Below are 120,914 nucleotides of genomic sequence, written 5' to 3'. Positions count from 1 at the left end.
CATATCCGGCAGTAAGTCGGACTCGTTCCCAGTGAGGGTTGGACTCCGCCAAGGCTGCCCTTTGTCACCGATTCTGTTCATAACTTTTATGGACAGAATTTCTAGGCGCAGCCAAGGCGTAGAGAGGGTCCGGTTTGGTGGCCTCAGTATTGCATCTCTGCTTTTTGCAGATGATGTGGTTCTGTTGGCTTCATCAAGCCGTGACCTCCAACTCTCACTGGAGGAGTTCGCAGCCGAGTGTGAAGCGGCTGGGATGAGAATCAGCACCTCCAAATCTGAGGCCATGGTCTTCAGTCGGAAAAGGGTGGCATGCCCTCTCCAGGTCGGGGATGAGATCCTGGCTCCCACATACGGAGCGCTGTGGGAGCCACCGAAAGAACAAGTTCCCTGATACAAGCGGCCGAAATTAGTTTCCTCCGCAGGGTGTCCGGGCTCTCCCTTAGAGATAGGGTGAGAAGCTCGGTCATCCGGGAGGATCTCAGAGTAGAGTCGCTGCTGCTCCACATCGAGAGGAGTCAGATTAGGTGGCTGGGGCATATGATTTGGATGCCTCCCGGACGCCTCCCTGGTGAGGTGTTCCGGGCACTTCCCACCGGGAGGAGACCCCGGGGACGACCCAGGACACGCTGGAGAGACTACGTCCTTTGGCTGGCCTGGGAACGCCTCGGGATCACCCCGGAAGAGCTGGATGAAGTGGCTGGGGAGAGGGAAGTCTGGGCGTCCCTGCTAAAGCTACTGCCCCCGCGACCCGACCCGGATAAGCGGTAGAAAATGGATGGATGGATGGATAATAATGCGTTCAATTAATTGATTTCTACAATGATTCAGAGGGTTTATGAATTAAATATATCTGACGTCCAATGTCCAGAGCTGGATGAAGCGGCTGGGGAGAGGGAAGTCTCGGCGTCCCTGCTAAAGCTACTGCTCCCGCGACCCGACCCGGATATGCGTTAGAAAATGGATGGATGGAGATAAGTTAACCATTGTAAAATACAATTAAGGTAAAACTGCTCATCCTTTGCAAGCGTCTATGGATGATGTGCTGTCATGTGGTTAGCACATCTGCCTCACAGTTCTGAGGACCCATGTTCGAATACGCCATCGCCTGTGTGGAGTTTGCATGTTCTCCCCGTGCCTGTGTGGGTTTGCTCCAGGTACTCCGGTTTCCTCCTACATCCCAAAAACATGCATGGTAGGTTAATTAAAGATTCTAAATTGCCCGTAGGTGTGAATGTGAGTGAGAATGGTTATTTGTGTCTCGCCCAGAGTCAGCTGGAAAAGGCTCCAGCATGCCCGCACCACACGTCCACAGAGCTAAAAATATGTCTGCCTGTGCCCCAATCAAATTCAACAAAATCACATTATATCAGCCGTCTACCTACTAGCCTCAGCAGGTGGAAGTTTAGACCAACTTTCTACTACCAAATTGTCACACGCACTGGGCCGGGGGCGTTTGTCAAATGACACACCCTTGTTTGGTCTGCTAAATTGACAAATGCAGGTGAGGCTTGTGCTTGCACAGAAATTAAGATTTTTGTACTCTCTGTCACAGATCCACCTTCTACCCAAATAGAGCCCATGGATTCTGTTTGTAGACTGAATGAGCGTGAGTTGTAGTCCATAGCAGTTCTTTTATGAATGTACATTCTGTTACTGCTTGTGGGAATAGAACGATTTAAGTGCATCAGCAACTGTGTCATCCTTGACCACAACTGAGGACATAAAATCCATCCATCCACTTTCTGAGCTGCTTCTCCTCACTGGGGGCGCGGGAGTGCTGGAGCCTATCCCAGCTATCATCGGGGAGGAGGCGGGGTACACCCTGAACTGGTTGCCAGCCAATCGCAGGCCACATACAAACAAACAACCATTCGCACTCACAGTCACACCTACGGGCAATTTAGAGTCTCCAGTTAATGCATGTTTTTGGGATGTGGGAAGAAACCGGAGTGCCCGGAGAAAACCCACGCAGGCACAGGGAGAACATGCAAACTCCACACAGGCGGGGCTGGGGATTGAACCCGGGTCATCAGAACTGTGAGGCAGACGCTCTAACCAGTCGCCCACCGTGCCGCGGGCATAAAATTATACAACATATTTATACACCTAACGACTAGTGTTTTGTCTCAGAGATGATACTAGCTACTTATTAAGTTTCTATAACATATTCCTTTACTCAACTACATGGGTACAAGGAATTGCGAGATTTATTTTTTATTTTTTTAATAATGTTTAATGTGTTAAGTTTTCTCCAAGTAATTCTATTGATGGGTTCTCGAGTGTGCATGGGAGTTTGCCCAACCAGTCTGCATGTGTTTTGTGGACTTGGACAAGACGTGTGTCCCTCAGGGAGTCCTTGATGGGTACTCTTGGTGTATGGGGCACTGGAACCCCTAATAAGGGCTGTTCGTTCCCTGTACAACAGGTATCAGAGTTTGGTCCACATCGCCGGTAGTAAGTCGGATTTGTTTCCAGTAATGGCTGGACTCCACCAAGGTTGACCTTTTTTATCCTGGTATGTCGGCTTCCTCCCACATATCTAAAACCATCTATGTTAGTTTCATTGAATGCTATAAATTGTCCAAACATGTGAATATGAATTGTTGTTTGTGTATCTGTGCCCTGTGATTGATTGACGACTTATCCAGTGTACCCCGCCTCTCGCCCAATCAGCTCACCCGTGACACTAATGATAGAAAATGGATGGACTGATGAAATCCACACATAAGGTTCTACTGTCCAACTCGTCCTGAACCTCTCTACCCTCTCTCTCAAGGCGCGCTCTTCTTTTCACCATCAATGTTGTTTTTTTCCCCCCCAAATCCCAAATTATTTTAATCAATGTTGAAATTCTTAGCAGCTTTTTAGTGCACTGAGATGCATACACAGCACTTTCTTTAACTTCAGCTTCACAGAAGCCACATCTGCTGTGCAATCAGTATGGGTCGTGGTAAAGACTTCTACCACACAGGAGCGTATGAGAAGTCACAATAAAGGTACTTATAGCCACCTAATGCCACGACCTGTTACTTTTTTTCCTGAAAGGACACAATACAGTGTCTATTTGAGATTGTAGGGTTTTTTTTATTGGAGGAAACATGCTAAAAGAGCATCATTTATTATCTTGTGTTCATCAAAAATAATTCCTGTAAACTGTGAATAAGATTCATTGAGAGGGTACCTTTATTGATCTGATTTGCAAATCAAGGCGAGGGATTTTTGGTAAATGTAAATTCCGATCATGTGATCTATGACAGGGTGGTTACAATAGTATATCAGTTCCTAAGTACAGTTATGTGAGTGAGTGTCCATGGTTGGAATTGGGAAGCATCTTGCTAGCGAGTGGGTTTGTGGCGGTTGCTCAGTCCCATGACGCGGAAGGTGCAGGTGGCAATCTTCTCATAGAGAAGGAACATGAGGGCTGCAGTCAGCACCGTCTGCAGCAGCTTGGCCTCCAGGCCTTTAAACAGACCAAACATACCAAATTTCCTATGGAAGGGAACAGTGATTAAATATGACTACACACACAAAATCATAAACTTGTGCATGATCATTGAAGAATAATGTAGCATGGTTCTAATCTATGTATTGTATTATTTAAAAAAAAATATATACTGTATATTATAATGAGACATTTTTAAATTAAGTCAGTTGTGCACCAACCTCACTCTGTTGGCTAACAGACACTTGACAGTCATTAGACTGGACAGCAGCGTTGACTTGCTTGATGATTTGTTGAACTGACCGAACTGTGGAAATTAAAAAGAATAAATAGGAATTTGTCACATGCAAAATCAGCTAATAACTTTAATCTAGGATTTTAATAGTTTAAATTAGCATTCAACTGATTTCATTCTGGGTCCAAAAAAACAAAATGTAATAAGATCAAAGTAAGGGAAATAAATTGGAACCTGAAGTGATGAAATAGTTCAACAATTTGAATTGGTAAAACTAAAATTGTACAATCTGATTTGGTGCAAAACACACAAACTGGATCAGAGTAAGATTAATCGTGATTTGACAGCTTTTGACCGTGCATCCACGTTGCAAACGTAGTTTAAATTTCAAAGTTCATAAATGGCAAAGAAAAGATAATGATATGGATTTTTTTGTCTTTAGCTTTTATGCACTTTGTTTAGCTCTGTTAGGGATGTCAACCAAAACTCAAAAGTTGAGAAATGTAAACATAAGAAATCTATTCATCAGTGTGAAAGAGAGCTGGGAGACATGCACAACAACACCTACCCTGAGAATTGACTGTATGGTCTGCAGCGGGTAAGTCACAGTGGTGGCAACAGCTTTGGCCACCGCACCAATCATGAAAACCTCAAACGATGCAAGCTGAGGGGAAACAGAAAGAAACAGTGGATAAGAAGTCTACACACACCTGTTTAAATGGCAGGTAAATCATAAATCATCTCAAAAAATGTTCCACCGTTAATATAACCTATAACCTGTATACACTTATAGCTATACACTTGCATTACGTAAGTGTTGAGTTGATTATGCAAAACGTCTTATTTCTCACCCTCAGTTTGTGCTTTGATCATAAAAGCTGTGTCTGAGCCACTAGTCTAGAAGGGATTTCCACACTCAAGTTTGATCAGAGGTACTACCAACATTCCCCTTGACGTCCGCTTAATCCTCACAAGAATCATGTGAGCGGAATTAGTAAGGCTCATTTGATGCATCCTGATAATGATGTCTCCTTGTGCTTACAGCGCTAGTAATTGAGACAATCACATTCAGAAGGAGAAATGAATCCCAAGTGAAAAAGTGTAGCTGTGTAGGTGTGTTCTGTGTTCTTCACCTCCCTGGGAACTCCTTTCCTCAGTTGCCTCTTCAGACCTTCATAAATCATGAACTGGATGGCAGGGTTGAGGACCAGCAGCAGGGAGGGAAAGGTGCCATTCCACAGTGCCCCAACACCCTCGTCATGGATGATCTGCACGAATGCATCTGCCGAAACATTGGTGAAAATCAATGGCAACCGTAGAATAAAGAATAGCAATACATGGCATGATCAGATTTAGTTTACCCAAAATGCCTCGGTAGTTGGTGAGTTGAATATCTGTGTTGTGAAACTTGGAGCCCTGAAGCTTCAGCCGGGTGTTGACAACCCACAATGGAGTAGTTACTAGTACATTTACAACACCTGAAGGAGAAAGAAGAAATTACCATATTTACTCAAGCCTTGGTCAATGTACTCAAGTGTAGAGAGTACCAGGTATTGAATAGGGGCAAGGGTGGCCTTTATTTGTACAATTTTTTTTTTATAATATTCAAAAATTAGTTAGCACATCTGCCTCTCAGTTCTGAGGTTTGGGGTTTTAATCCCTCCGTACTTGTGTGGGTTTTTCTTTGGGTAATCAACTTTCCTCCCACATTCCAAAAACATTCATGTCAGGTTAATTGAACTCTAAATGGTCCACAGGTGTGAGTGAATGTTTGTTTATTTGTACCCTGTGATTGACTTGGCGACCAGTCCAGGGTGTACTCCCCCTCTCACACAAAGTCAGTAGGGATAGGCTCCTGCTCACCTGTGACATCAACTAGAATGAGTGGTAGAAAACGGATGGATGAATTTATTAGGGCCTCCGTTACTTACCAAGCTTTATTTGTGATTCTTTCTATGGGCACTACTCAAAATTCCATCCATCCATTTTCTGAGCCGCTTCTCCTCACTAGGGTCGCGGGCGTGCTGGAGGCGGGGTACACCCTGAACTGGTTGCCAGCCAATCGCAGAGCACATACAAACAAACAACCATTCACACTCACAGTCACACCTACTGGCAATTTAGAGTATCCAATTAATGCATGTTTTTGGGATGTGGGAGGAAACCGGAGTGCCCGGAGAAAACACACGCAGGCACGGGGAGAACATGCAAACTCCACACAGGCGGGGCCGAGGATTGAACCCGGGTCCTCAGAACTGTGAGGCTGACGCTCTAACCAGTCGGTCAGCATGCCGCCACTACTCAAAATTAAATTATGAAATTAAATTAGCAACTGTTGCTCCATGCTGCATACAGCAACTGTTGCTCCATGCTGTTGCAACTGTTAGCAACTGTTGCTCCATGCTGCATACAGCAGCATTTTCTCTTTAACCGCCACCATGAGGTTCAGGTTTACTGATGTCAACCCTTTTCTGCAATAAAAGACAACTAAAGCCAACTTGTGGCACTTTTTTTCTGAGGGGTTAAATTTGAGGTATGGTGTTTATATTTTCTAGTGTTATTAGTTGAAGCAAGACGGAGGCCACAAGTTCAGTGACATGTAGTTGTGTCTAACAGATGGAAGAAAATACCTAATTTGATCTGACTGCTAAACAAAGCCTGTTACCTGCAGCTATGCCAACCAGCAAGTCAGTGCGAGGTGCTGACTGATGTCCCTTCAGCCAGCTTGCCTTGAGGCTGTGGAAGCAGTAGAAGTAGATGAAGTTGGAGCAGCACAGGCTGCAGATGACTGGGAACCAACCTCTGTATGGCGCAAGTCTGCAAAAAGGGACACAGACCAACACGCAAACACAATCTTCACAAGATTTTCCCAGCTTGTGAATCTCTAATGGCAAAGGACAAGTATGTTTATAACTATCTTATTAAGAGAAGTCATAAGTAAGTATACTCAGTGGCCATTACAGATGGACAACCTTATGCAAGAGTCCTAACAAAAAAACGTATGCACTCAAAATCTACAAATTTACAGAGGTTTTATAATAATCCAATAAAACAAGAATTTAAGTAGCTCAACACAACTAATACTACAAGTGGTCACTCTTATCAAATGTTTGTACATTTTGCACATAAATGTAATTTACAATGAAAGATGACACACACACAGAGAAATGTTTATCATGTTTTGGTAAGTCTGAGTTTTAGCGGTTGTTTGTCTCCAAAGTATGAAGATCAGAAGACAAGGATAATAGTTTGTTCAAGTATTGTTTAAGTTACTGAAGAAAAAGGGTTTGATAACAGAAAAATGCAATATCTCAACATTATTGTTTATTATTATGACAATTTGGAATTTGGGTACAGATTTGAGCAAAAATCACAGAAGTTGACGAACATGATTTGCTTTCGCGGGCCACATCAAATGATGCGCATCTGGCCCCCGGGCCTTGAATTTGACACCTATGATCAAGATGAATGTAAAGCATGGTAACCTCGTGGATAACACAATTGTCTCACAGTTCTGAGGTTTGGGGCTCGGATCTCAGCTCCAGCCTTCCTGTGGGGAGTTTGCATTTTCTTCCTATGATTGTGTTGTGCACATAAAAAAAAATATGCACCAGTCTAGGGTGTACACCGCCTCTGACCCCAATTTAGCTGGGATAGGCGCCAGCTCACCCGCGACTCGAATGAGAAAAAAACGCTCTAGAAAATGGCTGGATGGTTATGCTTCCATAGTCACTCACAGTCCTTCCTCCCTGATTATTTCTGCTAGAATGGCAGGAGTGGACAAGGCCCTCCTCTTCTCGTCCACTACAACACAAACACAGGACTTATAAATTAGCATATATACAGCATTTAATATATATAAGACATATTAGTACATTTAAGACTTGCTTACCTTGAAGCCTCAGTCTGGCAGTATCCAGAGGGAAGAATACTGTCATGGCTGTCACACTTCCCTGAAACGAGTTATTATTAGTGAAAAGCATCACGTTGCTTCATATGGGAGGATTCTGATACCGAACCAACACATTTAAAAACCTATAAAATGACATACTGTGAGTTCATTGTCATTAGTGAAATTAAACACTGAGTGGAACATAAATATCCATAAAGCTGCTTTTCGAACGTTTCTATTTATCAGTTGTGTAGAGTCCATTTAAAAGTTAGTTTTGTGTGTAGGCTCTATCAATATGACCTGCACAACGCTATAGTAATTTGCCATTAGGAGCAGTCGGACGTGGTCGAGCTAACTTACCATTGCTCCGGACACAGCATGCACCAAACTCTCATACGATAATACCTCGAAACTCATGTTGACCGAATTATCAGCGAATATTATCACACCAAAAAGAAGCAACTAGGTTAACACCTCCGTCTAAAATAGAGCCGCTGTTTACAAGCTCTTTTGCAGCCAACTAACGATCCACTGCACTGCAGCGCTTCCTGTGGCTTGTGATGGCTTGTCTCGTACAGAGGCATTATGGGTATTGTAGTGCCAGATGACTGAAAGAAATGGAAAAACTTGGGAATTGTTTTTATTCACATGGCAAAATATTTTCAATGTAGTTGACTTTGTATTCCCATTTAATTATTTGTATGTCAGATTATTCGTATATATGACAAACTACCACTGTACTAGCATTTCAATTAAGAAAATACAATATTTGGTACAATTGTTAACATAAACTATGCACAAAAAGTTAGGATTATTTGGCTTTTAGGTGAACTCGACCAATACATATGCAAGCACATCCACTTCCATGCCTTTCTGTGACTCTTCCAGTCTCTGTTGCAACCTGCTAATTACACTCTAAATTCAGTGGCCACTTTCGTCTGAAAACATCCTGTTTGAAGCTTCACGGTGGCGTGGTACTGTTAATCAATTGTTATGTGTCATCTTGGTCTCACAATGTCTAAACGTGTATAGCATGACGAAATTTAAATACCCATCTAATTGGTTCATCTAATCTGTTTAAATACCCATCTAATTGAACCAGGAAATGGATTGGTCCTTTGATGGACCAAACGTGATTTTTGCTGTTCAGCTCTTTACTACAAAACAGCAAGGTATGCAAAAAAGTACTGAAACAATGAACAGCCTGATATGTGGGTTCAAAACCTTAGACAAGGTCTAACTAATTCAGTTTACCTGTGAAGGTTGCAGTGCATTTTAGTTTCATCCTGAGATTTCACCCGAAAGTCAAAGATCCTACCATTTTGTGAGTAGTGTATATGCCATATAATAAAATTAGAAGAACAAAAATGGGTTGATCATTAGGACAGGGGAGAGGATCCTTTTTTCTAAGGCCACAATAAACATTGGTTCAAAATTTAGTATGTTAATGCTGTGTGAGAATTTGCAGGTTACATTATTTCAGAGTTCCTCTAAGTTTCTTGTTTTTAGAATTAGGACGATAGGCAGTATATGGCCCACGGGCTGTCGGTTCTCCAACCCTGCATAAACATAATGTCAACAAGGCAGTAACTTCTCTTATTTCATCATGCTTACACGTTAAACTTAAAAAACCTATGTCTATTTATATTTTGAGGGAATTTGAATTGGGTGTGGAAAATACATGCTCAACATGGTTTCGCAAGATGAACAACTGGAATAAATAAATAACACTATGAGTCTCCAGCCCATTCTCTGAGCCATTCCTCACACTGCCTCCTCTGCTCCTCACTCTCCTCTTTCCGGCTTTTGTTCCTCCTCTTCTCTTCCGTCTGTCTCACTTGGTCTCTCTCCGTCTCCTTCGCTCGTCTGTGCTCGTGCACCCTGTGCTCCAGCAGGGCGTCCACGGTGGCCTTCAGGGGTCGTACGGAGCGCTGTGGGAGCCACTTTGGGTCCACCGATGACAGAAAGGGGTCTCCCGCGCACACGAGCATGGGTTCGCGGTCCAGGGGGATGTGGAGGAGGTGAGCGTGCAACATCATGCGGAAGGGGCCGTCGTCGGCTCCTGAGCTATAGGTGAAGTCCCCGACTATGGGATGGCCTATTGCACTGCAGTGGACCCTTAGCTGGTGGGTTCGACCTGGTGCACACATACATATGATTTAGAGTGGGTACGGAAAGTTTTCAGAGCCCCTTAAATTTTTCACTCTTTGTTATATTGCAGCCATTCGTTAAAATAATTTAAGTTAATTTTCCCTCATTAATGTACACACAGCGCCCCATATTGACAGAAAAAAAACTTAATTATTGAATTTTTTGCTGATTTATTAAAAAAGAAAAACTGAAATATCACACAGACATAAGTACTCAGATCCTTTGCCGTGACACTCATATATTTAACTCAGGTGCTGTCCATTTCTTCTGATCATCCTTAAGATGGTTCTATACCTTCATTGGCGTCCAGCTGTGTTTGATTATACTGATTGGACTTGATTAGGAAAGCCACACACCTGTCTATATAAGATCTTACAGCTCACAGTGCATGTCAGAGCAAATGAGAATCATGAGGTCAAAGGAACTGCCTGAAGAGCTCAGAGACAGAATTCTGGCAAGGCACAGATCTGGCCAAGGTTACAAAAAATATTCTGCTGCATTTAAGGTTGTTAAGAGCACAATGGCCTCCATAATCCTGAAATGGAAGATGTTTGGGACAATCAGAACACTTCCTAGAGCTGGTGTCCGGCCAAACTGAGCAATTTGGGGAGAAGAGCCTTGGTGAGAGAGGTAAAGAAGAACCCAAATATCATTGTGGCTGAGCTCCAGAGATGCAGTCGGGAGATGGGCGAAAGGTCTAGAAAGTCAACCATCACTGCAGCCCTCCACCAGTCGGGGCTTTATGGCAGAGTAGCTCGACGGAAGCCTCTCCTCAGTGCAAGACACATAAAAGCCTGCGTGGAGTTTGCTAAAAAACACTTGAAGGACTCCAAGATGGTAAGAAATAAGATTCTCTGGTCTGATGAGACCAAGATAGAAATTGTTGGCCTTAATTGTAAGTGGCACGTGTGGAGAAAACCAGGCAATGCTCCTCACCTGTCCAATACAGTCCCAACAGTGAAGCATGGTGGTGGCAGCATCATGCTATGGGTGTGTTTTTCAGCTGCAGGGACAGGGAGACATGTTGCAATCGAAGAAAAGATGAATGCGGCCAAGTACAGGGATATCCTGGACGAAAACCTTCTCCAGAGTGCTCAGAACCTCAGACTGGGCCGAAGGTTCACCTCCAAACAAGACAATGACCCTAAGCACACAGCTAAAATACCGAAGAACAACTTTGAGACTGTTTTTTAATGGCCTAGAAAGAGCCATGAGCATCTTTGGAAAGACCTGAAAATGGCTGTCCACCAACGTTCACCATCCAACCTGACAGAACTAGAGAGGATCTCCAAGGAGGAATGGCAGATGATCCCCAAATCCAGGTGTGAAAAACGTGTTGCATTATTCCCAAAAAGACTCATGGCTGTATTAGCTCAAAAGTGTGCTTCTACTAAATACTGAGCAAAGGGTCTGAATACTTATAGCTGTGTGATATATCAGTTTTTGTTTTTTCATAAATCAGCAAAAATTTCAACAATTCCGTTTCTTTTCCTGTCGATATGGGGTGGTATGAGTACATTAATGCGGGGGAAAATGAACTTACAATTATTTTAGCAAATGGCTGCAATATAAAAAAAGTGGACATTTTAAGGAGGTCTGAATACTTTCCGTACCCACTGTATATAACACCTTTCACTGTTATTTTACAAGCTATACAAAGTTCATTGGGCGTCATCCGGCTAACGAGGAGCTTTGTATTTTACCTGTAAGAGGCTGCAGTAGCACCTTGGTGACACGGTCTCCGTCATACAACCCGTACTCCAACACTGTCAGCGCAGTCTGGCATGGTTTTGCATTCTCACAACCTGATAAGAGACAAACAAGGGAATAGCTCAAGAAAACATGAATGATTTATCTCCTTTATTTGATGGGTCTTCCTTAAAACACCTCTGCAGGAAGTACTAACATCTCGTGGAGCGGCGACAAAGTGCCAGCAACAAAATGTGTTTCCGCTCTCAGATTAAGCATTATTTTTCACTTATGTCACTATTGTATTTTTGCATTGTTTATATAAATTTTTATATTGCACTGTAAAATTTCTATTCTTAGTCACACTGCCAGTTCCTTCTGCTCATCTGAATCAAAATTGCATTGCCTGCAAGGACAATAAAAGATGCAGTGTTATTTCAACCTGTATCCATTGTACATATTTCTATTAAATCAGCCATCAAGCGCATTTTGTTTGATGAACCCTATATGACACTAAAATAACTTTACAGTATAGGAAAATATATCATCACTGTGTATCATTGCATGGTTTATTATTATTATCATCATCATCATTATTATTATTAGTAGTAGTTTCTAGAGAATCTTATTCATGTACAGATTTCCATGCACATCTGCATCAACCCTGTATAGCTATTATACAACTGTTAATATATACAGTACACAGATAGTTTATGGGATTTTTACCTGTATTAGCTATTTTACCAGAACCCTCTCTGAAAGGCACTTGAAATAAAATGTAGTATTAGTATTTTTATATTATTATTATTATGCTACTTATGGTTAAAAAAAGAAATAAAATCCCCACTGCAGGACACATAAAGGCTCTATTTTATTCTATTATAATACTGTACTATAAAGGACGAGTATCAAGCAGCAATACCTTTTTACTTTTTTTTCATAATCTTTTCTATTTACTCATCTTCCAAGCATACCATCTGTTCCCTCAATACACATCATATGTGTTTTTCCTTCTGAAGTGTTCTTGCCAATGGAAAAGTCGAGAGTTTGTATCTCTTCTTCCACCAATCCACGGACCTGCAAACAAATCAAACATACATACATACAGACACCCGTACGACAAAGTGTGATGTGAAAGTGTATTTCACTGCGTATGTACCAGAGCGAGGTAGGCCTTGGTGACAGTGCGCTCTTTGAAGCAGTGATATGCCTGGCCAGCTGCAGCCTTATTGAGGGCCACGCAGAGGACTCCGCTGGTCGAGAAATCCAACTGGTGACAGAATCTGGTATGGAGAGGAGTATAATATTAATTATAATAACCAAACATTTGCAGTTTGATTGCAGACCTTTGGCTTTACAATGAGGCCGCCTTTACTGTTAGTAATGCTTTACCTGAATCCATAGTAGGTGTTTGGGTCTGCCAGTTGAGGGAAGTGGTGGCGAAGTTGGGCCTGCACTGTGTTTTTTTCATACCACATCTTGCTATCAATGCGGATGTCCCAGTGCTTGTCCACCACGATGTAATCATCACTCTGAAAGAGTACGCGGAGACTCTCCACACTGGCCGGCTCCATGATGAAGCTTCACAAAGCACACCTTTAGAAACACATCCCTTTATTAGAATGACATTACTCGTGTGCGACCCCGCTCATTGCTCAATCTTCTTGTCTTGTGTTACAAATATAGAGATATTGTAGATGTTTTGGGATTTTTGCTGTTGTTTGTATGCCGCTAATTTATTAAATTTTCTGCTGTAAAATTACCTCTGGTAGAACAAATTAAGGCTTATTCTATTTTATGAGAATAACTAAAAAAAAACTATTGTGTCAAAATGCCGGCAGTGAAATAACGTTTGAAGGTTAAGAATAAATCGTTTTAAAACATCCAACAAATTCAGAATATGCTGCAAATATAAATAACATTTCCACACAATGAAAAACTACATGAATTTGACAGCGCAATTAAACAACGACTGGTAGCAAGTGTGAGCTAACACCATGTGCTAAACTAACACCGGAAATGATTTATTGGTATAACAACACAACGGCGTCTGTTCATCGCGGACGCAAACTAATGTAAATCATGTTTTTCAAATTGCATTTACCAAACTTGAAATCCTCACGACATGTTGTTGTTAGCCCTGGTGGATGTGCTTCCGTTTGTGACTCTACTCTAACTAACGTGACTAAGCGATGTGGCGCCATCTACCGTACTGGTGAGTAAATGCAGCACCAATTTAGTTCTGCGCCTCCGCAATCTACTTATCTAAAACAACAAAAAAAGTATTTTCAAAGATAATAACGCAGTTTTAATTGGTCAAATTAAATGTAATTGTTAATTTAACAATACGTTTATTGTTGTGGTTGTAGTATTACTGTGTTTGTAATATATTTAACACAGAATTTACAATACTGTCTTTCAGTCACATGCACATATCTTGTATTTGCATTCATAGCCAACTAGTGATTAGAATATTTATTCCAGGATCATTGACAATTCAAAATCGATTTTATATGTATGCATGTTAGTGCAAATGATTGTTTGTCTATACGTGCCCTAAGACTGGTCGATGAACAGTCCAGGGTGTACGCCGCCGTGCCTCTTGTTCAAAGTCAGCTGGAATAGGCTCCAACTCACCTGAGGACAAACGCATACAAAATGGATAGTAGCTGCTGATTATTATTTACTGGGTAGCCGTGGCCCAATGGTTAAAATTAATTCACTGCCTTCCCAGTTGACATGGATATGTGACTTCTAAAGCCGTCAATGGCAGTGAATGTTTTAATATCATCGCCTACCACCGTGGGGGACCTAGATTCAAGACCCCGACTGCTCCCCCCCCTGCTTCAATGTGTTCCACTAACAAGTGAGTGTGTTCACTGTGATGGGTAAAATGCAGAGAACAAATTTTGTGTGCATGCATGTATGTTCATGACAATAATGGTGATTCTCTGTCTTCATCAGGGGTACCCAATCAAGGCTTTAGGTTAAACTTTTATCCATTTAAAACAGCTGCCATTGAATTACAGTATAATGAAAAATGTCTTAACTTCCTCAACTTCATAGGTGAATATGAACCATTCAATCGTTTCAAGGGCATTATGTTTACTGAACGTACTTAATCTGTCTCTGTGGTGTCAGTAAGTAGTGTTCTATGTCAGGCACCAACTGATTACCACGTCCATAATCCCTCACCTAAAACTCACCTCTGACAGGGGTCGACAGCAAAGGTGAAACTCCTGATGTGGCAAAAGTAGTGTTAAGATGTTTGCTTTCACACTCTTCCACTTCCTCAACTATCGAACAAATGTTTATTATTACAGTGCATGGTGGGAGAGATAAAATGCTTTCATAAGTTCCCCTCCCCTGTTCTATGGTGATCTACATGACAATTGTTTGGAACATATTGTTCTTCTGAAGATTATCTCTTCACACAGTATGACCGTGGCGATCGAGAATTATTATACAATTGGTATTTTATAATCTGAACTAAATTCCCCCTGTGTGTGTGTACTAGTAAATGTTGCATAACACTTCAGGGGAAATGAATGCAATAAGCAGTAAGTTAACTTCAATATCTGGGCGCACGCACTTGCACAAGAGTGCGCCTGACTACTATAGAGGCAAATCACAGCAAACATCTTTTCTTGAGATGACACTGACACAGAGAGGAGATCCTTACTGATGTTCCAGATGATCCTTTTCAAATACATTTTAACATTTTTCTGCAGATTGCTGCTTGAAGAGAGACCATAATAAGAACGTTTTTCACCTTTTCTGCTGGTTTTCCTGGATTTCACTGACTTCCATGTGGCTCACTTTGACTGTGAATTGGAATCCTTTGTCTTTGCAGTTCCAAGACAAAAAGAAAAAGTCAAATTTTGTCCTTGTTGCCATGAATGACCAAAGACTAATTAACAAGGGCTTCTGTGACATGACAAAGACCACGAAATCCTAAAGCTTTTATGCCTTTGCCCTCGGTCTTTGTCTTGTAGCATGCATAACAAGTCCTTCCTGCAGGCTCGCTGCGAGGAGCCTATCATGACTTCAGACTGGGGCCTCCTGCTGCTGCTGGCTCTGCTGCTGCTCACCTTGGTCTATGCTTTCCTCTATCTGCCTGCGGTAGCCCAGCGCGCCCTTCTTGAGGAGGCCATCCACAGCAACAACACCACCACACTCAAGCCGCCCGAAAAGGAGTTCTGGCTCACTGAAGAGTAGGACGTCCAGGGATATGTTTTGCACTTTACTTGTATACTTGCTATAAAGTAAGTTAATGTTAAGTATGTTAATCTGAGGTACTCTCAAGTAGTGGTGTTATTAATATGGAAAATATGGTAGAGCACCAATTAATTAAATGGGCTTTAATGACAGGAAAACCTTAGTACTGTCTTTACTGTCTGTATTTTTAATTTCAAAGGCAACGATAAACATTTCATTGCACTGCAACATCTGAGTCAATATACAACTGCATAAGAATTCGAAAAAGTTGTTGCTGGTTATGTTAATTCTATGTACAGCCACTTGTTGTTAGGCAGACTTCATGGCACACAATCATTTGTGCCAATAAAAAATGCAAACAGTAAGGAACTATAAACCAAACAAAAATATAAATGTTACACATTTGTTTTGCTCCCATTTTTCATGAGTTGAACTTTTGTCCACAAAAGGCTTAATTCCCTCAAACATTGATCACAAATCTGTCTAAATCTGTGCTAGTGAGCGCTTGTTCTTTGCCGAGATATTTCATCCACCTCACAGGCGTGGCATATCAAGATGCTGATTAGAAAGCACAATTATCACACAAGTGTGCCTTACCCTGCCCACAATAAAAGGCCACTCTAAAATGTGCAGTTTTATCACACGCCACGATGCAACAGATGTTGCAAGTTTTGACGGAACATGCGTGTAGTTGGCATGATGACTGCAGGAATGACTAAAATTAAATATAAACTACATATAAAAAGGGGAACCGTGTGTCACATCTCAGACATAAGAAATGTTACATCAATGTTTTATTTGGTAACTACAAATTATTTGAGTCATCAGATGCACAGATCATTTCTATTAAATCAACAGCTCTGCCCTCTGGTCAATATGTCTGTGTTATTCTTTACTATTTTACTATTTTACTAATTAACGCATTAATTCAAGAGACATTGAACACTAACCCTGGGTTGATTATTTTGTGAAATTAGTCAAATTCTGTGTGAAAGTGGCCGTGACCCAAAAGAGAATTTGTGCTTTTCTTTGCGATTGCATTTTTGTGATATTTCCTATTTGTTCCTTAATGTGTGTCATCTTAATCTAGATAATTAGATATTGTTTTGAGACCTTGAGTGTGTGTTTTGGTGTCATTCCTTTACTACCGGTAAAACAGTAAATGTAATGTAAATACAGTCTTTCTATTTTTTTCAATTGCCTTTATTAAAAGATACAGCATACAAGATTTGACACAAATATTGAACATATCAGTGATCGATACAGTTCAGTTGACCGCTGCTGTTCAGCTTGCCCTGCTTTAAAGAAGATCCATTTGAATACTGCACCATATCTATAGTCAACCTTCAACTTCTGGATATGCCACAGTGTTTTTTTTTTTTTTTTGTAACCACATTTTTACAATGACTGTATAAAAACAAAGATACTCTCTCACTAAACCATGCAACAACCAACAAGCCCACGTTTACAGTAATTATTTGATTACAACAAGTTGAACGAATTCATTGGTCGTTATGTTCATCAAAAATGACAATATCCTGTCTTAACACATGAGTCAGTTTTTATACTGGGAATGAATTAATCACACCTAAATGCATGTCATATCTCACATTTCTCTCCATAATCACCAGTATCATGTACGCCAGCAGAATCAAATGAGATCTAATAGCCTTTCACACACTGCAAACTACAAGCACAACATAGTAAATACATTGTATTGTTGAATTAATACCACTATGTGAAGTGAACTGAGCTTTTTTTTCTTTGTAAAAGCAGGATTTGGGATACAGCTCTTACATTGGATATCATTTGATGATGTCAGTGTAAATTCAGAGCAAACATTCACATCTTGTGTCCTATCTATACATTGGTTGTCTTACTTTAATGTGAATGAATGTGTAATAAGTATCAAATCCTAAAACATGCGTTTCTTTCTACAATATACACAGTCCAACATTTCTGTTTCAGTCTTTCAATGGTCCAAAAAGCTTCAAAAAGACCTGAAAGAACAGCTGCTTTGAAAGCAAAACATGTTGCAAAAAGTGTACGTTGTGTGGTGAGCTCATCTTGAAATGTTCATCTTTTGAAAAGATCAGTATTTAGTCATTCCTATAATACGTAATATGCTAGTTCATTTTTTTTTACTAATCTACAGTATATTCAATATTATTTGAAGAATAATTACCTCTAATTACTGCAATTAATTATAAAACTCTTTAATATTTTAGCACAATGTTGAGACAGGTTATTGTGCGTGTCCCAACATTTTTTGTTTCTTTTGGATGCTATTAAATGTTTATTTCGTATTTTGTGCTGCACTCCAGTCCACCAAACCTGGATATTACGACTTGTAAAATTTATGACATAATAAACAGACCATATAGGCCACTGAAAACAAGCGCAACAATAGCATATTTTCATTTTTCATGGACTTTCTCTTTTTGCTTGCAGTTTGATAACATCCACTGTTGCTAGGTGACGTTATATGATGGGATAAGGAGAATGGCTTCTCGAAGCCTTACAATATGGATATTTCACAATGTTTTTAATGTAAAGACAAAAGCAGACCAGAGGAGCTACAATTCTCTTAGTGTCCCTTTGAGAGTTGCGTACATTGACGCGGATAAGAGAACAAGAAGAGCATCCTGTTTTTACAAAGATGCTCTTTCGGTGACGGGAAGAAGAAAGGGGAAGAGAGTCAAGGAGTGAGAGAATAAAGAAGGGCACCTCTACTCGTCCAAGTCCTTCTTGATCTCAAGGTTCCAGTCCCAGGCCGAGTAGATGTTCTTGTCGTCGTCAGTGAAGTGGGACTTGATCTGATAGAGACCACGTGAAACCAAGCCTTGAGGCGTCTCTTCAGAGGGGAGCACAAACTCATGTTCGTTCTCACGAGGACAGTAACTGCCCATCATGTAGGACACCTTGTCCACTGCAGGCATAGAAAGTGGACAATCAGGCTGTTGGCAATGATTAGATTTTTTGGGGAACCTATCCTCCATTAATGACTGAAAATCTCTCTTCTGTTTTTGCGGCTCAGGCTAAAGCTTTACAAGTATCACCTTAGGGCCATCTGTTGGAATTGTCGTGTTGTTGTTGGGTTTTATTCACTGAAAGTTTTCTTTTTTGCCTGTGTTTGAGATGTCCTGTTTTGTCGCTGATGCTTGAACAGTCAAAAGTGAATGTGAAAGTATATTTCTGTTTTTTTCACAATGAAGTCACTGATAGCACGCATTACAATTTGTATGTATTCCCTAACATTCATTGTGTGTAAATGCCAAAAGGTGATTTTAATGACTTAATGTTGTTTGTGTAAAGCGCTAGTGCGCATATTTCTTAGCCCATGTGTGTGTCGTATCAGTTTGTGCTTACCATGTTATTCAGGCTTGTCTTCTGGATAATACTATTAATAAGCCTCATGTGACGGTGGTTTGTTTTTTTTGAATAATTTTTACTTAATACAGTTGTAACAAGGGCTCATGATTGTGTACATGCTAGAAGCATGGTTTTGATGCTTTATGATCTTCTCCATTTTAAGTGCTTTGCCGCCATCTTCTGGCATTTATATCTAATTACCAACTTCTTTTGGTGGGGGGTTCAATTATTCACAGATTTTTGCTATTAGCTGCAGGGCTCTGTCTCTATCCCCAGCAAATAGCAGGGGTTCACTGTAGTGCCTTCCACTACTGTATGACATTTCTGCGCACTAAAACGACTAGAGTGAACTAGTGGAACAAGTACATGTTACTAGTGAGGCAAAAATATACAATAGTTAACAACTGTGTGCTAGTATTAATAGTGACATTGTAAAATAGTACTAGTTAACATCTAGCTCTATTGTGATATCAACTGGTACAAGAGTTTGCCTCACTAATAACATGTAGTTGCACTAGTAAGACAGTTGTTCTACTAGTGTGCACTACTCATTCTACTTGTGCGCTGAATTGTCTCACTAGTCTATGAATAATTGAGCGCACTGTAGGAGGATATCAAATAAATCCTTGAACAGCTTTCTATGAGACTCTAAATTGCCCATAGGTGGGAATGTAAATGGTTGTCTGTCAATATATTGAGCAGCAACCACACCAATCATACAAGAATTTTTTTTGAACACCTTATATATCCTTTAACTACATAAAGCAAACCTTTGAGTTAAAGGGCAAAATGATGACTGAAGTGAACTTACTTTTTAGTCCTTTTCTGAAACTCACATGATGGTACTTCAAGCCAGCGACAATTTCTTTGTTTACCTGCAAACACATACGTTGTAGACAGTAATTTATATATTTTTACTTTACTTCTTCACTCTTAACAACTTCAAATTAACAAGAAATAGTCTGATCATGGCGGCACGGTGGAAGACTGGTTAGAGCCTCACAGTTCTGAGGACCGGGGTTCAATCCACAGCCCCGCCTGTGTGGAGTTTGCATGTTCTCCCCGTGCCTGCGTGGGTTTTCTGCGGGCACTCCGGTTTCCTCCCACATCCCAAAAACATGCATTAATTGGAGACTCTAAATTGCCTAGTGAGGAGAAGCGGCTCAGAAAATGGATGGATGGATGGATAGTCTGATCATCATCATTCTGGAAATTGCTTTTGTGTTCACTGAGCAATGGATAAAAAGCTTACTTTTCAAAGGCAGTGTACTCATTGATGTTGAGGACTGTATGAGTATTTGTAGATCAAATGTTTCAGAGCTCTTATAACAGTTCCTTTGATATTTTTTTGTTTGTATAATTTTTTTAGAATTGTGTGGCGTGCCAGATCAAATGCGCTCACGGTGTGTTCATAGGTTCTCCACCCGATCCGACTCGTTTTTTGGCACAATATGGAGCAACAAGAGGAAAAAAGTTGCATTGTATGTGCAAAAACTACTAAGAAGTAAACACTGAAGTATCCAGACCAGATTATACTGCTATAGTTTTATACACATAAATAACAAATAACTTAGACCACCTTTGACAATAAATTGTGACTGCAGCAGTTCATCTGAATGTTTCAGAATGATATTACAGGCAATGAGCTCAAGAAAATTGTAGTATTTTCCATCATATAAATATTTTTTAATAGTTTTTTCAGTGGCATCTGCTCCACAAAAAATGGGATGAAATTAAGCCTCTGAAATCCTGTCAATCCGATGAGAACATAATCTTCTCAGCTAAGGAAATAATAATACACACAGATGATGTGAAGTTGCTGCAAGACAGTGAGGTCCAGCAGGTGTCGTCACAGCCGTGCAGCTAGGTGCTTGTGTTAAAGACCACACCATTAGGAACATTTAGAGCTACAGTACATCATCAATTTCGGCCAACCTGGCTCTCAAGGATCTTTTCCCTCTTACCTTAAAGTGTATTTTGAGCCTGTATTTGACTGCTTCCTTTAAGGTGAACGTCTGCTCCTTTTCGCTGGTCACATCTCCTGGACAAACACATGAGCTCATCTGTGAAAGTGTCTCACTCATGTAGAGAAGTGTGACTGCGTCATAGTGACAACATGCTGTTGACTCACTGTGTGGTCACACTACCGCTGAGTGAAGGGCTCATAAATGCTTTTACATTGGCTCTTATCATCTACTGTACAACCAGGCTACATACTGCAACATTTCATTTAGTATAAATAAATATATTTTTTATTCCAATTTCATTTAGATGCACTTTTCTGGGACATTTTTATTAGGACATACTCAACAGAGATTATCAAATCAATTGATTACCAACTATATTGTGTGCAGATCACTACAGATGTGTTTTGCTAGTCAAACTTGGCTTGCTCTGACCAAACAATCAGCAGAAAAATGCTGAAGGAAATTTGAAATCGGATTGGTTAAAGAAACAATTGCTAATATAGTCTGAGTTACATTGGCCAGTATTATTGATTCTGAAGACCCACAGCAGATCAAATTGACATGGAGCACGTAGAGGCTGAACGCTGATTTGACCTAACATCTAACATCCACAAACTGGAAGCAGTGTAGGCAAGAGAAATGCTACAAAATGAAGAGAATAGACTGGGATGGAAGAAATATTCGAATTTAGGTTGTAAATGTAGGTCAGTGTTTCTGATAGTATTGATGGGCCTGACAGGCCACCACTGCAGTAAATACAGTACATGTGTAAATTTTGATGTGTGGTGTATTTATAGCCTTGCTGTAGTCATATCTATCATATTCGTTATTCACTACAACAGCCAGACTCCTCTTTTGTTCTGTGTAAAAGGGAAGTTAACTTTGTTTCACTATGGGCTTCAATTGGCTTCGTGCTGATGTAGAGAGGAAGTTTTAAAAGGAATCAGAAATGGATTCACTGCTTAATTCTTTTATATCTCAGTTTAAATTGGCGCATTGGTCCTGAGTGCTTCCTAATGGACAGTTAAGCAGGAAGTATGATAGCGGAATGAGGCTAATAAAAACAGCGGGGATGTGTTGGTAACATACGCAGAGACACACGCACACACGTGCAGACATACTCCCTCATAAGGGCATTGCACAGGGCATTGCAGGTTAGAGGTTACATATTAAAAATAGATCTTGTGACAAATTCAGGCATTTAAGTAAAAGTATACACATACGATTATTCTGCTATTTCATGCTAAACCTGGTGAAGCACTGCTCCAATTGTTCTCATTCCAAAGTGTTGAATGATTGTATGCTGAGATGAATTCGGGCACATTTACCCTATTCTTACTCCTCCCCTCAGTTCCCTCTTTCTCCATAAATTTTCTTGTCTCAGGAGGCACAGAGAGCTGCTGAGAAAATAGGTCACGCTGTCTAGCTGATCTCCTCAGACATAGTGTACATAACAAATACACACACACAAACGCATACTGCTCATGTGCACTTCATATACAGTCCCCTCCGAAAGTCGTGGAACGGCAAGACATTTGGGTTTCAGATCAAAAGATGAATATGAGACAATAGTTTTGAATTTCAGCTTTTAGTTCATGGTATTTACATCTAGATGTGTTAAACAACTCTGGACAGAGCAGCTTTTATTTGAAGCCACCCACTTTTCAAGTGAGCAAAAGTAAATTATTAAACTAACTTAAAGTGAATAACATTTAATATTTAGTTGCATAACCGTTACTTACAATAACTGCATCAAGCCTGCGACCCATTGACTTAACCAGATGCTTTTCCAGGCTTTTACTGCAGCCTCTTTCAGTTCTTGTTTATTTCTGGAGGTTTCTCCCTTCGGTCTCCTCTTCAGGAGGTAAAATGCATGCTCTATTGGGTTAAGCTCCGGTGATTGACTTAGCCAATCTAAGACCTTCCACTTTTTCCCCCTGATGAAGTCCTTTGTTGCGTTGGCAGTGTGTTTTGGATCATTGTCTTGTGGTATGATGAAGCTTCTCCCGATTAGTTTGGATACATTCTTCTGTAAACTGACAGACAAAATGGTTTTATAGACTTCTGAATTAATTCTGCTGCCACCATCATGAGTTACATCATCAATAAAGACTAGTGAGCCCGTTCCAGAAGCAGCCATGCAAGCCCAAGCCATGACATTATCTCCACCTGTCTGGTGAAGTCAATGGGTCCCAGGCTTGATGTAGTTATTGCAAGTAAGGGTTATGCCAAATATTAAATGTTAATCACTTTGAGTTAATTTAATCATGTCTGTTCCATGGAGGCACGGTGGCCGACTGGTTAGCACATCTGCCTCACAGATCTGAGGACCCGGGTTCAAATACCTGGCACTGGTCCAAACTCCTCAGTAAGCTGCAGTAATATTAGCTGTTCTTTGAAAAAGATAAAGAAAATATGCCTGTGAGAGTTGCTATATTATCTGTCTAGATGTGTTGCTCCATCGTTTGTGTTCAAATATCCATTGCTTAAGGGTTGTAACACGGCAACACCAACTAGCTCTTCTATGCTGTTTTGCAATATTTGTTAGGTTTAGGTTTATCTGACTTATCTAAAGCAGAGCGATATGTTTGTTTTGAATACATGTAATCATCTTTGTTTTGTTTAGTTTAACAGTGAACTTCAACAGAAAGTGGCAATAAACAGCTTGAAGCCTCTTTTTTGAAGAATTGCTTACTCTCTGCCAAGCTGCTGCTTGTTGTGAAGTGAGCTGAGTTCAGTTCACTGCCACCAGACAGCACTCATTTCAAATTTTTGCTCGCAAGTCAAAGTTGCTAGGATAGGCTCCAGCACGCCCGCGGCCCTAGTGAGGATAAGCGGTACAGAAAATGGATGGATGGAAGTCAAAGCAAAACATAGGCCAAACAACAGCTCGTATTTCGAAAACTCACAAGTCAGGCCACTCGTACAGTAAGTATCTGAAGGCACCACTCTATACCCAATTTCTTACGCTAAATCAATTCTTACAGACACATAGAAAAAAGTTACAAAATGCATTATTTTCAGGTGCACTTAAAAATGTATTTCACGCACAACCTGTTTGTTTGCATAATTTTGTATTGAAAGTCGCAGCTCGGTATCGTTTCTATCTCGATGTGCAGCGCAATCATTTTCAGATTGTGCAATTTAGCAAATGTTACATTACACATGACAAGATGCACGTTTGGATGTGTCCATTTGCATCACAGGAAATTGTTTCATACAAAGTCGTTATTGATTTGCAAATAACCTAGGAAATGTGTGAATGTAAAAGTCCTATTGCAAGCAAATCCATACACTTGAACAGTTCAGGAATACATGCATGAATGCAGGCCAACACACAGCTTACACTATTTCCCTGGCTGCTGCCTCTGCTTGTGCCCAGGGGAAAATGTCAATAATGCCCACTAAGCAAACATTTAGCTCTCTCAGTAGCTCTCTCTCTCTCTCTCTCTCTCTCTCTCTCTCTCTCTGGACACACCCAATGCAGACATTCTACTCATGAACGCAGCGCAATTTGGTGAGATGCCTTGCTCTAGGGCAGCCCAGTGATTTGTGCATCCATGTTGGCAGCAGAGTGTAGCAGAGGTATGTAATGAGACAAGCCAGTATTGAGGGAGAGAGGTACTTCATAGTTTACCTGTTAGGTTGATGGTGATTGGTCCAGGGGCCTCATCAAATAACAGGGTCAGTTTGGTTACTTGGACATTCGGGCCTGAGAAGTCTGCAGAATATCACATACATTAAATCAATATTTTCCTCATACTTTGGAGTTGTAATACAAACACAAATTCCATTGAAGTTGGGGCGTTATGTAAAATGTAAATAAAAACTGAATACAATGATTTGAAAATTATTTTCAACCTATAGGCAATTGAATACACTGCAAGGACAAGATATTTAATATTCAAACCGATGAACATTTTTTTTTGTTGCAAATATTGTCTCATTTTGAATTTGATGCCTGCAACACATTCCCAAAAAGCTGAGACTGGGAAAGTTGAGGAATGCTAAAAAAATACCTGTTTGGAAGATTCCACAGATGAAGTGTTTAATTGGAAACAGGTGAGTGTCATGCTTGGGTATAAAAGGAGCATCCCCAAAAGGCTCAGTTGTTCACAAGCAAGGATGGGGCGAGGTTCACCACTTTGTGAACAACTGCATGAACAAATAGTCCAACATTTTAAGAATAAAGTTTTTCAAGGTACAATTGCAAGGAATGTAGGGATTTCACCATCTATGGTCCATCAAAGAATCATCATCAAAGGTTTCAGAGAATATGAAGAAATATCTGCATGTACTGTAAGCGGGACGGCCGAAAACCAACATTGAATGCTCGTGACCTTTGATCCCTGCATCACTGCATCAAAAACCGGCATCATCGTGGAACGGATACTGGCATGTGTGCTCAGGAAAACCTCAGAAAACCATTGTTATTTAACAGTTTGTCGCTACATCTACAAATGCAAGTTAAAACTCTACGATGTAAAGCGAAAGCCATATATCAACAACACCCACAAACACCTTCTCTTCTCTCACTTCTCTGGGTCCCGGGCTCATCTGAGATGCACCGGTCTGACAAGTTCACATTTCAAATAGTTTTTTGAAATCATGGACGTCGTGTCAAAAGAGGGCAAAAGAGGAAAAGGACCATCTGGATTGTTTTCAGCACAAAGTTAAAAAGCCGTGGGTGTGTTAGTGCCCATGGCATGGGTAACTTGCACATCTGTGAATGCACCATTAATGCTGAAAGCTACAGGTATTGGAGCAACATATGCTGCCATCCAAGCAATGTCTTTTTAAGAGATGTCCCTGCTTATTTCAGCAAGACAATGCCAAGCCACATTCTGCATGTGTTACAACACCATGGCTTCGAGTAAAAGAGTGCGAGTACTCGACTGACCTGCCAGCAGTCCAGACGATCTCCCAGTGAAAATGTGTGGTGCATTATGAAGTGCAAAATACGGAGCTCCTAGACTGTTGAGCAACTTAAGTTCTACATCAACCAAGAATGGGAAAGAATTCCACCTACAAAGCTTCAAGAGTTAGTGTCCTCAGCTCCCAAATGATTACTGAGTGTTGTTAAAAGGAAAGGTGATGTAACACAGGGATAAACATGTCCCTGTCCCAGCATTTTTGGAACAAATTGAAAATAAACCTAAAACAATAACGTTTGAACACTAAATATCTTAACTTTGTAGTGTCTTCCATTGAATATAATAAATAAATAAAGAATTTGCAAATCATTGTATTCTGTTTTTATTTACATTTTACACAATGTCCCAGCTTCATTTGAATTGGGGTTGGTAAATAAAAGAGACAGTATACTTAAATCAGTCCAACAGTATACTGCATACTGTGTGTTGTGTTGGGTTATGTTCCAGTCTGTGCTCTTCTTCTGATATCAGTTGTCAGCCTGACTGCGACATGAGATAGTGCTGAGCAAGCAGGTTTGTGTTGGTGTGTGTGTGTGTAATCAGAACTTGAAGACTTCAACTGCATCTATGCATGGAAGTTGTTGCATTGATTGAATTAGAGCTGCAGTAACATGGCCACTGGGATGAACCATACTTTCCTCACATAACAACACATGCATACTGTATATACAGTACACACATAACACATACCTGCCATCATTGGCCGGACCCCCAGCAGTGTCTGCTTGTATTTCACCAGACTCTCATCATCTTTGTCCAAATCCTGAATCTCCTGCAAAGTCTTCTGGGCTGGAGGATTGTAGTTGAGGTTCCTGTCATCTTCCTCCTCCTCCAAGGGCAATTCCCTCTTTTCTATCAGGAATCCTTTAGCAAACAAGAAGGACGGAAATGAGGGCAAAGATCAATGCATGGTGTTGGAGAAATACTAAAATAAAACTTTCCGCTCATACACACTACTGAAACACTTTCACATGGGCAATGCAGTATGTGGGAGGATTTCAGTATACAGATTTTAGAGCAATCAGTATGTGTGAGAGCATTTCAGGATACAGAATTTTGCGAGAGGATTTCAGTATAATATATGAGAGCATTTCATTACGAAGTATGTAAGGTGAGTGTCATGCTTCAGTATAAAAGGAGCATCCCCGAAATGCTCAGTTGTACATGCAGTTTTATGTAGCTGTTGATTATTCAAGAAATTTGCAGTTTAAAACTCACATTTTTCATATATGTTAAAACTGTCTCTAAGACCTGAAAGCAGAATATTATTATAAATGATCTTTTGAAAAAACATCTCTCCTGGCCCTCTGAGTGATGCAGCCACAGGCAAGCGGGACGCAGGTCCAATCCTTGTTCCTCCAGCAGCTTGTAGCGCGTGCCTGCCCGACCGAGGAGCAATCTGAGGTGGCCAGGCGAGCCGCTGTTTTTCTGGTTCGTTTTTGTTGAGTGAGCTGGGGGCGTTTCTTTGTGCAGACGTGGCGGGGATAGGGGCGGGAGCGGTAGCGAGGTTTGAGGCGGGGACTGAAATGAGGCTAGATTAAAATCTTGCTAGCATTTTGAAAACTTTGCATACCCTTCCATTGAAATATGACAAAACGAAAGTTTTATGTATGTATTTTAAAACTTAAAATGTACAGAATGTACAACATACATGATCGTTCTCCCAAGAGCGACTGTCATCTGTGTGTTTTGTTCCTCCTCAGTTTTTCATTGGAATATGGTATATTTTTATGGAAATAGTATGAGAGAAAAGATTATTGGTTTTATATTTCTTCATTTGTTAAATTTTTATGTATCCCTAATAGACTTTACACCACACAGCCAATCGCAGATGCCCAGGGCACTGTCCTTACTCCAGCCTCCCATGTGTGGAGAAAGCAAGGTCAACAGACTTGACAGATCACAACCACATTACGGGGCTGCTCCACCCAGACTGCGTAGCTGGCACGAGGGTGCCTCAATGACATACATAATGGGCAGCTGTGACCCAATGGTTAAGATCATCGCCTGCCACCGTGGGGGACCTATGTTCAAGACCCTGACTGGACCATCCGCCAACATCCCCTGGACTCACAACTGTGGTGTCCTTGAGCAAGACACTGATACCCCGAGATACACCCCAGGTGCTTCAGCTGCCCCCTGCTCCAGTGTGTTCCACTAACATGTGTATGTGTTCACTGTGATGGGTTAAATGCAGAGAAAAATTTTGTGTGCATGCATGCATGTTCATGACAATAAAAGGTGATTCTTCTTCTTCTTTCACAATTGCACTGTCAGACTACTGCAATAAAACCTTGTATTCCGATACCACCGCATTACGTTTTTTACTATCATTGGGCTTTATCTTGTCAACTCAAATGCGACCGGATACAGTCGTTACCGTGGCGACAACAACAAGAGGGGATCGCGCCGACTGTATTATAAGGACAAAATGGGGAAAAACGTGCGTTGGTGGTCACCGGTGCTCAGGACAGGAGAGGACTTTCGTTTAAGGCTTGTTTGAGGTATGTTGACGTACTATTAATACTCACAAGCAGGCAATAAAATGTTATGTAGCCTAGCAAGCTACTGCTAGCACGAACGGTTGGACGTAAACATGCCGCCATTCTGTCGAATCATGCTCTATAGTTTCGGTGTGGGTGAAGTCATTTAATTAAAAATAAAGTAATTTAATTACAGTAAGTTAGTACCCATTATTTCTGTCATGTAATGTTAGTCTGACCTGACTGATTAGAATACACAATCTGACTAGAGCAGTGATTTCCTACCTTTATGGAGCCAAATAACATATTTTACAATTGAAAAATCTCACGGCACACCAACAAACAAAATTACATTAATTACTGTATTTACTTTGACACGAATAGAGAGTGGCTGGATCCAAGAGCAGTCGGAGGCAGATGTGAAAGGATGAATAGTTTATTGATGAAAGGTAATGGCGGTGGTCCGAGGTGGGTTGGCAGGCGGCGGTGTGGACAGGTAGCAGGCAGTGGTGAGGACAGGCGGCTGGCTTGGCGGCAAGAATTATGTGCATCAGGAACACGGGGGGAAAACACACTGGAACAAGAAGACTAAGGAGTCAAAAAGGGATCGAGGAATAGGGTGACTTACGGGAGGTAAATGGGCCGTGGTACCACTGAAAGTAACTGCAATACTTCGGCAAGGATTTCCTGGAACAGGCAGATTTATATACCGGTGGTGATAAGGCTGATTGGAGACAGGTTCTGAAAACAGAGAAGGGAGGGGAGAGAGAGAGAGAGAGAGAGAGAGAGAGAGAGAGAGAGAGAGAGAGAGAGAGAGAGAGAATGCAATCCGGCTACAATAATGGAACTGCATGCAGTATATGACAGTACCCCCCTCTCAACGGACGCCTCCAGGCGTCCTGCCAGGCTTCTCGTGTGAGCCGCGTAGAAGTCGTCCAAAAAGGTATGATCGAGTATTAGTTTCCCGGAAATCCACAACCGCTCCTCCGGTCCATACCCTTACCAGTTGACTTTTTTACTGGAACCCCCTCCCCCTAGGCCTCGCATTGAGGATGCTCGACACTGTGAACGCCGGATGGTCGTCAATAATCTGGGAGGGGGTTCGGCTGGAGGGCTCAGGGCGCAGGTGGAGACAGGCTTAAGCAACGAGACGTGGAAGGTTGGGTGATTTTAAAGGACAGTGGAAGCTTCAACCGGACGGAAGTGGGATTGATGATTTTGGTAATCGGGAAAGGACCTGTCAGAGACAATATCGATGGGAATACCGTGGAGTCAAAAGACATGCTGGACAAGGAGGTCAGTAGTTTCGAAGGCGGATGGTACCTTGGTAGAGGTATGTAATGGACAGATTTGGAAAAGCGATCGACAATGGTGAGAATGACAGAGGTACCTTCAGAAGGAGACCAGTAACGAAGTCCAAAGCAATATGGGACCAAGGGCGGCTAGGGATAGGCAATGGACGCAGCAGCCCAGCTGGGGGCAGGTGTGAAGACTTCCCTCGGGCACAGACGGAGCAGGCTTGGACGAACTCCCGGGTGTCTTGAACAAGGCTGGGCCACCAGAAATTCCGCCGGATGAACTGAATGGTGCGGGTGATGCCAGGTGAGTTTGGAGGTATGAGCCCACTGAAGAACGTCAGAGCGTGCAGAATCTGGTACGAACAAGTGGTTTGTAGGCCCAGTCTTGGGATCCGGGTGAGTTTTTTTGGGCCTCCTTAACCACCAGTTCAATTTGCCAAGTGGCAGCACCAATGACGCACGAGGAAGGAAGAATGGGTTCAGGTTTGTCAGGGCTGGTGGGGGGTGAGACAGGGCATCAGGTTTGCCGTTTTTGGAGCCAGGACGGAAGGAGAGACTGAAATTGAACCTGCTCAAGAAGAGAGCCCAGCGAGCTGGTCGGGGGTTAAGGAGGTAAGCGAGATTCTTGTGGTCGGTCCAAATGATAAATGGTTGTTCAGTCCCCTCCAACCAGTGCCTCCACTCTTCCAAGGCCCATATAATGGCCAGTAGCTCTTGGTTGCCGACATTTTAGTTCCTCTCGGCAGGGGACAGATGACGGGAAAAAAAGGCACAGGGGTGCAGTTTCTGGGTCGTGGGGTCCCACTGCGAGAGGACAGCCCCTGCCACCGTGTCCGAGGCGTCAACCTCGACCACAAACTGGAGGGAGGGTCGGATGAACTGGTTCACCGCACTGGTGAACAGGGTCTTGAGTCGGTTGAATGCTTGGGATGCTGCCGGGATCCAACGAAAGAGGGAGCTGGCGGATGTGAGGCTAGTGAGGGGAATAGCGAACTTGCTATAATCACGGATAAACCGATGGTAGAAATTGGCGAAACCAAGGAAACGTTGTAGTTCTTTGCGGGTGGTGGGAGTGGGCCAGTTAACGACTGCTTGGATCTTGGCAGGGTTGGGTTGTAGTTGACCTTTGGAGATGACGTAGCCCAGGAAGTGTATGGAGGAGAGGTGGAATTTCCACTTTTCAAGTTTAACATAGCCGGTTTTCAAGGAGACGCTGAATGACTTGGCGTACATGGAGGCGGTGTTCTCCGGGGGAGCGGGAGAAAATGAGGATGTCATCAAGGTATACAAATGCGAACCGGTTGAGCATGTCACGGAGCACGTCAGTAATAAATGTCTGGAAAACTGCAGGGGTGTTGGTTAAACTGAATGGCATGACCAGATACTCGAAATGAGAGGGGTATTGAAGGCGGTCTTCCATTTGTCCCCATCTCGGATACGGATGAGGTGGTAGGCGTTCCATAGATCCAATTTGGTGAATACCTGGGCGTCACAGAGGGGTTCAAACGAGGGGTCAATGAGGGGAAGCGGAGATTTATTCTTCAGGGTGATATTATTGAGACCACGGAAGTCAATACATGGGTGGAGAGTGGTGTCTTTCTTTGCAACAAAAAAGAATCCGGCCCCAACAGGAGAAGAGGAAGGTCGAATTAGTCCGGAAGCCAGAGAGTCATGGATATGGGCCCCCGGCATCAGATTAATAGCACATTCATACGTGTGGGGGGGGGCCTGGGGGGTAGAGAAATGGCCAGGTCTTTATGAAATACAGGAGAAAGATCATGGTATTCTCCAGGGACTCCGGAGAGGTCAAAGAGGATGGAAGAGGGTGGTGGTGTATCAGAAGGAGGTATAGCTGAGAGCAGGCAGTGTGAGTGGCAGTGAGGGCTCCATCCGGTGATGGCTAAGTGTGTCCAGTCTATGGTGGGCCAATCCATACGGCCATCCAGGGCTATGACCTTCTTCGGAGACGGAAGCAGTTGGAGAGGAATTTGGAGCTGGTGAATTATGGCTTCATGAATGAAATTGTCATCGGCACCGGAATCAATCAGGACAGTGATGGGGGTGTCAAGAGCCGAAACTATAATGCAAGCGGGAACGGTCATGCGAGAAGGAGAGCTTCAGGGGATGGAGGTTTGGCTCACCACGCCGCACTCAGGTTGCGGTGAGCCTGGTCTTTTGGCCGGAGGGGACATGAGGAAATAAAGTGACCGGTTTGACCGCAGTAGATACACAGCCGCTGGACTATACGACGCTGACGCTCCTGTGGATCTAACCGTGTCTTAGCAACTTGCATGGGCTCTTCAGTGGCTACTGGGGAGTGACGGAAAGGTGGAAGACTGTGCGGGAGGCAGGTGTGAAGCTGACGGCGCAGCGCTCGGAGTGGGAGGGTTTTTGCGTGAGCGAACCAGCCTGTCTCGTGTACGCTCTCGCAGTCTGTTATCCAGATGGATGGAAAGGCTGATAAGATCCTCGAGAGAGGAGGGCTCGTCCCGGACTGCTCGCACATCCTTGAGCTGCTCAGAAAGGCCATTGGAAAAAATCCCCCGAAGTGCCGCGTCAGCCCACCCACATTCACCCGCCAATATCTGGAACTCTACGGAATATTCCTCTGCAGAATTATCGCCCTGCATGAGTATGAGGAGACGACTGAAAGGGGTGATCGAACACTTTACGAAGTTCATCGGAAAAGGAATTGAACGAGTGGAGTACCGGGGAGGAGTTTAGCCATAAGGAAGTGGACCATTTAGCTGCTTTGCCACGTAGGAGGTTAGTGACATATGCTACTTTGGATTGTTCGGTGGGATAACTGTATGGTTGAAGGTTGAAAACGAGTGAGCAATTGAGTAGAAACTGGCTACATCCACCTAGATCTCCGGAGTAGGGCTCAGGCGGTGGAAAATGAGGTTCTTTATACAGGAGGCATGGTGGCACTGAGGCTGCGGTCTCGGAAGGCGTACTTACAGGTGGAGGGTTAGCTAGCATCGTCGAAGAAAGGAGGGATACCTGTTGTGTGAGGGAGTGTAGGGATTCTGTGAGTTCTTGGAGAGTCTTTTCTTGTTTTCCTATGTGGGCTCCTTGGAGAGTGAGAAAGTTCATCAGTGCCTCCGAAGTTGCTGGGTCCATAATTGGCTGAAGTATTCTGATACGAATAGAGAGTGGCTGGATCCAAGAGCAGTCTGAGGCAGATGTGAAAGGATGAATAGTTTATTGATGAAAGGTAATGATGGTGGTCCTAGGTGGGTTGGCAGGCGGCGGTGTGGACAGGTGGAAGGCAGTGGTGAGGACAGGCGGCTGGCTTGGCAGCAAGAATTACGTGGATCAGGAACACACTGGAACAAGGACACACAGGAGTCAAAAAGGGAACGAGGAATAGGGTGACTTACGGGAGGTAAATGGGCCGTGGTACCACTGAAAGTAACTGCAATACTTTGGCGAGGATTTCCTGGAACAAGCAGGCTTATATACCGGTGGTGATAAGGCTGATTGGAGACAAGTGCTGAAAACAGAGAAGGGAGGGGAGAGAGAGAGAGAACGCAAAGAGCCCTCCCGGCTACAATAATGGAACTTCAGGCAGTATATGACATAATTCCTGCCATCTAATAGAAGACCATTCATTGGTTCTGTCTGTCACTATGTGTCACTGGCATATATAGAGGAACAAAGATACATTATTTCTTGTAAATATAATGTTTTGAGCAATTAAGTACACAAGTATATACAGTAAATGAACAGGTCATTTAAATAGGCACATTCCTCCATCTTGTGATCGGATCGGTGATCGGTTATTGTTTTTTTAAACTTGCTGATCGGCGATCAGCCCCAAAAATCCTGATCATGTAAAGCCTAATCCCTAATGAACAATGTAGATATTGCGATGTATCGTGGGTGGTTTTCTTTCAAAGTTTCAGTTATTGCACCATGGCTGTATCGTGACACCATCATTAGTGTTTGCACAAAAAAAAATCCTGTAATACAGGTATTGTATTGTGAGTTTCTCTGAGATCCTTTGCAGTGAACCAATTAGTCAGTTTGTGTGATAATTTAATACATTCACACATTACAAATACTACATGTACAACAGGATTGAGACAACCTGCTGTTTACTCTGGTATCTCAGTTGTAATGAGACTGTCATCGGACATCGGCTCAGTATGTAGAGGTAATTGGATGACAGGAAGAAAACACACACAGACACACACACACGCACGCATGCATACACACGCACACATACGCACGTGCAGCCCTGCACTGTGTGTGTGGTGCTGCTGTAAGCAGTTACAGCAGCACCACACCCATTCTGAGTCAAACACGCTAGCCTTTGTCCGTCACCATGGCAACCTTTTCAACTCCCTTCACGGTGACATCATCGCTTTCGCTTCGCTTCTCTTTCGATGTGACTGTATGTACACAGTGGCGACATTAATTCTCACCTGAAGTCCAAGACTTCCACGCCGCCATCATTTATATCTATGCCCAGTTTCATGTGCAAGGTCGCTCGGGGGTTTGAGGGCTAGGGGTGGGAAAGCCCACTTGTCAATCAAATGGCTGACACAAAAAGACCCAAGATGATTGACATTTCTTGGTCATAGTGTCAGGAAACTGACTGAATTCCTGATTTCTAGCTAAAGTTACACATATTGATTTGAATTTCATAAGGTTTATTTAAGGTGGACAGCTATAATAAAAATTAAATCTTCTCAGCTTTCTATTTTTGACATAAACTATCACTAATTTTAAAGGATAAGTTTTTACCTCCTTTCCAACAGAACCCAGACAAATGGATTTAAAAAGGTATCGATTTGGTTTGGGTATGTCAATTTTGGGAAACCCACCTAAAAACACACCTTAAGGGAAGGGATGATGGGTTTAAAATCTCTCTGAACTACTTAATCACTCAAGTGTATTCCTATGGAGATAAAGTCACCCTAGGTAACTGAATTAGAAAGCATCAACATACATATTAGAAACACTGCCACACTATTACATTAATAAATGTTTTGTTACCTTAAATGCAGTTAATTAGGTATGAATCTAACATTACCTTTACAGTCAATTATATTACATATCAAACTTTTCCATCCATCCTCACCTAAGAATACACATGCACCCCCTCTGCAGAGTGAATGTGTTTTGGTGACACAATCATCTTCTCTTTAGTCTCCAGGCTGCTGACCTGGCACACTGACTCGACCACTTCTCATTTATTTTTAAAAAGCAGGCTTTTACAGAAATCCTGTCTGGTGTATTTTAACATGGATTTATTAAATCTTACTCTTTTAATCATCCTCATGCCTAAAAAATATTCAAATATTTCACACATGCAAAAATCCATCAAATGTGAGTATTCATAACTTTGTCAAGATTTTTTTGATACAACTCTTGCATTAGATCTCATTTGACTGTGTAGGTGTACTTAATTAAGTGTCCAGTGAGTGTATGTGTTAAATCAGCTATGGTTAACTGTAGAAAGTGTTGTATTTTATACATTTCTACACCAACAAAAGATACACTGAAATGCACAGACAAAACAGTTATATGAATTATTTAGGTGGAGATGTGGCCTTCTTTGGATACTTTCTAAGTGCAGAAAACAAATAATTAAAGGAGTGGAGGTCACTTACAGTAGCTATTTGTCACCCGCTGAATGGGTGTCGGAATTTCCAAGTACCCACGTGTACTGAAATGACTGTTCCGAACTGCAGCAAGACTGTTCACTTGCTGCTGTTCTTGCCAAATCAAGTCGTACTAGCCAAGAAGGAGGCCCGCTTGGTTGCATGACAAATTAGGAGACTGAGTGAGTGTTCCTGCCGGCATTTCTAGTTAAATCAACATCTTGTGTAAAGTCATCACACAGTTTGGCAGGCAACAGATGGCTTCAGGGGGAGGAGAGTGAGAAATGATGCTCAAATGAGAAAGCAGAATCATGGAACAGTAATTTCAATGATACACATTAAAAGTATCCTTGTTTTTGTAAATACTATGTATAAATGCGTTTTATATCTCACTAGCTCAAATAGTTGAATCCCAGATTCAGGAGGAGCAGTGTGGTTTTCGTCCTGGCCGTGGAACAGTGGACCAGCGCTACACCCTTGGCAGGGTCCTCGAGGATGCATGGGAGTTCGCCCAAACAGTATACATGTGTTTTGTGCACTTGGAGAAGGCGTTCGACCGTGTCCCTCGGGTGGTCCTGTAGGGGGTGCTTCGGGAGTATGGGGTACCGAACCCCCTGATACGGGCTGTTCGGTCCCTGCACGACCGGAGCACAGAGTTTGGTCCGCATATCCGGCAGTAAGTCAGACTTGTTTCCGGTGAGGGTTGGACTCCGCCAAGGCTGCCCTTTGTCACCGATTCTGTTCATAACTTTTATGGACAGAATTTCTAGGCGCAGCCGAGGCGTAGAGGGGGTCCGGTTTGGTGGCCTCAGTATTGCATCTCTGCTTTTTGCAGATGATGTGGTTCTGTTGGCTTCATCAAAACGTGCCCTCCAACTCTCATTGGAGCAGTTCGCAGCCGAGTGTGAAGCAGCTGGGATGAGAATCAGCACCTCCAAATCTGAGACCATGGTCCTCAGTCGGAAAAGGGTGGCGTGCCCTCTCCAGGTCGGGGATGACATCCTACCCCAAGTGGAGGAGTTCAAGTATCTTGGGGTCTTGTTCACAAGTGATGGAAGAATGGAACGGGAGATCGACAGGCGGATTGGTGCCGCGTCTGCAGTGATGCGGACTTTGTATCGATCCGTTGTGGAAGGAAGGAGCTAAACCGAAAGGCGAAGCTTTCGATTTACCTGTCGATCTATGTTCCTACCCTCACCTATGGTCACGAGAACGAGATCCCGGATACAAGCGGCCGAAATTAGTTTCCTCGGCAGGGTGTCCAGGCTCTCCCTTAGAGATAGGGTGAGAAGCTCGGTCATCCGGGAGGATCTCAGAGTAGAGCCGTTGCTCCTTCACATCGAGAGGAGCCAGATGAGGTGGCTGGGGCATCTGATTTGGATGCCTCCCGGACGCCTCCCTGGTGAGGTGTTCCGGGCACGTCCCACCGGGAGGAGACCCCGGGACGACCCAGGACACGCTGGAGAGACTAGATCCTTTGGCTGGCCTGGGAACGCTTCGGGATCCCCCCCGGAAGAGATGGAGGAAGTGGCTGAGGAAAGGGAAGTCTGGGCGTCCCTGCTAAAGCTACTGCCCCCGTGACCCGACCTCGGATAAGCGGTAGAAGATGGATGGATGGATGGATGGATGGATGGAGATAAGTTAACCATTGTAAAATACAATTAAGGTAAAACTGCTCATCCTTTGCAAGCGTCTGAGAAACAGTAATGGCGAGACAACAGGAAAGTATTTGAAGAGCAATCCTGTCATCTAGTTGTGTTTTATAGGCATTGCTGTTATATTTATGATAATAAATTATGAGTCAACATGGCATCTGTTTGGTAAAATTTAGGCATGTAACTTGATTAATTGCACTGCTCTTTTGTACTGAGTAGCCAGAGCTGTTCCTAGAAAATGATGTTAATTTGGCCTGCAATGGTTATTATCAAGTTTGTCTTTGCCATTAGTTTTCTCCGGGCACTCCGGTTTCCTCCCACATCCCAAATACATGCATGGCAGGTTAATTGAAGACTCTAAATTGCCCTTAGGTGTGAATGTGAGTGCGAATGGTTGTTTGTTTACGTGTCCTGCGATTGCCTGGCAACCAGTATCACAAGATTGACTACGTTTTGTTTGACTTTGAGGCATATTTTTTTCAGAAAATGTAAATTATACTCCAATGTGTACAACTTTGGGTGTGTGGTTCTAGAAAATGAATATACCTCTGACTGTATTACTGCAATTTATTAAGATGAGATGTTGAAGTTAGCAGAAAATTTGTTTCCCAATTTGTGTTTGTATGTTATATATTTTTTTCTCCACTTTAGACTCTTTAGAGGCCAAGGCAACGTCACTGCTCTGTTCTAAAACCATAATAAGACCTGTGGGACAATGTATTGCATGCACCCATCCATCCATTTTCCGAGCCGCTTCTCCTCACTAGGGTCGCGGGCGTACTGGAGCCTATCCCAGCTGTCATCGGGCAGGAAGAGGAGTACACCCTGAACTGGTTGCCAGCCAATCGCAGGGCACATATAAACAAACAACCATTCGCATTCACATTCACACCTACGGGCAATTTAGACTCTCCAATTCATGCATGTTTTTGGGATGTGGGAGGAAACCGGAGTGCCCGGGGAAAACCCACACAGGCACGGGGAGAACATGCAAACTCCACACAGGCGGGGCCGGGGATTGAACCCCGGTCCTCAGAACTGTGAGGCCGACACGCTAACCAGTCCCCCACCGTGCCGCCTATTGCATGCACCCGCACATTCAAAAGACACAAAAGAGGAAGTAAAAAGCATTCAAAGCAAATAGTAACAGCTAGTACCACAATAAGGATCAGATTAAGAGGCTATAACAATCGTTTGAACAAGTGTACTTCCTGGCCATGTGGCCTTCACTGAAACAACAAGACCACTATCGATCTGCTGAATGCCAGCTTGTAGATGCCTTTTCACCATTCTCCATCTCCATGCTTCTGAGCCGAGTGACCCACAACTCACATGGCATGACTGACATACAGTACTCCAGCCTCTCTTTATTGCACAAACCTCAGACACACGCACGCAGTTCAATAGGCTGTTATTATTATGGCGCACTTGTCGATACTGTTTACGACCAGGGAGGAAATGCAGCCAGTTCTTGCTTGGTATTTAAATTAGTTTTTAGCAGCAATACATAAGATCAGTCTGAGACAAAGCTAGTGCCTGGGGACTGTGTAGTTAAAATTTTGAATTAGAGTTAAATGAGTCCCTCATGGTCTCGGGGCTGGATCTGTCTTTTATTTTAACATTAAAAACTAAGAGTTGCTTTTTGATTTCATAGAAGTTAAGCAAACGTGTGTGTGTGTGTCTGTGTGTGTGTGTTTTGTGTGAGTGAGCTACAATGCGAAAGGATTAATGAGTAAAGTATGGAGGTTATGCGCTATAATCCAACAGTATAGGTGATAGTGAGGGAAAGATAAAAGGGAATAGGAAAGAAAATGAGGTCAAGAAAAGTCATGGAGGATGGGGGGGGGGGGGATGGGGGGGCATTTTCTTCATTATTATCATGTAAAATGATTGAGGGAGGCAGTGGGGAGGCAAAGCAGGGTGGGGCCCAATGTGATGAAAGACAGGTTGAAGGGAGGAAAGGGGGATTTGAATTAACTTCAGACTGCTTGGCTGAGGAAAAATAACAGCAACTATTGGAGTCTTTCCTTTTTTTGCTGTATCATGTTAGTTATAACCGCCGACTGAAATGATCTGTGCTTCGGTCTCAAAAGTGCTGTCTTCTAAAGCATGTCTGTGTTTTTTACTGCAAGCTAATGTCTTTAGTGGCTCCTTGCGGCTGCACAAAGCCTTATGGGTACAGAGCATTAAATGGAAACATTAGTATGCAAACATGCTCACAATAACTCTGGCAATATGATGACCAGTTGGTACAATAATTTTCAGCTATAGGTTTTATTAAAGCTGAAGTCCATCCATCCATTTTCTATACCACTGGTCCTAATTAGGGTCACACAGGTGGGCTGGAGCCTATCCCAGTTGACTTTGGGCATACACCCAATCACCTCAATCACAGGGCACACATAGACAAACAAACATTCACACTCAAATTCACACCTATGGACAATTTATGCCTTTAATTAACCTATAATGTTCATGTTTTTGAATTGTGGAAGAAAGCTGGAGTACCTGGGGAAAACCCATGCAAACACGGCCACGGAGAGAACATGCAATTTCCACACAGGAAAACCAGAGCCCAGATTTGAACCCTGAACATCAGAAGTGTGGCAGATGTGCTGACCACTATTCAGCTGCTTGACGTTGAAGTCTACAGGCCAAATTAAAATCCAACTCACCGACCTCTTAAAGTACGTAGATTTTAAACCATGAGTTTATTAGCATTGTAGCATAGTAAGTTAGTTGTTGGTTAGCAGAAGTTTTGGTTGTGTACCAGTCACCTATTGAATCGATTACTTTATTATTATTTTTATAACAAATGACAGCAGGAAAAAAAATACACTACAGTAATAGTCTAAATGCAGCATGTTATTCAACAACTAGCATGAAGATACATGTAGTAGGCCCTGAGATCATTTTTAGATGCCTCATTAGTGACAATTAATGTCTAAAAATAAAGGATGCCACAAAAACAAACATGAATGTACGAGAGGACCTACCATTGGTGGAACTACAGTAGGTTTGGCAGCACGGTGTACGAGTGGTTAGCACATCTGCTTCACAGTTTTGAGGTTGGGGTTTCTAATCCGGTTTCCAGTCTTCCTGTGTGGAGTTAGCATTTTTTCCCCCGTGGTTTGGAAGGTTTTCTCTGGGTACTCAGTTTTTTCCCCCCGCATTTCCCCCGAAAATGCATTTAAGGAAATTGAAGACTCTGAATTAATTGCTAAATAGGCTCAACACACTTGCAACCCTAGTGATTTAGTATATTAATGAATGGAATTACTTTGAAAGTTGATACAAAAGATTGAGTCTGACAAGAGCAGATTGATTGTAGAACATAGCTTGTGGAAATATTAAAAATACCACTACATGTTTTTTTGTATTGGACTCTACATAGTACATAATTCACAAAGTGCTACAAAGCAAAAACCAACACAAGTATCCATCCATTTTCTGAGCCGCTTCTCCTCACTAGGGTCGCGGGCGTGCTGGAGCCTATCCCAGCTATCATCCGGCAGGAGGCAGGGTACACCCTGAACCGGTTGCCAGCCAATCGCAGGGCACATACAAACAAACAACCATTCGCACTCACATTCACACCTATGGGCAATTTAGAGTCTCCAATGCATGCATGGTTTTGGGATGTGGGAGGAAACCGGAGCGCCCGGAGAAAACCCACGAAGGCACGGGAAGAACATGCAAACTCCACACAGGCGGGGCCGGGATTGAACCCTACACCTCAGAACTGTGAGGCTGATGCTCTAACCAGTCGGCCACCGTGCAGCCACCAACACAAGTAATGGAACTTATTTAAAACGAGTCACTTTTGATGAATTTCTCTTAAGGGCTGAGTTTTCTTTGTGGTGTCTTATTTTCAATATAACCAGATGATTTCTTCACTTTCTTATGAGCCTTTTTCTTTACTTCCCATAGACCTTTAAGTCCCCTACTCACACCTGTGTGTGGGGAAACCCCGCAACCTTTCGCCATCTGTCACTGTTCAGCACTACTGCAGAGAGGCAATCAAACATACACGCATACACAAAAACACAGAGCGGCTTCAGAAGTTGGTGACATCATTTGTGTGGTGGATACGCTGTGTCATCACATTCACACCCACAAAAAGAATTATTTACACACGAAACAACTTCCCTTCAGAGGAAAGAAACCTACTCCCAGTACATACATTTCAAGACAATTCAATGTTCTCTGAAGTGATGGAAACATAAACGTGGCTGTATAGGCAGAACCACAACGATGCAGGGAAACAAACACACTCACACACGTGATCAATAGCTATTGATTTGCTATCTTTGGCTTGTCTTGGCAGCGTTTCATGTCAGACATAAAAATGTCCACACCCGCCACGATTGAGACATATGGCGCTGTGCGTGCACACACTCACACAAAGAGCATACATGCACGCCCTTTAAACATGGACACAATCACATGCTAAACATCAGATAAAACATAATTATGAACTTGTCTTTAAGACATTGCACATCACCTTGAATCTGTGAAGTTGTACTATACAAGTTAAAGAGACCACACAACACACACACCCTAAACAACCCCCCCCCACACACACACACACACACACGCACACTCACACTTACATGGCCTCACCTCTGTAGCACATAGTTAGCCACAGCAGCTCCAGCACCTGACCCCCAAACTCACACGCGTCCAATCCCAGCATGCTGCCTGTCTGCTGCGGGGCTGCGCTCAACGTGACTACTGGCTTGGGAAGAACCGGGAAAGAAGGGAACCTCCACAGGTAGCAAAAAAAAAAGTAGAGCATCCACTAAAGTGTTGGAAGGCAAAGAATGGGGTCAGGCGTGCATTTTCCCCCTCAGAGTCGAATACAACAAAGGGTAGGTTTTTGAGAGGAAAATGGATAGATGTAAGAGAGAGAGAGAGAGAGGCAGAGGCATGGAGGTTATCCTTGGGTGTGGATTCGATGGGATGTGTGTGTGGTGTGTGTGTGAGAGAGAGAGAAAGAGAGGGAGAGAGGAAGAGGAGGGGGGGGGGTGCGGCAGCTTTCCACACTTCTTCCCACTGGTTCTTCCCTTGTGTGCAGCTCAGTGACAAAAATGAAAGAAATACATCCAAAATCAAAAGTGGTAGATGCTTTTTAGTGTGTATGCAGCATGCCTGTCTGCGGTAGTATGTGTGTATGTGTGATACTCAGACGCTGGCTATCGATTCGTAGCTGTGCATCCACCCCACTCCTTATGCACGCCTCCCACCCCCATCGTTCATGGTACCTCTGTCATGAGCCCAGAGACTGCAATGAGCTCATCCTTTAACCCTCCCTCCCCACACCTCTTTACACCTCATTCCCTCTCATGCACTCTTCCATTCTTTGACTTCCCTCTCCATATTTTATTATCACGCGAGGTGTCCTCTCCCTCCGTCCACCCATTTGTCACCCCGTCATCACAGTCTCTTTCCATCCCACAGCTTCTTTATTTCCTTATGCGTGACCACACCCTGGTGCACCCACAACTCTGAGTCTTTACTCATCCTCCTATTTTCATCCTCAAAAATGGAAGGGGTAACATCAGGGGTAACATCGTGAGTCAAATAAAATAAAAACAACTAAATAAATATGAATTATTTATTTAGTTGAATAGTTGAATGAGTATAAATGGTCTTATACTATATTGTTTCTACTTGTAAAACAGCACAATACTGTAGGCTCACCAGGCAGATTACAAAAACAGGAACAAGGCTGCAGTGGCTATAAAAAGTATACACACCCCTGTTCAAATGCCAAGGTTTTTGTGATGTAAAATATTTTGTGACCAAGATAAATCATTTAAAAAAAATTAATGTGACATAGAATTTGTAAAACTCAACTGATTCATTTTTCCATCTTTTTGAGAGGGGAGGTGAAAATAAACAACTGAAATAATCTTGCATGTGATTGACTTAAGACTTGACGTTTAACTTGCTGCCTTCTTGGCCAGGTCACCATTGCAAAACAGAGGTTCTGTTTTAATGGTCTTTTACCTGGTTAAATAAAGTTTAAATACAATAAATAAAAATAAATCTGGTTGCACAAGGATGCATTCCCTCTTATAAGTGGCATGTGCCAGTGTCTAATTTTTAAGTGAATAAAAACAACACATGCCCTAGAGAAACATCATTTGCTTTAGCCACTAAATTGACCAAATGAAGAAGCTGTTTGGTGACCACTTATTGATAAAGTATGTGAGCGAGCGAGCGAGAGAGAGAGAGAGAGAGAGAGAGAGAGATAGAGAGATCGATAGGTAAGGTGGCCGACTGGTTCGAGCGTCCGCCTCAAAGTTCTGAGGACCGGGGTTCAATCCCCGGCCCCGCCTGTGTGGAGTTTGCATGTTCTCCCAGTGCCTGCGTGGGTTTTCTCCGGGCACTCCGGTTTCCTCCCACATCCCAAAAACATGCATGGTAGATTAATTGACGACTCTAAATTGCCCGTAGGTGTGAATGTGAGTGCGAATGGTTGTTTGTTTGTTTGTTTGTGCCCTGCGATTGGCTGGCAACCAGTTCAGGGTGTACCCCGCCTCCTGCCCGATGGTAGCTGGGATAGGCTCCAGCACGGCCGCGCTAATGAGGAGAAGCGGCTCAGAAAATGGATGGATGGATGGCTGGATGAAAGTAGCGAGCGGCATGTAGATTATTGTAACAGAGTAAAAGTTTGTTCTTAACATAAATACTTGAGTAAAAGTGAAACGTATGCTTCATTAAAACTACTCTGAAAACTACAATTTATCCAAACTTACTTACTTGTTACTTAAGTAAATGTAATGGAATAAATGTAGCGCATTCCTACCCACCTCTGATGGTGGCTTTCACGGAGTGTTTCATGGTATTTCTTTACTTGAATAGGTAACGAAAATAGCAGCATAAGTTACTGATGGTCTTGTGGTACACTCGCCTGACTTTGGTACAGGCAGCGTGGGTTCAGTTCCCATTCAGTGAGGGTGTGAATGTGAGTGCGAACATTTGTCCGTATCTATACAGTATGTGCCCTGGCGACCAGTTCAGGGTGTAGTCCAACATTTGCCCGAAGTCAGCTGGGATAAACTCCAGCACCCCACGAACCTAACCAGAATGGATGGATGGATGGGTGGGTGAATTGCAGCATATTGTTTTTTATGATTGATGGACGGACATCAGTAATGTGCTAGCCACTCAGGCCTTCAAAATAAAATCCCTAGCACAACATCTGGATGAGATTCTTCTGGATGAGATTCTTGAGTGCATACCTCAGTCTATGACAAAGGTCCATGTACGGCCCAGGCTGCATTCCTCCACCAAATTCTTTTAAAATTAATCTTGCGGAATTCAGGTGATCCTGCTGTCTATTCATAAGGTTACCGCACCCTGTAAAACAAGAACAACAACAGCGAAAAACCTTGTTAGTGGTAGAAATACAACAGCATTGTGAGGTGCAGAGCAAACATAAACCTAGCTTGGAATCTGAACACCACAGCAGATTCTGCTAATGAAAAACATTCCCCCCAAAACCTCTGTGTGCCAAATCAATATCGTAAAATAGTTGACAACAAAAATTAATGTGATCGAACAGCCTCTCTCTATCAATTGGCCTTTCAGTGGCAGCAGTGAGTTTCTCTCCTGTCTGTCTTAAAGCAAGCAGAGCATAAAACTATTATATTCCTATTGCTTTATGGAAATATAAATTAGAGGCAGCAGGGGTCCCAGGTGGGGGGCCCCATCTATAAAAATGTGTGCCTGAACTCAGGAACCTAAAGAGTGTGTCAGTGTAAAGGACCCTGGGGCTTACCAGTGCATAATCAGAATTTTCTTCGTCAAACAGGACAAAACTGTTAAAGTACCAGAACGGGGCAAAACCTGCCATTGCTCATAAATTGAGAATAAACGTTAAACAGCTGACTAAAAGAGTCCATCATATGTGAAAGATTGCACTGGGGATAAATTGTCCTCATTAGGTTCTCAACTGTTGTCACCCTGGGACCCACATGTTCCTATTCTTGCAAATTCGAGACCCACTTTTATAGAAGTAGAAGAAGAAAAATAAATATTTGTTTTCATTTATAAATAGCCTCCGAAAACACATGTACAATATATTATATTTTTAATCGCCGTTCCAAATGGGTATGCCTTACCGCCAAAAGCATATTGCTAGAAATGATGTCCACTAGCCTGAGGCTGAGATACTCTGTGTGTGTGTTTTTTTTTAGAGTAATCCAGTGGCTAGCGCACAAGTAACATTTCCTGTCGCTTACCTAATATATTTCGTGTGGGAAATTGGTACGCCTCTGTACTGTACCTAAATAATCTGAATACAAATACATAAATTTTTTTACTAGCTGTTCGCAACCCAACCGGAATGGGTCCGTGACTGGCTATTGGGTCCCGACCCACCAGTTAAGAACCACTGCCCTACACTGATCGCCAGTCAATCCAGAGAACGTATAAACAAACAGACATTTACACTATGGAGAATTTTGTGTTTCAATTAATCTAACGTTAAGGTTTTAGAAATGGGGGCATAAACTGGAGTAGAATTGAACATGTTAAGCATGCTAATCTATCTTGTCAGCATTTACAAAATTGTGCTCAAAATAAAAAACTGAGGTAGCTAACTAGTCCGTGATTGCATTACCTACTCACTAATATATTCGTCACCAAATTAGCAAGAAGTCCATTCAAATAACTAATAATAACAATAATTAAAATACATATATACATTAAATCTGTTTTCAGTAGGGTTACAGTCATCAGTTACCTCCATGTACTGCAGGTTTCTTTCTTTTGACACATGAAGTCATTCTTAAAGAACGATTCATACGTCAAAAATATTTATTTGAGTGTATTAGTACATTTATGAATATTCAAGCATTTTTATTGTAAAACGAGCGTTGGTAATGGTCAGTTTATTGTACCTGTTTCACTCAGGCAAATGTAAGGACACCCCCTGGACGCAGTACTGGACCCCTATTTATATGCCTGTTGACAGTGCAGTATATAAAAGGAAACTACCTGTACATGTATTTTGTTTTCATTTTATCTTTCGATAAGCATGGATTTTGTGCTTGATTAAATATTGATTTGATTTCTCAGTGATTCTTTCCACCCAACTCACATTAATGTATAAATCTTTGGGCTCTTTACCGACATCTAGTGGAGACTACGGTTAGTGATTAAGAAACATTGTCCAGAATTTATCACGCCGTGTTGTTAGCCAACACTGGACGCCACCCAATTAATGCTTCTTGGCGTGGATCTTAAACGCAGTATCTGGAAATTGGTGAATGGCACCATGACGATCAATTGTACGGGTTTTAATGATCCAAATCATATAAAAGGTGCACTGAGCTTGAGTAGCTGTGTCAATGTCATGTTGTAGAACAGCCTCGTCCAGAGACCACGAAACTAGTGACACGCTGTGTTATGTGGAAGTAGCACTTAAATTGCATTGTGGTCATAAAGGGATGGTCTACGATGTTTAAATGCCATGGGGGGGAAATGCACCCACAGCAGCCGGAATTGATACGCAGAGGGATCGATTCAGTCTGTTTGTGTTTACAAGTACTGCCCACAAAACAAATCACTTACAATATAGCATTTATTTTATTTCACAAAGTCTAATCCAGTAGTTATAAAATAGAACATGGGCTTTATTTTGAACATGGAGAACTGTACAACTCAAAAGTGACAGAAAGCATAAAAATAAAGGTAACAGTGATGACTGAGACAATATTTACTAACGAGGGTAAATATTACAAATTAAGATGAATATTTGCATTCTGCATCGTATCAATAGACAAGGATTGCTTATGCAATAAACTAAGCTTACATTTATATTGGGCTTCCTGTGCCACACATCTTTTCAGTAGTAGCCACAGTACAGATATCTGTTGGTGTTAAAAATGTATAATCAAGTGTAAAGGTGATTTTGTTTCCCTTCCCTCCAGACAGTGTTACCTGGAAATCAGAAAGATTGAGGAATAAAGATTGAGGGAGGGCATACCTGATCTCTAGCTAAGATTGCATCACAAACAAGGCAGAAAAGGGCAAATCACAGGTTGCTATACTTTTCTTTAAAAATACACATTACAGAGATTTAGGTTACATCTCTCGTCTAGGCACAAAACTAAAACAAGAAATAAATAACAGAATTATTTCAGTGCAAAACAACAGAACATAGTGAATTGCGCAAAAAATGAAATGAACAACTATTGTATGTCCTTTCAGTACCATATTACTGTCCAATTTCAACATCTAAAATGAATGTAGTGCACATAAGCATTTGTATAAATTATTCAAACTGTATTTAGTCTGCATTACAACCACTTTGTCATCATCACTTTGCTACAGATTTACCAACTGTCAAGATATGGAAATATGATGAGGTTTTTTCTTCAAACAAAATCATCTGTATGGGGGGAAAACAAATGCCAACGATATTGAATAGCTTGGACCGAAACAGAAGATGTAACCGAGGGAGTGTGAGGCTGTTTGAGACTGATGACAACAACAAAGCATGTGCATGTGCAGAGGGAGTTACTGAATGATTTTCACTCAGAGTGCAGGGAAGACACACGGGGCTCTTTGGTGATCAAGCCCTTGCTTGTAGATGTGTTTGGTTGTCATGGTAATCCTCGTTGACCATCACATTAGGCACTTGTCATAGTTGGGCTACGGGAACGCTTTATGGCACTGTTCTTGTGTGTGTGTGTGTGTAAATGCGTGCGTGCACACTATGTCTGGGCCAGTTGAAGCTCTTCCAGTCCATGTTTGCCCAGGTGATATCTGGCCAAGTCTTTCCTGGTCACCAGTCCAACCACCTGCAGATGGCAGAGAACAAGCATTCCAGTCAATCAGCAACACTGACATGGGCACTGTTACCAGGGGCGAAAATAAAGAAACACATTCGGGATTAAGAGCACATTCAGTGGAGTGCAAACCTCCAAGGCCAAACAAAAATGCTAGGGGGCGGTAAATTCTTCTCCTCGCTCAGTGGGCCGTGTAAAACCTTAGATGCAATAAATATATTAAGAAATATTCTATGTAATAAATAAATAAACCACCAAGCTCAGTAGTAAATTTGAACTGTTGTTAAGTTGACAGGATAATGCTACATTCCAGTCCTGTCGGTGGGAGTCAAGTGCATTGCATACTGGTGGACAACTGCTAAACAACGAAATAAGAATTACAGTGGTTGAAATTGTTGCTTTTTTTTGTTTTGTGCTTGTAACATGAGAAAATTCTCTATGCTTACCCTGTTCTCATCATCCACCACAACCAGATGCCTGAGGCCCAGCGCTCTGACTAGTTTAAACACACGAGGAAGAGATGTTTCCTGCAAACAAACCAACTCTCTAAATCCCACTGCATTCATTTATTCAGTGTGGCAGCTAACAAACAGACATGCCACACAATATGTGTTTACGTGTATTACCTGTGGAACAGTGTAGGGTGTTGGGTTCATGAACTCAGAGAGGTCCATCATACACTCTCGCTCATCCTGGGAGACGTGAATGCTTTGGATGGGGGGGAAGCGCGGGTAGGCGTCCCTGAAGTCCTTCAGCAGGAGCTTCCTCTGGGTTAGCCGTGAACGAGCCAGCTCCACAAACACCTGCAAAAACAGAGCGGGAATTAGCAACAGTCGATTCTGCATAACGCTGATGCCTGTGAAAATATGTCCCGTCTAAGCAGCAAACCACCTCCCTGCCTCCTGCCACTGACCTTGTGCTTGAGGAGAACGATGAGTTGTGAGCGAAGGATGAGTCCGCAGAGCTTTGCTGGCTGATCGGAGAGAAGAAGTCAAAAGGAATTCATTTTGAGGGCCAGCAGCCACATTGGAAATACTGGGATTATGTGTCACAAGTGACTGTAGTTTAGCTTGTGCTCCATGCGAGGATAAGCAAGGCAATAGCAGCAACATGGCTGTTATAGTGGACCCTCGGAAGTCGAACACAGTCCATTCCAGAGGCTGTTCAAACTTTGATTTGTTCACATTTCTAAATAACGTTATCTATAAGAAATGATAGTAATAGAATGAATAAATTCCAGATGTTGAACTTTAGCCACCACATGGACTTAAATATTGTAGTGGTAAATGTTTAAAGTAACATTTTAGTATGTTGAATATCATGTAAGTGCAAAAAGGAGTTACTGTATTTCTTCTAATCATGGCCAGAACCATTTATTTAATCAACTGCAGAGAGTACTTGACGTTTAGAGGTATGACATCTATTAGACAGGATACATTTGTACAAATGCATTATTATATTAAGATTTGTTATTTTTTTTATTTTCCACAAAAAAAAAAAAAGAATTGCAATTGCATATTTAACATACATAATATGTCAAGTAAAATATGTATATATCGTATTACATTTTCATAATTATATGACTGGTATATTGTGATGATCCACCAGCATCATGGTATTGTTGAAGCGGCATCCATGAGAGTTTAGGCCACAATTTAAGAAAAGCCACACACACGCAATCGTTAATCTTAAACCTTTTGTTAAAAAATACATTGCAAATACACATTTGATGAGTACTACTTTCAGAAAGTATTTATTTTTATTTTTATTAAATAAAAGTTTTTTTATGAAACACTGTGACTCAAAGAAAAAAAAAAACAACATATAAGAAGCCCCCGTACCTCTTCACCGGAATCACCTTGCACCACCACCACAGGGAAACCATTGTGATTGGTCGATGTGTTGCTAAGGATGTCAACAATGGTTCCCACCTTCTCTATCTTGTTCAAACAGGTGACAGGAGAACTCATGACTTCTCTAAAATAAATTGACAAAAGTCAGGTTAGATCATTTAGCACTGATGATGCGAACTTGGTATCGTTTCCTCGTTCCTATAGTAACAGGAGGTTACCTAGCTGTTAGCCAGTGTGAAGTGGCAGGAGCCTCCCAGTGAAGGAAAGGAATGCTCTGCAGCTTAATGTGGATGTCATACAGGCCCTAAAGGGAAAAAAGCAGAATATTCCATCAACTGTGTTCCATAAACTGTTTTAGCTATAAAAAGTAACTGTGCGTTTTTTTATTCTTCCAGAACATTTAACAGCAAACAGACATCAAACTGACTTGGAAACTGAACAAATGCAACTTTTAAAAAAAACGCTAAGTGATGGTAAGACACTAAATCTTTGCGTACCTCCACAAAGTAGTCTCCTACGATCTTGGCCGTCATCAAGACTAGCATGATGGGAAGGCCGTATGTGACGTTTCCTGTAGCCTCCACCATGATGACGGTCAAACTGAGAGTCATCCTCACAATGCCACCTGCGCGCGCGCACACACACACACACACACACACACACACACGCACACACAACACTACTTGGTCAAGTGAAGACACTTTTAGATTCAGCGTTAGACATCAATTGTGGCTCAAGTGGTACTTGTGTGTGCTGCTATTGTTGTCCATGAGAAGTTACATTTCCTCACCTAACTGAGCTGCAGCTCCAATCAAGGCATATTTACCAGGATCAGCCCAGATCTAAACAAACACATTATTGTTATAAAGAGGGTACTGTTTTTCTGCAACTACAAATAATTTTAATTTGAAAAAAGGTATGATTTAACACTGAGTTATACGATTGAATGTTATTGGTCACTGCGCAAAAAGAGGTCTTTTCTAGTGGCACACATACCGATCCAGTGGCTGAAATGGCAGACAGCAGAATTCCGCACAGTCTTCCCCAGGCTGCACCAATAAGCAGAGACGGGATGAAGACTCCAGCGGACACAGTGAGGCCGTACGTCCAACAGGCCAGGAAGAAGTATGTGAGGGTGAACAAGCCTAGCGTCAATGGATTGTAGGATCCTTAAATTGAGAGACAAGAATTTTCAACATTATTTCTTTTGTCACATATTAGTAATGCCTTAGTAACAGCCATCACACCTATTTACCTGGCTGGTTGTGGAAAAGACTACGGACACTTCTCTCTGGAGTGTTGAAGAAGGCTGTTGCCATGGAGTTATACTCCCCATCTGCACAGAACAGCTGCAGGCACGCGCAGGAAATATGAGAAGACAAAAAGGAAGATACAGCGTTTCTCTATCTGAGGTTCATCCCCCGTTAAAACACACAATTGCTTTGTCATTTGACTGCACGTATGGCAACTGCATACTGGTTAGTTGAGAGATTTATTTCACAGTAATGAAATTTCTTTGATGGAACATTGGATCAGAATGAAATCTAAAGGATACATAGAGTTACAGTAAGTGTACAGTGTGGTTACTTCCTTAAAGGCTTAAGGTGACTCAGGGAGTGACAGACACAAAACAAAGACTAAAAAAAAAGTAAGTAAATCCGATTGAAGCCTACACAAGATGCATAGTTACTTTAAATGTCTTAACATGCAGATGAAATGAATAAATCCTGAACATTACAAATGTGTAAAAAAAAAAAAAAAAAAAAAAAAACAAGCAGTTGCATTAAATGTCTGATTTTGTCATCATCATGTGGCAAATAAATCAAATTTAAGTTATACACAAGAAGGAAAAGGAACTGTGTCTCGTATCAGTCGTATTTGATTCTGCATGTGTCATATTATTTTTTGTGGCAAAAACACCTTTTTGGGATTTTAGAATGATCAGCCATAGAATGTTGAAATGTGTGTGTGCATTCACCTGCAGAGGGTACTCCTCAGTGTGCTCAGGGCCGAGAGGCTGACAATCGTTGGAGAAGTAAATCATTGTGAATGACACTGTTGCGGTCACAGCAGCGACCAACATAGCCTCCATCACTTGCAGACAAGGCCGATGGACATACCTGATGCACACACACACACACACACACACACACACACACACACACACACACACACACACACACACACACAAGATCATGCTGCGGTTTTTACACACGAATATATTGATGCTTGTCTGTCAGCATCGATAAATCATTTCAGAACTTTTTTTCTACCACTATTGTGACTTATAGCCTGTACAACGCAATTGACAAAAAAATAAAAATAATATATATATATATATATATTTTTTTTTTTATTATTATATATATATTTTTTTTTCGTGAGGGGAAGTAAAAATTACTAAAATAATATGGCTTCACAAATGTGCACATCCTCTTTTTAATTGGGGATGTGGCTGTGTTCAGAAGTAACCAATCACATTCAAACTCCTGTTAAATGGGAGGCAGCACACACCTGCCACCTTTTAAAGAGCCTCTGCTGAACTCCAAATAAAGTTCAGATGCTCCGGTACACCTTTCCTGATATTTATTTTGTTTCTTTTCTAGCAGAATCCTAAAGGTTTTGTGCTAATACTGACTGGTTTTGTGTTGACTGTTCATAATTCCATCCATGTAGACCAAGACCACAGTTCCAGCTGAAGAAAATGAAAAACATTTGAAATGACTTATCTTGGTCTATCCATCCATCCGTCCATTTTCAACACCGCTTATCCCGGTTAGGGTCGCGGGACGCTGGAGCCTATCACAGCTGACTTCGGGCGAAAGGCGGACTACACCCTGAACTGGTCGCCAGTCAGTCACAGAGTAAATATAGACACGGACAACCATTCACACTCACATTCACACCGTCATTGAGTGGGAACTGAACCCACGCTGCCTGCACCAAAGTCAGGCGAGTGTAACACTACACCATCAGTGACTCTTATCTTGGTCTAATTTTTTATAACCCAAAATCCTGGCATTTGAACAATGGTGTGTAGACTTTTTATATCCACTGAACATATTGAGCAGTTATGATTGTTCCTCCCAGGAATTACCTTACTTAAATACCACACCTTGTCTACCCTTGTTTACAATTAATGACAAATAAAGACCGTCCTCGGTTTCAACGGAGTTTTGTTCCCACGGCGGCAACGTAACCCGAATTTGTACACAAATTGGATCGTAGTCTATCAATAATCTATGCTAACATCCGTGACAGTGTATTGCTACACTGCTGCCCAAACTAGTTCATTGCGCTCCATTCGTAACATCGTTATGTCGGGACTGTCATAAACTGAGGAACCCTGGCATATTTAACCCAACAATTTTAAAGTGGGTTAGGTTTGTTCTATGTTGTATATTTCAAAATACCTCCCTAAATTGGCTTTGGCAAATTATGCTTATGACCACCGTACATAGCATGAGATTATATGGACAAGATATTATTGGAATGTACCTTATCTTATATTTGCTGCCAAGTCGACAGCAGAGTACAACAAGTGTTTTTGCGGAAGTCCCCTCCCATCCAGAGTGATCATACCTGTTCTTACAATGTAACTATTTTTACACTTAAAGCACAAGACGCCAGATGATGTGTGCGAGAACAATAAAAAGTACCCTGCATGGGCACATATTTTTTAGTGCTGCCGTCAGACACAAAACAAGAATTTGTGCGTCATCTGACCTTTTGGAGTTGACTAATTCAATACCATTCAAGTGGTTACCTGCTGCTACTCACCTTATCCTGAAGATGGTCAGCCAGTAGTTGAGAATGTTGAACAGAGCTCCCAGAAGTCCACCTGCATGGGAAAAACATCACAATGAAATACTTTACAAACTTGAGACTTCACACATGAAAAGGTTAAGAGGAGTTTCTGTTGTACACCACAGAACAAACAAACAGATTGTTGCGAAGCAGGAATACAACGTTTTACCTATAGCACCCATGGCGATGAACAAGGGAATTTCATAGAGGTAATAGGCCACGCTCTGAGAAAAGGTCAAAATAATATGTTGTCATTTACAATGATGCAACATAAGGCTGAAAAAAAAAAAAAAAAACCATCCAAAATATGTATTTTTGACATTTAGGTGCTTACATCATTTTCAAATCGTCCAAAGTTGATGAGACCAGGGTTGGAAAGATCACCTGGGTTGTTGTGGTAGATGCTGAGGAAGAAGTTTAGGGTGAAGGTGGAGATCATGGATGCAAAGAACTGCAGATGAAAAGGGAAGATGTCACAAAGGTGAAGATAAAAAGAACAGGATATATCTGGTAAGTGCTGTTCTTATCTATCCATGGACACTTACAGTGCCGTGAAAAAGTATGGTAAGTTCACTTGGGTTATATTTGTTTGATGATCTTGAACATTAAAGTGGGGAATCTATACTAAAACATACGAATTTGAGAAGGGGGCCAATATTTTTTTATGGCACTGTATATGCAGTTTTATTTGCAGCAAAATGTTTGTGTAAGGCTGCCAATTGACTGTTTTAGTTTTGTGGATGAGTGCGAAGTGCGTGCATTTGAAATATGTTGGTATTTTATCGTTATTTGGTGTTGTGATCATTGTACTATTGCGAAATCTTGTTCTTTGTGTGACTTACTATCCTCCAAGTGAGCATCTGGTTCCAGAAAGAAGCTCCTTCTTCAAGAGAGAAGAGAACCCCACCTGGTGACCCAAGAAAGAAAATCTTAGTAAATTTGACAAATTAGAATTTTGTTGTGATGATACTGGTCATTTCCACCCACTGCAAAAGAGTGGTTGTGAAGCATTTTGGTTATTTTTGCCACAAAAAGGCAAGTTCAGGAGGCAACTATGAATGAGGCACCACAACACCGTTCTCACACTTGTCATATCAGTGCCAGCAGTTGTGTGTACTGCTGCTGCTACTACTGCTGCTCAACTTACATATAAATGACAGTGTGGTTCTTTCTTAATGAGCACACGCCTTTCCTTTGAACCCTCTATCAGGCTTGAACTGGTTGAATTGTGGCTCTACCGATTCTCACTAGATTGCTCTGAGAGGTAATGCTTAATAATATTGAGATGGCTCTGAGAGCTAATGCTCCTTTTTAATATTGACCATCTCCACTTCGGTTAGCTTGATTTTACCAACTGGTGCTCCAAAAGCAGCCGAGACTCCAGCAGCAGCTCCAGCAGAAACAAAGTCTCGTTTTTCTGTGTCTCTGCGGAAGTATTCAAATATCTGCAAACACACATGCAAATATTTTCAACACACACTCAATTAAAACAAAAGGTATGGCAAGGCGTAACAACAAAAACACACGCTTCCATGCTCACACACCAACCTTGAAGTCTTTTTTTAAAGAGGTGCTGCGGCCCTGGGAGACTCCTGCAGCTACAACTGCACCAGAGTGGATCATTGGACCTTCCTAAAAGATTGTGGGTAAATAAAGTGACAGGGCATCACCATACAGTTGACAGAATACGATAAACACAAATAAGGTACTACTAAGGTAGTGTGTTCCAACTTTAATTGAGCCAAGGCACCTATTTTACATTGGGAGAATCTCACTGCAAACCACCAAACATAAATTGTGACACTTAATTACTTGGCTCTTATTGTGAATTCTGGGACTGTTTGGCTGAAAACAGGTGGATGAATAATGAATTAGAAAATTAATTGTATAGCCTTTATTAGTTTTATCTAACCATTGCATGTTTTATTGTCCCATAACTTTTCGACTGTATAGTACTTCTGTGTGTCCTTGCGAATGTGCTCAAAATTGTTTTGACTCCTCTTGTGTTGAGTCCACGCATTTCTCTTCCTCTGCATGCACCCATTCCCATAAGGATAAGTTTGAGTGATTTGAATGCAGCTGGACGGAAAGGTACAGAGAGCTGTTGTGTGAATGAGGGAGGTTAATTTTTTTCCTATTCTTCTCTGTCTCTCTCACTTTTGTATAACGGAGGTGATATTTTGCTTTCTCTTCAGTAAGGGGTTACAAATCATGACGACTTGTACCATTTCCTCTTTGCAGAGATTTCTTCCTTGTAATAAAAACATACAGACAAGACTGCTTCTTTAATTATTGTCAGAAAAATATTTTCCCAAACAATAGGTTAAATATACCTTCTGCCATCTAGTGGATGAGAACTGAATTGTTTTGCCTGTCACTACTGTATACATCACTGGCATAGATAGTGGGGCCAAAAAGTATTTAGTCTGCCACTAAATTTAAGTTCTTGCACTTAAAAAGATGAGCGAGACCTGTAATTTTCATCATAGGTATACCTCCTCTGTGAGAGAGAAAATGAGGGGGGAAAAATAAATAAAAAAATATAAAAAAATATTATTATTTTTTAAATCCAGAAGATCATAGTCTGATTTTTAAAGAATTAATTAGCAAATTATGGTGGAAAATAAGTATTTGGTCGATAATAAAAGTTCATCGCAATACCTTGTTATATACCATTTGTTGGCAATGACAGAGATCAAACGGTTTCTGTAAGTTCACAAGGTTTTCACACACTGTTGCTGGTATGTTGGCCCATTCCTCCATGCAGATCTCCTCTAGAGCAGTGATGTTTTGGGGCTGTCACTGGAGAACACAGACGTTCAACTCCCTCCTAAGATTTTCTATGGGGTTGAGATATGGAGACTGGCTAGGTCCAGGACCTTGAAATTCTTCATACGAAGCGACTCCTTCGTTGCCCGGGAAGTTTGGGATCTTTGTCATGCTGAAAGACCCAGCCACATTTCATCTTCAATGCCCTTGCTGATGGAAGGAGGTTTTCACTCAAAATCTCACGATACATGGCCCCATTCATTCTTTCCTTTACACAGATCAGTTGTCCTGGTCCCTTTGCAGAAAAACAGCCCCAAAGCATATTTCCACCCCCATGCTTCACAGTAGGTATGGTGTTCTTAGGATGCAACTCAGCATTCTTTCTCCTCCAAACACGACAAGTTGAGTTTTTAACGAAAAGTTCTATTTTGGTTTCATCTGACCATATGACATTCTCCCAATCCTCTTCTGGATCATCCAAATGCTCTTTAGCAAACTTCAGACAGGCCTGGACATGTACTGGCTTAAGCAGGGGGAAACGTCTGGCACTGCAGAATTTGAGTCCCTGGCAGCGTAGTGTGTTACTGATGCTAGCCTTCGTTACTTTAGTCCCAGCTCTCTGTAAATCGTTCACTAGGTCCCCCCCCGTGTGGTTCTGCGATTTTTGCTCACCGTTCTTGTGATCATTTTGACCCCACGGGGTGAGCTCTTGCACGGCGCTCCAGATCGAGGGAGATTATCAATGGTCTTGTATGTCTACCATTTTCTAATAATTGTTCCCACAGTTGATTTCTTCACACCAAGCTGCTTACCTATTGCAGATTAAGTCTTCCCAGCCTGGTGCAGGTCTACAATTTTGTTTCTGGTGTCCTTTGACAGATCTTTGGTCTTGGCCATAGGTGTGTTTGGTGTGTGACTGTTTATACTGATAGCGAGTTCAAACAGGTGCCATTAATACAGGTAACGAGTGGAGGACAGAGAGGTCTTTGAGAGCCAGAAATCTTGCTGGTTTGTAGGTGACCAAATACTTATTTTCCACCATAATTTGCTAATAAATTCTCTAAAAATCAGATAATGTGATTTTCTGTTTTTTTTTTTCTCATATTGTCTCTCATAGGTGAGGTATACCTATGATGAAAATTACAGGCCTCTCTCACCTTTTTAAGTGGGAGAACTTGCACAATTGGTGGCTGACTAAATACTTTTTTCCTTCACTGTAGAGGAACAAAGATACATTATTCGTAGTAGTAGATGAATGATCATTTTCAGAATAATTAAGTGACATTGGATAATTTCCCGTAGCATCCCTCATGATTTGTCATGGCACACGTGCTTCGTGGGAATCACTGTGGAGGGGGATGATATTCATGTTTAAATGGTTGATATACAATACAGTAATTACGAGGAGATATACAGTGGTGTGAAAAAGTGTTTGCCCCCTTCCTGATTTCTTATTTTTTTCTATGTTTGCCCCCCCTTAAAACATAACTGTGGTTTATCATACCGAGTTCAATTTCTCTAGCCACACCCAGCCCTGATACTGCCACACCCGTCAATCAAGAAATCACTTAAATAGGAACCGTCTGGCTGACAAAGTGAAGTAGACCAAAAGATCCTCAAATGTTAGACATCATGCAGAGATCTAAAGACATTCTGGAACAAATGAGAAAGAAATTGAGATCCATCAGTGTGGAAAAGGTTATAAAGCCAATTCTAAAGCTTTGGGACTCCAACTAACCACAGTGAGAGCCATTATCCACAAATGGCGAAAACACAGAACAGTGGTGAACCTTCCCAGGAGTGGCCGGCTGACCAAAATTACCCTAAGAGCGCAGCGACGACTCATCCAAGAGGTCACAAATGACCCCACAACAACATCCAAACAACTGCAGGCCTCACTTGCCTCAGTTAAGGTCAGTGTTCATGACTCCACCATAAGAAAGAAACTGGGCAACAATGGCCTGGATGGTAGAGTTCCAAGGGGCTTTTTTTTGCTACTTCAGGACCTGATAAATGTAACCATGAATTCTGCTGTCTACCAAAAAATCCTGAAGGAGAATTTCCGGCCATCTGTTCGTGACCTCAAGCTGAAACAAATTTGGATTCTGCAGCAGGACAATGATCCAAAACACACCAACAAGTCACCCCTGAACGGCTGAAGAAAAACAAAATGAAGAATTTGGAGTGGCCTCGTCAAAGTACTGACAATATTATCATTTATCGTGACAGTTTATGGGAAAATATATCATCTTAGAAAAATGGTCATTGTGACAGACCTATATAATACGATTAATACATTTATTTATAAGAACCTTAGTAACAATGGTGCGTCTGAGAGACGAAGAAGAGATCATGTCAAGATGTTAAATTGGTCATTCATTTTTAGGGACTGGAGTGAGTGAAAAATCTTTATGAACAACATGAATAAATGCTTTGCCGTTACATTCACAAAAAGGTAATTGACCTTTTCAGGTGAGATCTGCGGAGTGTTAACCCCTTTTATTGGTCCCAGTCATGTGACAAACATTTAACACTGTCATTTAAACTAAATGAATACATTTTCACAGTTTCTTATTTCTGAAGGTTTCTTACCTTTCCAACAGCAAGTCCACCCACAACTGAGCAAATAACACCACACACTTTCACCACCAGAGTCTGACAAAGAACACAGAACATATTAGATCCAATGTTTGCTTGTTTGTTTGTTTGTTTTGTTTTTAAAACAGTTATCCAAAGGTTCATTTGTGTGTACCTTGAGACGAACCACTCTCGGAACCTTGACTCCGTTCAGGTAACACTTTATTTGTGGAATACCACTTCCAGCTGCTATTGGCTTAATATAGTGGATAGAAGAAGCGATAAAATGAGTATCATTTATTTTCTGATTTTTAATCCCACGCTTACCTCAAAAAAGGCAACTATGATTGCTCCCACCATGACAAAGACTGAGTTTAGGACAGCCCAAAGGATGAGAGAGAGAGACAGTCCGCCCACTTCTGTAAACCTCTCTATATCTGTACAGGTCAACGGTCAAGGAATGATGTGCTCGAGCTGAGAACTAAGTGCCTATCAAAATGTGTAACTATCAAATCTTAACCACTGAGTTTATCGAAATGCATCTTTTAGGAAGTATCAGGATACTTTCTTTAACAACTTGGTATTTGATTCCAGCCAGCTGCTCTACGACAATGTCAATGAAACAGGCAATGAGGCCTGTCAGAAAGCCGATCAGACCGCAGACCACCCAGCGACTGATCTCCAAACAGCGAAAACCCTTGAACGAGACAAGAACATTTATTTAAACTCACACTTCATTAGCTACGTCACCATAAATAAGGAGACCCACGCACAAACGTGTTTGAAAAAAAATGTCGAGCTCGGGAGCTGTTGTATCAAAATATATTCGATTGTGCCCCTAATGAAGTGACTGTACATCAGTCAAGGAGGGTTTCCAACCCACTCACCAGGTAACTCATACGCCTCTCCTCCTCCAAAAACAGCTGGTTCTCGATGTTATCGTAGTCAAGACTCTAAAAACACAAATAAATCTAAATAAATTATTTAATATACAAGTGAAAACAAATGAATTAACAAAAATATCATAGGTGATATTCCTGTGCCATGTCATGAAATGCAGTCCTACAAAACTGTACTTATAACCCTACTAAAGGGTGATTACATCAAAAAAGTCAATTTAGCAAAAATCCAGATGACTACTGCAAGAATTCCTTTAAAAAATAATAATAATAAATTACCTCATATTTGAGTGATAGCAGCTTCTCATTGTGAGGGATTTCTTTGGGACGCTCCCGATGGGACCCCTGGAAGGTACGGAGAGGAGGGTGCGGGGTGGGGGGAAATCAATTACATTACTGTGATGACCACCTCTAGGCTCATTATTCATGCACTATGTAGGGATTTCTTTGATAGGCTGTGATGTATTTTGTGGTAAAGATTGTTAATATATTATAAAAAAAGGCATTGGTCAAATTAAACACCTAAACACCTAAACCTGAATAGTCACCTGGTAATCTCTGCACTGATTAAACAAACATCCTGGCTTCTAAACAAGGAAATACTGTATTTGAGTTTTTATGAAAAATGTACAAATTTAAGACAGAAAAGTGTGTGTACTACAACACAACAGCAGGAATACATACAGGGAGCAGACAGTAGTCTCACAGACTCGTGCCTGAGAAAAACGAAGTTACTGAAGAATCACATGAATCCTGAAGGAAACGACTGCGATGTTCTACTAAACTAAGTGATCATGTCAAGCCTCGGGACAGTCATGTGACCCTCAAATGCAACTTACTGTATCAGGCTCTCGTACCCACATATTTAACATTTTATTAAATGGGCACTTTTATCAGATCGAAGCCATTCACAAAACATGCCCATATTACAAATAATCTTTGACCACGATATTCCGTTCAGCTCATCAATATTCCATGCAACAAGCAACATTTTGTGAACGTCAACATTTGATTTGATTTGAAAAGATAATTGAGACCTTAATTTTCTGAAAAGAATATGTGGAAAAAGGAAATATAGATTTAGTGTCTCTTCCAATGTATGTTTTCTAAAGAGTGTTAAAAAAAAGTGACTTTACCTTACACATACAATATCACATTTTCAAATACAGTATGACAGAGATTACATCACATACATTTTAGCCGCAAACTTGAAAACCCCTCACCAGATTTAAATGTTCTCCAGTGAGAGAGAGAACAAGCTGAAGGATATACCAAGTGACATTTTACCTCATCTGATGTGATCTCTTCTTCCAAATCCACATTGCTGAGTCTGCCTATTTGAAATACAGCGCCTCCTCCAGACAGCTACAAAGCCAAGACATCAGAAATAAATGGTAAACGGACTCCACTTATATAGCGCTTCATCTAGGAAATACATCGGTTTATGAATGGATTGCGAACATAAATATATCATGGCATCCCATGACAACAGCCAGCCAATAATGAAAAACATTACCATAATACTACAATATATGCCTTTTCTTCTGTACTTGTATTTTGCCATTTAATTTCACATTTTTAGTAATGATTGATTTAGCTGCAGTAATTAAGTTGAGCCTCAATGACAGACGTAAGAGTTTGAATGGAAAAACACTATGTACTGAAATAACAATGAGTTTAGTGTGCTTCCACCTTTTCCACCTTTAGTGAGGACAATGTGTGACATGAATAGCTCTGGTGGAAGTACGGCTCATTTTCCAGTGTTGCGACGTAAGTGGAACAGATGACTACAATGAATGTAGCAGATGAGCAATGACAATGAATTGATTGCCAACAATTTATCACAAACTAATTTAATGATTCATATCCTCTCAATTCCTCTGATTGCATGATTTCATGTTGACATAGAAACAGACATATCAAGACCATCTGCAACGCTTTGGAAACAATGACAAAACAATACAATGACAAAACAAACAAAACAATATCATACTGTGCTATCTTATTTACTATATAGGCTCAACCTACGCGGATGTGATAACCACTCGTCCTGCATGCCCACAGAAATTCTCCCCCTAAAAATACGATCTTAATAAAATAACTTATTTTGAAAGATTTTGTCAAATATGTTCCCTGTATGAGTTAAAGAATATATAGAATCACCTCTAATTTTAACATGACATTAATACAATTCACTAAATTAAAAGTATGACAAGATTAACGGACACTAAAGGATTTACAGACGACATTCTATTCTGCATTTCAGAGTCGCAATCTCTGACAAATGTATTAGGGTGTTGAAATCATTTTTATTGCGGGCCACATCATAGTTTGGGCTCCCATAGCCAAATATAAATACTAGCGTTATGTAAAGAAAAGATTTGGTGAAAAAAAATACTTTATATCTGCAATTGGTGAATACAAATACAAATTTGGTACAGAACATATCTATTTTGCAAGAAACATGAAGTTGGCCCTTCAGTTGCTTTAGCAAGAAAATTATGCGACGGCCTGAATCTGGCCGCCTGACCACGGTGGACTACACAGTCAATAACATGTTCTCATTTAAACAACTCTTGATGATAAATGGGGGGAAACGAACAATTCAAAGTATAATCATTGGATTTACATTCCTCTTCGGGCATCAGTGCCACGTTATCGTTGTTTGGGATTCATAAAGCTTATCAGAATGCCTCATCCAACGATGCACCCGTATGAACATGTTGGCTACCATGCGTATATCGTTGAAAGCACACGGTGCCAATGTGCAGCGTTTAGAATTGCACGATACGTTGCGAAATCACATCGTGTGCGTGTGTGTGTGTGTGTGTGTCCGAAAGCCTAATCAGCTGTTAGCTTAGCATGCTAGCTGTTGTGTCCGGACCTCTCTGGAGTGTTGACGCTTGTCGGAGCCGTTTAGCAGCGGCGTCGCTTCGCCAGCGGCACCGGACTCGTCAGCCCGGCTCGACCACGACACTTTCTTTGTGATGTTCGCCATGGCGGCTCCCCCGGTACCTCCGACGGTTGCTGTGTCACTTCATGAATTGTAATAAGCGGCAAACTCGAGCCATTTTCCTCTTTAGTTCCCCATGACCATCATTCCTGTAACTCGTGAGTCGTGACGCTTTAGTAAGGGTCGCGTGCAGGACCAAAAATGTCCGTTAGTCGCAATGGATGAAGGGTCATGGAGTTCTATAAAATGAGGAGAAACTTATTTTAATTCGTTTAGTTTTCTACTTAGTTTACTCATCTGTGACATTAATGTCCGCAATTGAAATGAGTTGAAGTAAAATTAATCTTCTACACCCCCGCCCAAAATGCATTTTTTGCTCTTTTTAATAAAATAGGAAAATAAAATGGTATCGTATAAAACATTTTATAAATCGAATGTGTTTAATAAAGTGTAATTACTGTAGGTAGAATGTACTGTAGCAGGCATGTGCACACAGAGGCCCCAAGTGGTGCTCAAGCGCCTCCCCTTTTGCCCTAGATTTTTTTTAAAAAGAGGAAAAAAAGAGCCCTTTTTGCTGCAGCCCTTTTTTCTTCAATCATATATTTAAAAAAATAAAATAAAATAAAAAACCTGTGTCATCAATTCCACCAAAGGTGTTTTGATATCTAAGGGGAATGTATTTGAAATATTGGAAGATTTGTACATATGCCCCCAGCTGAATACATTTGGGTTTAATAAGAGGCACTTTAAATCATGGCAGGTGTGTGCTGACACACATTTTACATGAGTTTGAATGTGATTGCTTAATGCATAACGCATCCCTATTTATAAGAGAGAGTGTGCTCTTGTGCAACAATCTTATTTCAGTTCTTTGTTTTTACCTCCCCTCTGTACAGGTTATAGGTTAACTAATAGTGGAAAAAAGATTTAATGATTTATCTTGGTCTCATTTTTGTATACCACAAAAACCTACCATTTGAACACGGGTGTGTAGATTTTTTAAATCTCCGCTGTAGCCTCCATAAATCTCCTTTATTAATAATTATTTTATTATTATTTATTTATTGAAAAACAATACATAAATATATACCACCGTTTTTTTCTTGATAGTAACAATAATTAGTTTTGCGATGGGTGCCCTTTTGTTGGCTTGAGCACCTGCGCCCAAAAATGTCTATGCACATGCCCCTACTGTAATATTCATGTGGGTTATATCAGTAGCCGGAGTCAGGCTGGCTATTTTTTTCAGTGTGAGCATTTGGGCATGAGTTGTGGTCGACAGCAGCTCCATGCTAGTGTTCTCATTCTGTATTTGTGTGTTTGACTCCATCCATCCATTTTCTGAGCCGCTTCTCCTCACTAGGGTCGCGTGAGTGCTGGAGCCTATCCCAGCTATCATCGGGCAGGAGGCGGGGTACATCCTGAACTGGTTGCCAGCCAATCGCAGGGCACATATAAACAAACAACCATTCACACTCACATTCACACCTACTGGCAATTTAGAGTTGTCAATTAACCTACCATGCATGTTTTTGGGATGTGGGAGGAAACCGGAGTGCCCGGAGAAAACCCACGCAGGCACGGGGAGAACATGCTAACTCCACACAGGCGGGGCCGGGGATTGAATCCCTGTCGTTCTAGATGCCATGAAAGAAAATCAAGATGTCCTTTTACTTCAGTTGAACTGTATGTTCAATACAGTACAGAAAGTCCACAAAAGGTATTCAATGTTGATTTGAATTAACTTTGATATTTGCTGGATATATTTGCTGCTTGATTTTATAGGAGACCTTGATGAGTTTTAAATGTTTGACTTATTTAAATATAAATGATAACTACAGTATTTTTTTAACATTGAGCATGTATGTGTAACTTTAAATGTTATTTTCAAAGACACATTACTTCTGGATGAAGGAAATAAAAGAATAAAAAACAAGATGGGATCAAAATGTATCATCAAATTGTGCAGAAATTAGTTTGAAAATTTAATGCACCACCATTTAAGTGAATACATGGAAAATGAATGAATGAATACAGTACATAATGAGCAGGTACATCACAACTGTTATGAGACTGGTTTATGAGCAATCTACAGTACATCCTTCCATTCATTTTCTATAGCTCTTCTCCTCATTAGGGTCGTGGGTGAGCTGGAAACATTCACTTCGAATGTATGGGCAATTTAATGTAACATGCAAATTTGGGGAATATGGGAGGAAGCCAGAGGACTTGGAGAAAACACATGCAAGCATGGGGAGAATATGGAAATTCCATATATAGGCCCAAGATTTGACTATTGAATGCAGAATCGGACACAGATGGCCACCCCGACGCCCCCCCCCACGTGTCTCGGTAACAATCAGGAAAATACATTCCGGTTGAAGTTCAATTAGTCATCCCTGTCTTTAAGAGATTTTTTCCAGCTCATTTTCATCACTTCTTTGTTTATTTGTTGTCATTGTAATTTCCCCTTTAATTTGCTGGATTTTCAACGTTCTTTCTGTTGACCCCTTTAATTAATCCCCATGTGCTCTTAGTGTAGTTCCACAGATATTCTAGTGCTCCCCTGGCATTTATTCCCAGAAGTCTAGTGTGTAATCTACTGAACAGTTTCTGCATTGTTTTTATTCATTTTTGGGTTCCCTCCTATCAACCGCAATCATCTCTTCCAGACTGCATGTGAGTTATTTTTCAATGTGTGAGTGTTTCCCAGTCATGAGTGTATATGTGTGTATAAATAGAAGTGGTACCGGTAAATGTGATTCAGTGAGTTTAGTAACTGTACTTTTTGTATCCTGACTCAACCAGGGGACTTTGCTTCTGCTCTCACTTTCAATTTGAGTTACTCCATTTTGGAATGGCACAATTCCGTACCTTGTCTTCCACTTTTAGATCACGCTTTTGTTACAATTTGTGCACAAAACAGGCATCACACACTAGAGCAGGAGTGGACAACTGTTGCTGTTTAATGAAAGGCATCTACAAATTTGTGTTTTTTTGTGTGTGTGTGGTTTTGTTGTATTTGTATATTTGTTTAATTGAAAAAAACAACAGAAATATGCCTTTCTGTGTGGGGTTTGGATGTTCTCCCCATGCTTGTGTGGGTTTTCTCTGGGTACGCCAGCTACTTGTACCTCACACATTCCAAAAACATCAATGCTGCATTCATTGAAGACTCAATGGTACATAGGTGTGAATGAGTGTGAATGATTGTTTGTCTACAGTATGTGCCCTGCAATTAGCTGGCAACCAATCCAGGGTGTACCCCACCTTGCGTCCAAGGATAGGCCCAAGCTCAGCCGTGACCCTATATGTAGGAATATTCAGCGCTATTAAAAAAATGGCTGCAAGGAACAACAGAAATAATTCATCTAGTAAAAATTAAAAACATCTTTATTTTTGAAAGATTATAAATTTATCCCGGACTGGAAGACTTACACTGAGTCAGAATTTGGTGATTGAGTAATTGTCACCACAAATTCCACTTGGTTGTCATTTCCAAAAGTCCAGTGGTGACTTACTTCCTACTTTCAGTTTTATTTTGGCTGCTGTGTGTTAATTTCTTCTGAAACAGGACAGTCCTGCACTGCACACCTCTCATGGGTTCTTTACTTGTAAATATGACTCATTTGACACAAAAATACACTTTATATCGGCCACTTAATCATATTTGTGATCTGTCATGAAGGCTACAGTTGTGCAGTCCTCCTGTGCCAACATGGATGAAGAAAGACCTCTACTGGACACAAGAAAGTCATCACCAGAGACCACGGTAAGAGATACAAAACTCCCAACGACTACAAATATTTAGCTACAAATCCTAATAGATACTATGCTAAAATTTAGCAACCTATGTAGATTTTATTCATATGGGCTAAAGCGTTTATGTCTAATGATAATAGATGGAAAAAGGCTAAAATGCATGCTAATATGCTCACATCTAGTATGTTGGCAACCTGCGTAGGCCCATAATGTTACTGCAGGAACATCTCAGGACAGGTGCTAAAGTGCTTGAGCCTAATAAGATAAACCACAATTTCAAAAGGTGCTAACATCTAGTATGCTAGAAACCTACATAGACACATAATGCTATTATAGGAACATTTTGTCAGTAGACAGGTACCAAAGAATGCTGAAACTGCGAACAGCTAGTGTAACTAACGTCATCAATGTTTTAACTCATCCACTTCTCTCCATTTCAGTTCAACAAATCCAAACTGTTACTGGCTGTTTTTGCGGCCGTCTTGGGGAACTTCAATTTTGGTTATTCCCTGGTCTATCCGTCCCCTGTCCTGCCAGTGCTCCAGGGTCCCGATGCGGACCCCCGGCTGAGAATGGACACCTCCCAGGCTGCATTGTTTGGCTCAATCTACATGCTGGGCATGGCCGGAGGCGGGCTGGGGGCCATGTTGCTTAACGACCTAATTGGCAGAAAGTTAAGCATAATGGTGTCGGCCGTGCCTTCCGCTATTGGGTTAGATATGAATTTGTATTGGAAAGGACAGTGGATGACACACATTTGACTCTAGAACAGGGGCGGGCATTGAGCAAAGTACCGAGTCACTACGGTCTACTCTGTTTTTTCCACGGAGCATTTACACGATCGAGATATTTGTTGAATAAGTTATCAGTTTCAGCCCTGAAATTGGTCAGTTAAAATGTCTTTTTTCATCCATGCACTCCAGCCTATCCCAGCCGACTTTGGGTGAGGGGCAGGGTCCACACTGGACTGTTTGCCAGCCAAATGGAGGGTACATATAGACAAAACAACCATTTATACTCACATTCCCAAAGGTCCAATTTAGTCTTCAATTAACCTACTGTGTTTTTGGAATGTGTGAGGAATAGAAAACCCACGCAAGAACGGAGAAAACATGAAAACTCCACACAGGAAGGCCTGGATTCAAACCCCCAACCTCAGAACTGTGAGGCGGATGTGCCAACCACTCACTGACCCTGCTTCTATTTTTATTCATTTTAATTTATTTTTCATTAATTTATATAATTTAAGGCGGCACGTTGGATGACCGGTTAGAGCGTCTGCCTCACAGTTCTGAGGACCGGGGTTCAATCCCCGGCCCCGCCTGTGTGGTGTTTGCATGTTCTCCCCGTGCCTGCGTGGGTTTTCTCCAGGCACTCCGGTTTACTCCCACATCCCAAAAACATGCAGGGTCGGTTGATTGAAGACTCTAAATTGCCCGTAGGTGTGAATGTGAATGTGAGTGCGGATGGTTGTTTGTTTCTATGTGCCCTGCGATTGGCTGCCAATCGGTTCAGGGTGTACCCCGCCTCCTGCCTGATGATAGCTGGGATAGGCTCCAGCACTCCCGCGATCCTAGTGAGGATAAGCGACTCAGAAAATGGATGGATGGATGGATTATATAATTTAAAATTTGGTTGATTTATTTATTGTAAATATTTTTTACATAAACATTTAACATGTTTGTATTCATGTTATTATATAATTGGTTAATGAATTAAAACTACATGAATATAAATAATAACATTAATAGTAATATCGGCAGCACAGTGGATGACTGGTTAGCACATCTGCTTCACAGTTCTGAAGATCAGGTTTCAAATCCGCCCTCGCCTGTGTGGAGTTTGCATGTTCTCCCCGTGCCTGCGTGGGTTTTCTCCGCGTACTCTGGTTTCCTCCCACATCCCAAAAACAAGCATTGGTAGGTTAATTGAAGACTCTAAATTGCCCGTTCGTGTAAATGTGAGTGTGAATGGTTGTTTGTTTATAAATGCCCTGCAATTGGCTGGCGACCAGTTCAGGGTGTACCGCGCCTTTCCCTCACAGTCAGCTGGGATAGGCTCCAGCATGCCTGCGACCCTCGTGAGCATAAGTGGTATGGAAAATAAATGAATGAATAATAGTAATATCCCTCGATCCCTTTACTATACTGCTTATCCTTATTAGGTTTATGTGTGAGTAAATTCATAATTTATTATTAAAATAAACATTTATGTCATTATATTAAGTATTTTTATTTCAATTTTAATTAATCTAATTTAATACTTGTCTAATTGACTTTTTGTTAAAAACAAGTAAAATAATTTAGTATTTATAATTACATTTTATTAAATAATTGGTTGATCAATTTTAATTAAATTAAATAGGTTAATACAATTTAAACATGTTATTAGATTATTGTTTTATTATTAAAATTAACCATTTTACCTATTGTACCCATAGTTCCATTGTAACTATTTTATTAACCCCATCTACAAATTGACCAAGACATCTGTTCATTTCAAAATCAAATGTGGCACAAAAGTTTGCCCACCCCTGCTCTTGAGTCTGGAACATAATATTTTATTTTTACTTACGAATGACTCAACAAATCAGCACCTTGCTACATACAGCTTCACTGTGTTGCACACACACGCCTCGTAAATATGCAGTAGTCATAGCATGTGTGATTTAATTCTTAACGTGTTTTTCAGTTACCTGCTGCTGGGAGGGGCTGTGGAATTGTGGATGCTCCACCTGGGCCGTTTCCTCACAGGTGTCGCAGGGGGGATAACAGCGGCGTCCATTCCTGTAGGTCGACATGGTTACGCCGGCTTCAATTTTCACCCCTTCATGCAATTTTGTCTTTTGTCCCAATTCCCAACCCTAGTAATGATGCAATACATTCTGTGGACATACAGAACTTTGAAAGTCGAAGGGCCTTTGTTTGAAGCTTTATTGAAAGTATTTACTACAGTCATATAAGAACCGTAAATAGGACTGATATAATCCTCATTAACACCATCATAGGATTGTTCCCAGTTAATTTGGACAGGATGTTTGGGGGGGGGGGGGGGGGGGCGGGGGGGGGGGAGAAGCTTTGTTGATTGGCCACTTGCTGTTTCACCATGGGACGGCAAGACAAATGAATTATTATCTGATCACATGCAGCAGTATGTTCTGGTGAATTTTCATCACAGTGAGTTGTAAATTTTGTGTGTATTTTTGTTCCAGGTATACATCTCAGAGATCTCCCATAAATCACTGAGAGGAGCACTCGGAACCTGCCCTCAGATTACTGCTGTATTTGGAGCCCTGGCACTCTACACTTTGGGTAAAAGTTTACATAAAAATATACACGACAAACATAATGTTAGGAATATTCGGCTTTCGGGTGAAATTTCAGGATGAATCTAAAATGCACTGGAACCTTTACAGGTGCAATTAATTTGACATTCTTGTCATTTTTTTAAGGCACATGTCCAACTGTTCAATATTTCAGTACTTTTTGCACAATTTACTTTTCACGGAGCTTAACGGCAAAATTCTTTTCATGCATGAATCGACCAATACAATTCCAAGGACGTTCACTTCTATGCCTTTCTGTGACTCTTCCAGTCTCTCTTTATCTCTGTTGCAACCTGCTGATGAGACTATGGCACTCTAAGCTCAGTGCTCACTTCCTTAGAACATCCTGATTGAAGCCTCGCATTGGCGAGGTACTGTTGATCAGTTGTCAGGTGTTGTCTTGGTCTCACGTTCTGCTTTTCCTCTTGGATGGGACAATGCACTTTAATAAAACACACTAATCAAAGCACATGATTAAAGTGCAAAAGTGCCAGATTTAGGACAGGGTTCATTTCCATCTGTAGTCGCCAAAAAATAAAGACAGCACATGTTGGCAATCCATCCATCCATTTTCTGAGCCGCTTCTCCTCACTAGGGTCGCGGGAGTGCTGGAGCCTATCCCAGCTATCATCGGGCAGGAGGCGGGGTACATCCTGAACTGGTTGCCAGCCAATCGCAGGGCACATATAAACAAACAACCATTCACACTCACATTCACACCTACGGGCAATTTAGAGTTGTCAATTAACCTACCATGCATGTTTTTGGGATGTGGGAGGAAACCGGAGTGCCCGGAGAAAACCCACGCAGGCACGGGGAGAACATGCTAACTCCACACAGGCAGGGCCGGGGCATGTTGGCAATCGCCCATTAAATACAAAAGTAACTAAAAGCAAGTACAGTAGACGTGAAGTAAAAAAAAAAAAAAAAAAAAACATAAATATAATTTTTTTTTGCCAGGCCCGATTTGCATGCAAGGTTTCGTTTGAATCAGTGAATGTTTAGATCCTCAAAAATGCGATGCATTGCGAGAAAAAGAATAATAATAACAACAATTCTTATGATTACAATAGGTCTCTTGCAGGGCTGGCTGCTCGGGCCCTGATAATAATGTTATCAAAAGGTGAACAGCTTGATGAAGAGAACTGTGAAATACCAATTCTAGTTGAATTGGGAAATTTATTGGTCAATTCCTGGATCAAACCCCTGTTGTGAATTTTGCCATTCAAGTCCTTTTAAAAAACAATAAGGTTTGCACAAAGTACTGAAACATTGAACAGGTGGACGGACGTGCCTTCAAAAGTTTAGAGAAGGTCAAACTGCGTTCATTCGTAAAGATTTTAGTGCATTTTCGGTTCATATTATATGATGTACTGTACAGGTCTGGTGTTACCGTGGCGGTGGCTTGCAGTGGCAGGAGGCGTGCCAGCATTGCTGATGGTTGTACTGCTATTCTTCATGCCACACTCCCCCAGGAGGCTCCTCTCCCTGGGCAGAGAGGGGCAGGCCAAGTACACTCTTCACTGGCTGAGGGGCGCTGACTATGATATACAGAGCGAGCTCGACACCATCAAGGTGAGAAGTAGAATAACAATGTTGAAGCGGACCAGGAGGTCAAGCATATACTGCAGTGCTTACATTAGCTGACGATAAGTGAAATAGTGCATTGTGTTCTCATTGACAAATTGACACATTCACTGCCATCGGTGGCTTTAGAAGTCAAACATCGATGTCAACTGGGAAGGCTGGCAGTGAATGAGTTAAGTAGGTACAGTGGTACACTAGCCTGACTTCGGTACAGCGTAGGTTCAGTTCCTGTTTCCCACTCAGTGACGTTATGAGTGTGAATGGTTGTCTGTCTCTTTATGTAGCCTGTGATTGACTATATCGACCAATCCAGGGCATGGTCCGCTTTTGACCAAAGTCAGCAAGAATAGGCTCCAGATCCCTGTGACCCTTAATAGGATAAGCGGTATAGAAAATGGACGGATAGATGATTTAGTAGGAAGGTATCTTACATTTAAAAAATTAAAAAATAAATGTCTCCTTTTCTACGCATTAATACATGCATTTTGCCAGCATTTTTCAAAGCCTTTACAGGTGCACTCAAAAAAACATCCTAATATTAAAAGTGACCATTTGTACATAATTTAAAAGGCGGATTGCATAATTTTGAGTGCAACTGTAGTGTTAGGGCACGGTTGTCAAACTCATTTTTGTCACAGGCCACACTGTAGTTTTGTATTTCCGTTTTGAGCACAGCATCAATAACATCAATATTAAAGTCCTCACATACCTTTTAATCACACGTTGAATAAAGTAATTTTGCAGCTAAAGGACAAATGGTGAGTCAACGATAAAATAAAATAATAATAATTTTTTATTTTTTTGTTTTTCAATGCAGTGCAGCATCCGTCTGCAGAGCCGTATCACATGGTCCCAGCTGGCCATGCCCATCTACTACCGGCCAATTCTCATCTCTGTGGCGATGCGTTTCCTGCAACAGCTGACTGGCATCAGCCCCATTCTTGTCTACTTGGAGCCCATCTTTTCTCAGAGTAATGTCTCACTGGAGCCCAGGTGTGAAATGCTACCTGACGCGTTCACTCTGCATGACATATCATTATCCTTAATTAATGACCATTTTTCACATGCTGTAAATAGTCACTACCTGTCCCTGTTCTCTGTGTCAGGTATGATGCTGCAATTGTGGGATTGGTTCGCCTTGTTTCTGTCAGCTTGGCGGCAGTTTTGATGGACAAGGCAGGGCGCAAAGCTCTGCTGTACACCTCCAGCTTTTTGATGTTCCTGTCCATGCTGACTCTGACCATGAGTTCCTGCACCACATCTTACCTACCAGGACCCACCCCTCCAAACTTCACTGCAAATATGGAGCCCAACATCCACTATGACGTGGTTTTGATGGCTAGCAACCAAATAGCTGCAGGCCCCATTCCACTGATCAGCGTTGTGGTATTTATATTTGGTGAGTGATACACCTTGATTGTATGGCTTCAATGTCACAATGACACCATTATCTAGCCTTCAATGGATGTTGTATAACTATGGAGTCCAATAATTCCTGCAGAAAATCCCTTCCATTGCGTACCTCTATCCTGGGATTTGAGGCACCTCCTGCAACAGTTGGTCCTTTGGCTCAATAGTTTGGGAGAAATGCTAAAGCAGTTTTTCCGATATCCGATATAAGTTTTCTATAAACCCCAATTCCAATGAAGTTGGAACGTTGTGTAAAACAGAAATAAAAACAGAATAAAATGATTTGCAAATCTTTTCCAAGCCATATTCAATTAAATACACAGGAAAGAGCAAACTGATAAGCGTCATTGTTTGTTTTGGTTTTGTTTTCTTTGCAAATAGTCACAGATTTCTCCAGATTCTATTAATCTTTTGAAGAAATCATGGACCATAGATGATGAAATCCCTAAATTCCTTTCCTCGACAGAAAAACTTCTGGGACTGTGTGGACGATTTTAATTTATATTTCACATGTTTACTGAAAGGCGGCACGGTGGACGACTGGTTAGCACATCTGCCTCACAGTTCTGAGGACAGGGGTTCAAATCCGGGCCCCGCCTGTGTGGAGTTTGCATGTTCTCCCCGTGCCTGCGTGGGTTTTCTCCGGGCACTCCGGTGTCCTCCCACATCCCAAAAACATGCAAGGTAGGTTGATTGGAGACTCTAAACTGCCCTTAGGTGTGAATGTGGGCCGATGGTTGTTTGTTTATATGTGCCCTGTGATTGGTTGGTGACCAGTGCAGGGTGTACCCCACCTCTTGCCCGAAGATAGCTGGGATAGGCTCCTTGTGAGGATAAAGCGGTACAGAAAATGGATGGATGTTTACTGAATATTACATCCAAATACTAGTAAAAGTTGTAAAATAAAAGTTTTAAATATCTTATCCTTGGAGTATATTCAATTGAATATACGTTGAAAAGGATTTGCAAATCATTGTATTCTGTTTTTGTTTACGTTTTACACAAGGTCCAGACTTCATTGGACTTGGGGTTGGTAAATAATGATTCGACAAAATCAAATATCAAGGTGTTTTTGTACAGGATACTGGGCTGGATTTGTGAGAGTTTCAATCGATCAAACAATCTATGCACACACACACACACACACACACACACACACAATTAAATTTAAAATTATCAATTTCAAAGTCATCTGTGCTTCAATGCATTGATACAAGCCCTTTTCTTTGTTTCCTAGGCTATGCGTTGGGATGGGGGCCAATCACGTGGCTGCTGATGTCAGAGGTGTTGCCTTTGGCTGTCAGGGGCGTTGCCTCGGGCCTATGCGTGACTGTGAGCTGGGTGACAGCCTTCGTGCTCACAGACGCCTTCACTCACCTGGTAGACAGCTACGGCCTGTACGTGCTGTACTTTTTTTTCACGGTGGTGTGTGTCGTATGTCTGCTCTTCACCGCATTGTGCATCCCGGAGACCCGTGGCCGATCTCTGGAGGAAATCGAGAACTATTTCAGGACACGCAGATTTACTATTAATCATGATCATTCTACTGAACGCTCTGCAGAAAGAGCAGAGGGATGATGTATGCAACTCTGCGGGGACATTGGAATATTAAACCAAACAATTCCTATCTTGGAACTTTCTGTGTGGCATGTTCTCCCACTGTCCTTCACGTTAAATACATGATTTCCTATGCAGCATGTTCAACTCTAGGGATGGTTAACCCGTGGCCCGAAACAGACACATTTAACTCACAAATAAGCATAATATAGAAGAGTAAACCTTAGATTGATTGTTGCAACATATTTTGTGCATACATTTTCTATGGCCCACAGAGGACTAAAAATGATGGGGGGGAAAAAAAGGCATTTACACTCCTGTTTTAGTCATTCATACTGCATGTGACCATACTGTATCCAGGACTACTACTACTAGTCCTACTACTCCTTAATTCAATATTAGGTTTCTTTTTCTACTTTTTTGGAAGGATGTTTTACAATGAACGGCTTATGATGTAGTGCTACTGACAAATAGTCAAGAAAGTGTAAATATTTGACCATGCATGTTAAACAGTGGATAACTAAATGAGTACTACGGCCACGTTGAAAAGAAAAAAACATTGAATGTAAACAAATGCATATAATTACAAGAATAAAGTCACAGTATTATGAAAACGCTCTTATGTCGGGAGAATTAAGGTGTCATATTAAGAAAGTTGTAATTTTACACTAAATTACACAAAATATGACATCAACAGGGCAACACAGGGCTCCAGTTGTGAGCATGTCTGCCGCACAGTTCTGAGGTTCAGGGTTTGAACATTTCAGTCTGTTCCTGAGAGAGTGTGTACTGCTCTCAGACTGTTGCATTTAGGTTTGTGTAGGAATGTTTAACTTTATTCCCTTAGAAATACGTTTTCTTTCTTGTAATATAACACTCTTCAGTATGGCCCTAATACTCCTTTGTGGATTACACACATAGCGAAAACCAGCAATACAGTTTAAACACAGTAAAATATTTGCATAATGACATGAATTTGTCAGTCCTGAGAGCAAATATGTTGGCACCTGTCTTTTTGATTCGCCGCAGACAGGTCATGTGGTGCAGTGCACTGATAGTCGCAGGTTTGCGTTCCGGCTTTGTGTATGTATGTATGAATGGTGAAGAAGGAGCTGAGCCGAAAGGCAAGATCTACGTTCCTACCCTCACCTATGGTCACGAGCTGTGTTTCGTTATCGAGAGAACAAGATCGCGGCTACAAGCGCCCGAAAATGAGTTTCCTCCGCAGGGTGTCCGCGCACTCCCTTGGAGATAGAGTGAGAAGCTTGGTCATTCGGGAAGGGCTCAGAGTCTAGCGGCTGCCAAATGAGGTGGCTCGGGCATCTGGTTAGGATGCCCCCGGACGCCTCCCTGGTGAGGTGTTTCGGGCTCCACCAGGTGGAGGCCCTGGGGACGACCCAGGACACGCTGGAGAGACTACGTCTCCCGGCTGTCCTGGGAAGTGGCTGGGGAGAGGGAAGTCTGGGTTTCCCTGCTTAAGCGCCTGTCCCCGTGACCCGACCTCGGATAACCGGAGGAAAATACATGGATGGATGGATGGATTGATGGACATTCTGGATTTTAAGACTAGTTTTAAGTTTCCTTCAAATGATTTGCGGTAATGATAAAACATTAATTCAAAAGCAGATGGTGATCCTAGTACTAATACACATTGTGCCTTCAAGAACAGATTTGACCACAATCACACCTCTGACTTCTGCGTTAACCATCCATGAACAGGATGTGAGACGCATCTTCAAACAACAAAAGATTAACAAAGCGGCAGGCCCGGACCATGTGTCCCCATCCTGCCTCAAAGTCTGCGCGGACCAGCTCGCTCCAGTCTTCACTCAGATCTTCAATAGATCTCTGGAACTGTGCGAAGTTCCATCCTGTTTCAAAGGCTCCACCATCATTCCAGTCCCCAAGAAACCTGCAATCTCGGGTCTGAATGACCACAGGCCTGTCACTTTGACATCTGTGGTCATGAAGTCCTTTGAACGTCTTGTGCTGGACCACCTCAAGAGTGTCACAGGTCCCCTGCTGGACCCCCTGCAGTTTGCCTACCAAGCGAACAGGTCTGCGGATGATGTAGTCAACATGGGACTGCACTTCATCCTAGAACACCTCGACAGTGCAGGGACCTACGCGAGGATCCTGTTCGTGGACTTCAGCTCAGCGTTCAACACCATCATCCCTGAACTCCTTTCATCCAAGCTTCTCCAGCTCAGCGTCTCACCTGCCATCTGCCAGTGGATTTACAGCTTTCTGACGGGCAGGACACAGCAGGTCAAGCTGGGGGAGGTCACCTCATCCACACGCAGCATCAGCACTGGGGCGCCCCAAGGTTGTGTCCTCTCTCCGCTGCTCTTCTCTCTCTACACGAACGACTGCACCTCAGCGAACCCGACTGTCAAACTCCTGAAGTTTGCAGATGACACCACTGTCATCGGCCTCATCAAGGACGGTGACGAGTCTGCATATCGACAGGAAGCGGAGCGGCTGGAGCTGTGGTGCGGCCGACACAACCTGGAGCTGAACACGCTCAAGACTGTAGAGATGATCGTGGACTTCAGGAGGCATCCTTCGCCACAGCTGCCCCTCACGTTGTCCAGCTGCCTTGTGTCAACCGTCGAGACCTTCAAGTTCCTGGGAATTACAATCTCTCAGGACCTGAAGTGGGCGACCAACATCAACTCCGTCCTCAAAAAGGCCCAGCAGAGGATGTACTTCCTGCGGCTTCTGAGAAAGCACGGCCTGCCACCGGAGCTGCTGAGACAGTTCTACACAGCGGTCATCGAATCAGTCCTGTGTTCTTCCATCACAGTCTGGTTTGGTGCTGCTACAAAAAAGGACAAACTCCGACTGCAACGGACAATCAAAACTGCTGAAAGGATTGTCGGTACCCCCCTACCCACCATTGAGGACTTGCACGCTGCCAGAACTAAGAGAAGGGCGTGCAAAATCCTCTCGGACCCTCCGCACCCCGGTCACCAGCTCTTCCAGCTCCTTCCCTCAGGTAGGCGCTACCGATCAATGCAAACTAGAACTAGTAGACATTCCAACAGCTTCTTCACTCTTGCGATCAACTTCTTAAACACCTAACCTATAATTCCATTACAACAAGCTGGAAAGTTTTTGACTTGAGTTTGTTGTCACATTTCTGTGGGGCCAATTATGTATTACTCGTGCACTCACTAGTTGTCTCGCCATGCTGCACTATTTGCATATACTGGCCACTCATGCCAGAGTAGCATCTGCTCCATTTGCACACTGATTGAGGAGTATCTGTAACATTTGCACAACCAACATTGTCCCAGATTATCGCACTACTCGTCACCTTTAAACCGCATACACTCCTTGAAGTCTCAGCGCCCTTTGCACAATGGTCATTGCACCGGACTATTGCAATATTAGTCATTCGAACTGCTCTAAGTGCTAGAGGACTCTGCATCTTTTTGCACAATTGTCAAACAAACAAAAAATGTACCGGCATTACCAGATAACTAGCAACCCTTTACTGCTCAGTAATTGTTTTTTTTTTTGTCAATGTCTTTCTGTCTCCAAGTGTTCTGTAAATTGACTGTCTGTTGTCATACTAGAGCGGCTCCAACTACCGGAGACAAATTCCTTGTGTGTTTTTTGGACATACTTGGCAAATAAAGATGATTCAGATTCAGAGAGATTCAGATGTCAGATACATTTTCCTCGATGTTCAAAGACAATGACAGACTGTCTAAACTGCGTAAGAATGGCAGTGGAAATGAGTCAATGAGAAAAGGCATGGCTCGTCAAACAGGTCACGCTTCAGATATACCGGTAATAACAAAAAGGGATTACGTAAAGCTGACAGTCATTGCGTGTGAGACTGACGCACATAGTTATGTGGTTATTATTATTACAAAACAAAACCTAATAACTCTTGTATTGAAGTAGAGATGTAAGAAGTCTTGCACTAAGATATGGATGACCTGGCTTGTGATTTCTTTTGAGATACAAGCCGTCATTCGGCCGTATTTTTGCTTTGACTTGCAAGCAAACATTTGAAAAAGAAGCACGGTAAAACGGCGGTGAGCTCAACTCACTTCACATCAAGCTGCAGTTTGGCAGATAGTGAACAACTCTTCAAAAAAGGCTTCAAGCTGTTTATTGCCACTCGAAGTGTACTGTCAAATAAACATACAAAAAGAGAATTACACATGTATTTAAAACAACCAGATAGCCTTGCTTTAGACAAATCCTTTTAGCTAGCTGCGTCACTTCGGCATCGCCCCTTCCCCAGGATATAAAAAGTTAACTTGAGCGCCTTCATCCGCATCAGTGGTTATTCGGTGCAATTTTGAGTTACTTATTATTATTCAGCTAATCTTTTCCACTACAGCATGCACTTAGTTAGCTATCTCAGCCAACACCCCGAAAATGCATTTTGTGATTCCTTGAATGGTCACAGAACAGCTGTCGTTATTTAGATTCCCAAATGAGGCTTTCAGCAGATATATTTTCACAGCTTAACTATGTAGTAATGTGTGACGCAGGTTGGAACGGGTGGAGGAAGGTGTCAGGTGTGTTATGTGACAGAAGAGTCTCTGCTAGGATGAAGGCCAAAGTTTATAAAACAGTGGTGAGGCCAGCCACGATGTACGGATTAGAGGCAGTGGCACTGGAGAGACAACAGGAAGCAGAGATGGAGGTGGCGGAAATGAAGATGTTGAGGTTCGCTCTCGGAGTGACCAGGTTGGATAGAATTAGGAGTGAGCTCATCAGAGGGACAGCCAAGTTTCGATGTTTTGGAGACAAAGTTAGAGAGTGCAGAGTTCGATGGTTTGGACACATCCAGAGGAGAAATAGTGAGTATATTGGTAGAAGGATGATGAGGATGGAGCTGCCAGGCAAGAGAGCTAGAGGAAGACCAAAGAGCAGGTTGATGGATGCCGTGAGGGAAGACATGATGGCAGTTGGTGTTCGAGAGGAGGATGCAGGAGATAGGCTTACATGGAAAAGGATGACGCGCTGTGGCGACCCCTAAAGGGACAAGCCGAAAGGAAAAGAAGAACTATGTAGTAATGTGTAGGCATGAGAAAATTACTAAACGAAGTAGCATCCATTTTTCATCACGGCGTGGTTTCTCACTTTCAGCAGACGTGCCCACAGCGTTTGAGAGCAGAGACAAGCGCTTGATTATTGTCATTAGTAACTTCATGGCTTAATGTTTCCAAATATCCATCATGAGAGTCTTGGTACTGGTGTAAGACTATGTGTGCAAGTTAGCATTTTATTTTGCTCAAAACATTACAAAGAGGCAAATGAAAACCTGTATAACAAACAATCAAGTCGCAAATGATGTTGAGAAGCCTAAGTTAGAGGACGGTAACGATCAGGTATTAAGTAGAAGTCACCCGAACAGTAGTGCATATACAGTCGTCTTATTAATGGTGCACTTTCTCTCTGGTCAGAGTTTACGTTACCTGCCGAGTCTATTTTTGCACTCATAAATCCACCCACCTTGCGTGTTCCTAAATTGCTGCCCTCTCACCACCACTCTGCTACTGTATTCTGACTTTTTTTGTATTCCCTAAGCAACAACAAAAATTATTCAATCCCCGTTGCAAATGACTGTTGTGTATATTTATAAACAGAATCACTGTTGGAAACTTACAGGAAAACAATTTCAAATTAATTTGGTTGAGCTGTTTAAATTGTTTTTGTCTTGTTCATTGGAATCTTGTAACCTTTGGAAATAAATCTAATTTACAATGGCTGTTGTTGAATAATTTTGAATCTAATATTAATCTTTGTATCTCATAACAAATGCATCACGGTATGGTTGTTATGGTGTCTTTCTGCTTTCTTTTTCTGGTATTTTGGCTTTTGGCAGGCTATGAAAAATGTGTATCTTGTCAGACACATTTACCGTCAGTCAGGGTGATAATTGTGACATAACACATTCTTAGCAGGTACACACGTGATATATTTCTTCTATAGTTTAAGGGAGAAGTGACCATTAACTAGTGTGCTCATGTGATGTCTATTGTCTATGGGCAGTTGAAGTTTGCAACAAAACAGACCAAGAGAAACACTCACAGGCCACAACATTAGGTACACCTGCACAATCTAGTACAGGGATTCCCAATCAGTGTGCTGTGGGAAATTATCCAACTTCACTTTCTTCATTCAAAAATGATTGTTTATTTTCTACAAATCATGTTTTTGCTCATCTATTAATGCCAGGGACATACATTGAAAAATGGACTTAATCTTCTGTTACACATGATTAAAATGTGGTAAACTGAGGTAATTTCCCCTCTTTTCCTTGAAAGTAATCAGATAATGTTATTTTATGTTGCAACCGAACATGTTCAAATTAAGTAAATTCCGTGTATAGTGAAAGGCAAAACAAATAAATGTCAAAATGTACACACCTGTAAGTGATCTGAGTATCCACTTTTTGTGACATTGTTTTTTTTTTTTGGGTGGTGTGTGATAAGATTCTTCTTATAATGAATTCTTCGAATGAAATAAAACACTTTGTCACATGGTGTGGTAGATTGCCGTGGTGTACAACTGTGCTGAATCATACTGAGAGCTGTTTCTAATATGTGAGCTCCCTTTTTTTTTGGGCTACACCACAATAAAAAACATATCGTTAAATGACACTTTCACGGTGTAAATCAGAATTAAATAATATTGTCTTTCTAGGCCTATAGGCAGAATTTTTATACAGATCTTGTTATGAGACAATATTAGATTGTTCCAGTGTACTTAAAATGGTCACAGTTTTAGTAATGTATTTTTTACATAGTTTCACTCCCTATTTTATCTTATTCATTGATTTGAGTCAGTCAGCACAGTCATTTGAAAAATCCTTCTTCCTATGCACCTTTTAGATACAGAGGGCCAGTTGCATTGCAGATTATATATTGACATATTTAATGTAAACCAAGGGTCTGCAACACACAGCTCATCGGCTGTGGCTCTGTGACCGGAAAATAAATAATGAGTATTTAACTTGGATGTTTTTTGTTTGCTTGTTTTTCATTTTTCAAATGTAAGTAACATGAAATGAAACTGATTTTATTTTTATTTGTCATTCAAGATATACGTCACTCACAACTGCCAATTGTGCGAAACCTAGTTTGAATTTATTGAGCTATTCGACGGTAGGTAAACCATGTATAAATCCAAGAAAAGGAAAGTTTCTAAATAAAACAGAATACTATGTGCTACATGAACTATATTAAAAACAAATGTCAAAATCACATTAACCAGGTAAAATAAAGATTTTAATTGGCTATACTTTTGCAAATCTTTTGCATTGTTAAGTGAAATAGTCTTTAATATTTCCAGTTGACAACTAACTGTATGCGCCACATAAAATGATAAAATGATGAGGGAACTCAAAAGCAGACGACATTTTTGATTTGGATTTTTGGTTCGCTGCTGGTGGATAGTTTAAGTTTGTCTTTATTTTCATGAATACAAGGAGGACTCAAATAGGTATTGACTATTTCATTTGAAAGTAAGTGTCAACCAAGCGTCTTTTTTTCAGAGTTCAAAATGTTGCTTTTTTTGCATGCAAAAATAAAATGGTGCATTCTTTGGAACAGTTCATTGATTTCATAAATGCAACACTATAGTTTTTGTTTATACATACAGATAGAAAATTGACGTATGCAGCATTACCATCAATTTAGATGTGTTTTGTTTTTTGTTTTTTTATCTGTGGGAGACAGTGCAGATGGCTCGTTGAGTATTTAAGGTTGCTAACCCCTGGGGTAAACAGTTTCAACTGGCTGCTTAAACTAAATGCAAGGCTAAATTAAATGTAAGATTGTACCATATTTTCTTCAACTTAAACTAAGTTTAGCCTTTTATTTCCTTCATTCAATTTGACCTATTTTACTTCTTACATTTTGAATACGTACAGTACATGTTAAACACCACTTGTGCCCTTCAGAGCAAAGTGGTTTTTTTCCTCGCTGATAAGTGATTATGGGCCCTTTAGCTTTACTGTATTTTTTGGAGGGGGTCGGGGGTGGGGATGGGGGGGGGGGGGGGGGGTTAGAATGGATTAGAAAGTATGACTAATATAGTTTTCTTGTCATTGAACCAAAAAAGAGGGTGAGCCTGCATGTACATGTAAGTAAACACTTGACTATGCAACAGTTGCAGTATAATGTACAGCGTTTTGACAATGGCTCTAATGTCAGGAATGTTGTTCATCAGGCCTGACGAAACAGACACGCACATACCGCCACCTCACCCATTTGACATCATGTACAGGCAACACCCTCTCACACACCTTTATCTACATGGATACCACTGCTGAGAAATGTCGTTTTTTTTTTTTTGTCTGAGGGTGTTTCTCCTGAGAATCGTGTGAACTTTGACATTATTATCAAAAATATTAACAAATCCGAACAAGCCCCCTGCATTAGTCTGTCGTGCAGGCAAAATAAAAAAAATTAAAAAAGTGTGCTGTACACTCTGATCCAGTGACCAACGGTTGAAAAATGTGGTTGAACTGGCATACAATCCTCCAAAGGTGTATTTGGAGAAGAGACGCTATGACAGTCGCACAACTAAATAAAGACCATAACAAATGCACTCTTGTTCACGTGGGTTAGTTGAAGAATCTTTAAAAAAATGCAGAGAGAATTCCAATAGTTGAGAGGGGACCCTGTCACATGTCTGTGTAGTTTTACAGGCTCTATGTGTCTTTACCGATGTTACACTGGTAGATTAGTCATCTGTAACTTAAAATTCCTTACAGTATTGCTGCATTGTGAAGAAATACATTATTAGTGAACACCTTTCACTAGTATTTTACTCCTAAGATTGACAGTTTTCTCTGACTTGAATTGACGTCAATGGCAGGTCATCCAGGATTTTATTTTTAAGTCCTTGCGTTAGGCTTGCTGTAATTATTTAAGGCAATGGTGTCAAACTTATTTTCATCGCGTGGCACATCGTAGTCATGGTTTCCCCCAAGGGGACTTTATGACTGTGAAAATTACAAATGGATAATCATCCCGTTATATTATTATGTATACAAAATATCCTTTGCATTTCATTGTTGATGGGAGTGGAGTGATTTCAGAGTGAATTGAGCAATATTGTGTCAGTGCTGGAGGCTAATGAAAAATACCATGGAGAAACTTGAAGCGTGAGCCTGAAGTACACCTGGAAGTGGTCTCCAAATAGCTGTAGCTCACGGACGAGCCTGAACTCCATGAGCTCCTTCCTTGCCTTTACAATCATATGAACCCATTCGCTTTTTCTGCTGTCACTCATCGTTTCCTCCTGTTCCTCAGTGAAAGTAAAGCAAGGACCTTTTGTTATAACTGTGACAAAACCATGTTGTCAGGGTGGTAGCCTACTTCAAGTCCAAACAATCGGAAAAAGGCACTCGACTTCTTCCTGTTTGGTCGCTTAGCAATCAGAGACAAATATGGCAAACTCGAACGCTGTGTAAAACAGGTGCGGTGTGCAAACCCCTTCAAGGATCAGCTGCATTAGTCAACTAGTCATCATTAACAAATACAGTAAGCTGTAACTTGCTTCAGAATCATCATCAAACAATCCGTGATGAGCACAAAAGTCCAATAACAGAACACCGCTCGGGTTCTGATCGGTGGGGCCGTTCCTCCCAGTCATTCGGATGCCTCCCGGACGCCTCCCTGGTGAGGTGTTCCGGGCACGTCCCACCTTGAGGAGACCCAGGACACACTGGAGAGACTATGTCTTTCGGCTGGCCTGGGAACGCCTCGGGATACCCCCGGAAGAGCTGGATGAAGTGGCTAGGGAGAGGGAAGTCTGGGCGTTCCTGCTAAGGCTACTGCCCCCGCGACCCAACCTCGGATAAGTGGTAGAAAATGGATGAATGGATGGAAGTAATGAATGTGATTTGCTTGCTGATGATCCCAAGAGACATTTGTTTATGATACAGTGGTTCCTTCAGATACTAGTGACCCAATTTACGAGCCGTTGTCAGCAGATTTATGATGCCAGTGAAGTCAACTCACTTCCCAACATGCAGAAGTTTTGCTGACTGTGAACGTCCATCTTCTAAACTGAGGCATCAAGCTGTTTAATGCCACCGCCAGTTGAGGTTTACTGTCAAATTAAACATTGAACAAAGAGAATTACATATTGTGTATTTTAAACAACCACATGTTGCCTTAGGACAGTCTGCTTAGCTTAATGCTAACAAACAATGCAAAAGGCAATTGACATGCTTTAGTATGCAATAGTGGTGGTTTGGCGGCACGGTGGCCGACTGGTTAGAGGGTCAGCCTCGCAGTTCTGAGGACCCGGGTTCAATACTCCAGCACTCCCGCGACCCTAGTGAGGAGAAGCGGCTCAGAAAATGGATGGATGGATGGATAGTGGTGGTTTTAGAACCTTTTAAGCAACGGATATTTGAACACAAAGCACTGTCCCAGGGCATTTGAGGTGCCCCTGGCTGTCCGGCAGGGGACCCCAACCCCCCGTCAACAAATAATATCTAAAAAGATAAACCTTGACTGCAAACCCCATACCACCCACCCACCCAACCTACCCCCCCCCCCCCCCCCCGCACAACTCTCCAACCCCTTTGAAGGGGGCTCTCTTTGAAGGTGCTGAATGGGAGCCCATAATCTGGTGCTACGCCCCTCCTCATAGGCATATATTCTTTATCCTCTATGAAAAAAAATATTACTCCAAGACCATCTCAGTACTCAGTACAGTACACAGTATAACCATATGTCGATATGATAGTCCCCCAAGTAGACCTTCACATCCGCCCGTTTAGACGATGTGTTTTACAGCTGGAGCGGAACAGGTTTGACTCCCTTTTGGTGAGTGACATACACACACTTCTTCAACAATCTGCGAGTGACAAAGAACAAAGTAGAAGTCTTTGAGTTACACCTAGCGAGAATGCCTCTTGCATATCGACGTCTTGGCGAAGAGGGCGAGGCCTGTGGGTGTGTTGGGGGCGTGGCAGGGGTTTAGAGGTACAGGTGACACGGCTCAGCCTGACAGTGGCATCGCGTCTGGACCGGAGATTGTGGTCGTGCCAGCAGCTCACTCACAGCTTTGCACAGTGACACTAGCACCTGGACCAGGTGAGATGCTCATTTATGGATCATTCTCTCTTTATGGGGACGTAAGGATATAGGGGTTAGGATTTATACCGATAAAGGTTCAGAAAAAGGGGATTGCTTATTGGCTTTGATGGGTTTTTTTCACCATTATATTGATAAGCGAGATATGCAGGACGTTCTCGATCTTTAATTTCCAAGATATGCAACAAAATACTGTACATTAACCCAGTGAGCAAAATCAGCAAATCATTCAAGATGCTTTATTTCTCTGTAAATGTGAAGCCGTTGCTTCTTCTGCCTAACTGGGAGGCCTTTAATTTTATTTCGATTTCACTTTGCAATCGTGGATATTTCAGCTATTTAGAATACAAGCCATACGTCCAATTGGCCCATGAGTGAGACAAACACCAAATACTTCTAATTTTTTTTGTTATCAGACTTGCTCATCAAAATTACTTCAAATGTCATTTCAATAGTGATAAGAAAGAGATAAAGCAATATTTCAGCTTTTTAAGACTCCAATTCGTCTATAAGGTGGACTATCACACTGAATCGCTCTTTTGTATCCGACATACAAATCAGAACATTTGTGGGTGATGTGGTAATGCAATATGAATATTTTTTTGTATGATAACTTCTGGGGAGTGACAATACAAACAAGATGTTATTAAGTTCTGAAAGTACAGCCACCAAAGCAGCACTGGAATACAGGAGATATGTTCATATTATCACAGATTGCAGACATTACAGCCAGTTGAATATGCTCAATGTTCTATTACTGAACTGCAATAGGGGGAGAAAAGTGATGATGAATTTAAGGGCCCATGCCTCATGGATTCCCTGTAAAATAATATTTTTAATTTGTGACATTTAAGTGGTAGGCCCCAATGTGATATTCATTTTCACAGGGCCCCTGGCAGTGAAGTTTGTTGCATCGGCATAAAACTTGAGCCAATGTCTCGTGTGATGAATTTACCGTTCTGAAGAAATGTATACATGCTCCCTACTGGCCGAAATGTATGGATGCAATAACTCAGCTTTAAAATTTCCTTTCAAACTCTATTTACTGGAATTTGGTGCTGGTACACCTCACAAATTCTGTGTGCTCCCAATGGGGGTGCGAATACTTTTGCACTTTACTGTTTTTCAGTACATCATTAGTCATAATCCAAAAACTAAAGTCCAAGCAAGAGTGAATATTTCAAATCAAGACAAAATATTCTTGTTTGTCTGCCAAGATAATTCTTCTTACCAGATATTTCGTCTTTTGTATGTCATTTGCTTCATGCGTTTATTTTCCTTCAAAATCTTAATTAGGTGTCACAATTTATTATTTAGATTATTTTACTGTTCTGAATACATTTATCTTAGAAATTAGGTTATTTCATTCTATTGTATTCTTATTTATAATTCTTATTTAGTTTAGAAGACCAGTGCATTTATGAGGCTAGCTTTATTTAATTGTTTAAAGAAAATCCAGTTTTATTGACAGACAATTTTGCTTAAATCAAGTAATATAATCCACATTTCATGTTTGGTTTTTTTTTTTCATATATTTTAAGACCAGTTTTTGCAGTAAAGTCAGCTGTGAGATGTTAAATGTCACATTGTTAATCGGGTAATTACTGGTAGCTGCCTGCTCCAAACATTCCTTTGTCAGTCAGGTTGGACCAGCACAGATGCCACATGCAGTCAGACCACACCTTTGGCTCAGAAGTGATGTGTTTGGGTGGCACAGTGACGCAGGCAGGAAGCTGTGTCTTTTGTTGTCGTGACCACAGAATGCAGTCTGACCTATTCATCAACCTAAACTTATACAAGTCACCCACATGAAAACACAGTGGCTTGGCTGGTTGCATTTGATTCACTGACGTTGTATGTAGATGTCAACATCAATGTGAATGTTTTGGTGTACTATTACTATTTCTATTACTATTCAATTGCATTCATTAAAAAGACCCCGGTAGATGGGCTGTAAGGGGTAGAAAAGTAATGAGGATTCCAAGGGCCCATAACAGACGAGGCCCCTAGAAAACTTTCAATATGTTGCGTTGAGGGGCCCAGAAATATTTTTCACGTGGGTCTCATATTCCTGGCCTGTTGCTCAATGTGTGTTTGTGTGGGTGTTTTTCTCACAATGTGGCATATGAATGTCTCTGGAAGCTAAGGCCTAGTCATTATCGTCAGCTCCATAAATCATCAGCATTTGCATCGCAGCTGTATGCAACTGTGCATCTCCAGTCAAAGTTTCCATCTCTTACATGTCATGGAATCTCAGCAAAACGATGCACGTCACGCCGCTTTGCTTTGACGAGTGAGGGAGCAACCAGTTAGCCGGGATGAGCCGTGTCGGTCACAACTCACACGCTCACGCACACGCACGCACATGCACACTCACGCACACAGTCTAATAAAGTGAAAAGAGCATTTAATAGCAATTCCTTTGTTTCTCTCTCTCTCTCTCCCTTTTTGTGTACATGTTTAGATATGGTTTAAACCTGTAAAACTCAAGACAATAAATGTTTTTTGTCTCATAGCATACAAGTTTCAGTGTGCGCGTGAGTGTGGTGACATAACTCTACTCTCTCTGAAGCTCAAAATGAAAACAAAACTCAAACAGAGCACTTTTATTATTTCTATTGCTTGAAGCTAAAACCTATGTCTTCCAGAAAAGGCCTGGGAGATTATATGTGAAGCAACTTCCTTACTACTATATTACTCATACTACTACTATAGGAATTTCTTTATGTGGACCACCCAAAATGTCCACATGAAGACTAATTTCCACTTGAAAAAACAGAGATATTCAGGGGTTGTGGCGCACAAAGACAAAAAGAAAAGAAACACCCATCTTGCCTCTGAACAGAATCAGTTCATTTTCAATTGGATCTATATTGATGTCATCTGTGAAGGAATTGTCGTTTTGCCAGTAATTATCACCTATGAGATCAGAGCAGTGAAATCAATCTCGCACACATTTAAGCCGGCACATTTTAGTCATCAGTATTTGGCTCGACACACCCTTCCTCCCATTTGTGCCAAGCATGCCGCTTGGACACATTCCTTATCTAAAAAAATTCCTTTTCTAAAAAAATACGTCTGTGTGTGTGTGTGTGTGTGTGTGTGTGTGTGCATGAGAAGCATCATCCGCTCTGTCAGGTGTTAAGTGTCCATGAGACCATGTGCTTGGCAATGAGTGATTTTGTGTGGGTTCATGTGTTAATGCAAAGTGTATTTAAATATTCACAGAAAGAGAATAAAGATGCATCAAACTTTTTTTTCATTTTGTAGCTCACTCATGGGCCCTTTTTGTTTCCAATGTGCTTAATGGAATAAGAAACAGACTGGTTAAACTGATCAATGTAGATGCTAAAAGTCTTATAATGCATAATAGCAGTAAACTTCAAAAGTACATACAACCTTCCATTCTGTACTTCCTCAGGTAGTGTACCTGTTTGTATGAACTATTGGTTTCATTTATGACCTTCTGCACCGCTTTGTCAACATTCTGTTAACAAGCACGTTTTTGTATTCCAGCAGTTAGGCCCGGCAACAGAAAGGCAACCTTGAGATGAATAACTAATTGAATGTATAATCGATAATATATGATTTTTAAAATTTGTGTCAGGGTTATTATTATATTATTCATTTAACAACCGAAAATAAAGTTGCACATTTTTCTAAATAAGTCAAATATTGCCATAACATCTACAACCCCCAATTCCGATGAAGCTGGGACATTGTGTTAAACATAAATAAAAACAGAATGCAATGATTTGCAAATCATGTTCAAACTATATTTAATTGAATACACTACAAAGACAAGATATTTAATGTTCAAACTGATAAACGGTATTGTTTTTTGCAAAGAATTGTTAACTTGGAATTTTATGCCTGCAACATGTTCCAAAAAAGCTGGGACAAGTGGCAAAAAAGGAATGCTCATCAAACATGTTTGGAACATCCCACAGGCGAACAGGCTAATTGGGAACAGGTGGGTGCCATGATTGGGTATAAAAGGAGCTTCCCTGAATTGCTCAGTCATTCACAAGCAAAGATGGGGCGAGGTTCACCTCTTTGTGAACAAGTGCGTGAGTAAATAGTCGAACAGTTTAAGGACAATGTTCCTCAACGTACAATTGCAAGGAATTTAGGGATTTCATCATCTACAGTTCATAATATCATCAAACGGTTCAGAGAATCTGAAGAAATCACTGCATGTAAGCGGCAAGGCCGAAAAGCAACATTGAATGCCCGTGACCTTTGATCATTCAGGCGGCACTGCATCAAAAACCGACATGTGTAAAGGATATCACCACATGGGCTCAGGAACACTTCAGAAAACCAATGTCAGTAAATACAGTTCGGCGCTACATCCGTAAATGCAACTTGAAACTCTACTATGCAAAGCAAAAGTCATTTATCAACAACACCCAGAAACGCCGCCGGCTTTGTGGAAAAGTGGAAATGTGTTCTGTGGTCCAACGAGTCCACATTTCAAATTGTTTTTGGAAATTGTGGACGTCGTGTCCTCCGGGCCAAAGAGGAAAAGATCCATCCAGACTGTTATGGACGGAAAGTTCAAAAGCCAGCATCTGTGATGCTATGGGCCTGTGTTAGTGCCAATGGCATGAGTAACTTACACCTCTGTGAAGGCACCATTAATGCTGAAAGGTACATACAGGTTTTGGAGAAACATATGCTGCCATCCAAGCAACGTCTTTTTCATGGAGGCCCCTGCTTATTTCAGCAAGACAATGCCAAACCACATTCTGCACGTGTTACAACAGCGTGGCTTTGTAGTAAAAGAGTGCGGGTACTAGACTGGCCTGCCTGCAGTCCAGACCTGTCTCCCATTGTAAATGTGTGGCGCATTACAAAGCATAAAATACGACAACGGAGACCCCGTACTGTTGAACAGCTGAAGCTGTACATCAAGCAAGAATGGGAAAGAATTCCACCTACAAAGCTTCAACAATTAGTGTCCTCAGATTAACAGGTAATCAGTAATTGGTAGCCTGCCACACCCAAAAGGAAGAACGCCAAGCGGGTACCACGCCCGGGCGTCCCCCCCAAAGCTGCTGAAAGTAAACATGCATACAATGCATCATTATCATCATCATCATGGCTGATTGACAACTCAAACTCCACCACTCAGACCTTTTACGCCCTCCAGAGGCATGGAAGTATTAAATGGCATATTAATAAAAGTTTAACTTTCTCGTCTCTTGTAGCGCCATGTCAGATGTTAAAAATCCTCCTCCGTACACCATTCCAGGTATGCTCATTATTGTCAACATTTTCCTCATCATCATCATCAGAATTTCTCATCAATGAGCTGTTTCTTCTCTGCTTTAGTTGAGAGTCAGAGTGATGTGAAAGTCTACCATGTGCACACTCCGTTCAACCCTATCGCCCAAGACCAGAATCCGCCACAGAATATACCAAGTAAACACACATTTACATATACAATAACCTACAGAAAATTTGAGAAGGGGGGGGGGGGGGGGGGATTTCATGGCCCTGGTCAAATTTTATTTCATTTTGGATCTCTTATCTGGAGAAAACACAAGAAAGTGGCAAAAACTGTAAATGGTGAGAGTGATATACTTTTTTTTGCAACTATTTTGTATGGAATAATTATTGACTAAAGGTTCCATGTCCAAAACTATTGACATTCTGCATTCTATGTTTATGATCTAATGTTGTAATGCAGTTGCCCTTAAACTTTTCACACCAAGTACCACCTAACAATATACTTCAGTCTCCAAGTACCACCATGATGACCAACATTAAAATTCAGTAGTAATAGTTTTGCATGTATAGTATGTTATGACTAATTAATAATTCAACTTCTTTGTCCTTTCCATCAGTCTACACCAGCGGAGGCGGTGGCTTGAGCTCAGGCTTCGACGATGGCAAAAAGAAGTTCACGAGCTACGACACGGCGCTGGGCTATAATTCTGGCATGACCACGTGCCCTTCCTGCCAGCAGCAGGTCATGACCAACGTCACTTACAAACCAGGGACGTACGCCTGGCTCATGGTTCTACTCTTCATCTGTCTCGGGTGAGTGACAGCCGCTCGACTCCTGTCATAGCCGCTTTACGCTAACAGTTACTGCAATGGGGCAATTGCGGTCCGAGCTCCAATGGCACCGTGTGCGAGACCCCCTTTTGGCAACCCCCCACCCAACTACCAAAACACACACACACACACACATCGATGAAAAACACAGTTATTTTAGTTTTTTTCTCAAATATTGAATTTTGTGGCAAATCAGAATACATTACAGTAATCCCTCGTTTATTGTGGGGATTGGGTTCCAGACCACCCCCGCAATAGGTGAAATCTATAAAGTATTGACCGAATATTTTGGGTGGGGGGGGGGGGGTTACTTATACATATTTTGAAGCTGTGTGAACCTCCCCAGACTCTTTTTAGGCTCCACCAATCGCCACACTCCTATTAACCTCTACTATTATCTTATAAAGATTTTCAATACTCTTAAACACCCTTTAAACTCTTAAACATAAAGCACAGTAGTACTGTACACTATGTACATTTGTTCCTTGTAATGTGTATTTTACAGATTTTTTTTTTTTTCAGTTTTAATGTTTTAGGCCAAGAAGTGTTTATTTTAACACAGAAAATTAAAGCAAACACTCAAAATCCTGCAATACGGTGAATTATGTGTGATATGAATATTTTAAAAAATCTGCAAGGCACTGAATGTGCAATAGATGAACAGTGACGCCGGCTTCTCTGGGCCCGAGCTCATCTAAGATGGACTGATGCAAAGTGGAAAAGTGTTCTGTGGTCCAACGAGTCCCCATTTCAAATTGTTGTTGGAAATTGTGGACGCCGTGTCCTACGGGCCAAAGAGGAAAAGAACTCTTATGGACGCAAAGTTCAAAAGCCAGCATCTGTGATGGTATGAGCCTGTGTTAGTGCCAGTGGCATGAGTAACTTACACCTCTGTGAAGGCACCATTAATGCTGAAAGGTACATACAGGTTTTGGAGAAACATATGCTGCCATCCAAGCAACGTCTTTTTCATGGACGCCCCTGCTTATTTCAGCAAGACAATGCCAAACCACATTCTGCACGTGTTACAACAGCGTGGCTTCGTAGTCAAAGAGTGCGGGTACTAGACTGGCCTGCCTGCAGTCCAGACCTGTTTCCCATTGAAAATGTGTGGCGCATTATGAAGAATTCTAAGTTAATTATTCTTTGCTAAAAAAAATAAAGTTGATCAGTTTGAACATTAAATATCTTGTCTTTGTAGTGTATTCAATTAAATATATGTCAAACATGATTTGCAAATCATTGTATTCTGTTTTTATTTATGTTTAACACAACGTCCCAACTTCATTGGAATTGGGGTTGTACATTGATAGTATGACTTGTTCGTAATGGAGTGTTCCTATAAAACTAAATGCTATCGGTTTGAAGTTTTATTTTTTGGGAAAGAACAATCGATTCAAAATCAAATTGAGGTGATAAACTTACCAGTCAAACAGAAATGTTGCTCATTCCACATCGCTTCTGAATACTCTCAGCTGCCTGAAGTCCCTCCCCCTCTAAAAGGAAACTCCTGTGTTCACCCTTGTTTGCATTTTTGTTAGATTTTCAGTGGGTGGATCTTCTGCCGTAGTTTCAGCAAAGCTCCTAAAGCCCAAAGTAACATGTCCGTGTGGGACCGTGAGAATGTGCCATTTTGAGTGTGCCCGCGAATGCACGTGATTGACACCTCATCAGTCATGCCTTCTGTCTCTGATTGGGTGAAGTGCTTTAAGTTAGAGGCACAAGAGGGCTGATTTTTTTTTAAACATATTTTACTCATGTACTACTGTCAGGTCATATTGACAGTTTCAACAAGTATGAAAAAAAGTGTTGTTTTTTTTTTAAATATTTTTTGAACTCCCCCAGTAGAGAAACCAAATATTTTTACAGTACTTAGTTTTTTTCCCCAAGACTGAACACAGGGCTCTGTGGCCTGCACACACAGCAGAGAAAGGACAGGGAGATTCGGCCGGCAGGGAAAATAACTAAAAAGCATTGCGGTTAGAAAAAAAGGTCCAAAACCAATGCATGATTGTGTGTGTGTGTGTTCCAGGTTGGTGCTGTGCTGCTGCCTGCTACCCCTGCTCTTTAAAAAGTTCAAGGACGCCCACCACACGTGCCCCCGCTGCAACAGACTTCTGCATGTGGAGAAGAGAAAATGCTGTGAATGAGCCCCACCCGTCCCATACACACAAAGGTCAAAACAAGACCCCCGCATCGAATTGACAACAATGACAAAGTCACTTATTTCTATGGTGGAGCCTGCTTGAGCTGGCATGGCTTCCATGTTAAACAAGCAAACACGTTAGGAGCGCTCCCATGCACTTTTACAGCAACAACAAACAATATCTTCTCTATCATTCAGCTCTGACACCGTTGATTATTATATATATATATAGTTCAAATGAAGTTTTGTACATACATTTAAAACTATTGTGTTTCAAGGGCTCGATCATTTGAAATTGAAAAGTGAAAAGGATCGTGTTTGTGCCACAATGGAATAGAATAAGCTGTTGAATGAGTGTATGTCTCTGTTTATGAAGGAATTAAAGCTGATAAAGATATGTACAGCAGAGTTTGAACCCACTACCTACATGTAAAATAACTTTTTTCCTTATGAAAATAGTTATACCTTGAATTTTTTTCCCCCACATGAATCATATTGCCAATATGAAAATTTCTATGCTATTTTCTTGAAAATAAAAATTACAAAACACTTAAATAAGAAAAAAAAATCTAATTTCCCCAATAAATCCCACAGTGTGACATCTCATGTACTATCACTATTTTAGAATATTTGTCAAATAAAAAAAATATAGTCTATATGACTCATACGCATGTCTGTCTGTCTGTCTTTATTTTATTGCACGGTTTCCACCTTGCAAAGCAGTGACCGACTGGTTAGCACATCTGCCTCACAGTTCTGAGAGTGTGGGTTCAAATCCGGCCTCCCCTGTGTAGAGTTTGCATGTTCTCTCTGTGCCTGCGTGGGTGGGTTTTCTCAGGGTACTCCGGTTTCCTCCCACATCCCAAAAACATGCGTGGTAGGTTAATCGAAGAATTCCCCGTATGTGTGAATGTGAGTGAGAATGTTTGTTTTTTTCTATGTGCCCTGCGATTGGCTGACAACCAGTTCAGGGTGTACACTGCCTCTCGCCCGAAGATAGCTCGAATAGGATCCAGCATCCCTGCAACCCTAGTGAGAATAAGTGGTACAGAAAACGGATGGACATTTCCACCTTTTGGCCCAGTCACCTACAAAAAGCTCCAGTTTACCCAAGACCATGGTGATGACAAGCAGTGTAGAACATGGATAGTTGGTTATGTCTATATTCTGTAGTGAGTGAGTGTGTGTGGTTGTGTGTGTGTGTGTGAGAGAGTATTTATATTTTATATTTAATTTGTATTTTGGGGGATTGTTTTGCATTTCGCGTGGCCAAAACCCATGTCTACTATAAAAAAACTGCCGCTTTGGCCAAAGGATTCATCCTGGTGCCGATGAAGTAAGTTGAAGGGAGTTGAGGAGCTTCATGTAGCACTTTGCCACCATCTTGTGGGACCCAAAGGCAATTATAATGCTTTTGGGGTGGGGACATACCGTGAACCCAACAGGGGGATGGCAGACAATACAGGCAACTCATTTTTATAGACTTGTTACTGTACTGATACATGTTCAAATGATTAGCCACTTATAAAACATTTTCACGATGACAGTGATACTGATGGAAAAACCGAAGGCACTTTACAGCGACATGGAACCAAGGAAAATGATTGATTCGGTATTAAATAGGCAGTAAATACTACTTTTATACTAGGTTTACAACTTGCACATTGATGTCAGTATTACACAACCTCCTGCAAAATAATGCCAGATTACACAAAAAAATAAATAAAAATACTAATACATTTCATATTTGTATTGTTTGAGGGGGTTTAGTATGTCCTGGCCCTTGAACATGCATTGTTGAAAAAGTGATGTTCATTAGATCTGAAATCACAGTGGTCAACTGGTATGAACAAGCAGCAGTCTTTTGTAGAAAATTTTATTCAACATACATTTTCCAGCAAAAAGGCAATATACAGGAATAGTTGTCGTACACTGCTGCTACACTGAGGATTTTCAATTGGAAAAAAAAAAAAAGACGCGTGATTCTGCAGGTAATCTTTGTACTGCACTTAGACGAGACAAAACTGATGCAGTTAGTTTGGAAAACAAATGAAAATGTAACAGAAAATAATTGTCAATGGTACATCAGGAACACAAAAGGGGGGGGGGGGGAAACCTACACACGAAATATGAACAACTGGCTCCTTCTGTACCCCACAAAAAGGCGTTTCTCGTAAAATTTTACATGTTCATATTTTTAAATATACAATTCTTAAATGTAGTCTTTACAGAGCCGCTCTATGCACTGAGCATTCCATCTGTGCTGTCAAAAGAAAAAATAATCGTTAGGATGAGTTTCTTTCAAATGCTGGTTTTTAACTTTACACAATCCTCAAACGTGCCAACTCTACAAGTCTGCTGCTCCCTATCACACCAGCACAGTGCGCTTACTGCTCCTAACCACCAGGGGGAGACACTTACACAGAGCAGATGAGAGGAAGTGAGAGATGGATGGAGAGATGACAGAGCTGCTTTGGTGCTCCATGGGAGGAATGACTGAGAAAGCGGCCAAATATCAAACAAGAGAAACCCAGGGACTCTGCGTCACCCCAAAAATCCAAACTGCCAAACATTTTCCAGTCCTGAGAACTCTCTGATGTTAAGTGCCAGCGTGCAAGATGAAATACAGACAAATTTCTTCCTCATTTTTAACCCCGTTTTATTTTTTTTTCTTTAAACATTTGCAGATTCTTATTACTATATGATAATACAAGTTTTGCAGAAAGATCAAAAACAAAAAAATCCTCCCAACAAAACTAAGTGAGACAACTGTGCGTAAACGTGGAAATACTTAATTCGTTGTTGTTGCACTAAAAGGGGCGAGAGCAAAAAATGTAAGAAGCACACTCGGGCTGCGTAAAAAGATTGATGCCAACAGTTCCCAGCTGTTTTGTTGTGGAGAAATTCTTCATCCTCCCTGCCAATTAGTCCTCACAAATGTACTTCTACTCAGCTCTCCTCACAGCAGCAAGTCTTCATTTAAAATCAACCCACCCTCACCCCCTAAAAAAAAAAGTGAGGCAGATGAGGGAGAAATTAAGTCTAGAACTTTATGTATATTTATATAGATATATACATTATAGTATAATATTTCATCGTGTCGCACTTCTCCACTTATTAAAATCCTAATTTCTGCCACTTCCAGGCAACAACACAGGCAGTCAACAGTTAAGAGAAGCCAGAGAGAAAGAAAATTTAATTAAAGAGGGGCATGGCTTTAAAAAAAAAAAAAAAAAAAAAGACCCCCCCTCCCCAAAAAAGGGGAGGGGGGAAGCAAAAAGCAAAGTTGTTGTTGCTGTTTATGTTGGAGTTGAAGGAGAATCCATCAGCTGCAGCAAGATGGGCTGAAGACAAGAGCCAGTGCAGAGCTCACTTGTGTCCAGGCGGGGGGCTGAAAGTGATGCGCACACATACGAGAGCCCATACACACACACTCACTCAAGCGCACACACGTGAGGATGGTTACAGTCAGTTATGGTGAGAAGGAGGCAGGGAGGAAGAGGAAGGACGGCGGGCTGCTTTAGTTGTGGATTTTGATTGCTTTCTCCAGGTAGGTATAGCGACCTCTCTTTGGAGCTTTGTTGAAATGATCCAAGCCGAGCCATGGACGCGGGTGCGACATGTTTCCTGCAGCGCGGAGGAGGGACACGCATCACACACCCACACACACAAGAGAGAAAAGAGAGACACCTTTGTCAACAGGATCCTAGCAGCGCACTACTTTACACAGGTGATTCTCCATTGGTGAGCAAACAAAGTCGATACATTGAAAATACACGATTTACCGAAACAGCCAATATTTTATTTTTATTACTATTGCAAACATTTGGATGATGTCCAGAGGGTGATGTGCAGTAGGGCTGTCACTATCAAATCTTTTTAGATTGATTCTCGTATTGATCGAAGAATAATCACCCACCCATTAAACTTTTAAATTTTTTCTATTTTTTTTACTACCACCATGCATTTAATTTTCATTTATGAGGGATGGACTTCAATCCTTAAACTGCATGTTGGTAGCGAGTGAGTGCTATACATTTATTTGGTAAACAGTATTTGAGACAGGAAAATTCTAAATGGTTAGCAATGACCATTTTAGGCCAAAAAACACAAACTAACATTCAGCTCACTCATACTTATGTTATATGTATATTACACATCTAACAGTATCTTAAATTTGGACAAAGAGACGGAGCGCAAAATATCTGTGCGTGTGGACATGGGTTTAGGAACGGGTATCGTACGGAAATGATCTGCTAATTGTGTTGTGTCGTCAGTAAATACCTGGCTGTGGTTCAAAGTCCTTCAGGTTGACCTCGTACTCGTCTTCAGTGATGTACTGATGTCGACCCATCATCACAATGGCAAACTTGAACTGCGGTGTGGAGAACGGAAACATGTTACACAGAACAATGGCCAGAAATCAACATAAATAGACACTACACCATTTGTGTAGGTCAAAGTAGGATGCTGTACCTTCTCAAATTCTTTCTCTTGGATCTCCAACATTGTCTGGATCCTCCTCATCACCTCTCGAAAAGACTCACCCTGTTGGGAAGGTGGAGACAGGTGAAAACCAGACAGTAACACAGACACACAACACAGAGACACAAACCTGTCTAATTTTGAGCAAGAAGGGTATCCCAAACGTCCCGAAGACTTCCTTGTGGAAATGAGCGACAGGGATAAGAAGCTCGCTTTCCTTGTCCAGATCCACCTGGTCCACAGGAATCTCCTAAATAACCAAGACCAACAAGAGTGAGCGAGAGAGCAGCCATGGAGTTCATTAGAGCAAATTGTAACGCCTACTTATGAAATATGTTGCCATGCAAAAATATTGGTCACCATGCCCCGCCTCTCAAAGGCACAGGCATGTACACAGACACCACAATACTAAAGTATTGTACATTTTATACTTGCATTTTTTGTGTGCATTAAAAAAAATCTACAATGTGTTTAATAAGTATACACGTGTTTAAAGTGTGTGGGGTGAGTAAAACTATATAAAAAATATATAGTTTTTCTATAACGCAGATTTCACTAAATAATAGTGTTGCAGCTTGATTAAACACTGTGGGTGACACAGACCCGTGAGCACTTGTAGTGCACCAAAGAAACTGATTCAACTTGAAGGTTAACTTGGTGTAAGGACAAAGTAAACCTAGCATACAGACAGGGGCACTTGCATACCTCTATTCTGAAGGTGCGACTGGCAGCTGGAGATAAACATTCTAGAAGCTCGTCCTCCTGGTGAACCCCAATGATTTTATAGCTTACTATCTCTAACAGCCTGCAGGGTGGATGAAGGGAGGGTGGATTAATGCTGCGCACACCAAACAGGAAAATGGCCGCAACAGAGACACGCGCGCACACACGCACGCACACACACAAACGAGAGGGGGGGGGGATACCTAAGCTTCTCGGATCCTTTTTCGGAGAGCTCCACTGCCTTTTTACATTCATCCAACAGGTCGCGAACACAACCGTGTTTGTCAGGGTAGAGGGTGATCTCCTGCAGAGAGCATAGGTTGTGCTGTCCACATCACATAGCTACTAATGGGTATGTGCGCGCGTGCCTACCTCCTCTCTGAACTGGCTGTTGAGCCATATGGATTTAAAACTCCTCCTGTTTTCGAAGTCAGTGATCTTCATTTTCAACTGTGTGTGTAGGGAAAAACAAATTCATGAATACTGTATGTTGTGTGTTACAGTTTGCAAATTCCACACATTATTTGCTTTTCTTGCTTATGAGATTAAAATCTACCATCAGTATTGGAAGGCATAATACAGTAACTATTCACGTAATGGTGGAAACATATAGACCTCGTTCCCCTTGAACCAATCCTTTTATTTGCTGTAAAACACACTTATTTGCTGTTTTTGTGCTCAGGCCTATGGAAGCGTATTCCATTCACTTGGATTTTAAAAAAAACTTGTTTTTCTGAGTAATTTTTTTCCCACCTGTTTTTCTGATTATTTTTTATTAGTTATTGGGACACATCGAACTCACGTGAGAACTGCAAGTGACTCTTTGCGAACTCACTAATGGCGGATTACTGCTGGGCCGGGATTGTGGTACATACGCCGGCGAAGACGATTCAGTTGCACACCATGCGGGTCCAGTATTTTCATCAGTCTCCTGATCGTCTCGAGTCACCACGTAGCCAGCCTGAATGTATTTTCAATGCATCATCTTGTATCCATGGAGCATACCATATCTGTCCAATTGCTTCTTGACAAACATTGCTGTATCTAGCAGATCTGAATGGGCTTTCCTCCTGAACAAACGCAAAGTCCGCTGGTGCCAGCGTAAAGTCAACAAACTAATAATACCATCTATGTGACTCAAAGACAGGAGTATCTCCCAGTGTCTTAAACCCATATCCAAATAAAACTTGATCAAACTAAATAAGCCGGTCATGTTGCTTACTACGAAGTCCGCAAAGAGTCACTTGCAGTTTTCAGGTTCTCGCGTGAGTTCGATGTGTCCCGATAACTCAGAAAAACAAGTGGAAAAAAATAGTCCGAAAACCAGAAAAAAATAGAACAGGTGGAAAAAAATAGTCCGAAAAAGAGAAAAAAAATAATAGTCAGTAAAACAGGTGGGGGAAAAAAAGGTCAGAAAAACAGAAAAAAAATTCAAAAAAACAAAGCCTTCCAAAAAAATAAAAAATAAAAAAAAAATCACTCAGAAAAACAGGTTTTTTTATCAAAGTGAATCCAATATTCTTCCATACAGGCCTCTCATTTGACATTTGTCACATTTGCGAGCTGAGTGAGTGTGAGGCAGGTAAGAAAGTGAGGAGAGGGGAGAAGTTTAGTGTGAACAGATAATGCTAGACTTTAAAACAAAAATCTTATGGAATGGCGTGTGAGAGCAGTTTAGTTATTAGTTCATATCTGTCAAGTCTAAATTGTTTTTGAAAGTGTAGTTTCTTCTTCAAAAGCATTTGGACATTTATTGGAGTTCTTAAATGCAGGCAATATGCAAAAGTGCTTCAAAACAATCTTTGCACATGTACCAAGAACAACAATTCATCTACATAGACAAGAGCAGCTGACAGGAAGCATTTGAAACTTTTATTACAGCTTCTAACCTAGTCTGAAAGCAGCTGTGCACAAAGGATCATGTTCCTACACAACGTGGAACCAGACTAAAGAGCCAGATGGATAAAAGCAGAAAGTTGTCACCTGCTGATAGTAGAGTTTCTTGGGCTGCCGAGGTTTAAAGAATTGCAGCAGGTCCCGCAGCGTTCCCTCATAGTTGTGTCTGAGAGGATTCCCTGGACCGTCCCTGTACCTGGCCACCACACCATCAGGCAGGGGGGAGGATAGAGAAAAGGGGGAGAGGAGGAGGAGATCCAAGTGGAGAAAAGTGCAGAAAGGCAGTAGAGAGAGAAGAGGTGGGAGGAAGAGGGGAGACAACAAAATAAGGTGGGGGGGGACAGGTTATGCAACATTTCTGCGGCATGTCATCAAAGTCAACCTTGTCCATGACAGCACATGCAGGCTTCCATGATTGTGTGAATGTGTGCGTGTGCGTCTGAGACGAGCCTCCTACCCCTGTGACTTAAAGAACTGCAGCAGCATGGGATCTGTATTCAACCTCAGCGCTACTGTCTTCGCCACCTGACGCAAAAAACATCACGTTACTCTTCAGCTCCACTTGTTTAAACAAGGTTTTTTTATTTCACTTGCACAATAGCAATGACAGACCAGTGTCTTAATTCTGCCTCGCCGCACCAAAACAGATTTTAAGTTACTCAAAATACCGAGGTATTGTCTTCTTCCCTCGTTTCCCAGCAGTGCTTTACCTGAAAATAGTTCATGCGGTTGGACAGCGTGACCACAAAGCCTGGATCATTGTGGATGGTCTTGTCACAGAAAATGACATCTACTCGGTAGTAGAGGTCTCGGAAATACTCCTTGGCCGTTGGCAGCTCACTGCTGTCGTTCTCTGGGTCGTCCCTGCGTGATTGAAGGGAAACGGCTGAATCAAGACAGCAAAATGTGTGGCTCTCTCTGTTGCTTAAAAACAGAAAAAAACAACACTTTGATCAATGCGTCTTACTTCTGGAAGACAATGATGTCCCCGTCCATGAGTTCATCCAGGGCCTTGTCCAGAGAGACATCATAGTCCTGAATCCGCTCTGTTAGATTGGGCTTTACTTCCTGTAATGAACAAGGCATTGTGGGACATTTAGTGTTTTAGAACTGCAAAGTCAAGCTGCTTGCTGTGCTATGTATGCGAGAAAATTAGATGCTATGAATGTGCAAAAAGGAGAGTGTCAGAGACCGCTTGTACGAAAGGAGCAAAGTTAGAAAGAGGGTGGAATCTGTCAACAAGTACGGGATACAGAAATAGATCACCTCATAGAGGATAAGGCTAGTTTCCTGCTGAAAGCCTGCTCGCTCACACATGACTGGTAGCAGGTCTCCTGGTAACAGACAGAAGAGCAGAAATAAAGATCACACACTTTTAAACAAGTGTGCCGTGTTTTCTGGATGAGGCTGCTACTTACTTATTTTGCAGGATATAGGTGTGTAGATATGTCCACAATAATTTAAACTTCTTGTTTTGGGGTCATACATCTTCAAGAACAACATGACATCACCTGAAAGGACAAGAGATTCACAGAATACTCCAATACATTACCATTCCAAAATCAAAAGACAACATTTAATAATTTTTGCAAATAACATGGATCTGATTTTTTGTATTTCAAGTTATAAAGCATCTGGGCCACAATCAAATGAATGCCAATTGTAGATAATTAAAAGGTAATGTGACCGTACCATCATCTGTTCAGATGGTACATCACAGATGAGATGCTCAACATAGAACAAGCCACATTCTCTAAATAGAGCCAATTTAGGAAGGCTTGCGTCCCAAAGTGGATGCCATACTTCTGGTCATTTGCATCCTGGTCTTAAAAGCCTGTCCAAATTTTATTCTAATATATTGAAGTTGAAAGAGTTAGACCGAGTTGGATAAAGACTGCTTATTGGTACTTACGATCTTTGTCAAACTTGGGTAGCGTGGCCCCACTGGCTGCCAGTTCAGGATCCACTGTCTCCAGAAATATTGTCCATGGATTCTCATTGTCACTCAAGCCAATCATCTGAAGGAAAATCCCACATATGTGAGAAGGCGCAGTCAAAAATAAAGAAAAACACAGCCACCCAATCACTCACCGACTTGTTGCAGTCAGCCTCGTAGTCGAGCATAGCGGGCCGCTTAGTTCCGTTGCTACGGGCTTGCATGGGCCACAACCTCATCTGCTCCTGTGGGAAACCCTGCAAGCACATCAGTTTACTTTCACAATGCAACTGGAAAATCATAATTGTGACATGACTGTAGGTGTCATGTAAACCGATTCGACTGTTGACTAAACAGTGGTGTCTTTGTGAAGCAATCTGCTGCCTTGTATTGTTTAGAAGTCTGACAGCAGCATGTCTGCTTTTCACTGCATGAATAAGGACAATTTGCTTGAGTCGTGCTTTTGAAGTGCACACTGCTATTACCCTTCTGAGAATCAATAAAGGATATGCCTTATTTGGCAGTCTAATGTATAATAAGTGACGTTACCAATAACACAGTCAATTTTATGTTCAATAGCACCACCTGATTTTCTCAGTAACAAAATATTCCCCCTTTACATTCTTGTGACCAATAAGAGTGATCTCGTGCTATATTTTGGTGCATTTAGGCAAGCATGGATTTCTACAGTGCCAACAGGAACTGAATAAGAGAGAAAACAGACATTGTTTAAAAACCCGCCGACTGACTGGGACCACGCAAAGCAAACTTTAGGAGTGAAAGCAGCATCAACACAATGACAAAAATCGCAAAGGCTCTGCCAGGTCAGAGTATTCCTCACCATGGTCTGGGAGAGGTTCTGGACAAACTCTTGCAGCGTGGAGCTCTTCAGGACTTTAAAGACTGTGTATTTCACCTTCTCCTCATCATACATGTCATTTCCCTGATGACCACAGAACTGGTCCTCTGTCACCATCTGTACACAGGGGAAGCCATAGGATAAATATAGTCTCATGGTACAATGATCACAAACAGTACACAGAGAGACTAAACTCAGATGCACAAACTCTGATCTCATGCTCTTTTCCTGGGGCCACTACCAATGGACTGCATAGCATTTCATACAAATGAATTCTGCTGCCTTTCACAAGAGTCCACACTAAAAGTCGCCAGTATAAATCATAGGAGAAAAGTACAAAATTTTCAAAAGATTTGTCAAAAACATCCTCACAGTATCCTTTTGACTTGCGGTCAACACGTGAGATGACCCAAACAATCAAGGTTATCTCCATAAATAGATCATTTGGGTGGGAAAACCCAAAGTGAAAAATTTAATGGTTAACATTTCAGAATGCAAACTTTAGTCAACAAAACCCCCAATACGCTAGTAATTTAGGATCACTCAATGTGGAACAGCAAACCACAATGGCTAGGTTTTAGAATACAAAACACATACTGCATACAGTACTTTCTGGGGAAATGTTTCAGAATGTCAGCAACCGCCACAAAATGGCTAGGTAAAAAGCTGGTTTAAAATGTTATTACTAGTTTTATTCAAGTGTTAATCGGTGGGCAGTACTTTGCTCTCATGCGTTTCAGCAGCAGATTGAATGGTGACAAAAACAGAGGGTTTAACTGTCCACAGCAGACGGCCCGCTTACACAGCCAACAGTCAGGGCGAGGCCACAGTCTGACAAGATCCTTTAGTACAGTTTGAAATTAAACTGACAGCTAAGACAGCCACCATGTCAGCGGCAGTCATTCTGACCTGCTAACAGACTTATGAGAGTCTAATAGAATCAAATGCACTAAATAACCAACTATAATTAAAAAATGATTTTTAAAAACACATTCTTAAACCTGCCCAAGAGCAGGGATTCCTATAATTGTAATGCATAACTTTAAACAAGTGGTCTGGTCTCATAATTACGCTTTTATGTAAATGAAAAATCATTTTCTGCGAGTCAGGCCTGTCTCCTACAATGTAAAACCACTGTAACTGGTTATTTCATACATCTATGCAATCTGGCTGAAAACGAAGACATTGAGACAGAGCTTCCAACCTATAGAAATTCACTTACAGAACAATTTGTCCAAATGTCTGAATTCCCATATTTTGCCTCTGGCGCCAATAGAGTTAAAAAAAAAAAAAAAACAATAACCGTTCCGATCACAAGATGGAGCAATGTGTCTAGTGTTCATTGACTATATATACTTGTGTACTGTATACAGAGTATCTTCACAAGTATTCTATCATACTCAAAAGTATTCTATCATCTAGCATGTACACAACCATCAACCCATGTTACATGAGGGTTAGCACTAGTATTGGCTAGCATAGAAGCTCGTGCTGTGCGATATCAACATATATGCAGTGCAGTTTAAAAAATATTACCATATGATACAAACCTCTTTCATTTATCTCGTTATTTTGATCTGTGGGGTATTGGGTTAGCTGTGTTGCTACACTAATTTAGCGTCCGAGTTGTGGTTCATTTAAAGTCAGCTCAGCTCATACGAACAGCGTAACAGTCACTCTTCTATTTCATCATCCAGGCGCAAGATTCTGCTGGCATGACTGATCAATTACAGTCAATCCGTTACACAAATGTGACTCTTCAGTGAGGGTTGAGTGGTCATGCCTGGAGATTGGGGCGTAGGGATGTCGTGATAAAGACTAATGTTATGCTGTTCATGTGTGAGATTAATAAACGTCTCAGGCTGTGCAGTGTGCAAGATAAAGCCCAGTGTTGGAAAAAGACTGGATGCGGTGGTATCGGAATATATTTTATTGGAGTAGTCAGACATAGTGCAATCGTGAAAGACCAAATTTGTCTGTCTGAGGTACCGCAAAAAAAGTCCCACACCGTTGAATGATTTTTCACCGACAAGATTGAAATAAAACTTGATTGGCTGTCAGATAAGTTACAGTACTACATCACAAGACACATGACAAGGCTATTAATAAACTAGCTTTTGGATCGGTACACGACCGCGACGTGGAGTAAATGTCTTTTGCGGAGCCGATCAACGGCGAATTATGACAAAGCTGATCATCATAAAATGCTAATTACCGGCAGATACAGATCAAGCCGATCAGATCTGTTTAAAGTCTAGTTTTCACTAAACATTGATAGAAATATAATTTTCCTAGTGAACCATTTTTACAATTACGTACTGTCGTAGCTGCATGGTGGTGGACTGGTTAACACATCCGCCTCACAGTTCTGAGGACCCGGGTTCAAATCCAGTTTGCATGTTCACCCCATGCCTGAATGGGTTTTCGCCCACGTTCCAAAAACATGAAAAGTAAGTTAATTGGAAGACTCTAAATTGCCCGGAGGTGTGAATGTGAGTGCGGATGGTTGTTTCTTTATATGTGCCCTGCGATTGGCTGGGGATCACTACAGGGTGTACCCCACCTCTCGCCCATAGTGAGCTGGGATAGGCTCCGGCAGACCCGCGACTCTAATGAGGATAAGCGGTACGGAAAATGGACGGATGCGCCCTATTACAAAAGGAACACATTCACTCCCATTGACGCAGTATCCCTAAACGCACCTCGCGCACCTGCCGTGTGCCTGCCTTGTTTCATTCTTAAGAGTGAAATAGGAAATGCAGGTGTACATTCTTCTAGCATGTCCAAACAGGTCCCTCTGCTGGTCACTTTTAATATTAGTTGATTCACTGTATATTACAGTACACCAACATCGCAGAAGACTCTAGGAAGAGACTATTGCGCACACGTACATTGCAGGATAATATTGTGCAGCCCTAATACACAGAGTACACAACATCAAGGCACAATATTTTAATAACTGTGTTTTATTCTTGGCGCCGCCGTGGACGACTGGTTAGCACATCTGCCTCACAGTTCGGAGGACCCGGGTTCAAATCCGGCTTCGCCTGTGTGGAGCTTGCATTTTCTCCAGGTACTCCAGTTTCCTCCCACATCCCAAAAACATGCATGGTAGGTTAATTGAAGTCTAAATTGCCCGTATGTGTGAATGGTTTGTCTATATGTGCTCTGCGATTGGTTGGCGACCAGTTTAGGGTGTACCCCGCCTCTCGCCCAGTCAGCTGAGATAGGCTCTATATATATATCTATCTATCTATATATCTATATATATATATATATATATATATATATAAATAAAACCTGACACCAAGATCCCACAAGATGGGGACAAAGTAATACTTTTATTGCTTTGGCCTGAGCACAAAAACAGCAAATAAAAGATTCAGGGAATAATGGAGGATAGTTCCAAAGAAAATCCATGAATGCCTGTCAAACTTTGAATATGCGGGGTTTTACTGTACGGTCTATAATGTCTGAATACATACTTGCTACAATTAGTTGTATGAAGAACAAAGTGTTTAAATTGACCACTGTTTCCATTATGTGTTGTGCATAACTACCAATATAATGGATCTGAGGCTTTTTAATTTGCAGGACTAAATCTGATGGCTTGGCTATAAATGCTTTGTTTTTGTTTTTTTTTAGGGTGTGTGCCAACTAACATTTAGAGCAAACAACATCATTCACATCCACCTGCAAGCAGCACTACTGTAATGGTGCCATGCCAAACCAAAACAAGAATCCATGTGCACAAGCCAATATTGCCAACAATGCTAACCATGAGCTAACCAGCATCCAAGATTAACCCTTAAAAAAACAAAACAATGGTGATGGAGTTTCCGACCCCCTATTACAGCATAACATTTATATGAAAAGCAACCGTGTGAATGCTTCTCCTGATTTCCTACCTGAACTTGCATGTAGAGATGAGCCTCTTGACGCTCCTTCCTCTTCTGTGCCTCCACCCTCTTCTCCTCCTGCAGACGTTCCACCAGCTGCTGGGGTATGTCCACGTCAGTCATGGGTAGGAGCACCTCACCTGTGAAAAACAGAGAACGCATGTGTGTTAGCTGGGCCCATTACTTCCTCTCCCTATGCAGCCTTTCAAGGGACATGGGACGGTTGCACTCCATAAATCCTGTGTTACGTACTGAGCTTAGACTCCCGAATGTAGACCAACATGTACGCGTTGGTGCAGTGGCGAACTGAGAGGTCATCATCGTGTCCACCATAGTTGTGCTCAATGGCCTCCTCCTTGGTGCAGCGTGACACAACGTCATCGTCAAACTTGCACCACTGCAGGAGAGCAAAGAAAAGGCAGAGCAGGTGGGAGGGGAGAAGAAGCACTTAAGACAACCATTTATATTAAGTGACTCAACCAGATGCTTTCAAACAACATACAGTCAGGTGTTCAATGTATGTTACTAGGCTTTACATGACCAGGATTTTTGGGGCCGATCGCAGAGTTTAAAAAAAAAAAAACGATAACCGATCACAAGATGGAGCATTGTGTCTATTTAAATGACATACTTGTGTACTGTATGAGTATCTTTAAAAGTATTCATTCTCTAGTCCAGTGATTCCCAACCAGTGTGCCGTGGCACATTTGTCTGCCATGAGCAATCTTCAGGTGTGCCGTGGGAAATTATAACATTTTACTTAAGTGCTCAAAAAATTATTCATTAACAAGTTATAATGTATCTTTATTCCTCTATTTATGGCAGTGAGGCATAGTGACAGACAGAACAAATGCTCTTCTATTAGATGGCAGGAAGTACATACAGGAATTACAGTGCATCTACTTTTTGTTTGTTGGTGTGCCGTGAGATTTTCCAATTGTAAAATATGTGCCTTTGCTCCATAAAGGTTGGAAATCACTGCTCTTGTCAATCTAATCAGTCAGGTCAAACCAACATTACAGAAATAATGGATATACTGTAGTTGAATTACTTTATTGTAATTAAATTACTACGCACACACCGAAAGTTTAGAGTGGTATCATATTAAAAGTATGTGAACATACCTCAAGCAAGCCTTAAATGAAGGTAATCTCCCGAGCACCAGCACACGCCCCCCGCCCCTCATTTTGTTCTTATAATACACGCATTGCAATGTCTTCGCCATGGTAACGAGTGTATTTGGTCGCGTTTGAGTTGACAAGATAAAGCCCAGTGTTTCTAAAAGACGGAGTAAATGCAGAGTAAATGTCTTTTGCGGAGCCCATCAATGATCGGATCGGCAAATTATGACAAAGCCGATCAGCATAAAATGCTAATTATCGTCCGATACTGATCAGATCGGTGTAAAGTCTGTTAGAAGTCATGCTGTGGCTGATGTTCTGCTCGTGACAAAGCAAGAGAATTTTTAAGCAAAGCTGCTTTGGAATGAGTAGGTTTTGAAGATGGACATCAAAAGGGTCCATCAATAGTTACTGTATACTCAGTATATTTTGTGGCTGATGAGCATCTTCAACTGCATCTCAAATACTAGAGCTTCATCATCAAACAACACCAGTCACAATCGGCACAAAAGCACAGAATTTTTTGGTGGAATGTGTGTGTGTATATATATATATATATATATATATAGATAGATAGATAGATAGATAGATAGATAGATAGATAGATAGATAGATAGATAGAGATAGATAGATAGAGATAGAGAGAGAGAGACTCAGCGCCCTTTGCACAATGGTCATTGCACCGGACTATTGCAATATTAGTCATTCAAACTGCTCTAAGTGCTAGAGGACTCTGCATCTTTTTGCACAATTGTTTTTGGTCAATGTCTTTATGTCTCCAAAGTGTTCTGTAAATTGACTGTCTGTTGTACTAGAGCGGCTCCAACTACCGGAGACAAATTCCTTGTGCGTTTTGGACATACTTGGCAAATAAAGATGATTCTGATATATATATATAAAAAAAATTGTTCTCACTATTGGTTCCTTGACACTCACTTTGCCGTCTCCCTTGGGGTTAAGATAGACGACGTAGTGACCGCCATGGTTGTCCCCGCTGTGCACGAGCACAGCGTGCAGGATGTAGTTGGCCGGGTCCTTGGAGTCTGGCTTCTGAAGGAAGTCATCCAGCGGTAATTGATCTGGAAACTCAAACCTATGGATCACAGGACAACATCAAAATAATAGTACTTATGATATCAGAAGAAATACAAAAGCAGAATTAGCACCTCAGAGAATGTTTTCTTGATTATATTAAACACCATGAAGCAGAGCTGTGCAACTTTGGTGATTGCGAAGGCCAAATATGTTCGGGGGGTGCTCACTAGTGTCCACAGTAGTGTGTGGATGTGACATATTACACTGTGGACACTGAATACATAAAGTAAATAGAAAACACAAAAATGGTGTGATGTGAAAAGGTTTCCTTCTACCTGTCATTAATCTTGATGTTTTGGTCAGTCTGTGGGTCATACATGAACCTCATCAGCTGCAGGTGAAGGATTGGTGGAAAGGTTAGAAACTTCACTCCTTTTTCAGCTTCCTGTACACCAAACAAACAAGCACCTGGTAAGGCCATCACATCCTGCATTTTTACTTAAATGCTTTCATGGCAGATTGTAGGATGCCCTTATTAGGTTACAGCAGTGATTACCCACCACTATGCTGCAGCCCAGTGTGTCACACGAAATTATCCAATTTCAGTTAATTGGTTTGAAAATTATATTTAGGGCTACTACAAATAATGTATCTTTGTTCATCCATCTATGCCAGCGACGTATAGTGACGGGCAGGCAGAACAATTAAATACTTTCCACTAGAAGGCAGAAGGCACAAAGGTGTGTATCCACTTTTTGTGACATTTTTTTTTAGGGTGTTCCATGAGATTATTCGAATGTAAAATGTGCGCCTTAGTTTTGTGAAGGTTGAGATTTGTTTAGGGCTGGGGGGAAAATAAATAAATAACACACCCCCGCCCCAAAATAAAAAAAATAAAAACCTGGAACATGTTTGCGGAGTCGGAACCAATGTTTCACACCAACATTTATTGCAGACGGATGCAGTGTTGATAAGCACTGATAAGCTTTGCCAAAAACGGCAGAGGAGCGTACGTAAGTGATTTTTAAGACACTATTAGATGTGCAATGTACATATATAACATGATGTGAGTGACAAAAATAAAAAATGCTATCTTTTTTTTTTTTTTGCATAAAATGGTAATCGCTAAAGTACTATTGCTAATTGCGAATGCTAACCGTTTAGCAAAGGCTGACACTCAGTACAAACATATGCAATTTAAGGACAGAAGTCCAGCCCTCATAAATGAGAATAAAATGCATGTTAGCAGGGGGGAAACCAACAAACAAAACATTTGTGGAGGGGGCTAAGCGATTACTCGACGAAATAGCCAGGATAATCGATTCTAAAAAGATTTGATTGTGGCAGCCCTAAATTTATTGTTTACATACTTGGGAAAGATTGTGGTCAAGTTACAATTAAAGCTTACCTGCAAGCCATGCTCTCCTGCATCATATTTGTTGTCCCCATCTAACTGTTCAGTTGCGACATAATCCTTGAATGACTCAAAAACTGGAGAAAGGAGAACATTCATCAGATTAGACACCGAAACATCAATGAGCCAATAAGTGGTAGTTTCCAAAATTAAGAGATCAATTTTAGTTTCTAGCAAAAACAGAAGGCGACTACGTTTATATGTATATTTATTCGGTTACTGACCAACACTATTTAATTAAGTCAGTTTACATTCTATTTAATTAAGGAACCTGAAAAAGCCCTAATATATTGGTAGATAATGACAGAAGCACTGCTTTTGAAGTTTTAAAAAAGAACAAAGGTCACTATCCTCATACTTACTGTTCTTCTTTCCTTTTATGCTAAGCTGGATGTCATAGTAATCCTCTATCCGCTCCGATCGGTAGTCCACATGCTTGCACTGGATGTATGACTGTAGAGCACCACACAGACACACTTATGAAACAACAACGACCTAGATGCCTAATTGAGCTAAAGACTATAGTATTTGGAAGATCACATTTATTTTCATCTTTTTACCCAACACAACATTGTGAGCACATTATGTTGCCAAACAAACTCAAAAATGCAAGCCTATTCGCAACGCTGTTTAATAACTACTACAGTTACAAGAAAACATGAACCCTTTGGAATTACCTGGATTTCTGCATAAATTGGTCATAAAATGTGATCTGATAATCTAAGACGGCAAGAGACAGTCTGCTTGAACTAATACCACACAATTATGTTTTTATGTTTCAATCACATACACCATACCATGTTAGTATACACAGTGCAGGGTGGAGAAAGTAAACCGTGAGGCTAATGACTTCAAGAGCTAATCAGAATCAGCCAACCTAGGGTCCAATCAATGTGACAAGATTGGAGATGTTGGTTAAAGATGTCCTGCCTGATTGTTTGTGTGTGTTAAGTTTAGTTGCCAAAACCAGGCACTATCATCTATTCAATCCAAAGGTACATTGTCCACCCTGCATTGTGATATTTACATTGTTCACACGGAAACATAATTGTGTGGTATTAGTTTAATAAAACGGTCTTGTTGTGGCTTAGAAGATCAGATCACATTTTATGACCAATTTATGCAGAAAACCAGGTAAATCCAAAAGTCTTTAAAAATGTGCAACCACAGCCATGAAGTCTGTGATAAAGAGAATGATGCAGAGAAAACATACCACCATCTTTCCCCTGAAGAGTTTAGGGATTGTTCCCTCAACACAAGTTCCTTTCATTTTGTTCTCCACATTGTCAAGGAGCTGAAAATCGCATAAATCAGAACACTTGTCTCCAGCAGTCACACAGACAATGTGTAACAGTTGTTTCATGAGAACTCACCACCCTGCAGAGCTCTTGAACATCATGTTGCATGAAACTATCTAGCGTTTCCCACCTGCAAATCAAATGGAAACACAAACACAAAGCAGCGATGTTAGGATACAGTAGCTACAGTGGTACATTCCCTCTGCTTTGAGGCACCATACTGCCAAAGCAAGCAATGTGTATCATGCATACATTAGAGAGGCACCATACTGCCAAAGCAAGCAATGTGTATCATGCATACATTAGAAAGCTGGTCTACTCTATTTTACTAGCAACAAGCAATTGGAAAAAAACTAAATTAACGTAGACAGTCACTTCTAATTCTAAACTTAATGCAAGACACATAACTAGAAAAAAAAAAGCTTTAAATGTTACCCAAAGGACTTTGTGAGTTTCTTTGTGCCGACAGGCTTGTCGCTGTGTTGCAGCTCATAGAAAACCCTCTGCAATGCCAGAGGAACGCTCTTGGATGAGTCGTCTCCCTCTGTGGGCATCATGTACACTGCCTGTAAGGACAGAATTGACAGTTTATAACGACTAATTGTTTTCTTTGAATTCTATTCGTAGACAAATTAACTGATCCAAATGTTTAGAATTTTAAAAAGTTTTAGGATTAAACCATCATAGAGGAAATGTGTGAAAGCATCAAATAGCTCACCCGACGTAGTTGGTTGGTGAAAAAGAGTGTCTGTAGTAGGCTGTTCATGTAGCAGGTAGCTCCTTGGTTCTTGAGTCCTACATAGCCTGTGTGTTTCTTTGAGTCCCAGCTGGTCACATACAGAGAAAATGTTACAAACCTTAACAGACCCAGACTAATAACAATCCAGCCTTAGACAGCATGGACCCAAAAGACAAAACAAAAACAAATAAATAAAAAAGCGACGTACGCCACTCCGTGTGGGGCATCTGCCTGGACGTAAACCTCAAATGTGACTTTGTCGTCATCAATAAATCCCCTCTCTGGGTCGGTGACATCCTGAAAAACAATGTTAGGCACAAAGTTCATATGTTCACCAGAAGTTTGAAACAAAAGACTACCCAGGAAAAAAAATAACACCAAAACATTTTGTTTAAAAGCGTCCGTGTAGAGTCTCAATATATGCATGTACTTACACTCCAGGACATGAAGTTGGAAAAGCCCCAGTCATTCTCTTTGTGAAAGAACAGGTGACCAATCCTGCGACTGAATGACTTCTCATCGTCTTTGTAGTTGATAATCTTTAGCATGGCCTGTGCATGGCACGACCATGACCTGAAGACGACACCATTAAGAACCACTGTTAATATCTAAAGGTTCTCTTCACAATGCTGGAAAAGTTACTATTAATGAAAGTCTGTATCAAGAATGTCAGATTTATAAATAAAACACTGTCAGACGAACAAAGCCACTTACTGTAAGAAACATAGGGCTGAACAGCTAAGTAACACCTGATTACATATAACGAAATATCGCCTTCAAAGAAAAATGTATGGCTGAATTTATTTTTGGGGGGGGGGGGGGGGGGGGGAGAACTGAAAATGTTGAGATGAATGCTTCTAATGTCTGACATTAAAACCAGTGGGGGGGGGGGAATCAATTCCATGTGCATTTGATTACTCTTTATTTTACCAACTATACATCTGTTGTCTAATTTAGCTTGTTTTTCGTCACATACCATAACATGCACTTGTTGTTGACTTCATCTTTTACTACTCTTAAAGGCAACGCAGGTTCAGAAACCGCCAAGTAAAAATGAATGGAATAATCATGGGACTCCTACATTGATTCTTTTCCTCCGCTTAGTGATATTGTAAAATTATTTATTTTTCTGAGCAGCCTCTGTGATATATTTTTATTTGAAATGTAGACATTACATTTGAAGAGAGTGAAGTATGTAAGATTAATTACTTTTGTAGTTATATGGAGTGGACCCATTTCACTTTTGGGACTAATGGAATGTAATTGCGGAGGTATATCTTTTAACGGGAGTTAGAATAGTTATTCCCTCACCGTGTGATGTTCATTCACCCATGACTTTTGACTCAGTAGTACACCCCTAAAGAGTGACACAGTTACAATATGTTTGAACAATTCAGTGGAGGAGGAGGGTGCGGTGGCTGCAACACGAAGCGGTCCGACTAAAGGGGGCTGCCCGGTGGTGGCCGCCTTGAGCCAGGACGCTTTGCTTGGCGAAGCGGAGGCCCACGGCAACTGATCTGGGCCCATGGGTCTGCGCTTGCTGGGCCAGAGGTTGGTGGAAACAACAAGACGCCTCTATCTCGCCCAGTTGATTGTGGAGACGCTCCTGACAGCCGTAGTACGCCGTCCAATTTGCGACGCTAAGCACTCCTCTCAACGCTGCGCTCACATGGGCCAGTAAGCCAGTTTATTTCTTTAGACGTACACACATGGTTACGTGTCCAAATTAGGTCCTTTTACACTCAAATTAGGAAGTGAAGTGCTGTAGCAGGCTGCCGAAGCGGCTTGGCTTCGTATAGACGGCACAAAACTACATTTTAAGCACAAAGTCTCATTATTTTATGCAGAGAATATGCCACGCCAATATCGAGGCACTTTTCATTTCTTGACAACATGAATATTGTGACATTCCTACATACGATAATTTTTTTCATACGCTTGCCCGATTGGGAATGCTTTATGTTTTGCTCACTTGCCCGTGAGTATTTTTGACTTGCCACAGGCAATCGGGAATTGGTAAACGTTGAGCCCTGACAAATAAATGCTATTTATTAATTGTATTAATAGTGTGCCTGTGTAGTCTGCGGCCTAAAAAGCCATAATTCCAAGAAAAGACACCTACGTTGAGTCTGATTCTGCATTGCACTGCAAGAAGAAGCCCACACTCTTCTGGTGTGGCCGGTCAGGGTAGAAGCGTGGCATCACCATGATCTTCCATGGGAGATTGCGGACAAAGCAGGAGGGGCTGAGAACTGATTCACTGAGGCGGCTGAAGCGCTCCACCACAAACCTAAAGGTTGCTTCTGACCGCCAACTAGTGTCTGGGGCAAGTAAAATTTTGGAAATGAGAAACAGAAGGCCTCCAGTTCTCACTTAAAAGGGGGTGAGAACAATGTAAAAATACAAATATTGTGTCAATGCACACCCTCCTCACCATCCTCCATATCCTCCTCTGTGTTATTGTGTCCGTCTGCCATGGCCATGTTACCATTGATTACTGGGTTGGCCGGAATTCTTGGAGGGTCGTCGGTGTCCCCAGCTGCAAAGACAGAGCCAGTTGAGACAATGCCATAAGTCTGTCTTCATGAAAGGTGGACTGCAAAAACACCACAACCAAATTTTGTAAGGGGGTTAAAAAAATATTTTTATTTTTTTTTTAAAAAATATTATTTTTTTAAAATAAAATAAAATCATAATTCTACTTGACGTAAACATTTCCGTGGGATGATATATTTGTTGAAAAGTAATGATCTAGAAACATAATATACAGTCCTTCCTTGGGAGGTTTTCTTCAAAAGGTCATGTGAATGTGCTGATTCACAGACAGTGGAATAAAGCAATATTGACTTACTCAAAAATTATGCAGTTATAACACCCATGCAGGTTTAAAAAACAAACAGGGACAGTCATAGACCACCCAATATCATTAGGCAATTAGAACTACAATGTTGCATGAAACTGTAATTCAAACATTCAGAAAACTGCAGATGAATTTCAGCCAAAGCATACAGCCATATCAACTAAATTGATTCACCATAAGAAAATTTAAGTCTGCCACAGTCCAGACCAAAATCGATTGAAATCGAAAAATGTGTGTACGGTTACCTAATGGGGGCTGTGAACAAGATTCTCTTCACAATCTAATGAATCCTAACCACTTTTGTAAGCAAGACTGTTAAAATATTAACAATATGATTGACTGCTATAATTAAATTATGATTGTAATTTTTGTATTTATTTTATTGAAGTGGGAAGACAAAAATCTAAGAACATCACTATCTGTTAAAATACAAAGTTAAATAAAGGTTTAACTAACACAATAGCAAAACAAGAGCAATGCAAGAAAACAGATATTTTCCATTGAAAGCAATGTGCATACCAACTCATTTTAATCCTTAATTTGGGGCTGAGTTTAGGTGGTGAAGGACATTACTAAATGTTTTTAAAATGCAAGTGATTCCCCTTAGTCTGCATAAAAAATATTAGCTTCCTGCAATTCTTTAAGTTTAGAATATATGCGCCACTCATGTTGCTTAAATCGCCCTGTGGCTGGCAGTGTTTGTTTTTAATACCACAAAAATAAGGTGTGAACATAGTTATTGAATATGTAAAAATTGCGGACAACAGGTTTGGGGACATTTGCTCCACACAAGAAGCATTAAAAGTAACATTCAAAAGGTCTTAAATACCTCGGGATTATTCTGTAAATTTAATTGACTATTAGAACAAGTCGGCCTACGTGCTGGTGAAGAACGCTTGGCAGTGTGCGTTAAAACAAAAAATCAAACCAATAGGGATAAGTGACGCAGTGATGCTGAGGGTTCGCAGTCTTGTACTCGGTCCAAAATGAACATCGGGAAGAAAAACACTTAAAATGGTCAAGGCGCTGACGTGCAACGGGTACAACTGCAATGCTGCTGGCAAGTATGCCCCGAGTACAGAGTGGGCTAACAAAAACAGAGATGATTAAAAATGGCGAGCTCCATGCTGTTAGGGCTACCATACAATGAAGCAGCAAATCCCCGCGCTACCCACAGTGTGGGCCTGGCCTGACTGCGGCGGTAACACCATTACTATAAACACACAGCCATCAAAGCACAATTTAAGATCATTTGGAAGAACATACAAGTGTTTTATTATGACTTGTTGTCCCAACCGCAATAACGGCAGATTACATACTACTGCCAATTTGGCCAGCCAGGACTGACGCATCTGCGTTAGCAACTTGGCTCTTTAGCAAACAGTTAGCCACCGTTCAGTCGCCACCATTAGCTGCCGTGACAAGTCCGAGCCTGCAATAAATGATAGAGGACAAATATCACCAAGAACTACACAGCATTCACCCAGTGTTATGTGCGAGGCGCTAAATTGAGGTTTAAAACTGGTGTCGTTGCCTAGAAGTAGGTTGGAAAACACAGGCCACCATTTTAGAACGCCACACACCCCTTCCGTCAGTGTTAGCGCATGAGGCTAACTAATGTGCTAGCTAGTCAATATACGGAGCCAAGTTGGGCCTTAAGGCTAATTGAATAGCTTCAAAATTAGCTGCCCTGCTAGCAACATCCATGCGTGTTGCCGGCTTTACACATCAGAAACCGACCACCATGTACATTAGCAAAATTACAAATATAGCCCAAATTTATGGGATTTCGGGTTAGAAGGGCCAAAGGCGAGTTTCGACCTCACAGGCCCGCTTGTGTACTCACGTCACCAAACACGATGCTAACGCACCATCAGCGAGAGGCTGCCATAACATGACTTGGGCGAACAGCTTTTGAGAGTGGGTTTTCACGCCTCGGTCACGTACAAAATGATTCGTGGGCTCTTCAGGCGAGAAGGGCTGTCAAAAATCCACCCACCCGTAGCCCCCACTGAATGTGAATGTTTTACTCAGCAATATTTCTATGTTAATTACCACACCAACAAGCCCACTGTTTACAAACAACTCAAATGCACATCAGCACTTTATCTGTATACCTTTCTGTCTGCTCACTTAAGGTACAATAAATGAGCAAACACGAGCAGCAAACAGAAGGAAAAGTATCCTTTCTTGACACACGAACGCTTTGCAAGACATTTTGGGTTGGACGGTATTCTGTGGCATCGTCAAACAAAACGGGGAAGCAAGCGGACTCAAACTAACAAGCTTATAATGCAAAACGAGGTCAGCTCCACGCACGTATGCTGCAACGGACGCGCAATCAGCACAAACGCAGCCGGTTAGCTACGGGCCCTCATGTTTACTGTAAAGTTCAACTCTCCTCGCATGGATGCAACTTCACGCAAACGCGTCTATTATTTGACAAATGCTTCCATGTGCAATCACTAACCTTCCATTTCCATATCCTCTGGTTCACTGAGCTGCTGCTCGCCGGCTTTCTGCTGCTGCTGCGTGTGGTGGTGGTGGTGGTTCATGTTGGCAGCTTTTGTCGTTGCGATGCGGGTCTCCCTATTCTCTCGGTTGCAGTCGACGTCGCCCGAGGCCGGGTCGGATGGGAACCAGGTTTTGGACTGCTGCTGAGGTGTGGTGGGATGCGCAGGTGGGGTGGACCGGTCGAGCCTCGGCGGCCGGGCCTGCTCTGCTGCGACCTCGGCCTTGTCCGCTGTCAGCGCCGGGGAGTGAGGAGGGGAGGTCGGCGGGGGAGCGGGTAAAGAAACGCGGACGTATTTGCTCGCTATTCGCCCAATTTCGGCGCCTTTGGTGGGTGCGAGTAGCTGGCTGGCGGCGGGTGGCGGTACGACTCGGGGCTCCGAGGAGGGAGGCCCGCTGAAAGGAACTAAATTATTCCGGCTTTCCACCGGGAAGTGTGGAGCAAAGACACGACCCGCACCTGATGGAACAAATAGCCGGTTTACAGCTAGCTTAGCTACCTGACACACGGTAGCCAATAATAAAGGCTGTAGATACAACAATGAAAACAAAAGCTCGTGCGGTAGACACACATTCAACAACTTTGCCTGCGATATCCCCAGTCCGTGTGCTCCTCCGTGTGTCCCTCGTCTGGGGAAGAGCGGAGGAGAAAGCTATCCATTCAAACCAGGTTGCCAATCGGGAATAGCACTGACGTTAATTTGGAAGTTCGCGGAGACGAGAGTCGCCGCGGCCCCAATCCGAACCGATTCCCCTTCGGAAGCGTCCCTAACAGCGCGAATGACAAAAATCGGCAAGCCGTCGCATTCCCGTCAAAGAAGTGCCGTTCCCCAAGAGGAATGTGCCTGATCATGCAAGCGTTGTGACTTGAGCGGCGTTGGCCCTCGACACGCTCCTCCCGTCTGTTTGTGCGAGGCTCAGTGTGTCGAGTCAAAATGGCGGCCGCGCTTCTTCAAAGAAATGTCACATCCGCATGGAGATCCAAACAGTTGCCCAGCCCCGGCCGGGTTCCCTTCCACGCCGAACCGACACGTTAAATACTCATCATTTGTGCGCCATCGTTCGGTTAATTCAAAAAGTACGAGCAATTAAAAAGATGCACACTGACATCTGACCGCCTTTACTCTGCTACGCTGGGGGAGGAAAAAAGCCAAATAAATAAATTGAAATTGACATGCACGGACAACCAGTTTAACACCCGCTTCGTCATATTCGTCATTTTATCTGAAAATTGTTACGAAATGGAATCGTTACGTATAGCTATTTTCACCATTCTGATTTTAAAAAACAAACCCCCAAAAACCCCGTATATTTACACTTCTTAGCCCAAACTGGGCATTCAATCATTAATCATTCATCATTAACCCTTTAACGACCAATACAAAATAATTTGTATTTTAAATTTCCTTTGGGCAACAACTACTTTTCAAAATATGAGCCTCCACCAAATGAGGGTTGAAAAAAAACCATGTGATCATTCATTTAAAACATGGTCAACCAAACTGCTGTGCTGAGCTTATTATATATATTGATTGTTTCGAAAAAAATAATTGTGCCATTTTTTCCCAGAGTACCAGTGATAGTTTTTTTCCGTCACTGCACCTTTACCTGTATACTCACGCAAAGTCGCGTGATTCTGAGAAGGAGTGGACGTAACGTAAATTTGTCAGCTTCAAAAAGATCAAGTGAAAAACGTCCAAGCAATGTGTGCCATCACGTTAGCTTGTGCTCATCTTTGTCGGCTTTGGCGAACACCACCACGAGAAATGTGTATTGATAATAACCCTTTATGTCTGTGATGTTACTTGCATCCATGCGTGGTCTATGGTTTTATGTATTTATACGAGAACTTGTTATGAATATTGACAAAGCGGTCACCTGTCAGTTTGAGCGGAAATGGAATGTGAGGATGTGACGAAAACGTGTACAACGTGTACACACACAAATTCTAACTATACATTCATATGAACACGAAACTGTCACTACCATTTATCAAGTAAATTGAGTCATCTTTTAAAATACCAGACAAGTCAATTTGATACATTTGGTAAATAATACACTCTGTTGGGAGGGCTGAAAAATGGCGAACTTGCAATCACACTCACTTTACAATAACTCCAATAATCTTGATTAATTTGAGCTGCTATCGCCACAGATATATAGCTGCTGATTCATATCGCTATTAATAAACCCACTGGAACATGCCATATAAGCAACAAAACTAATATTAGAATTGACTGAGATGCATGTTTGTTGTCATGTAAAATGTGAAGCAGCCTCTCTAACTTCACCCATAGAACTTCACACCTATCCATCCATTACATTTACCGCTTGTCCTTTTCGGTTGATCCCAGCTGACTTTGGCCGAGAGGTGGCGCACCCCCTGGACTGGTCGCCAGTCAATCACAGGGCACATAGACAAAACACTTTTTTGACAACCTCAAATGCGTTTTGAAAATAAGCATACTATTCGTACCATCGTTCTTGCCAGGCCATGCCATCTTCGTGAGGCGGATCTTGTTTGTTTTGAACTGGTCAAGAGGGGCAACTCTTAAACTAAACGTATACTGTACCTGAGTGTGACGTC

General features: G+C 41.6%; 7 protein-coding genes across 15 annotated transcripts; 2 read left to right on the top strand and 5 right to left on the bottom strand.

Annotated features, from left to right (window-relative positions):
• Nucleotides 1-3,082: 3,082 nt before the first annotated feature.
• Nucleotides 3,083-8,135, bottom strand: slc25a17 (solute carrier family 25 member 17). Its single transcript, XM_061701269.1, has 9 exons — nt 7,930-8,135; nt 7,570-7,630; nt 7,415-7,481; nt 6,343-6,494; nt 5,039-5,155; nt 4,811-4,959; nt 4,246-4,341; nt 3,664-3,749; nt 3,083-3,489 (listed from the first exon to the last, which is right to left on the bottom strand). Exons 1-9 carry the CDS (start codon nt 7,984-7,986, stop codon nt 3,336-3,338), a joined length of 939 nt encoding a protein of 312 aa, XP_061557253.1. The 5' UTR covers nt 7,987-8,135; the 3' UTR covers nt 3,083-3,335.
• A 67-nt stretch (nt 8,136-8,202) lies between these two features.
• On the bottom strand, nt 8,203-15,332 carry rpusd1 (RNA pseudouridine synthase domain containing 1). Of its 4 annotated transcripts, none has more exons than XM_061701271.1 (8): nt 15,182-15,332; nt 14,616-14,705; nt 13,965-14,046; nt 12,802-13,005; nt 12,569-12,692; nt 12,384-12,486; nt 11,424-11,525; nt 8,203-9,706 (listed from the first exon to the last, which is right to left on the bottom strand). In XM_061701271.1, the coding sequence occupies exons 4-8, from the start codon at nt 12,981-12,983 to the stop codon at nt 9,300-9,302; spliced, it is 918 nt and encodes a 305-aa protein (XP_061557255.1). In that variant the 5' UTR covers nt 12,984-13,005; nt 13,965-14,046; nt 14,616-14,705; nt 15,182-15,332; the 3' UTR covers nt 8,203-9,299. The 4 variants fall into 4 exon arrangements, with proteins under 4 accessions (XP_061557255.1, XP_061557258.1, XP_061557257.1 ...); XM_061701274.1 differs by having other exon boundaries at nt 14,616-14,648; XM_061701273.1 differs by lacking the exon at nt 14,616-14,705.
• A 1,502-nt stretch (nt 15,333-16,834) lies between these two features.
• arhgdig (Rho GDP dissociation inhibitor (GDI) gamma) lies at nt 16,835-41,882 on the bottom strand. Of its 2 annotated transcripts, none has more exons than XM_061700662.1 (6): nt 41,572-41,882; nt 26,591-26,764; nt 24,604-24,687; nt 20,964-21,040; nt 19,811-19,874; nt 16,835-18,556 (listed from the first exon to the last, which is right to left on the bottom strand). In XM_061700662.1, the coding sequence occupies exons 1-6, from the start codon at nt 41,744-41,746 to the stop codon at nt 18,357-18,359; spliced, it is 774 nt and encodes a 257-aa protein (XP_061556646.1). In that variant the 5' UTR covers nt 41,747-41,882; the 3' UTR covers nt 16,835-18,356. The 2 variants fall into 2 exon arrangements, with proteins under 2 accessions (XP_061556646.1, XP_061556647.1); XM_061700663.1 differs by having other exon boundaries at nt 20,964-21,037.
• Nucleotides 41,883-46,571: 4,689 nt separating this feature from the next.
• clcn7 (chloride channel 7) lies at nt 46,572-62,793 on the bottom strand. Its single transcript, XM_061700741.1, has 25 exons — nt 62,543-62,793; nt 60,946-61,023; nt 59,938-60,003; nt 59,647-59,712; nt 59,324-59,456; nt 59,087-59,196; nt 58,935-59,015; nt 58,775-58,837; nt 54,962-55,045; nt 54,765-54,858; nt 54,256-54,320; nt 53,748-53,864; nt 53,583-53,637; nt 53,387-53,447; nt 51,585-51,726; nt 50,862-50,955; nt 50,603-50,775; nt 50,397-50,448; nt 50,104-50,231; nt 49,825-49,910; nt 49,595-49,730; nt 48,667-48,726; nt 48,380-48,556; nt 48,200-48,280; nt 46,572-47,765 (listed from the first exon to the last, which is right to left on the bottom strand). The coding sequence occupies exons 1-25, from the start codon at nt 62,654-62,656 to the stop codon at nt 47,679-47,681; spliced, it is 2,403 nt and encodes an 800-aa protein (XP_061556725.1). The 5' UTR covers nt 62,657-62,793; the 3' UTR covers nt 46,572-47,678.
• A 3,334-nt stretch (nt 62,794-66,127) lies between these two features.
• slc2a6 (solute carrier family 2 member 6) lies at nt 66,128-74,847 on the top strand. The gene is made up of 9 exons (XM_061700609.1): nt 66,128-66,225; nt 66,300-66,383; nt 66,814-67,085; nt 69,065-69,161; nt 69,585-69,684; nt 71,080-71,273; nt 72,103-72,278; nt 72,392-72,684; nt 73,933-74,847. The coding sequence occupies exons 1-9, from the start codon at nt 66,211-66,213 to the stop codon at nt 74,271-74,273; spliced, it is 1,572 nt and encodes a 523-aa protein (XP_061556593.1). The 5' UTR covers nt 66,128-66,210; the 3' UTR covers nt 74,274-74,847.
• Nucleotides 74,848-85,228: 10,381 nt separating this feature from the next.
• Nucleotides 85,229-94,222, top strand: si:ch211-157c3.4 (Lipopolysaccharide-induced tumor necrosis factor-alpha factor homolog-like). The gene is made up of 5 exons (XM_061701140.1): nt 85,229-85,339; nt 90,553-90,596; nt 90,677-90,766; nt 91,192-91,387; nt 93,438-94,222. Exons 2-5 carry the CDS (start codon nt 90,557-90,559, stop codon nt 93,553-93,555), a joined length of 444 nt encoding a protein of 147 aa, XP_061557124.1. The 5' UTR covers nt 85,229-85,339; nt 90,553-90,556; the 3' UTR covers nt 93,556-94,222.
• Nucleotides 94,223-95,411: 1,189 nt separating this feature from the next.
• Nucleotides 95,412-119,005, bottom strand: usp7 (ubiquitin specific peptidase 7 (herpes virus-associated)). 5 transcript variants are annotated; one of them, XM_061700285.1, is made up of 32 exons: nt 118,900-119,005; nt 118,287-118,787; nt 115,391-115,495; nt 115,079-115,277; nt 113,391-113,529; nt 113,165-113,253; nt 112,936-113,044; nt 112,653-112,783; nt 112,293-112,347; nt 112,133-112,213; nt 111,282-111,372; nt 110,914-110,996; nt 109,841-109,950; nt 109,386-109,563; nt 107,602-107,746; nt 107,359-107,489; nt 103,433-103,567; nt 102,747-102,848; nt 102,568-102,673; nt 102,074-102,166; nt 101,922-101,989; nt 101,623-101,723; nt 101,366-101,519; nt 101,113-101,180; nt 100,743-100,851; nt 99,132-99,209; nt 98,963-99,063; nt 98,742-98,841; nt 98,167-98,286; nt 98,028-98,099; nt 97,836-97,926; nt 95,412-97,178 (listed from the first exon to the last, which is right to left on the bottom strand). In XM_061700285.1, the coding sequence occupies exons 2-32, from the start codon at nt 118,369-118,371 to the stop codon at nt 97,072-97,074; spliced, it is 3,336 nt and encodes a 1,111-aa protein (XP_061556269.1). In that variant the 5' UTR covers nt 118,372-118,787; nt 118,900-119,005; the 3' UTR covers nt 95,412-97,071. The 5 variants fall into 5 exon arrangements, with proteins under 5 accessions (XP_061556269.1, XP_061556266.1, XP_061556267.1 ...); XM_061700282.1 differs by having other exon boundaries at nt 100,743-100,845; nt 118,287-118,978; XM_061700283.1 differs by having other exon boundaries at nt 109,407-109,563; nt 118,287-118,978.
• Between the last annotated feature and the right edge of the window lie 1,909 nt (nt 119,006-120,914).

The sequence above is a fragment of the Phycodurus eques genome, chromosome 16 (genome assembly GCF_024500275.1).
Source record: "Phycodurus eques isolate BA_2022a chromosome 16, UOR_Pequ_1.1, whole genome shotgun sequence".
In the NCBI taxonomy this organism is placed as follows: Eukaryota; Metazoa; Chordata; class Actinopteri; order Syngnathiformes; family Syngnathidae; genus Phycodurus; species Phycodurus eques.
The sequence above is the reverse complement of the archived record's forward strand: the minus strand, read 5'-3'. Positions and strand labels throughout refer to the sequence as shown.

Coding starts and splice junctions, on each gene's coding strand:
- slc25a17 (XM_061701269.1), bottom strand. CDS start 7,986: ATGAGTTTCGAGGTATTATCGTATGAGAGTTTGGTGCATGCTGTGTCC. Junction 4,960..5,038: donor CAACTACCGAGGCATTTTGG/GTAAACTAAATC, acceptor ATGTTTCGGCAG/ATGCATTCGTGCAGATCATC. Junction 4,342..4,810: donor GGAAAGGAGTTCCCAGGGAG/GTGAAGAACACA, acceptor GTTTCCCCTCAG/CTTGCATCGTTTGAGGTTTT.
- rpusd1 (XM_061701271.1), bottom strand. CDS start 12,983: ATGGAGCCGGCCAGTGTGGAGAGTCTCCGCGTACTCTTTCAGAGTGAT. Junction 12,487..12,568: donor CCAAGGCCTACCTCGCTCTG/GTACATACGCAG, acceptor ATTTGTTTGCAG/GTCCGTGGATTGGTGGAAGA. Junction 11,526..12,383: donor GTGTATTGAGGGAACAGATG/GTATGCTTGGAA, acceptor GTCTCTTATCAG/GTTGTGAGAATGCAAAACCA.
- arhgdig (XM_061700662.1), bottom strand. CDS start 41,746: ATGCTCTACTTTTTTTTTTGCTACCTGTGGAGGTTCCCTTCTTTCCCG. Junction 26,765..41,571: donor GCTAACTATGTGCTACAGAG/GTGAGGCCATGT, acceptor TGTTTGCTAAAG/GATTCCTGATAGAAAAGAGG. Junction 24,688..26,590: donor GGTCCGGCCAATGATGGCAG/GTATGTGTTATG, acceptor GATATTCTGCAG/ACTTCTCAGGCCCGAATGTC.
- clcn7 (XM_061700741.1), bottom strand. CDS start 62,656: ATGGCGAACATCACAAAGAAAGTGTCGTGGTCGAGCCGGGCTGACGAG. Junction 54,859..54,961: donor CTTTAAAAAAAGACTTCAAG/GTTGGTGTGTGA, acceptor GTGTGTTTGCAG/ATATTTGAATACTTCCGCAG. Junction 48,727..49,594: donor AAGGTGATTCCGGTGAAGAG/GTACGGGGGCTT, acceptor CTCTCCGATCAG/CCAGCAAAGCTCTGCGGACT.
- slc2a6 (XM_061700609.1), top strand. Junction 67,086..69,064: donor GCCGTGCCTTCCGCTATTGG/GTTAGATATGAA, acceptor CGTGTTTTTCAG/TTACCTGCTGCTGGGAGGGG. Junction 69,162..69,584: donor TAACAGCGGCGTCCATTCCT/GTAGGTCGACAT, acceptor TTTTTGTTCCAG/GTATACATCTCAGAGATCTC.
- si:ch211-157c3.4 (XM_061701140.1), top strand. CDS start 90,557: ATGTCAGATGTTAAAAATCCTCCTCCGTACACCATTCCAG. Junction 90,597..90,676: donor TCCTCCGTACACCATTCCAG/GTATGCTCATTA, acceptor TCTCTGCTTTAG/TTGAGAGTCAGAGTGATGTG. Junction 91,388..93,437: donor CTACTCTTCATCTGTCTCGG/GTGAGTGACAGC, acceptor TGTGTGTTCCAG/GTTGGTGCTGTGCTGCTGCC.
- usp7 (XM_061700285.1), bottom strand. CDS start 118,371: ATGAACCACCACCACCACCACACGCAGCAGCAGCAGAAAGCCGGCGAG. Junction 112,348..112,652: donor AAACTCACAAAGTCCTTTGG/GTAACATTTAAA, acceptor TTTGATTTGCAG/GTGGGAAACGCTAGATAGTT. Junction 98,287..98,741: donor GTCGCACCTTCAGAATAGAG/GTATGCAAGTGC, acceptor TTGGTTATTTAG/GAGATTCCTGTGGACCAGGT.